At 45.5% G+C, this 144179-nt stretch overlaps 1 pseudogene; it reads right to left on the reverse strand.

The window, feature by feature from the left end:
* Positions 1–10451: 10451 nt before the first annotated feature.
* Positions 10452–64642, reverse strand: LOC147970895 (uncharacterized; annotated as a pseudogene).
* Between the last annotated feature and the right edge of the window lie 79537 nt (positions 64643–144179).

Genomic DNA, 144179 nt, shown 5'->3' on the forward strand with positions numbered 1-144179 from the left:
TGTGATTGTGCTGTTTGCTTCCTCAGCATGTCAACTTCAGCTCTAAGTGTGGAATGCGAGAAGCAGAATCTCTTTCTACCAATTGTTTAGCCTCTAGATCATCAGTAGTTGGGAATTGATGATGCACGATTGGGCTGGTGCCACTGCTCTGGGATGATAGAACGTCCATGGGGACCTCACTCTTTGATTTTGGGCTAACCTGTTTTGCTATTAAAGTTCCGATTGGATTCAGAAAAGTTGAAGTTAGAAGAACATCTCAACTGGGAGTTAGAACAGCAACCCAGTTAAACAAACAAGGAATTAAAGAGTTTTGATTGGATGCTGAAAAGTATTTATTAACATCATTGCAACCGGTTGCAGCAGCAAAGCAGTTAAACAAACAAGTTTTGCAAAAGCTACCTATTGTGGCATTGGAGTTTCTCCTAGATACTGAAAAGGTGAGTAGCCAGCAATTTGATTAGAGCAACCCATTGCAACAGCAAAGTAGTTAAACAAACAAGTTTTGCAAAAGGCACCTGTTATGGCATTGGAGTTTCTCTTGGATCCTGAAAAGTTGAGTAGTTAGTAAACTGACTAGAGCAACAAGTTACGACAGCAAACCTGTTACACAAATAAAATTTTGAAAATGTACCTGCTGTGCAATTGGACTTCCAATTGGATCCTGAAAAGTTGAATTTGGTAAGATGATTACAGCAACAAGTTACAACAGTAAACTAGGTAAACAAGGAAGTTTTCGGAAACATACCTATTGTGCCACCGGAGTTTCAATTGGGTCATGCAAACTTGAATGTTAGCAATCATAAATAAAGTGTTACAAGAGCCATAAGAAACTAACATTAAACTAGTAAAACTAACCAGTTTTGGCAACACATTTAATTACACATGAACTAGTAAAACTAACAAGTTCTTGGCAATGTATTAAAGTAACAAGTTGGTACCGTTTACTAGCAACACAAACATCTGTAAATTTCTTTGATGTAAGCAAAATGATTCTGACACACACACACACATATATATATAAGTTTAAAAAATGTTGTTCCTCATATAAACATGATATTTGTGATGAGGACATGATTACCTTGGATACGACCAAAAATATTGCATACATGCATATTTGTGTGGTGATTTCTAATACAAACTATGCAATGATTTATTTATGTCATCCAGGACAAAAATACTTCAGAGACTTTTGTGGCATGTCTAATTACAGGTATATGTAACATTTGTACAATCCACATATAAAGATAAGGGAAAAAGAGAAGTTTAGGTGCTATTCAAAAAGTCCTCTCACGTCACTTTTGGGCCAAGAGAAGATAGAGTCCAGGCCTCTCACGTTCTGGATTCAGATTCAGACTGCACAGACATACCTGACTCAAAATGCCAACAACTTTTCATACGGACTCTGAATTGGGTGATTCTTTTTTTGTTTGAAAGTAGATTTTTTGCTCTTTATAACACAATTGGATTCACCTTCAAATTCGTCCAAAGCGTTGAGTTATGGATGAAACAATCTTACATTGCAGCAGAATCTGAGTCAAACTACAAGCCCAAAGGTGTTGCATCACCTCCACTTGTGCCCATGAGCCTTGTATGACCTACGGTTAGTTTTAGGATGCCTTGGGACGTCTTCCCACCTCCTTGACGGCCACCCCTTGCTCCTATATAAGTAGATCCATCTAGTATCTTTTTCCTTGGGATTTGTTTAGTTAAAATTTAGCCATTGCAACTTCGTGTACTTCATTTGTGTCCAACGACCAGACCAAGACCGCTTCTGGATCCCCACCTTTATTAATACTTCATCTATATTCGCAATATTCGGATTGCATTATCATAATCTTGCTTGTTCTTCGATTGCGTGCAGGAATAGATCTTCGTGGTCAGGTTGATCATGCTTCCAGCATCGTCAGTAACCTCGGGAGATTGGTTTAGCGATTGCTAAGGCGCAACGTCATGCATGTTTGTAGTCGGATCGTCAAAGTCGACTCCACCAAATCGATAGTTATCATCTCATCGAAAGATTGGTACCCTCGCCTCTATCAAGTGGTATCAAAGCTTGAGTCAATACCATTCTTCAAAAAAATTATCAAAAAATTGGCACAAACTTTTCCACAGGAAAGTTGGAGAGAAAGTTGTTGATATATCCTGCTTGGCTGTTGTTTCACATCATTATCTTTTACGGCTATTGTGATCTTCGCTTATATTTTGCTGTCCAGAGCTACTTCATATCCTTTATTGATGCTAGTTGTGCTACGGCGTGACCTCATTAGTGTTTTAGGCTCGCGTCTCTAGTCCGGTCTAGCCTAGGAGCAGCATAGTAACGTCGTTGAGCGTTTATTCAACATTGCATCTCTGAATTGATTATTGCTAATCTTTTGCTACCATATATTTAATCCTTCCAAGGTCTACATATTTCTACACCGTGTATACATACGTTCCCTTGGCAATCGCTTTACTCAATCTTCAGAGTTATTTGACACCGCTGGTTGCCTGTCATCACCTGCTGCTTGGTGAGAACTTGTAAGATATTGATATTTGCTTTACTGTGAGCGCTTTACCACCACACCCTAGTAGTTCATAGGAACATTATTATTGAATTTTATTTCTTGTTTCTACTAATCATGACAAGGTCCAAAGATAGAAGTTCTTGGACGACGGATACATCTTCACCATCACGAGAGGTGGGACAACACACACAAGCATATGGTCAGGTTATCTCTTTACCATCATTTGAGGGTAGATTTAATCCTGCTATTTATCTAGCTTGGTAGCTTGAAGTAGAACAAGTTTTTACTCACCATGATTTTTCTAAACTTGAGAGAGTACGAGCTACCACTAGAGCATTTACTGGTTTTGCTTCTGTTTGGTGGAGTGTACATTGTAAGAAAAACATTGATAACCAACCCACAACTTGGAAAGTTTTGAAAGCTATAATGAGACAACAATTTCTTCCTCCTTACTATTGTCGTGAATTGCTTCGCAAATTGGAACAATTAAACAAGGCAGTAACACTGTTCATGCTTACTACCAAGAGTTCAAATCTTATATGCATCATTGTGACATAGAAGAATCTAAGGATGATACAATGAATAGATTTTTTGGTGGTTTGAACCATGATATCCGTGCAAGATTTCAGTATATTCCTCGTTGCATTACTGGTATGTATGTTCGTGTTTGTACCTTTGAGAGATAGATACAAGATGATGCATTGGGTGACTACAACAACTACTATTCCTGTTCATGCTCCCACCGCCGGTTGGTTCCTCCATCGTTGCACCTACTAGAGCAGCCCCACCTCGGATTGTAAGTGCGACATCATCTCAAGAGCATGGTATATTGTCAACGTCCGTACCTACATCAGCTACATCTTTGCGACAAGGTAAGAGTAAAGGTATTGATGATATAACTTCACATGAGAATGATGCATGCCTAGTTAACTTGAATGCATCATGTGTTGAGTTACCTGTTGATTTGAGCACACCACCTATTTTAGAGAATCTTGTTACTGTCATGAATGTGTCATGTGATCAAACAACTGAAATACCAATAATTTTGAGTGCACCCATTGAATTAACTGTTGATGCAAAAGAACCGATGTTTAATCATTTTGATATGACCTCTAATCTTGGTGATGATTCTATGTCCAATGACTTATTGCATGTTTTCTTATTTAAGCATGTTGTAGCATGTAAATTTGATGCAAGTAAGGTTTATTCATCAATATTGGGATGGTTTAATGATGAACATTGTCAATCTTTTGAAATGAATAAGAGCTTCACTTATATGTGCAAAGTGAGTTGCAATATTTTCATGCCTTCTACTTCTTGTGATAATTTTTTGGGTTTAGATTTTATGAACTATGAAAGTTATTGATGTATACATGTGTCATATGTGCAAAAATCAAGGGAAGTAAAAATGGATGACATATACATATACAACATGTACACCTTATCTCTTTTGTTAGCCACATTTCAGATTAAGCAACACCGAGGACGGCTTTGTTTTCAATAAGGGGAGGATGATGAGGACATGACTACCTTGGATATGACCAAAAATATTGCATACATATATATTTGTGAGGTGATTTCTAATGTAAACTATGCAATGATTTATTTATGTCATCCAGGACAAAAATACTTCAGAGACTTTTGTGCCATGTCTAATTGCAGGTGTATGGGACATTTGTACAATCCACATATGAAGATAAGGGAAAAAGAGAAGTATAGGTGTTGTTCAAAAAGTCCTCTCACGTCACTTTTGGGCCAAGAGAAGATAGAGTCCAAGTCTCTCACGTTCTGGATTCCGATTCGGACTGCACAGACATACCTGACTCAAAACGCCAATAACTTTTTCATACGGACTCTGAATTGAGTGATTCTTGTTTTTTTTGAAAGTAGATTTCGTGCTCTTTCTAACACAATTGGATTCACCTTCAAATTCATCCGGAGCGTTGAGTTATGGATGAAACAATCTAACATTGCAGCAGAATCCGAGTCAAACTACAAGCCCAAATGTGTTGCATCACCTCCACTTGGTCCCATGAGCCATGTACGACCTAGGGTTAGTTTAAGCTGCCTTGGGACGTCCTCCAACCTCCTTGGCCGCCACCCCTTGCTCCTATATAAGTAGATCCATCTAGTAGCTTTTTCCTTGGGATTCGTTTAGTTAAAAGTTAGCCATTGCAACTTCGTGTACTTTGTTTGTGTCTAACGACCAGACCAAGACCGTTTTCGAATCCCCACCTTTATCAATACTTCATCTATATTCGCAATATTAAGATTGCATTATCATATTCTTGCTTGTTCTTTGATTGCGTGCAGGAATAAACCTTCGTGGTCATGCTGATCGTGCTTCCAGCATCGTCAGTAACCTCGGCAGATTGGTTTAGCAATTGCTAAGGCACAACACCGTGCATGTTTTTAGTTGGATCGTCAAAGTCGACTCCACCAAATCGATAGTTATCATCTCATCGAAAGATCGGGACCCTCGCCTCTATCAATTTGTCTATTTGTGAACATGCAAACATTACTAGTGCTACAAGTCATAACAGCAAACCATTTACACAAATAGGGCATCAGAAGGTAAATTGCACATGAATTTTTTTGTACCCTAGAAGTAGATATGACTAACTATGTACTTGCTTAAGTAGCTATTTAAGTTCAGGCAAACATGTAATTCTATAAAACAGTAAGTATCAAACACATAGATATGCGCAGTCTCTAATAGGATTAATAGGCTATGATATTATGTAATCAGTAGCAAACTAAATTAATCCAAGCAAGATAATTGAACAATTTTGCAATCAGTGGCTAGCTAAAATTCTGAGAAGTAGGTAACTGAACTTACGCTAGCTCTTTATACAGGCACACTACAACTTCTTTTTCGCTTACAAGGTTCTACGAAGGAGTCAATGGCATCAATTGCTTAGATACGTAGTCCCAATACTTCTTTCTTCCCACACTACATTGGTAAGTCGAATGGTTAATCTGATAAGATGGTGTGTCCTTGATATGTTATATGAGGACGGGTTGTCATACTAGTTGTAGCAACACACTAGCTTTTATTGTATATTTCATGCGATTAAATTTGGGATATCAAGATCTAAGCAATCTACAATAGGATGAAAAGACTGGCAGCCTTCACATTATTGGCGAACTCAGTTCATAGGAACAAGCAATTCAACCATTCCGTTGGTAAATCAAAAGCGTCACTGGAATATTCTTTACTACCCCAATCATATACGCAAAAGGGGGCGGCGCTGCCGTAGGGGCTTGTATGAGCGGCCGCCTTGGGTGGCTGGAAAGTGCGCACCTAGTTTGAGTCGTCCAGGTTGGCCCAGCGCACGAGCAGATAATGGAAAAAATGAAGAAAAATATTTCAATTCGGATGAGCCAATTTCGTAAGTGCAAGGCAGGCCCTATAGTAGGCCGCGGCCTAAACGAGCGCTTCCCATATCGATCGACAACAGGGAAACCTCCCAATTCGTTTGCTCCAACCTCTAGTCTGGTTTGCTCCTAACCTAGCCGCCACTAGACAAACTGACATAGCTCTTCTTTGCGCCCTCATTGGACGCTGGTCACCGGGCTTCAAGTGAATGGAAGGACAAGAAGATGAAGATCCAACCCTGGGTGTCACCTACGTGGGACGCAACGGTGTCAGCACATGCATGGCATCGAGCTTGTGCAAACAGACAATCTTAGATTGCAAGAGCAGCATGCGCAGCGAGCAGGTACATCACATCCCTGATTATATCTAATTCAACTGTTCAAATTCTGGCCATTAGTTAAACCTGATGGTTTTAGAAAACTGTTTGTATGTAGGGAATCTACAAGAAAATGAAACCAATTTCTGCTTATTTTATAACTCCCCCAATCAATATTGAACTTACTGAACCTGACATGTCTAATCAAGTTTCCAATGCAAACATACAAGCTCATGTTGTTCTTGAGCCCGAAATGTCTAATGAACAGACTAGTAACGAAGGATTTGATGCAAACATTTTACATGCTCCTGGTGATGAACATATAGTGTAAGGTGTAGGATATGGATTACTCTCGATCAAGGTAGCTACAGAGTGGATCGACAGAATTATCTCAGGTACACGATCTAGGGTTACAAGAATGGGGAATTGCGAGTGGGTAGCCGCCGTAGCCGTTTCTGCCTGATCCTCTAGATAGGTCGCTCACTAGTGCCGCTGCCTTAAGTAGTCGTGGCCGTGGGTTGGAGTCACTGTGTCCACGCCGGCCCAGTGACACACGTGTTGGGCCGCCTGTTCCTCTTGGGCCTTGGGCTTGGTGGCGAGCTGGTCGAGCCACCAATGCCTGGATCATCCATGTCAGCACGCCCGCTGGAGACTGCTGGTGTAGGGGCGCTGACATCCCCCTCCTTGCGAGGAGGCTTGCCCCCAAGCCTCTGCAGCCGGGAACCTGGCTTGGAGAGCCAACTTGTCCTCCCAGGTGTCTTGTAGGGCTGACGTATCGGACCAACGAATGAGCACTTGCTCAATCATCGATCCGTTCTTCCGTCACCACCTCTGCTGTAAGACTGCAATAGGAACCGCCAGTATATCAGAATGAGCTGGTAGGGTAACAGAAGCTGTCGTACCCGGGGTGAGGCAATGGCGCAGTTGTGAAACATGGAACACAGGATGCACTTTGGAGTGCATTGGGAGGTCCAGCTTGTATGCAACCTCGTTGATTTTAGCAGTAATCTTGAAAGGCCCAAAGAATTGAATGATAACTTGTGGTTGGCGCGGCGAGCCACCGAAGTCTGGATGTATGGCTGCAACTTGAGGTACATCGAGTCCCCCACTAAGAATGCCCGAGGGGATCGCTTTTTGTCTGCCTGGGCCTTCATATGCTGCTGCGTGTGGTGAAGGTATTGCTGGAGTAGATCTTGAATAACTACTCTCTCGTCAAGCCACACTTGCAAAGTAGGAACTGTGCATTCACTGGCTGCTGTAATCCCCCAATGACGTGGTTCGTGGCCAAACATCGCCTTGAAGGGCGACATACCGATGCTGGAGTGGAAGGAGGAGTTGCACCAGAATTGAGCTAGGGGTGTCTAGTGGCTACAGCGTTGAGGGCATGCATGCACAAAGCAGCGAAGATAAGTTTCCACGCACTGATTGACGCGCTCTATCTGGCCATCCGTTTGGGGGTGATTAGCGGTGCTCATTCTTAACTCTGTTCCTGCATGCTTGAACAGTTCTCTCCAAAACAGACTAGTGAACGCTGGATCACGGTCAGAGACAATCGCGCTTGGGAATCCATGTACTTGGTAGATGTTGTGCATATAAAGCAGGGCCACCTTGGACGCCGTGTAGGGGTGTGCCAGAGGAATGAAGTGGACAAACTTAGTGCGCTTATCAACAATTACCCAGAGACAGTTGAACTTGCCAGATTGAGGAAGACCGTCGACGAAGTCCATAGAAATCATCTCCTAGGGCTGTTGCGGGATGGGCAAGGGTTCCAGGAGCCCCGGCGATGCTGATTGGTCAGGCTTGGCCTGCTAACAAGTGGGACAGCAGCGCACGTATTGCTGAACATGAATCTTCATCTTTGGCCACGCGAAGAGACGGCGAACTTGCCGAAATGTAGCTGGGAAACCGGAGTGGCCACCCATAGGGCTGTCGTGGAAAGCCGCCAGAATCTATTGCTGCAAAGAAGTCGAACCTCCCAACCAAATGCGTCCCCTGAATCTCAAAATGACATTCTGGAGTGTGAAACGACCTTTTGGATCTTCGCGTATGGCCAATTGTGCGAGCAGCTTCTGGGCTTGCGGGTTACAATTGTAGCTGTTGACGACGTCTTGGAGCCAACTAGGGCGGCACGAAGTGACGGTGAACAGTGTTGCTGGTGAATTGGCACGCGACAACACGTCAGCCGCTGTGTTCTCAGTCCCTTTCTTGTATCTGATGATGTAATGAAGGCCGAGTAGCTTGGTAAACGCCCGCTGCTGCCAGGGTGTAGTGAGACACTGCTCTTCGAGATGGCCTAAGCTCTTCTGGTCTGTGTGGATGACGAATTCATTGTGCTGCAAGTACGGTCGCCATTGATCTACCACGACGACAATAGCCAGATACTCCTTCTCATAGGTGGAGAGCCCTTGGTAACGAGGGCTTAAGCTTTTGCTCATGTACGCAATAGGGTGGCCCTCTTGCTGCAGCACTGCCCCAATCCCTCGATCACACACATCTGTTTTGATGACAAATAGCCAGCTGAAGTCTGGCAGGGCAAGAACTGGCGCAGAAATGAGTTGCTGCTTTAACAAAGTGAAAGCTTGCTCTGTGTTGTCTGTCCAAACAAATGGATTCCCCTTCTTCAGCAGATTGAACAGGGGACGGGCGATGATCCAGAAACCACGAACAAGTCTGTGGTAATACCCCGCGAGACCCAGGAAACGACACACTTCCTTGGCATCCTGAGGTACGGGCCATGCTTGAACTTCTTGGATCTTTCTCGGGTCCGTGGATACCCCCTTGTCACTGATCACGTGCCCGAGATAGGCGAGTTGTTTTTGTCTGAACTCACACTTTGCTAGCTTCACTTTCCATTGATCGCGTTGCAGCAGTGTCAGCACTTGCCTGAGATGATCCAAGTGCTCTTCCCACGTTTTGTTGAAAACCAGAATGTCGTCAAAGAACAGGAGTACACATTGATGCAGCAGGGGGTGAAACGTGTTTGTCATGGCCCCTATGAAGGTAGGTGGCCCCCCTGCGAGTCTGAACGATAAGACCTTTAACTCGTAATGACCCGTGTGTGTTTGAAAGGCTGTCTTGTATACTTCCCCCTCTGCAAGACGTATCTGATGATACCCTGCCCTTAGATCGAGCTTGGAGAACCAGGCTGCTCCATGCAGCTCATCCAATAACTCTTCGATGATAGGCACCGGGAACTTGCTGACACACGTCATTGCGTTAAGGTGCCTGTAATCGACGCATAGGCGCCATGTGCCATCCTTCTTTTTAACTAAAATGACGGGAGAGGAGAAACTGTTGGCGCTGCGTTGTATCACTCCTGAATTCAATAACTCTTCGACTTGTCTCTCAATTTCCGACTTGAGCTCTGGTTTGTGTCTGTACGGTCGTATGTTCACTGGCTGAGCACCTGGCATTAGCGGAATCTTATGGTCACAAGCACGACGCGGTGGCAGCCCCTCAGGGTCCCCAAATACATCCTTGAACTCATCCAATATGCACTGTAAATCTAGTGGTGTGCTGGGTGCAGTAGGGCAATCCTCTGATATTGGGTAAAGAAGAACCATATGCAGCAGAGAGCCTTGACGACACATGTTCTGTAGCTGCAGGCTGCTGATCAGATGACAATCTGTAGTGTTCGCCTCGTGGCCGAACAGACGAGCTGAACCCAGGGGAGTTGGAATTTAAATGACCTTGTTCTTCCAATCAACGGTCATCGGACTATGCATCTCTAGCCAATCCATACTGAGGATAGCATCATAAGTGCCCAGAGGGAGGATCTTCATCTCGGTGACGAATTCTTGACCCTGAGATGCCCACTTGCAGGCTGGCAGAACTGCAGAACATGTGAGTTCGCCATTGTCCGAGACGCGGACACGGCAGTGTTGCTACAGAGGCACGACTCCCGACAGCTGTTGCGCCAACGCTTGGTTGATGAATGAGGTGGAACTACCGCTATCCACCAACAGCAGAACCTCGCGGCCTTGAATGGTTGCCAGCAGCTGGAAAGCCTTCGACGAGACGGTGCCATCAAGAGCCGACCGTGATATGGCCATCACGGTGTCACTCGGCCCTGCGCCCTCGCTTGGTGGTGGCGACGCCGAAGAGTTCAAGCATCTCCTCAATGACGTGTAGCTGGACCGATGTTGGGCAGACATGGTCGTGGCCCCAACACTCACCGCACTTGAAGCACAGTCCATGAGCGCGTCGGTAGTCACGCATCGCCTTGACTTTGCTGTTGTCAGCGCGCGCGGCATCAGTACCGCGATGATCGGTGGCTGTCGAGGAAGAGGACGCCACTTCCGCCCGCGTTGGTGGTGGCGGCAGGGGAAGCGCCACTCCCCCGCGCACAGGGGGATCGTGCAAAAGGCGTGTGATGGACGCCGCACCATCGACCACTTCCTCTTGCAGGAGCGCCAGCGCACATGCCGTGTCCAGGTCCGGCGGCTTCTGAACCAAGACCACGGCGCGAATGTCCTTCCGGAGTCCCTCAACAAAACGAGTGATAAAATAGAATGGGTGAATCGTGTCAGAATACGAACTAAGATGATTAATAATGGACTCAAATTGCTCAATGTAATCTGCGACTGTTGTGGTTTGCCGCATAGTGTAAAACTGCCGGATCAGCGTTTGGTGGCGATCGCAACCAAAACGCGTAAACAACAGAGTGGTGAAGGACTCCCAATCAAACTCCGCGAGCCGCTTCTGGATGGATTGCAGCCAGATGGATGCGGAACCCAAAAAATTCAACGCTGCCATGGGTACCCAGAAAGATGGAAGAATTCCAAACATGGTAAAGTACTGCTCGCAAAGAGTTTTCCATAGTTTGGGATTGTGACCCGTGAACTGCGGAAACTGGATGGACGGATGCGCCTGGCCCAGTCCGCTGAGCAACTGACTCGCGTGGGCGAACGGTGAGAGAGCGAGGGGTGACAGGGGGGGCGTCGTACTGACCGTTTGCCGGGAGTGGCGGCGGCATCTGGACCGACGCCGCGGGCAGCCCCCGTGAGATGTTGAAGACGCCGTGGCCAACGGGCCCTTGAAGCAGAGACGCCGCGCCAGACGCGGTCCCAGTGTGGGCCCCGGTCGTCGCAGGCGGTACGGTGTTCGGAGGGAGCGCCTGATTCGTCGCGGCCTCCGGTCGTGGTGGCAGAGCGATCTGTAGGGCCGCCACCGCATCGGACAGGTCGACGACGAGCCGCTCGAGATCGGGGCGCCACGGCACGAGATCGTCGATCTTGGAGTTGGATGCGTGGATAGCTGCAGTGTGCTCCTTGAGGGTCGTCTCCAGCCGCTCCAGGAAGGACTGGATGGATGGATCCATGGCCGTGAGGTGAGCTCGACCTTGGCACAGAGATCGGGTCTCGATGAACTGAGCCGAACCGACACTGTGGAAGGGGGTGGGGATGGTCTCTGATACCAGATGTAAGGTGTAGGATATGGATTGCTCTCGATCAAGGTAGCTACAGAGTGGATCGACAGAATTATCTCAGGTACACGATCTAGGGTTACAAGAATGGGGAATTGCGAGTGGGTAGCCGCCGTAGCCGTTTCTTCCTGATCCTCTGGATAGGTCGCTCGCTGGTGCCGCTGCCTTAAGTTGTCGTGGCCGTGGGTTGGAGTCATTGCGTCCACGCCGGCCCAGTGACGCGCGTGTTGGGCCGCCTGTTCCTCTTGGGCATTGGGCTTGGTGGCGAGCTGGTCGAGCCACCAGTGCCTAGATCATCCATGTCAGCACACCCGCTGGAGACTGCTGGTGTAGGGGCGCTGACATATAGTGTCTAATGAGGGATCTAATGCAAGCATTTTGCAAGCTCCCATTGAAGGATTTAGTGTCATAATGATGATCTGCTATGTTGAGAGAGAGAGAGAGATTTTGTAGGAATTAATGGCAAGCAAATTATAGTAAATTTTCATGGCTTGAGGAAACATCGAGGCCATCTACCACAACGTCCCGGTATCTTGAAAACCTAGCATAAATAATTTTCTAATATGTTGTTTCAAACTATTGGCATACTTGTGCAAGATAGATATATTGATATGCAGTTTGCGCACTAGTTATAGGTGCAATTAGACTTGGATATTTTCGGCCAGAGAACGAATAATTCAAGTAGGTACAGTCCATGTTAGTAGTCGTTGTCCACCATGTTGTTTTTTTGTGTTTTTTGGTGCTGACACCATCTAGTGGTTTATAATCTGGAACTACTTTGGATCATTAGATGGTTTTCAAAGTGCATGTAGGTTCACATTTCCCAAGTTATGTTGATTTTCGCAGTGAAAGTGCCGTCGTATTTTTAAGTTAAAATTTTCCCTGGTAACTTGAATTCGTGGATCCACCACTGCACAAAAATCATACATGCATGCCAGTATGAATTACCTGAAATACAGGGACTTACGCTAGCTCTTTATACAGGCTCACTGCAGCTCTGCTTGCGCTTGGGATGTTCCATGTACAGATCCATGTTACCACTTGTTTGGATGTGCAGGCCCTGTGCTCCTTGCATCCCCCTCTGCAATTTTGGCACGACGAATGGTTGATCAAATGAGAGGAATCGACCTTGCTATTGTACCGGAGGATAGGTACTTACAAGGTTATAACAGCATGCATGATGTGTACCAGATCCCATAGCGCCATCATGCTTCGCTAAAAAAATGGTTTTGCTTGTTTCAGATGATATCTCCAGAAGAAATAAGAGTTAAAGTCAGAGTTGCATAGGTGTGTAAGCTAAGAGAGCAGTAAAAGGATACCCAAACATCGTCGGAACACTGCACATGGGAGTGATATGTGGATACCTAGTTCATACCGGCGTTTGGGCATGCTCGCCTAGAGTGCGGGTCACTTCAGAGCCGTTGGGGGTGATGCGCTGGCGTTGGCTGGCTGCATACAAATGCATATCTTGAGCGGCAGCAGAGCGCTACGATGCAGTGAAGCACCAATGGCCTTGAGGGGTGGAGGTTGATGATGTGCTTGGTGAAGTAGCCCCAATGAGGTGGGAGACGGCGTCGGTGAAGAGCACCTGATGTGGTGGAAGTCGGTGTCTGTGAGGCAACTACGACCGACATTCTCGGTGGACCACCCGGTGCGGTGTACGAGGGCGTAGATGAGGTAGCTCCGGTGCGGTGGCAAAGTGCGATCATCATCTTCGTCGTCGTCATTCGGCACAGAGGCGGGGAAAGAGGCGAGACGAGGGGCGATTCGAATTTTGCTTGGGTTGGCGGCGAATTAGGGATTTTAGCGCTCTGGGCGTAGAAGGGGATGGGGGAGAAGGGAGATTTTGCAGGGCTGGAATTGGGTCCGCCAGATATTTCAATCCAAAGCATGGAAGCGCGGACTTTTTTTGTCGTCCTTCATTTTTTCTGGGGGAGAGGGAGGGTGTGGGTGCTAGCGTGCGTACGACACACGCTACCACCACGACACGACCATGGTCTACCTGTTGTGGCTACATTAGAGAATGCAAATGAATCCTCTTTCATTGGCAAACGAATCTGTATGTATTACCATGACCATTTTTTCCTTGCAAATAATTAGACCTTCAAAACAAGATGCTAGTATAAATTAATTAGAAGAGTTCTTTGAATTAGAGTGTGTTTGTCACATGGCGATCTCCAATTCTAACATGGATTTCGCATTTCACGGTGTCCATGCTACTTTCTTAATTCAAATTCATATGTATACGATGAACACAATGGTAGTGAGAAAACTTTGGATGGATTCAAGCATATGACCACACACATACAAAATAGCACAACAATCGAGTCAATATAAACTTTTGCAAACCTAGTATGGCATGAATTCGAAATAATTACGAAAGCCATATGCATGGTCCTCAATTCAAACCGCACAATGTATAGTAAATCGAAACATCAATATTAAGTATAGTACTATCTACATTCAAATGTTGTTTTTAGCCCCCCCCCTTCAGCACACACGCTACATACTTCCTCTATCGATCAATCTTCCTCTCCTAACCACCGTACAGAGCTATTGGTTTCTGACACACGCTCATTGTTTCTCTCCATGTTTTGATCTCTAACTCTCTCAAAACACAACCCCCCTTTTCCACTCTGTCAACAAATGTATCTCTCTCACACACTCGCCATTGCACTCCATGTTGAGTTCTCCCTCTCTCCCTCCCACCCTCTCTCACTAGATACATGCATTGCCTATCTAGACCCACCCTCTTGCGCGATCGCACGCACATTGTCTATCTAGGTCACTCTCTTGAGACCATCTCACTCTTTCTTCCGCACGGTGGCCCACACTCGCTCAATCTCTCTCTCTGTCTCTCTCTCTCTCTCTCTCTTTATCTAAGTCTTATTAACCTCGCTTTCTCTCACACACAAACGATATATCTCCCTGTTCGGGCCTCGACCGATACGCTCTATACTCTCTCATGCAGATTGTCTATCTAGGCCAGTCTCTCCATGCCGCCCCACTATTTCGACCTCATGGCAGCCCACGCTCGCTCAATCTCTCTCTCTCTCTCTATCTCTATCTCTTTATGTATGTCTCAACTGACCTCACTCTTCTCACACAAAAACGATATATCTCCATGTTTGGTCCCAATTCGACATATTCATATTGTACCAGCAAGATGCCCATGCATTGCACGGAACATCTAGATGCAATCATATGATTAGTTTATCTTGTGGGTGAAAGTGCAACTATCCCTGGGTGGTTTTGGTAATTCCTAACAACATATAACTCATTGAGCTAATGCTACTTAAAGATAATCATTTCAGGAAAGCTCAGTGATTGGCATGGCATGGATGAGAAAAGTGGATCCCTCAAAATTCTAAGTACAAAGAATTGGCTCAAGCTCAAAGCTCAAGACTCTACATCTTTTCAATTTAAGTGATCCAAGATCACATTGAGTCCATAGGAAAAGCCAATACTATTAACAGGGGATGAGGTGTTGCCTAATGGCTTACTTGCTCAAAGTGCTTAGTGATATGCTCCAAAAGCCCTCAACTACTTTCTCACATCCACATATGTCCCAAACCAAAAGTCAAACTCGGCCCCACTGAAACTTTCTATCCGGCGCCACCGAGTTCTGTTGACATAGCCACTGCCAGAAACCCTAGTCTTTTCGGTCTCACCGATAGGGATCTCGGTCTCACCGAGATGGGATTGTAATATCTCTGTTTCCCTTTGTAACGTTTCGGTCAAACCGAGATGAGCGATCGGTCCCACCGAGATTGCAATGCAAAATCTCTGTGTCCCTTTCGTAATGTTTCGGTCCAACCGAGATGAGCGAATCGGTCCCACCAAGTTTGCCTGACCAACTCTCTGTTAGTCCATTACCAAAATCGGTTCCATCGAGTTTAGGTAATTGGTCTCACCGAGATTACGTTATGCCCTAACCCTAACAAAATTGGTCCCACCGAGTTGACATGTTGGTCCCACAGAAAATCCTAACGTTCACATTTTGAACTAAATCGGTCTGACCGAGTTTCATGATTCGGTCCCACCGAGTTTGTTGATTTGTGTGTAATGGTTAGACTTTGTGTGGAGGCTATTTATACCCCTCCACCCACTCTTCATTCATGAAGAGAGCCATCAGAACATGCCTACACTTCCAACACATATTTTCTAAGAGAGAACCACCTACACTTGTGTTGAGGTCAAGATATTCCATTCCAACCACATAAATCTTGATCTCTAGCCTTCCACAAGTTGCTTTCCACTCAAATCATCTTTCCACCAAATCAAAATCCTGTGAGAGAGAGTTGAGTGTTGGGGAGACTATCATTTGAAGCACAAGAGCAAAGAGTCCATCATCAACATACCATTTGTTACCTCTTGGAGAGTGGCGTCTCCTAGATTGGTTAGGTGTCACTTGGGAGCCTCCGTCAAGATTGTGGAGTTGAACCAAGGAGTTTGTAAGGGCAAGGAGATTGCCTACTTCGTGAAGATCTACCCGAGTGAGGCAAGTCCTTCGTGGGCGACGGCCATGGTGGGATAGACAAGGTTGCTTCTTCATGGACCCTTCGTGGGTGGAGCCCTCCGTGGACTCGCGCAACCGTTACCCTTCGTGGGTTGAAGTCTCCATCAACATGGATGTACGATAGCACCACCTATCGGAACCACGCCAAAAATCTCCGTGTCTCCAATTGCGTTTGCATACTCCAAACTCCTCCCTTTACCTTCATATGCAATTGTTTTACTTTCCGCTGCTATACTCTTAGAATTGCATGTGTAGGTTGATTGCTTGATTTGTGCTAAGTTGCTAAAATCTGCCTAGAACTAAAATTGGGAAAAGGCTAGATTTTTATTTGGTCAAGTAGTCTAATCACCCCCCTCTAGACATACTTTCGATCCTACAAGTGGTATCAGAGCTTTGGTCTCCATTTGCTTTGATTTCCATAGCTTTTGGTGGTCATAGCCTTGGTTTCGCAACCTAGGAGAGTATGGCGTCTAGCGAGAGAAATTACCACCATAGAGGTCCTTACTTTGATGGTACAAATTTTGCTAGTTGGAAGCATAAGATGAAAATGCATATTCTTGGACATAACCCCGCCATTTGGGCTATTGTGTGTATTGGCTTGCAAGGTGAATTCTTCGATGGGAGAGAACCAAACTGTGAAGCTACCGCGGAAGAGTTGAAGATGCTACAATACAATGCTCAAGCTTGTGATATTCTTTGCAATGGAGTATGCCTTGAAGAATTTGACAAAATCAGCCGTCTTGAGAATGCAAAGGAAATTTAGGATACTTTGATTGATATGCACGAAGGTACTGAATCTGTCAAGGAATCCAAATTGGATGTGCTTCAAAGTCATCTTGACAAGTTCAAAATGAAGGATGGTGAAGGCATCGCTGAAATGTACTCTAGGCTTGCTCTCATCACAAATGAGATTGCTGGCTTAGGAAGTGAAGAGATGACCGATAGATTCACCATCAAGAAGATCCTAAGCCTTGGATGGAAAATATGATACCGTGTGCACATTGATCCAAATGATGCCCAATTACAAAGATCTCAAGCCAACAGAAGTTATTGGAAGAATTGTTGCTCATGAGATGTCAGTCAAGGATAAGGAAGAGCTTCACAACAAGTCAAGTGGTGCTTACAAAGCCTCGTGTGATGCTCCCACATCATCAAGTGAGAAGCAAACCTTCAATGAAGAATTGAGTCTAATGGTGAAGAACTTCAACAAGTTCTACAAGAGTAGAAGCAAGGAAAGAAGTTCCAAGTCAAGGTCCTACAATGACAAAAGATCTTCTAGTCGTGAGCGTAATTGCTACAATTCTGGAAGACCCGGACACTACTCAAATGAATGTACAACCCCTACAAAAGAAGAGAAGATTCTCCCAAAAGAAGGAGTCGAAGAGAAGAATCAACATCAAGAGAGATAAGGAGTAGAGATGATCATTATGAATGAAGACCCTCTCGGTGAAGCAAGGACTCAGAAAGGAAGGACAAGTCATCAAGGAGATACACAAAAAGAAGACATCAAGCTCATGTTGGTGAATGGGTATCCGGTTCCGACTCCGACAATCACTCCGAAAGAAGTTATCACTCCGACTCCGAATATACTCAAGATGAAGGTGTTGCCGGACTAGCACTTGTGACAACCAACTCCTTCGACATATTTGACTCACCAAATGAACGAATTGGGAGATGCTTCAGGCTAAAGGTCCAAAGGTAACACACCCCGAGTATGTTGATTTCAATAGTGATGAAGATGATTTGCTAGGAGATGATGATTTACTTGTTGACAACTCTAGTTATGAAAACTATGATGAGCTTGCTATTAATCATGATAATCAAGATAAAACGAACAAAGATGATAAGAAGGATATTGAGCGCCTAACTGAAGAACTAAACACTCTTAAGTTAGCTCATGAAACTACCTTGGAAGATCATCGAGAACTTTTAAAGACTCATGATAAGCTACGCTTTGAAAAGCTCAACCTTGAGCAATAACATGAGTTTTTAAAGGCAATCAATGATGATCTTCGCAAGAAAAGTTCTTCTTACATTTCCAAGAGTTTAATCTTGTCTACTTACATGCCACAAGTTAAATGTAGCAACAAGAACAAGAAAGATTCTTCATCTAGTAGTAACAACAATCATGCTAAATCCAATGTTGTTGCTGCTAGTAGCTCTCTTGACTCCACTAATGATTCTCTTAGCCAAGTTACACTTGAGCAAGAAAATAGCTTATTGAAGGGAATTATAGAGAAAGGTGTTTACAAGAGCCTTGCCGGAAGTAAGCAATTTGAGGAAATTGTATGCAAGCAAGGAAGACACCGGAAGAATCAAGGTGTTGGTTTTGAAAGAAAGTTCAATGCCAATGGAGTTGAGTGGGAAGAAGATCAATACCCCAAGATGAAGTTTGTTCCTCAAAAAGAGAAGTACGATCCTACTTCTTTCAAAGGAACACAATCTCAAGATGATCTTCCACCACAAGACCACAAGCTAAAAGGCAAGGACAAGCTTCAAGAGGAGATTGATGCATTTGAAGAAGCTCCTAAGGCCTTGGTCAAGTGGGTTCCCAAGACTACATCAAGTTCTACATCAAGTACGACTACACCTCCAAGGATTCCCATCAAGATGGTGTGGATCCCGAAGAAGAAGAACTAGAGAGTTCTTGAGGGTGACTCCGCCAACATACTTCACTCATATCATTTTGGTGAGGACAAGTGCAAACAACTTTCGTATCTTGCACTAGTTCAAGGAGTCACAAATCCTCTTGTTGGTAAGACAAGGGACAAGGTAACCTAATGCTTCCATGGACATCATCTTGTGTTCACATCCTCCTATGTCTATGGATATCCTTGTTTGTTCCTTGTGGGACTAACCCATGTAGGTATTGAAAGTGCAACTCACTCCAAAGGATTGCTCCGAATGATCTACATCAACATTGAGCATCCACATCTTCAACACCTACATGAAGTCATCATCGACAAAACCCAAGGTTAGTTGATCCCTCTTAGGGGGGATATCACATCTAGGGGGAGCTTTACTCTAATCAATTGAGCTAAAGCAACTCTAATGGTGTGAACACAACAATGCTTTATGTAAAAGTGGTAACCCCGCTTGTTTTTAAATGATGAGTATGACCTATGATCAAATGTTCTCATTTGACTCCTAAGTCAATATACTCATATATAGATGACCTAGTCATCGCCAATTGCTTGATAGATGCTAGAGTGTTTGTGCATGCTTTGTCACATATTTCTTTTGCCATCTTATTGTGTGAGCATGTTGGTTGCATATTTTACTCATTCGAGGACATCCATTTGTTGCTTTGATTGTTTGGCCTTTTTCTCTTTTGCCAAATGGATGGACAAGAATGCCTGAGAACTCTCTCTAGCTATCTATGCTTTTCTCGTCTCAAACTCTATTCATGCTACGTCACAAAGTTTGAACAAGTCAGATTTGAACCACTCTGTGTGAGGAGCACTCAGAGTTCCCGATTCGTCATAGAATTAAACTTCCAAAACCTCTTTGTGTATTTCGGTCTGACCGATTCATCCTTTTCGGTCCTACCGAGATCACTTAGTGGATCTAGGTTTTCAATCTTGGTGCAACCGATTAGAACCTTTCGGTCACACTGAGTTACAGTAACTGCCTGCAGTTTTGCATCTCGGTGCCACCGAGTTGTTCCACTCAGTCACACCGACAGGGTCAGGTTATATATACTGACGGGCCAAAATTTGGAATTTTTTCAGAAACCCTTCGCCCGCGCATAACTTACTCTGCCTCCTCGGGTCTCCGGATCATCCTCTCGCCGTCAGCGACCTCCCGCTGCTGGTCTCCGCCGCCGTCAACGGCAATCTGCCCTGCCGTTGCTGCCATAGCAAGTTCGCCGCCGAACTAGGGTATGAACTTGATCTTTGTGCTAATCCATTACTCTGATTCTTCACACATTGCTTTGCCATGATTCTTGCCACGAATGAAATCATCCTGTCCAGCGAAAACGTCCTGTAGATTAGTTTTGATTTGAAAATTTAGGGTTAGGTCTCCGCCGAATTCATCTTGGACCGACCAAGTTGTAGAAATCGGTCTCACCGATTTGGCTTAGGCCATTGCACATGCGTTTTTGGTCTGACCGAAAATTGCAAACCGGTATGACCGAGTTCAATTCTCTAAACCCTAGCAGTGTCGGTGCCACCGAACTGTGACTCGGTCTGACCGAGTTCACTAGTTTAGGTTCCAAAAAATGCTTCGGTATCACCGAGTTTACAAATCGGTAGATCCGAAATGCTTTCTATGAAGAACTAAAACTAAGTTTTTGGGTCAATTATTTTGCAAAACTCCTGTACTTTGTGATGCTCATCTACTCTACCTCATCTATAATCTATTCACAGGGTCTGCTGACAGTTTGCTTGCAAGATGTCTGACCAAAGTGACAGCCATAACAAGTCTGAGGAGCAGGTTCAACTGAGTGAGGGCACTAGTCCCTCCAGTTCTTCTGATGATGGCAGCAGGAGCACACCAAGTAACTTGCCAAAGGTAGCTACCAGGATGAGGAAGAAGAGAACTTCTGATTCAGAGGATGAAGATTATGTGGCTATTGAGGATGAGGCCACTTCAAAGAAAAAGGTGTTGAAAAAGGAGTATGGCTCAGCTGCTACAGTCAAGCCAGGGATGCATAAGAAGGCACTAGCAAAAAGAGTCCCCATGTCTAAGGCCAGAGCATCCACTGTTGAAACCTCAAAGCCAACTGAGAGGCTGCTGGAGAAGGGAAGAAAAGGAAGGAAAGGGTCAAGAAGACCACTGCCAGAGTGCTTGGCAAATCATCAATTATGAGAGATGAAGAAGAAGAAAAAGAGGATGCTGCACCAGCTCCTAAGGCTCAAAAGCTCATGGGAGATGCAATCAGATCAGGGGCTGCTCCATCTAAGCCCAAAGCTGCTCCCAAGGCTGCTGCTCCAGCTCAGAAGCCTAAACCCAAGAGAAGCACTAGAAACATTCCTGCTGAGGAGAAAAACAAGGCCCCAGTGCCTGAAGCTGTTGAAGAAGAAGATGCCTCAGTTGTGTTGAGGAAGCTGAAACCTAAGATCCCTGACCATAATGATGCTCACCCTGTGGCAGAAAACATGAAAATCAGGAGGGATACGGGACTGAGGTTATGGAGACAGTCTGATCCATATGCTGTCAGGAGGAGGACTGCTGTGGACTACATGTTTCACACCAAGGAACAGCAAGATTTTTATGAGACAGTGTTGCTTGACAAGAAGCCCATTGTGTGTGACATGAAATGGGTTGACTGAGAATACATTCAAGAGAATGAAGATCACTATCCAGGTGTATATGATAGCTTCAAGGCATGTGGAGTTGATGCCTTTGTGGCCCAGAAGCTCACCAAGTGGAACGATGAGCTGATCATGCAGTTCTACTCCACTGCCCATTTCTATCTAGATGGGAAGATTGTTTGGATGTCTGAGGGTACCAGGTACCAATCTTCTGTTGATGAATGGGCTAAGTTGATCAATGCCCCTGCAGAGCATGAACATGACTTGGATGTTTATGCTGAGAAGAAGAAAGACCACAACACAATGGCCAACATGTACAGAGAGATCATAGATGCTGCTTTGGATACACATAAGTTTGGATCGGTCCAGTACTTGTTGTCTGGTCTGCCTACCGTAAACTGGATTCTAAGGCACACACTGCTACACAAGATGATCAATGGACATGCTATAAACTTGCTGCACATATTTGATGTCCCACAGAAGTTCAAGGTCATGAGTTTGATTGTTGAGACAATCAAGAGGACTGCTGCTGACCAGAAGAGAAGCTGTGGGTATGCCCCACAAATTCATGAGCTCATCAACTCAAAGATGGGCACAGGAACATATCTTTTGGATAAGGAGCACCTGCCTATATACCCTGAATTTAAAGACAACACTGTGGTGATGGATGAAAATGAACCATCTTCAGCTCAAGCACATGAAAAGAGAGAGAAGGCAAGGGCAGAGAAAGCTGCAAAGATACCAACTATAGAAGAGGCATCTCAGGTATTCTTGAAGAGCAAGCAAGACCAGCTTGGATATCTGATCCAATCCACCCTGAGGATTGAGCAGGGCATGGCCACCCTGACTAAGAACCAGGAGAGTTTGGAGAGGATTGTTGAGCAGAAGTTCTATGATCTGGATGTCAAGGTAACTGAGATCCAAACTGCAGTTGAGCAGCTACAGGAGGAAGCAGAGGAGAAGAAGGGCAAGTCTACTACTGATGCTTTCAAGCGAGTGCCACGAGGTCCAAGGTCTGCTGCAGTGCCCGTGACAGACACTCGAGCTTCAGTGTCAGCACCAGCAGGCACAGCTCCCGTGCCAGCTCCAGCACCCACTCCATCAGCTCCAACTACTTCATCGGAAGCCTTCGTCCTTGGAGTTCTCTCTACACCACCTCCCGAAGATCAAGCCTGAGAGTCGTTTAGCACTATGCATTTTTGAACTTTTTGGTAACTTGTTGCCAAAGGGGGAGAAAAATGTATAGATCATAGGCTTCGAGAGAGAGTGTTTCTTTTTTATCTCTCTTGCTAGTTTTTGGTTGAACTTCTTCATTGAGTACTTGTGTGAGATACTTTATGTCCTTGTGAGATACTTATATGATCATGTGTTTGATCATATGCTACCCTTAATGTTTGGTTGAATGATGCTATCCTTTATATTCCATATATGATCATTCACTTGCTTGGTGATGAGTGCATGCTTTTAATCTCTATCATTTTGAGCGCTCCACCAAGATGTATGTTACATGGAAGAGTAACCCATGATCCTAATCGATTGTGCATTTGCATTCAAAAGCAAATTTTAAATAATGCACAAATTTAGGGGGAGCTCTTGCTTATCACATACTTCTCAAAGCGACGATGTTTTTTTATCTTATAATCATTTGTCGAAGCTTTGATCTATATGTTGTCATCAGTTACCAAAAAGGGGGAGATTGAAAGTGCAACTATCCCTGGGTGGTTTTGGTAATTACTAACAACATATAACTCATTGAGCTAATTCTACTTAAAGATAATCATTTCAGGAAAGCTCAATGATTGGCATGACATGGATGAGAAAAGTGGACCCCTCAAAATTATAAGGACAAAGAATTGGCACAAGCTCAAAGCTCAGGACTCTACATCTTTTCATTTTAAGTGATCCAAGATCACATTGAGTCCATAGGAAAAGCCAATACTATTAAGATGGGATGAGGTGTTGCCTAATGGCTTACTTGCTCAAAGTGCTTAGTGATATGCTCCAAAAGCCCTCAACTACTTTCTCACATCCACATATGTCCCAAACCAAAAGTCAAACTCGGCCCCACCAAAACTTTCTATCCGGCGCCACCGAGTTCTGTTGACATAGCCACTGCCAGAAACCCTAGTCTTTTTGGTATCACCGATAGGGATCTCGGTCTCACTGAGATGGGATTGTAATCTCTCTGTTTCCCTTCGTAACGTTTCGGTCAAACCGAGATGAGCGATCGGTCCCACCGAGATTGCAATGCATACTCTCTGTTTCCCTTTCGTAACGTTTCGGTCCAACTAAGATGAGCGAATCGGTCCCACCGAGTTTGGCTGACCAACTCTCTGGTAGTCCATTACCAAAATCGGTTCCACCGAGTTTAGGTAATCGGTCTCACCGAGATTACGTTATGCCCTAACCCTAACAAAATCGGTCCCACCGACTTGACATGTCGGTCCCACCGAAAATCCTAACGTTCACATTTTGAACTAAATCGGTCTGACCGAGTTTCATGATTCGGTCCCACCGAGTTTGGTGATTTGTGTGTAATGGTTAGATTTTGTGTGGAGGCTATTTATACCTGTCCACCCACTCTTCATTCATGGAGAGAGCCATCAGAACATGCCTACACTTCCAACACATATTTTCTGAGAGAGAACCACCTACACTTGTGTTGAGGTCAAGATATTCCATTCCAACCACATAAATCTTGATCTCTAGCCTTCCCCAAGTTGCTTTCCACTCAAATCATCTTTCCACCAAATCAAAATCCTATGAGAGAGAGTTGAGCGTTGGGGAGACTATCATTTGAAGCACACGAGCATAGAGTCCATCATCAACACACCATTTGTTACCTCTTGGAGAGTGGTGTCTCCTAGATTGGTTAGGTGTCACTTGGGAACCTCCGTCAAGATTGTGGAGTTGAACCAAGGAGTTTGTAAGGGCAAGGAGATCGCCTACTTCGTGAACATCTACCCGAGTGAGGCAAGTCCTTCGTGGGCGACGGCCATGGTGGGATAGACAAGGTTGCTTCTTCGTGGACCCTTCATGGGTGGAGCCCTCCGTGGACTCGCGCAACCATTACCCTTCGTGGGTTGAAGTCTCCATCAACGTGGATGTACGATAGCACCACCTATCGGAACCACGCCAAAAATCTCCATGTCTCCAATTGCGTTTGCATACTCCAAACTCCTCCCTGTACCTTCATATGCAATTGTTTTACTTTCCGCTGCTATACTCTTAGAATTGCATGTGTAGGTTGATTGCTTCATTTGTGCTAAGTTACTAAAATCTGCCTAGAACTAAAATTGGGAAAAGGCTAGATTTTTATTTGGTCAAGTTGTCTAATCACGCCCCTCTAGACATACTTTTGATCCTACAGTGGGAGATAATGATGAATGAGGGAAGGCCTTATCTGCGAATGTGGAGAGGGTTGAGGGCATCTTTTTGCAAAATTGTGATAGTTTCCTTCCTATCCGTCAGATATAGATCGGACAACCTATATTGCAGGATGGCAGGCACACCATCATCACCAACTCTATTTTTTTATAAGAGTAGAGATGCTCTCTCACGCACATTGTCTATCTAGGTCACTCTCTCCAACCCGTCTCACTCTTTCGACCGCATGATGACCCACACTCGCTCAATCTCTCTCGCTCTCTCTCTCTCTCTCTATCCATGTATCGATTGACCTTGCTTCCTCCCATGCACAAATGATATATCTACCTGTCTGTGACTGGATCATCTCTAAAGCTCTCTCTTACAGCCCTCACCTTTCGCAAAAGCTTAATCGGACAATATCTCTCTAGAGCATATATATATATATCTTTTTAATGAATGTCGGGACACACTCACTTTGTCTCTCTATCTATCTATGTCTCGATTGACCTCGCTTTCTCACACCGTCTCTTCCACACAGTGAAGCTACCTCTCCATCCCTCGAAGAGCCGGAGCTATTTACATTGCGAGGGGACTACACCCTTGGATTAATTTGTGAAGGCATTTATTCTAGTGGGTTTAGATTATATTTTTGTAGCATTCGGACCACAACTACTCCAAACACCGTTGCAATCCCCGCCCCTCCCCCAATTAATTTCCCTCTAGCTTGGTCACCGCTCTCTCGCACGCCCTTTCTCACCTTCCACATCGCAACATGGTATTTTTGCAAATAAATCTGGTGTTCTCATTAATTATTACAAATAAGCTACAAACTACACACCGGGAGTCCACCTATAATGGAACCCAGAAATTGAAGTGCTACAAACTACACACCGGGGCCTACCTATCATGGAACAAATTTGGACCCATATATAAATTAAAAATGAAAAAGGACAAGGCTCAAACATGTGACCAGGGCCTTCCAGCCGCATGTCAATAGGTAACATAGTAGCAACGTTTGTTGTACTCCCCTTCATTGATATATTGTTTTTATATTACCACAACCTATTTAATGGATAACATGTTTTTATGCTAGTTTTAGTAGATTAGTGGGACTGGCTCATCAGCATGTACTATTCCCCTTCACTTACTGATGCGGAGCATCCTACGGTCATCCCCATGGACCTACCTTCGTCTCCTACGACACCACATGGACCAATGATAAGAGCTCGAGCAAGGGCTATCAAAACTAAGGTGAACTCGTTCCTCTCTGAACTACCACTTTATACATGTGAGACATGGCTACTACCTCAAGCGGAGACCCTATGTGTGATCAGGTACTTAGAGGGAAGCCACAAAGCAACTACATCCATCGGACAAGACTGCGAGGACACCAAGTACAAGGACCAAGAGAAGAAGCTGCCAGAAAACCTACAACCACCGGACGACCGAAACGGACCAGACGTCCGACACCTGAAGCACCAGCCAGCCAGCCCAAGTCCCAGCCAGCGTACGCAACAGTGACCGGATGACCGACATGGACCGGATGTCCAACACCTCCTAGCCTCCGGACGACCGAGCCCCTCCGGACGTCCGGTGTCACCCAACAGAAGGGAAATTAACGGAAGTCCGAAGACCTTCGAACGACCGATGACCGGACATCCGATCCCAACCGGAAATCCAATGCCAAACCATCTGAGACAAAACGCCAAACATCCGTCTCTACTAGAAGACCGGACCCTCACGAGCCACTAGACGTCTGGTAGCTGCCGGATGACCAATGCTTGTCGGCGCATAGCGTGTTGGGCCAAGGCCCATTTACCCCTTCGTCCACTTAGACTATAAATACTCCTCCCTCTTTCTAGGGTTAGCAAAGGATTATCTCATTTTCATTGGAGACCGAGGCCTCCATGGAGAACATCCCAAGTGGATTCAAGACCCTTCAAGGGAAGATCCCCTCGTGGATTCAAGACCCCATCTCCGGATCGGGAAGAACTACCGCCTCTTGTATCGTCCTTTGTTGTGTTTCAATCTTGTATTACTCTTTGTGTTCGTGGATCTAGCACATGTGTGATTGTTCTCGTTGATTTGAGTGTTTCCCCTCATGTTTTCCCTCGTGTTTTCCCTCATGTTCATCGTGTTCCTCGTAGGACCCCCTCCATTTCATGAAAGATCTGTTGGGGAACGTAGCAGAATTTTAAAATTTTCTACGCATCACCAAGATCAATCTATGGAGTCATCTAGCAATGAGGGAGAGGGGAGTGCATCTACATAACCTTGTAGATCGCGAGCGGAAGCGTTCAAGAGAACGGGGTTGATGGAGTCGTACTCGTCGTGATCCAAATCACCGATGACCTAGCGCCGAACGGACGGCACCACCGCGTTCAACACACGTACGGTTGGGAAGACGTCTCCTCCAACTTGATCTAGCAAGGGGGAAGGAGAGGTTGATGGAGATCCAGCAGCACGGCGGCGTGGTGGTGGAAGCAACGGTTATCTCGGCAGGGCTTCGCCAAGCTCAGCGAGAGGGAGAGGTGTCACGAGAGGGAGAGGGAGGCGCCAGGGGCTAGGGTGCGGCTGCCCTCCCTCCCCCCACTATATATAGGACCCCTAGGGGGGCGCCGGCCCTAGGAGATAAAATCTCCACGGGGGGGCGGCCAAGGGGGTGGCTTGCCCCCCAAGCCAAGTGGGGCGCCCCCCACCCCTAGGGTTTCCAACCCTAGGCGCAGGGGGAGGCCCAAGGGGGGCGCACCAGCCCACCAGGGGCTGGTTCCCTTCCCCACTTCAGCCCATGGGGTCCTCCGGGATAGGTGGCCCCACCCGGTGGACCGCCAGGATCCTTCCGGTGGTCCCGGTACAATACCGATTACCCCCGAAACTTTCCCGATGGCCGAAACTTGACTTCCTATATATAATTCTTCACCTCTGGACCATTCCGGAACTCCTCGTGATGTCGGGGATCTCATCCAGGACTCCGAACAACTCTCGGGTCAACGCATACTAATATCTTGACAACCCTAGCGTCACCGAACCTTAAGTGTGTAGACCCTACGGGTTCGGGAGACACGCAGACATGACCGAGAAGACTCTCCGGTCAATAACCAACAGCGGGATCTGGATACCCATGTTGGCTCCCACATGCTCCTCGATGATCTCATCGGATGAACCACGATGTCGAGGATTCAATCAATCCCGTATACAATTCCCTTTGTCAATCGGTACGTTACTTGCGCGAGACTCGATCGTCGGTATCCCAATACCTCATTCAATCTCGTTACCGGCAAGTCACTTTACTCGTACCGTAATGCATGATCCCGTGATCAACCACTTGGTCACATTGAGCTCATTATGATGATGCATTACCGAGTGGGCCTAGAGATACCTCTCCGTCATACGGAGTGACAAATCCCAGTCTCGATTCGTGCCAACCCAACAGACACTTTCGGAGGTACCCGTAGTGCACCTTTATAGTCACCCAGTTACGTTGTGACGTTTGGCACACCCAAAGAACTCCTACGGTATCCGGGAGTTGCACAATCTCATGGTCTAAGGAAATGATACTTGACATTCGGAAAAGCTATAGCAAACGAACTACACGATCTTTGAGCTATGCTTAGGATTGGGTCTTGTCCATCACATCATTCTCCTAATGATGTGATCCCGTTATCAATGACATCTAATGTCCATAGTCAGGAAACCATGACTATCGTTTGATCAACGAGCTAGTCAACTAGAGGCTCACTAGGGACGTGTTGTGGTCTATGTATTCACACATGTATTACGATTTCCGGATAACACAATTATAGCATGAACAATAGACAATTATCATGAATAAGGAAATATAATAATAACCATTTTATTATTGCCTCTAGGGCATATTTCCAACAGTCTCCCACTCGCACTAGAGTCAATAATCTAGTTACATTATGATGAATCAAACACCCATAGAGTTCTGGTGTTGATCATGTTTTGCTCTAGGGAGAGGTTCAGTCAACGGATCTGCTACATTCAGGTCTGTATGTACTTTACAAATATCTATGTCTCCATTTTGAACACTTTCACGAATGGAATTGAAGCGACGCTTGATATGCCTGGGCTCCTTGGCAAGGGCAATAGCTCCAGTGTTGTCACAGAAGAGAGTCATCGGGCCCGACGCATTGGGAATGACTCCTAGGTCGGTAATGAACTCCTTCACCCAGATTGCTTCTTGTGCTGCCTTCGAGGCTACCATGTACTCCGCTTCACATGTAGATCCCTCCACAACGCTTTGCTTGCAACTGCACCAGCTTACTGCCCCACCATTCAAAATATACACGTATCCGGTTTGTGACTTAGAGTCATCCAGATCTGTGTCAAAGCTAGCATCGACGTAACCCTTTACGACGAGCTCTTCGTCACCTCCATAAACAAGAAACATATCCTTAGTCCTCTTCAGGTACTTCAGGATATTCTTGACCGCTGTCCAGTGTTCCATGCCGGGATTACTTTGGTACCTTCCTACCAAACTTACGGCAAGGTTTACATCAGGTCTGGTACACAACATAGCATAGATGATAGACCCTATGGCCGAGGCATAGGGGATGACACTCATCTTTTCTCTATCTTCTGCCGTGGTCGGGCATTGAGCCGTGCTCAATCTCGTACCTTGCAACACAGGCAAGAATCCCTTCTTTGACTGATCCATATTGAACTTCTTCAATATCTTGACAAGGTACGTACTCTGTGAAAGACCAATGAGGCGTCTCAATCTATCTCTATAGATCTTGATGCCAATATGTAAGCATCTTCTCCAAGATCCTTCATTGAAAAACACTTGTTCAAGTAGGCCTTTATGCTTTCCAAGAATTCTATATCATTTCCCATCAACAGTATGTCATCCTCATACAATATGAGAAATGCTACAAAGCTCCCACTCACTTTCTTGTAAATGCAGGCTTCTCCATAAGTCTGTGTAAACCCAAACGCTTTGATCATCTCATCAAAACGAATGTTCCAACTCCGAGATGCTTGCACCAGCCCATAGATCGAGCGTTGGAGCTTGCACACCTTGCCAGCATTCTTAGGATCGACAAAACCTTCCGGCTGCATCATATACAATTCTTCCTTAAGGAAACCATTAAGGAATGCCGTTTTGACGTCCATTTGCCATATCTCATAATCATAGAATGCGGCAATTGCTAACATGATTCGGACGAACTTCAGCTTCGCTACGGGTGAGAAAGTCTCATCGTAGTCAACCCCTTGAACTTGTCGATAACCCTTAGCGACAAGCCGAGCTTTATAGATGGTCACATTACCATCCACGTCTGTCTTCTTCTTAAAGATCCATTTATTTTCTATGGCTCACCGATCATCGGGAAAGTCAGTCAAAGTCCATACTTCATTTTCATACATGGATCCTATCTCGGATTTCATGGCTTCCAGCCATTTGTCGGAGTCTGGGCCCGCCATCGCTTCTTCATAGTTCGAAGGTTCACTGTTGTCTAACAACATGATTTCCAAGACAGGGTTGCTGTACCACTCTGGTGCGAAACGTGTCCTTGTGGACCTACGAAGTTCAGTATTAACTTCCTCACTAGTCGGTGCAGGCACCTCAGGAACAATTTCCTGAGCTGCGCCACTCTCCGGTTCAAGAGGCAATACTTCATCAAGTTCTACTTTCCTCCCACTTACTTCTTTCGAGAGAAACTCTTTCTCTAGAAAGGATCCATTCTTGGCAACAAAGATCTTGCCTTTGGATCTGAGGTAGAAGGTATACCCAATAGTTTCTTTAGGGTATCCTATGAAGACGCATTTTTCCGATTTGGGTTCGAGCTTTTCAGGTTGAAGTTTCTTGACATAAGCATCGCATCCCCAAACTTTTAGAAACTACAGCTTAGGTTTCTTCCCAAACCATAATTCATACGGTGTTGTCTCAACGGATTTCGAAGGAGCCCTATTTAAAGTGAATGCGGCAGTCTCTAAAGCATAGCCCCAAAATGACAGCGGTAGATCTGTAAGAGACATCATAGATTGCACCATAGCCAATAGAGTGCGATTACGATGTTCGGACACACCATTACGCTGAGGTGTTCCAGGCGGCGTGAGTTGTGAAACTATTCCACATTTCCTTAAGTGCGTGCCAAATTTGTGACTCAAGTATTCTCCCCCACGATCTGGTCGCAAGAACTTGATTTTTCTGTCACGTTGATTCTCAACCTCACTCTGAAATTCCTTGAACTTTTCAAAGGTCTCAGACTTGTGTTTCATTAAGTAGACATACCCATATGTACTCAAGTCATCAGTGAGGGTGAGAACATAACGATAGCCACCGCGAGCCTCAACACTCATTGGACCGCACACATCAGTATGTATGATTTCCAATAAGTTGGTTGCTCGCTCCATTGTTCCTGAGAACGGAGTCTTGGTCATTTTACCCATGAGGCATGGTTCGCACATGTCAAATGATTCATAATCTAGAGACTCCAAAAGTCCATCTGCATGGAGCTTCTTCATGCGTTTGACACCTATGTGACCAAGGCGGCAGTGCCACAAGTATGTGGGACTATCATTATCAACCTTACATCTTTTGGTATTCACACTGTGAATATGTGTAACATTGCGCTCGAGATTCATTAAGAATAAACCATTCACCAGCGGAGCATGACCATAAAACATATCTCTCATATAAATAGAACAACCATTATTCTTGGATTTAAATGAGTAGCCATCTCGAATTAAACGAGATCCTGATACAATGTTCATGCTCAAAGCTGGCACTAAATAACAATTATTGAGGTTTAAAACTAATCCCGTAGGTAAATGTAGAGGTAGCGTGCCGACGGCGATCACATCGACCTTGGAACCATTCCCGACGCGCATCGTCACCTCGTCCTTTGCCAGTCTCCGCTTATTCCGCAGCTCCTGCTTTGAGTTAAAATGTGAGCAACCGCACCGGTATCAAATACCCAGGAGCTACTACGAGTACTGGTAAGGTACACATCAATTACATGTATATCACATATACCTTTAGTGTTGACGGCCTTCTTGTCCGCTAAGTATTTGGGGCAGTTCCGCTTCAGTGACCACTTCCCTTGCAATAAAAACACTCAGTCTCGGGCTTGGGTCCATTCTTTGGCTTCTTCCCGATAGCTTGCTTACCGGGCACGGCAACCCCCTTGCCATCCTTCTTGAAGTTCTTCTTACCCTTGCCTTTCTTTAAACTTAGTGGTTTTATTAACCATCAACACTTGATGTTCCTTTTTGATCTCCACCTCCGCTGATTTCAGCATTGAATATACCTCAGGAATGGTCTTTTCCATCCCTTGAATATTGAAGTTCATCACAAAGCTCTTGTAGCTCGGTGGAAGCGACTGAAGGATTCTGTCAATGACCGCGTCATCCGGGAGATTAACTCCCAGCTGAGTCAAGCGGTTATGCAACCCAGACATTTTGAGTATGTGCTCACTGACAGAACTATTTTCCTCCATCTTACAACTGAAGAACTTGTCAGAGACTTCATATCTCTCGACCCGGGCATCAGCTTGGAAAACCATTTTCAGCTCTTCGAACATCTCATATGCTCCGTGTTGCTCAAAACGCTTTTGGAGCCCTGGTTCTAAGCTGTAAAGCATGCCGCACTGAACGAGGGAGTAATCATCAGCACGTGACTGCCAAGCGTTCATAACATCTTGGTTCTCTGAGATGGGTGCGTCACCTAGCGGTGCTTCTAGGACATAATCTTTCTTGGCAGCTATGAGGATGATCCTCAAGTTCCGGACCCAGTCCGTATAGTTGCTGCCATCATCTTTCAGCTTGGTTTTCTCTAGGAACGCGTTGAAGTTGAGGGCAACATTAGCGTGGGCCATTTGATCTACAAGACATAATGTAAAGATTTTAGACTAAGTTCATGATAATTAAGTTCATCTGATCAAATTATTCAATGAACTCCCACTCATATAGACATCCCTCTAGTCATCTAAGTGAAACATGATCCGAGTCAACTAGGTCGTGTCCGATCATCACGTGAGATGGACTAGTCAACATCGGTGAACATCTTCATGTTGATCGTATCTTCTATACGACTCATGCTTGACCTTTCGGTCTTCCGTGTTCCGAGGCCATGTCTGTACATGCTAGGCTCGTCAAGTCAACCTAAGTGTATTGCGTGTGTAAATCTAGCTTACACCCGTTGTATTCGAACGTTAGAATCTATCACACCCGATCATCACGTGGTGCTTCAAAACAACGAACCTTCGCAACGGTGCACAGTTAGGGGGAACACTTTCTTGAAATTATTACGAGGGATCATCTTATTTAAGCTACCGTCGTTCTAAGCAAATAAGATGTAAAACATGATAAACATCACATGCAATCAAATAGTGACATGATATGGACAATATCATTTGCTCCTTTTGATCTCCATCTTCGGGGCTCCATGATCATCGTTGTCACCGGCATGACACCATGATCTCCATCATCATGATCTCCATCATCGTGTCTTCTTGAAGTTGTCTTGTCATCTATTACTTCTACTACTATGGCTAACGCTTTAGCAATAAAGTAAAGTAATTACATGACATTTACGTTGACACACAGGTCATAAATAAATTAAGACAACTCCTATGGCTCCTGCCGGTTGTCATACTCATCGACATGCAAGTCGTGATTCCTATTACAAGAACATGATCAATCTCATACATCACATATATCATTCATCACATCCTTTTGGCCATATCACATCACACGACACATGCTGCAAAAACAAGTTAGACATCCTCTAATTTATGTTGCAAGTTTTTACGTGGCTGCTATAGGTTTCTAGCAAGAACGTTTCTTACCTACGCCAAAACCACAATGTGATATGCCAATTTCTATTTACCCTTCATAAGGACCCTTTTCATCGAATCCGATCTGACTAAAGTGGGAGAGACAGACACCCGCTAGCCACCTTATGCAACTACTGCATGTTAGTCGGTGGAACCAGTCTCACGTAAGCGTACGTGTAAGGTCGGTCCGGGCTGCTTCATCCCATGATGCCGCCGAATCAAGATAAGACTAGTAACGGCAAGTAAATTGACAATATCGATGCCCACAACTGCTTTGTGTTCTACTCGTGCATAGAAACTACGCATAGACCTAGCTCATGATGCCACTGTTGGGGAACGTAGCAGAATTTTAAAATTTTCTACGCATCACCAAGAACAATCTATGGAGTCATCTAGCAACGAGGGAGAGGGGAGTGCATCTACATACCCTTGTAGATCGCGAGCGGAAGCGTTCAAGAGAACGGGGTTGATGGAGTCGTACTCGTCGTGATCCAAATCACCGATGACCTAGCGCCGAACGGATGGCACCTCCGCGTTCAACACACGTACGGTTGGGAAGACGTCTCCTCCAACTTGATCCAGCAAGGGGGAAGGAGAGGTTGATGGAGATCCAGCAGCACGACGGCGTGGTGGTGGAAGCAACGGTGATCTCGACAGGGCTTCGCCAAGCTCAACGAGAGGGAGAGGTGTCACGGGAGGGAGAGGGAGGCGCCAGGGGCTAGGGTGCGGCTTCCCTCCCTCCCCCCACTATATATAGGAACCCTAGGGGGGCGTCGGCCCTAGGAGATCCAATCTCCAAGGGGGGGGCAAGGGGGTGGCTTGCCCCCCAAGCCAAGTGGGGCGCCCCCCACCCCTAGGGTTTCCAACCCTAGGCGCAGGGGAGGCCCAAGGGGGCACACCAGCCCTCCAGGGGCTGGTTCCCTTCCCCACTTCAGCCCATGGGGCCCTCCAGGATAGGTGGCCCCACCCGGTGGACCCCCGGGACCCTTCCAGTGGTCCCGGTACAATACCGATTACCCCTGAAACTTTCCCGATGGCCAAAACTTGACTTCCTATATATAATTCTTCACCTCCAGACCATTCTGGAACTCCTCGTGACGTCCGGGATCTCATCCGGGACTCCGAACAACTTTCGGGTTACCGCATACTAATATCTCAACAACCCTAGCGTCACCGAACCTTAAGTGTGTAGACCCTACGGGTTCGGGAGACACGCAGACATGACCGAGCCGACTCTCCGGTCAATAACCAACAGCGGGATCTGGATACCCATGTTGGCTCCGACATGCTCCTCGATGATCTCATCGTGTAGCGACCCGACCTCAGATGGTCAAGTCTCTGTGCTTCAGTGTCATCCCTGGATCGGTAATGCTGACACACACAGTACTCGAAGGATTTATGACAGAGTAGCAATCACACACTTATTACAACGAATGTCTCAAGAGAGAACTTATTACGGTAAATATGGCTTAAGGCCATCTATTACGATAACAGCGGAAGGCTTGGAAGATAAAGTGAGTCCATCAACTCCAGCGGCATAGCTGAACTGCACGGCAACGACCTAACGAACCTTACTCCTCGTCTGAAACGTCTGCAACATAATATGTTGTAGCCCGAAAACGGGTCAGCACATGGAATATGCTGGCAATATAACACAATAGAGCAAGAACAGAATAATGCTATCACTACATGCATATTTGGCTGGTGGAAAGCTCTATGGTTATAGTTTTTGCGAAAACCAATTTTTTCCTACAACAAAGGAATAGATTTTAATTTAACTATCATGGTAGTTGAAACATCATTGAGAAGGTTCCTCCAACTCAATCCCAATTAAAGTGATTAACAACCCAACAATATTAATTAAAAGTGATGAGATACATGTGATAACCCAAGTACTAGATACTCAAGAATTGTCCATAACCGGGGACACGGCTAACCATGATTAGATTGTACACTCTGCAGAGGTTTGTGCACTTTTCCCCACAAGAATCGATCGCCTCCATTGGATTTCTCGCACTACAGGGTGTTTGAGAAACGGATGACCGGGACACAGTCTTTCAGAAACATTGACTCTCTACTCCGGACAGACCATACCAAACCTACATCCCACTACCTGCTGATCTGCCTCTTCAAGAGCTTCACGTAACTTACTCAACTATGATAGAGCCCATAATAGCTTGTGGCTGCACACGGAAGTTTCTAGCATGAATCATCTCAGTTCCCATTGAGCCTGGGTGGCGGTCCATAGGAAGATCACACGGGTACTCCGGGATTTCCAAAAAAATACAGGCAACACTGGGTACTCCAGGTGCCTCAATCCACCCAGTTGTTTGATTAAGTTGCCACCTTAAGTTGAACCGTTAATTTAACAAACTCACATCTGTCATGGATTTCACTCAAACCCAAACCACGTCTACGAGCATAGCACATCATAGTAATATAAGCAATGCGTAGAGTAACTCCCAAGGGTTTTGAATGTAACAGGCAATAGGTTCTACCTCATCAACTACTTCCCAACCCACAAGTTAATGACATCCTAATCATGCAATGTTTGAGGATTGGAACTAATGCATAAAAACTGGGTGATAAAAGGGTATGATCAAAGTGTTACTTGCCTTGCTGACGATCTAGGAAACCTAGGGACTCGTAGTAGCACGCTTCACACTCCGGGTGTTCAATCGCAAGCAAACAATATCATACATAAGTAACAAGAAACGATGCACAAGCAAAACTCAAATAAAATAGGTTGACCAGAAAGTTCAAATTAAGAACTCCGGTACGCAAAAATAATCAAATCGAACGGAGCAACGAAACTCAAACGGCGAAAGAAAGAAGCTTCATTTACTAATCTGAAACTAGGTCAAATTTTACAATAGCAAAAACTTGTTTGAGTTGGTTAAACGGAAAGAGGGTTTCGAGACGAAACTCTAGGCGCTTGAATCGCCTGATTCTGACTAACGAGCGAAAAGAAAAACAGAAACTAAGATCGGATCAGAAATCGCGATCAGAAAAATCGCGGGATAAATCCGATAAAAGAAAGCTCACGAACAGACTAACGAACAAGCGTTCGTTAGCTGTAACTAACGGGCGAAAACCGTTCGTTAAAACGAACGTACGGATGAATGTCCGCTAACTAGAGAACCGAAAAAAACCGGCGAAACCAAAAAAACGGATCTAGAACCGGACGGTTTTTATAAAAAAACAGGCGGCGGAGTCCGGGGCCTACCTCCGGCGAGGGGGCTCCGGCGAGGCGAGGTGCGGGTGACGGGGCGGCGGCAGCAAGCGGCGGCGGCGGCTAGGCGGCGCGGGCGGCGGGGCTTGGCGCGGCGCGGGGCGGCGGTGGCTGCGGGCGGCGGCGGTGGCGGTGGGGTGTTGGGGTGGCGGGGGCGGCGGTATATAAGGGCGGGGTAGCGGCGGCTTGGAGTAGGGGCCAAGGCGGGGCGGCGCGGAGTCCAACTCGGACTCCGGTCCGAGTGGCGGCGGCTGGGCCGGCCTGGCTCGGCTGGGCCTTAGGCCGAGTCGGGCGCAGGAACTTTTTTTTTTAAATAATTTTGCCGACCGAAATAAAATCCTAGAAAAATAAATAAAAAACTAAAAATGCCAAAATAAATTTTCACCGTCTAAATAAAATATTTAGAATGAGATGAACATTTTCTTGGCCCTAAAATGCAATTTTGAAAAACGTGCAATTTTTCTAATGCAAACAAAATTGCAGAAAAATCCAAATAAAACAAATATTTGATTTTAATATTTTTCCTCCAATATTTCAATTATCTTGGAGAAGTCATATTATCTCGTGTCATATATATTAGTTTGAAATATTTTTGGAGAGAAAAAAATTAAAAACAAAATCCTCGTTTCAAAATTTGATAAAATCAAATTTGAAAACCGGGAAATCCCCAACTCTCTCTAAGGGTCCTTGAGTTGTTTAGGATTTTGAGGATCGTGAGACGAAATGCGAATAAAATATGATATGCAACCAAATTGAAAATTTGGGATGTTACAAACCTACCCCCCTTAAGATGAATCTCGCCCTCGAGATTCAGGTTGGCTAGAAAATAGGTGTGGGTGGTCTTTGCGGAGATCATCCTCTCGTTCCCAGGTGGCTTCATCCTCGGTATGGTGGCTCCACTAAACTTTGCAAAACTTGATAACCTTACTGCGGGTGACTCTGCTGGCAAACTCAAGAATCTTAACTGGTTTCTCCTCATAAGTCAAATCATTGTCCAACTGTATCGCCTCCAGGGGTACTATATCTCTTAGCGGTATATCTGCCATCTCAGCATGACACTTCTTCAGCTGTGAGACGTGAAACACGTCATGAACTCCTGACAATCCCTCGGGTAACTCCAACTTGTAGGCAACTTCTCCCATCCATTCCAAAATACGATACGGTCCTACAAATCTCGGGGCTAACTTTCCCTTAACTCCAAAACGTTTCACTCCTCGCATGGGTGATACTCGCAGATATGCTCGATCTCCAATTTCATAGGTTACCTCTTTGCATTTTGAGTCTGCATAACTCTTCTGCCTGGACTGAGCAATCTTCAGTCTGTCATGAATCAATTTAACCTTCTCCTCAGACTCCTTGATCAAGTCTGGTCCAAACAACTGTCGGTCTCCTACCTCATCCCACATTAACGGTGTTCTACACCTTCGTCCATACATGGCTTCAAACGGTGCCATCTTCAAACTGGCTTGATAGCTATTGTTGTATGAAAACCCTGTGTATGGAAAATTGTCATCTCAACTAGATCCATAATCTAGCGCACAGGCTCTCAACATGTCCTCCAAAATTTGGTTGACTCTCTCTGTTTGTCCATCCGCCTGCGGGTGAAATGCTGTACTAAACTCCAATCTCGTTCCCAAAGTCTGGTGCAACTGGTGCCAAAACTTTGAGGTAAACTGTGTTCCTCGATCTGATACGATGGTCCTCGGAACTCCTTGTAGACATACTATCCTGGACATATATATCTTGGCCAACTTTGCACTTGTATAGGTGGTTTTTACTGGGATGAAGTGAGCTACTTTGGTCAAGCGATCAACTACTACCCATATGGAATCATATCCTGCTTTGGTCCTGGGTAATTCGGTGATAAAGTCCATGCCCAGTTTATCGCACTTCCATTCGGGTATCGACATAGGCTGTAACAGTCCTGCTGGCTTCTGATGCTTTACCTTCACGCGCTGACATACATCACATACGGCTACATACTCGACAATATCCTTCTTCATACCGGTCCACCAGAAACGTTCCTTCAAATCCAAATACATCTTGGTATTTCCGGGGTGTATCGAGTATGGTGAGTCATGGGCCTCTTGAAGTATTAACTTCCTGATCTCCTGGTTATTGGGCACATAAACTCGGTCCTCAAACCACAAGGTATCATGCTCATCCTCACGAAAACCTTTGGCCTTTCCTTTGCCGATCTTCTCCTTTATCTCGGCAATCTCTTTGTCATCCTTCTGAGCTTCCCGAATTTTGTCCAGCAATGTCGACTGGACCTCCATTGTTGGAACAATCTCCAATCAAAGTTCCATGATGTCCTCTGCCAATTCCTTCGGTAGTCCCTTGCTTTCAAGGATATTAGCATAACTCTGCCGGCTCAAAGCGTCTGCTACGACATTGGCCTTTCCTGGATGATAGTGTAGCTTCATGTCATAATCCTTTATAAGCTCCAACCATCTCCTCTGTCGAAGGTTCAGCTCCTTCTGGGTGAAAATGTACTTCAAGCTCTTATGGTCCGTGTACACATCACAACGGTTTCCAATAAGGTAATGTCTCCAAGTCTTCAATGCATGCACTACGGCTGCTAACTCCAAATCATGTGTGGCATAGCTCAACTCATGAGGTTTTAGTTGTCGTGAGGCATACAAAACAACCCTCCCGTCCTACATAAGCACACATCCAAGTCCTAAGCATGAGGCATCGCAGTACACTTGGAACTCCTTATGTATATCTGGCAATGTTAGCACTGGCGCTGTAGTCAAACGTTTCTTCAACTCCTGGAAACTTGCCTCGCAATCTTTTGTCCATTTAAACTTAGTATCCTTCTTTAATAGTTCAGTCATTGGCTTTGCAATCTTGGAAAATTTCTCAATGAACCTCCGATAGTAACCTGCGAGTCCAAGAAATGCGGATCTCGCTAACTGAAGTGGGTGCCAACCATTCAGTGACTGACTAAATTTTGTTGGGGTCTACTTCTATACCTTCTCCCGATATAACATGTCCAGGGAACCCGACTTCCTTCAACCAAAACTCGCATTTGCTAAACTTAGCATACAACGGGTGTTCCCTGAGTTTCTCGAGAACTAAGCGCAAATGCTCCTTGTGCTCCTCCTTGTTCCTCGAGTATAGCATAATATCATCAATAAACACCACAACAAACTTTTCCAAATACTCCATGAACACCTTGTTCATCATGCTCATGAAATAGGCAGGGGCGTTAGTCAGTCCAAATGACATGACCGTGTACCCGTATAATCCATATTGTGTTGTGAACGCTATCTTCGGTATATCCTTCTGTCGTATCTTCAACTGATGATACCCCGATCGTAAATCGATCTTCGAAAACACTTTAGCTCCTTGCAACTGATCAAACAGATCGTTGATCATCGGCAGTGGGTACTTGTTCTTAATAGTCACTTCATTTAATGCTCGATAATCAACTACCATCCTCAGGGATCTATCCTTCTTCTCAACCAAAAGTACTGGGGCTCCCCAAGGTGATGAACTTCTTCGGATGTATCCTTTCTCCAATAACTCCTTGATCTATTTCTTAATTTCCTCCAGATCATTTGCGGGCATCCGATAGGGTCTCTTGGATATTGGTCCTGTACCTAGCAATAGCTCTATCAAAAACTCAATGTCTCTATCTGGTGGCATGCCTGGTAACTCCTCTGAAGAAACATCCGGGTAATCCTTCACTACAGGCACTTCCTCCTGAACAACTCCCGTAAGGGCATTCACTTGACTCCTCCTAGGCACATGCCTAGATACATACTTAATCCTTTTTCCTTCCGGGGTGGTGAGATAAATCGACTTACTAGCACAGTCAATGCTTCCTCCAAATTTTGACATCCAGTCCATACCCAATATCACATCCAATCCTTGTGATTCCAAGATAATTAGGTCGGACGAAAAAATATGTGTACCAATGGTTAAGGGTATTTGGTCACACCATCAGCTAGCCATATACTCTGCTCTGGGTGAACTCACTAAAAGAGGGGTCCTAAGGGTTTGGGTTTGTAGTTTAAACTTATCCACGAATCCCCTTGATATGTATGAATGCGATGCACCAGTATCGAAAAGAACAAGAGTGGTAAATGACTTAACCAAAAACTTACCTATTACCGCGTCCGGCTGCTCTTCAACCTCCTCCACGTTAACGTGGTTCACTTGTCCTTTGTTGAATGGATTTGGCTTCTCCCCAGCACTCCCATTTCCATTTCCATTTCCATTCTTTCCTTCAAGGCATTCCGTGGCGTAGTGTCCAGTCTTCCCGCACTTGAAACATGTAACATGACTTAAGTCCTTTTGGCGGGTGTGGCTGGGTTGGGGCGGTTATGATTATTGTTGGCTCCGTTCCCATTCCCATTCTTAGATCCATTGTGGTTATGCGATCCTCCTCCAGTGTGGTTGTGACCTGCATGGTTATGAACAAGTCCTCCCGAGTTCGGGGTTAGGCGAGGCTTCTACTGAGCTCCTGAGTTATACTTCCCTTGTCCATACTTTCGCTTGTGGCTCTCAATCTGCTGCTGCTTCCCTTCAATCATAAGAGCCTTATCTACCAACTCCTGGTAGTTGTTGAAGGTTGCTACCATCAACTGCATGCTCATCTCATCATTCAACCCTTCCATAAACTTCTCCTGCTTCGCGGCATCTGTGGCCACATCATCAGGGGCATAGCGAGATAACTTGCTAAACTCGTCCACGTACTGAGCCACAGTACGGTTCCCCTGGCGTAAGTTGCGGAACTCCCGCTTCTTCATTTGCATAGCTCCAGTGGAGACATGGGCTGTGCGGAAAGCTTGCTGAAACTGGTCCCAAGTGACATTGGCTATAGGAAAAGTGGCTGTGTAATTCTCCCACCATGAGGCTGCTGGTCCATCCAATTGATGTGCGGCAAAGCGCACTCTCTCAGCATCTGTGCAACCTGCGGTGGTCAACTCCCTTCCAATACGGCGTAGCCAATCGTCCGCAACTATGGGCTCGATGCTACTGGAAAACACCGGCGGCTGTAACCTTAGAAAACGGGCTAGATTGTCCACGGGCGGCGGGTTGTTGTTATTGTTGTTGCCCTGATTCTGAACTAGCAATTGCATCAACGTATTCTTCTGTTGGATCAACTGGGTGAGCTCCGGTGGGAAGGAAAAACCGGTGTCACGTCTCGGAGGCATCTGAGGGGTTTAGATGGAAGAGATTTAGAATAGAAAAGAGGTCTAATGAGAAAACACTACCCATATGCACATGAGACAAACACAATCATTTCACTCAATCAATCAAGCAAGGGCATACAAACGATCAAGAACTATCGCACAAGTGCTCAACTACTACTAAATACATGGGGGAATACTAGTGATATATGGTAGTCATCTAGAAATTTTGATCGGTGGAAGACTCCATGATGTCTGCTCCAGCTTCGTCTTCAAAGTCATCATCACTAGGATCGGAATCGGTATTGTCGATGATGATGTAGTCCTCGGGGTGTATCTCCTTGGGTTCTTCTTCTTCTTCTATTGGTGCTGGTCCTCCCATGAATACTCCGATCTTCTTGACTAAGTCGTCATTCTTCTCCAGTAGTGTCTTGATTTCCTCCTCATATCCATCGCATGTAAACTTGAGTTCTTCCTCCAGCTCAATGATCCTAGTCTTCGCCTTCTTCAAGTACATCATGTCTGCGCACATCTGTTTTTCCTGACGTCGGATGCGCTGGTTTAACTCATGGATGAAAGCTGCAATGGATCTATCCTTCCTGGTGCTGATTACTTCCCATTGCTCATCTCAGCGTCCACATATTTGGTAAGTAGTGTCCTTAAGCTCCCTGTTGTAAACTTCTCCAATGCGTCCCATGGTAATGTGGGCTGACATGCTCTTGCCTAGACTCCAGGTGGGTGCTTCGAAAGAAAACTCTATGGGTTTAGAAGTTGGCGAGAACGTCCTTCCTGGAACTTGTACTTGAATCATCCAGCGCTCCTCTTCAGGTAAAGTGGCGTTCTACATCCCGGTGAAGCTTGGTATTCCAATGTTCAAGTACCTAGTGACTTCCTTCAAGTGACGTCCAAAAGGTGTGTCTTCATCTGGTTGTGCAAACCTGTTCTTCATCTCCGTCATCCTAAAGAGTAGAAAATGGAGAGGAGTCAGAAATGAGAAGAGAAGAGTGACCTAGGGTTTATCTTAGTGGTCATGTCCTACACTCAGCGTGTCCTCTGATACCATCTTGTAGCGACCCAACCTCAGATGGTCAAGTCTCTGTGCTTCAGTGTCATCCCTGGATCGGTAATGCTGACACACACAGTACTCGAAGGATTTATAGCAGAGTAGCAATCACACACTTATTACAACGAATGTCTCAAGAGAGAACATATTAGGTAAATATGGCTTAAGGCCATCTAATACGATAACAGCGGAAGGCTTGGAAGATAAAGTGAGTCCATCAACTCCAGCGGCATAGCTGAGCTGCACGGCAACGACCTAATGAACCTTACTCCTCGTCTGAAAAGTCTACAACATAATACGTTGCAGCCTGAAAATGGGTCAGCGCATGGAATATGCTGGCAGTATAACACAGTAGAGCAAGAACAAAATAATGCTATCACTACATGCATATTTGGCTGGTGGAAAGCTCTATGGTTACAGTTTTTGCGAAAGCCAATTTTCCCTACAACAAAGGAATAGATTTTAATTTAACTATCATGGTAGTTGAAACATCATTGAGAAGGTTCCTCCAACTCAATCCCAATTAAAGTGATTAACAACCCAACAATATTAATTAAAATTGGTGAGACACATGTGATAACCCAAGTACTAGATACTCAAGAATTGTCCATAACCGGGGACACGGCTAACCATGATTAGATTGTACACTCTGCAAAGGTTTGCGCACTTTTCCCCACAAGACTCGATCGCCTCCGTTGGATTTCTCGCACTACAGGGTGTTTGAGAAAAGGATGACCGAGACACAGTCTTTCAGAAACATTGACTCTCTACTCCGGACAGACCATACCAAACCTACATCCCACTACCTACTGATCCGCCTCTTCAAGAGCTTCACGTAACTTACTCAACTATGCTAGAGCCCATAATCGCTTGTGGCTGCACACGGAAGTTTCTAGCATGAATCATCTTAGTTCCCTTTGAGCCTGGGTGGTGGTCCATAGGAAGATCACACGGGTACTCCGGGATTTCCAAAAAAATACAGGCAACACTGGGTACTCCAGGTGCCTCAATCCACCCAGTTGTTTGATTAAGTTGCCACCTTAAGTTGAACCGTTAATTTAACAAACTCACATCTGTCATGGATTTCACTCAAACCCAAACCACATCTACGAGCATAGCATAGTAATATAAGCAACGCGTAGAGGAACTCCCAAGGGTTTTGAATGTAACAGGCAATAGGTTCTACCTCATCAACTACTTCCCAACCCACAAGTTAATGACATCCTAATCATGCAATGTTTGAGGATTGGAACTAATGCATAAAAACTGGGTGATAAAAGGGTATGATCAAAGTGTTACTTGCCTTGCTGACAATCTGCGAAACCTAGGGACTCGTAGTAGCACGCTTCACGCTCCGGGTGTTCTATCACAAGCAAACAATAGCATACATAAGTAACAAGCAACGATGCACAAGCAAAACTCAAATAAAATAGGTTGACCAGAAAGTTCAAATTAAGAACTCCGGTACACAAAAAGAATCAAATCAAACGGAGCAACGAAACTCAAACGGCGAAAGAAAGAAGCTTCGTTTACTAATCTGAAACTAGGTCAAATTTTACAGTAGCAAAAACTTGTTTGAGTTGGTTAAACAGAAAGAGGGTTTTGCGACGAAACTCTAGGCGCTTGAATCGCCTGATTCCGACTAACGAGCGAAAAGAAGAACAGAAACTAAGATCGGATCAGAAATCGCGGGATAAATCCGATAAAAGAAAACTCACGAACAGACTAACGAACGAGCGTTCGTTAGCTGTAACTAACGGGCGAAAACCGTTCGTTAAAATGAACGTACGGACAAACGTCCGCTAACTAGAGAACCGAAAAAAACCGGCGAAACCAAAAAAACGGATCTATAGTTTCTAAAAAAACCGAACGGTTTTTGTAAAAACAAACCGGCGGCGGAGTCCGGCGGCTACCTCCGGTGAGGGGGCTCCGGCGAGGCGAGGTGCGGGTGACGGGGCGACGGCTCGCGGGGCGGCGGCGGCGCTCGGCGGCGGCGGCGTCAAGCGGCGGTGGCGGCTAGGCGGCGCGGGCGGCGGGGCTTGGCACAGCGCGGGGCGGCGGTGGCTGCGGGTGGCGGTGGTGGCGGTGGGGTGTTGGGGTGGCGGGGGCGGCGGTATATAAGGGCGGGGCAGCGGCTTGGAGTAGGGGCCAAGGCGGGGCGGTGCGGAGTCCAACTCAGACTCCGGTCCGAGTGGCGGCGGCGGCGGCGCGCGCGCGCAGGAGGCGGCGGCGGCGGCTGGGCCGGCCTGGCTTGGCTGGGCCTTAGGCCCAGTCGGGCGCGGGAACTTTTTTTTAATAATTTCACCGACCGAAATAAAATCCTAGAAAAATAAATAAAAATCTAAAAATGCCAAAATAAATTTTCACTGTCTAAATAAAATATTGAGAACGAGATGAACATTTTCTTGGCCCTAAAATGCAATTTTGAAAAACGTGCAATTTTTCTAATGCAAACAAAATTGCAGAAAATCCAAATAAAACAAATATTTGATTTTAATATTTTTCCTCCAATATTTCAATTATCTTGGAGAAGTCATATTATCTCCTCTCATATATTTTAGTATGAAATATTTTTGTAGAGAAAAAAATTAAAACTAAAATCCTAGTTTCAAAATTTGATAAAATCAAATTTGAAAACCGGGAAATCCCCAACTCTCTCTGAGGGTCCTTGAGTTGCTTAGGATTTTGAGGATCGCGAGAAGAAATGCGAATAAAATATGATATGCAATGATGATCTAATGTATAACATTCCAAATTGAAAATTTGGGATGTTACACATCGGATGAACCACGATGTCGAGGATTCAATCAATCCCGTATACAATTCCCTTTGTCAATCGGTACGTTACTTGCCCGAGACTCGATCGTCGGTATCCCAATACCTCGTTCAATCTCGTTACCGGCAAGTCACTTTACTCATACCGTAATGCATGATCCCGTGATCAACCACTTGGTCACATTGAGCTCATTATGATGATGCATTACCGAGTGGCCCTAGAGATACCTCTCTGTCATACGGAGTGACAAATCCCAGTCTCGATTCGTGCCAACCCAACAGACACTTTCGGAGGTACCCGTAGTGCACCTTTATAGTCACCCAGTTACGTTGTGACGTTTGGCACACCCAAAGCACTCCTACGGTATCCGGGAGTTGCACAATCTCATGGTCTAAGGAAATGATACTTGACATTCGGAAAAGCTATAGCAAATGAACTACACGATCTTTGAGCTATGCTTAGGATTGGGTCTTGTCCATCACATCATTCTCCTAATGATGTGATCCCGTTATCAATGACATCTAATGTCCATAGTCAGGAAACCATGACTATCTTTTGATCAACGAGCTAGTCAACTAGAGGCTCACTAGGGACGTGTTGTGGTCTATGTATTCACACATGTATTACGATTTCCGGATAACACAATTATAGCATGAACTATAGACAATTATCAAGAACAAGGAAATATAATAATAACCATTTTATTATTGCCTCTAGGGCATATTTCCAACAAGATCGGCCCTAGGGTTCCCACCCTACATCATCTTGGTATCATGAGCCAAGGTTGATCATGAATTTTGAGCCCCTACTCTTTGATTTCTAGCCTAATTTTGTTGACTTTGTCCCAATTTCGAAAACATTCCCACAAAAATTGCCCCAATTTTTTTGTGATTTGTTGGTGTGATGAAGTTTTGTTGGATTTGATCCGTGGATTTGATGTGTTGCAGGTAGATCTAGCTTTCCCCCATTTCCATCCACAAATTCGTCCAATTTTAACCAAGTTTTGCTTGTCCACCATGAACCCTTGAAGTTCATCCCGTGTCCGAAATCACCCAGGCACCGAACAACTGACACCCTCCGGTCGTCCGACCATCGGACGTCCGGCCACCACCGGTCGTCTAATGTTTCCTGATGAAACTGAAATTTTTCGATGAAAATTTTCAGCCGCCCACTACACCTTCCACACCACCACTCCTATATCCCCACATTGCATTGCAGCATACCACCATTGCTTACACACTACCAACTCCGACAATTTTGACACGTTTGTTCTTTGAGGACTTGAGTTGTGGTTTCCGTCTCCTAACGTGTTTCGTCTACTTAGGGACAGCTCGACACTGACATCACTGCCGCTCATCTTCGTCATCAACATTGACCCCTTCACCATTGCGACACCCTAACCGTAAGCAAGAATGCTAACCTCTATATGCTCTTGGTATCGTGGTATTCCACCTTTTGTACATTCATTCTTGCCATTCAATTGTTAAACCCCCGAGACCATTTTGCATCACTTAACCATCGAGACTAGCCTTTGAGTATTGTCGGCAAAGTTACTTGCGCACATTAGCGTTCATCTTTCCCATTGTATACATACTATACCATCTTGGTATCATCTCTTGTGTCACAAGGTTGTCACCGCATATACACAATTGCTATCTTGGTTCATGAAGTTTTGCATAAGTGGCCAAAGAAAGAGCTCAAAAGAGAAATAGTAAACAAGCTTTTAAGCAAACGAGAAAGATAAGCAAAGAGCTTTTAAGCAAGAACCATAGCATCATACTACATTAAGATTTTCATACTCGATCATCTTGGATCACATCACCGAAACATCATACATATGGCATACTTGGGATAGAAGTCGTTGCATTTTTGCTTTGTAGGTTGTGCACAAGTCTCGTATCCGCCTATTGAGCAATCATGCTAGCGTCTCTCTAGAGCTGTGCAACAAGAGCATTTTCCATGGATTCCACATTTTGAGCTCATTTTTGGTGGCATGACCCCATTTATCTTTCCGTGTGTGCATTTCCATGCACCATATATTGCTATTGGTCTATTTGTTGCATTTGCAAATTTGCGAATCTTTTTCAACATTATTTGAATCTCTCTAATAATTGCATAAATTATGTTCCACCATCGTCCCAATCTACTCCAAAGGCCTTATTTGTGTAGGTGTGTGATACGTCCATTTTGCATCATGCTTTTATATCCATATTTATTGCATTATGGGCTGTTATTACACATTATGTCACAATACTTATGCCTATTCTCTCTTATTTTCCAAGGTTTATATGAAGAGGGGGAATGCCAGCAGCTGGAATTCTGGGCCGGAAAAAGGAGCAAATATTAGAGACCTATTCTACACAACTCCAAAAGTCTTGTAACTTCACGGGAGCAAGTTTTAGAATATATAAAAAATATTGGGCGAAAGAAGTACCAGAGGGGGCCACACACCATCCACGAGGGTGGGGGAGCCCCCTACACCCTGGGCGCGCTCCCCTGCCTCGTGGGCCCCTTGGAAGCCCTTTGATGACCATCTTCTGCTATATGAGGTCTTTCGTCGAGGAAAAAATCATAAGCTAGCTCACAGGACGAAACTCCGCCGCCACGAGGCGGAACTAATCTAGGGCTCCGGTGGAGCTGTTCTGCCGGGGAAACTTCCCTCCGGGAGGGGGAAATCATCACCATCGTCATCACCAACTATCCTCTCATCGGGAGGGAGTCAATATCCATCAACATCTTCAATAACACCATCTCATCTCAAACCCTAGTTCATCTCTTGTATCCAATATTTGTATCCAAACCTCAGATTGGTACCTGTGGGTTGCTAGTAGTGTTGATTACTCCTTGTAGTTGATGCTAGTTGGTTTACTTGGTGGAAGATCATATGTTCAGATCCATTATGCATATTAATACCCCTCTGATTATGAACATGAATATGATTTGTGAGTAGTTGCGTTTGTTCCTGAGGGCATGGGAGAAGTCTTGCTATAAGTAGTCATGTGAATTTGGTATTCGTTCGATATTTTGATGAGATGTATGTTGTATTTCCTCTAGTGGTGTCATGTGAACGTCGACTACATGACACTTCACCATTGCTTGGGCCTAGAGGAAGGCAATGGGAAGTAATAAGTAGATGATGGGTTGCTAGAGCGACAGAAGCTTAAACCCTAGTTTATGCATTGCTTCGTAAGGGGCTGATTTGGATCCATATGTTTCATGCTATGATTTGGTTTACCTTAATACTTCTGTTGTAGTTGTAGATGCTTGCAATAGGGGTTAATCATAAGTGGGATGCTTGTCCAAGGAAGGGCAGTACCCAAGCACTGGTCCACCCACATATCAAATTATTAAAGTACCGAACGCGAATCATATGAACATGATGAAAACTAGCTTGACGATAATTCCCATGTGTCCCCGGGAGCGCTTTCCTTCATATAAGCGTTTGTTCAGGCTTGTCCTTTGCTTCACCTTATTTACTTTTATTACTTGTTTCCCGTTACCAATTACCTTATCACAAAACTATCTGTTACCGATAATTTCAGTACTTGTAGAAAATACCTTGCTGAAAACCGCTTATCATTTCCTTCTGCTCCTCGTTGGGTTCGACACTCTTACTTATTAAAAAGGCTACGATAGATCCACTACGCTTATGGGTCATCAAGACTCTTTTCTGGCGCCATTGCCAGCAAGTGAAGCGCCTTTGGTAGGTGGAATTTGGTAAGGAAAAATTTATATAGTGTGCTGAAATTTACTGTCACTTGTTACTATGGAATATAATCCTTTGAGGGGCTTGTTCAGGGTATCTTCACCCCGACCAGTAGAGCAAAGAGTTGCTCCTCAACCTACTGAAAATGTTTACTTTGAAATTCCTTCGGGTATGATAGAGAAACTGCTAGCTAATCCTTTCACAGGTGATGGAACATTACATCCCGATTTGCACCTAATCTATGTGGATGAAGTTTGTGGATTATTTAAGCTTGCAGGTATGCCTGAGGATGTTATCAAGAAGAAGGTCTTCCCTCTATATTTGAATGTAGATGCATTGACATGGTTTAGGCTATGTGATGATATGGGATCATGGAACTACAACCGATTGAAATTGGAATTTCATCAGAAGTTTTATCCTATGCATCTTGTTCATCGTGATCGTAATTATATATATAATATTTGGCCTCGCAAAGGAGAAAGCATCGCTCAAGCTTGGGGGAGGCTTAAATCAATGTTATATTCATGCCCCAATCTTGAGCTCTCAAAAGAAATGATTATTCAAAAATTTTATGCTCGGCTTTCTCTCAGTAATCGCTCCATGCTCGATACTTCTTGTACTCGATCTTTTATGATGAAGACTATTGAATTCAAATGGGATTTATTGGAAAGAATTAAACACAACTCTGAAGATTGGGACCTCAACGAAGCTAAGGAGTCAGGTATAATACCTAAGTTTGATTGTGTTAAATCTTTTATGGATACTGTTGCTTTCCGTGGATTTAGCACTAAATATGGACTTGACTCTGAGAGCTTCTTTCTGTGAATCCTTTGCTACGCATGTTGATCTCCCTAAGGAGAAGTGGTTTAAATATAATCCTCCCGTTGAAGTAAAAGTAGTTGCACCTATTAAAGTTGAAGAAAAGACTATCACTTATAATGATCCTGTTGTTCCTACTACTTATATTGAGAAACCACCTTTCCCTTAGAATAAAGGATCATGCTAAAGCTTCAACTGTGGTTCGTAAGAGTAATACTAGAACACTTACTCCCTCTGAGCAAATTAAAGTTGAACCTAGTGTTGCTATGGTTAAAGATCTCTTGGCCGATAATATTGATGGGCATGCTATTTACTTCTGTGATGAATCTGCTAGAATTGCTAGACCTGATACTAAAAATAAACATAGACCTGTTGTAGGCATGCCTGTTATTTCTGTTAAAATAGGAGATCATTGCTATCATGCCTTGTGTGATATGGGTGCTAGTGCAAGTACAGTACCTCATTCCTTATACAAAGAAATTATGCATGATATTGCACCTGCTAAGAAAGATTGATGTTACAATTAAGCTTGCCAATAGAGAAACTATTTCACCAGTTGGGATTGTTAGAGATGTTGAAGTATTGTGTGGGAAAGTTAAATATCCTGCTGATTTTCTTGTTCTTGGTTCCCCACAAGATAACTTTTGTCCCATTATATTTGGTACACCCTTCTTGAATACTGTCAATGCTAAGATAGATTGCAATAAGGATATTGTTTCTGCTGGTTTGGGGGATATGTATCATGAGTTTAATTTTGCTAAATTTCGTAGACAACCCCATGATAAAGATTTGCCTAGTAAAGATGAAATTATTGGTCTTGCTTCTATTGCCGTGCCTCCTAGTGATCCTTTAGAACAATATTTGCTAGACCATGAAAATGATATGTTTATGAATGAAAGAACATAAATAGATGAAGTATTATTTAAACAAGGACCTATTTTGAAACATAACTTGCCTATTGAAATTCTAGGGGATCCTCCTCCACCCAAGGGTGATCCCGTGTTTGATCTTAAACCTTTACCTGATACTCTTAAATACGATTATCTTGATGAGAAAGAGATATATCCTGTTATTATTAGTGCTAACCTTTCAGAGCATGAAGAAAAGAAATTATTGAAAACTCTGAAGAATCACTGTGCTGCTATTGGATATACTCTTGATGATCTTAAGAGCATTAGTCCCACTCTATGCCAGCACAAAATAAAATTGGAGGAAGACGCGAAACCAGTTGTTGATCACCAACGACGGTTAAATCCTAAGATTAAAGAAGTGGTAAGAAAAGAAATACTAAAGCTTCTGCAGGAAGGTATAATTTATCCCGTTGCTGAAAGTCAGTGGGTAAGTCCTGTCCATTGTGTCCCTAAGAAGGGAGGTATTACTGTTGTTCCTAATGATAAAGATGAATTGATCCCATAAAGAATTGTTACAGGTTATAGAATGGCAATTGATTTCCACAAATTAAATAAAGCTACTAAAAAGGATCATTACCCTCTACCTTTTATTGATCAAATGCTAGAAAGATTATCCAAACATACACATTTTTGCTTTCTAGATGGTTATTCTGGTTTCTCTCAAATACCTTTGTCAAAAGAGGATCAAGAAAAGACAACTTTTACTTGCCCTTTCGGTGCCTTTGCTTATAGAAGTATGCCTTTTGGTTTATGCAATGCACCTGCTACCTTTCAAATATGTATGTCTGCTATATTCTCTGACTTTTGTGAAAAGATTGTTGAGGTATTCATGGATGATTTTTCTGTTTATGGAACTTCTTTTGATGATTGCTTAAGCAACCTTGATCGAGTTTTGCAGAGATGTGAAGAAACTAATCTTGTCTTGAATTGGGAGAAGTGCCACTTTATGGTTAATGAAGGTATTGTCTTGGGGCATAAAATTTCTGAAAGAGGTATTGAAGTTGATAAAGCTAAAGTTGATGCTATTGAAAAGATGTTGTGTCCTAAGGATATTAAAGGTATAAGAAGTTTCCTTGGTCATGCCCGTTTTTATAGGAGGTTAATTAAGGACTTTTCTAAAATTTCTAGGCCTCTGACTAATCTCTTACAAAAAGATGTTCCTTTTGTATTTGATGATGATTGTGTAGAAGCATTTGAAATACTTAAGAAAGCTTTGATTTCTGCACCTACTATTCAGCCTCCTGATTCGAATTTACCCTTTGAAATTATGTGTGATGCTAGTGATTATGCTATAGGGGTTGTTCTGGGACAAAGAGTTGATAAGAAATTAAATGTTATTCAATATGCTAGTAAAACTCTAGACAGTGCGCAAACAAATTATGCTACTACTGAAAAAGAATTTTTAGCAGTTGTGTTTGCTTGTGATAAGTTCAGACCTTATATTGTTCACACTGATCATGCTGCTATTAAATATCTTATGGAAAAGAGATGCTAAACCTAGACTTATTAGATGGGTTCTCTTGCTACAAGAATTTGATTTGCATATTATTGATAGAAAGGGAGTTGAGAACCCCGTTGCAGACAACTTGTCTAGGTTAGAAAATGTTCTTAATGATCCACTACCTATTGATGATAGCTTTCCTGATGAACAATTAGCTGTCATAAATGCTTCCATGGTATGCTGATTATGCTAATTATATAGTTGCTAAATTTATACCACCTAGTTTCACATACCAGCAAAAGAAAAAGTTCTTCTATGATTTAAGACATTACTTTTGGGATGACCCACATCTTTATAAAGAAGGAGTAGATGGTGTTATTAGACTTTGTGTACCTGAGCATGAACAGGAACATATCCTATGCAAGTGTCACTCTAAGGCTTATGGAGGACACCATGCTGGAGACAGAACTGCAAATAAGGTATTGCAATCCGGTTTTTATTGGCCTACTCTCTTCAAGGATGCCCGTAAGTTTATCTTGTCTTGTGATGAATTTTAAAGAATTGGTAATATTAGTAGACGTCAAGAAATGCCTATGAATTATTCACTTGTTATTGAACCATTTGATGTTTGGGGCTTTGACTATATGGGACCGTTTCCTTCCTCTAATGGTTATACACATATTTTAGTTGCTGTCGATTACGTTACTAGGTGGGTAGAAGCTATTCCAACTTGTAGTGCTGATCATAACACCTCTATTAAGATGCTTAAATAAGTTATTTTTCCAAGGTTTGGAGTCCCTAGATATTTAATGACTGATGGTGGTTCACATTTTATTCATGGTGCTTTTCATAAAATGCTTGCTAAGTATGATGTTAATCATAGAATTGCATCTCCATATCATCCACAGTCTAGTGGTCAAGTAGAATTGAGTAATAGAGAGATTAAATTAATTTTGCAAAATACTGTTAATAGATCTAGAAAGAATTGGTCCAAGAAATTTTTTGATGCACTATGGGACTATAGAACTGCATACAAAAATCCTATGGGCATGTCTCCATATAAAATGGTTTATGGTAAAGCTTGTCACTTACCTCTCGAACTAGAACATAAGGCATATTGGGCCATTAAAGAGCTCAATTATGATTTCAAACTATCCGGCGAGAAGAGACCATTTGACATAAGCTCACTTGATGAATGGAGAACCCAGGCTTATGAAAATGCCAAACTGTTTAAAGAAAAAGTTAAAAGATGGCATGACAAAAGGATACAAAAACGTGAGTTTAATGTAGGTGATTATGTATTGTTATACAACTCTCCTTTAAGATTTTTTGCAGGCAAACTCCTCTCTAAATGGGAAGGTCCTTACATCATCAAGGAGGTCTATTGTTCCGGTGCCATAAAAATCAACAACTTCGAAGGCACGAATCCGAGGGTGGTGAATGGTCAAAGAATCAAACATTATATCTTAGGTAATCCTATAAATGTTGAAACTAATGTTATTGAAATCGTAACCCTGGAGGAATACATAAGGGACACTTTCCAGAATGTTTTAGACTCCGGAAAGGAATAGGTACGTGGTACGGTAAGTAAACCGACTCCAAAACAGTTCTAATGGAAATTTTCTTCGTTTTGGAATATTTAAGAAAATAGGAAAATAAGAAGCAGTCCGGGAAGGACACGAGGCTTCCACGAGGGTGGAGGGCGCGCCCTACCCCCCTGGGCGCCCCCTGCCTCGGGCACCTCGTGTGCTCTCCGGACTCCGTTTTCTTGCACGATACTTCTTTTGGTTGGTAAAAATTCACTATATAATCTCCCGAAGGTTTTGACAACCATATCACGCAAATATCCTCTGTCTTTGTTTCGAGCTGATTCTGCTGCAGATTAGAGCAATATGTCATCCCAAGATTTGGAGGGAGAAAGCTATGTGGCTGACTACCTTGCAGATCATAAGGTCTACGGGTACTTGGAGCATTGTGGTTGGACCATGGAGGAAGAAGAAGAATATGAGCCTAGGGGAAAGGAGGAGACGAGCTCAGATGAAGATGAAGTCCCATTACCTCAACCTGGGGACATGCATGTGGAGTTCAAAAAGTCAAGCCTCCCCAATAGAGCAATGAAACCTAAGATCGAGTTTATCCCTTTTCGTCTCTTGCAGGAGAACAAACAAGAACTATGCAAAAAGGTATTAAGCCTTTAGCAGGAGATCAAGGACCTAAGGGAGCAAAATTCTACCCTCAAGCACAAATTAAGGAAGAAGCACACACCATCAACAACACCTTCTTCACCAACAAAGAAGAACTGAATATTGGGTATGGGCACTCCCCTTGGCAACTGCCAAGCTTGGGGGAGTGCCCCGGTATCGTATCACCATCATACTTTTATCTTTACCGTTTTTGTTAGTTCGATCCTTTTGGTAATATCTTGATTTAGTAGAATAAAGTTTTAGTATGATCTAGTTTTGAGTTTTGCTTTATGATCCTTCTATGTAATCGAGTCCGTGAGATATATATAATAAAGAGTAGTGGTGAGTCAAGGGCTTAATTATCTTGCTATGATCTCGAGGGAATAAAATAAAGAGAAGAAATAAAAAGAAATAAAGAGATCATATGGATCTTATAAAGAGTAATGACTTCACATATAAAGAGTATGATGAATAAAAGTTGTTGAGAGTTGACAAACATAGTTTTGGTCATCGTTGCAATTAATAGGAAGTAATAAACAAAGAGAGGTTTTCACATATAAATATACTATCTTGGACATCTTTTATGATTGTGAGCACTCATTAAAATATGACATGCTAAAGAGTTGATGTTGGACAAGGAAGACAACGTAATGGTTTATGTTTTCTTACATCTGAGATAAATTATATTGTCATGGATCATCCAACATGTTGAGCTTGCCTTTCTCTCTCATGATAGCCAAATTCTTTGCACCAAGTAGAGATACTACTTGTGCTTCCAAATATCCTTAAACACAATTTTGCCATGAGAGTCCACCATATCTACCTATGGATTGAGCAAGATCCTTCAAGTAAGTTGTCATCGTTGCAAGCAATAAAAATTGCTCTCTAAATATGTATGATTTATTAGTGTGGAGAAAATAAGCTTTATACGATCTTGTGATGTGGAAGAAATAAAAGCGACGGACTGCATAATAAAGGTCCATATCACAAGTGGCAATATAAAGTGACATTCTTTCTCATTAAGATTTTGTGCATCCAACCATAAAAGCACATGAAAACCTCCGCTTCCCTCTACGAAGGGCCTATATTTTATTATTGTCTTATACTTCATACAAGAGTCATGGTGATCTTCACCTTTCCTTTTTACATTTTATCCTTTGGCAAGCACAATGTGTTGGAAAGATCCTAATATATATAGCTAATTGGATGTGAGTTTTCATGAACTATTATTGTTGACATTACCCTTGAGGTAAAAAGTTGGGAGGCAAAACTATAAGCCCCTATCTTTCTCTGTGTCCGGCTAAAACTTCATAACCATAAATACCGCGTGAGTGTTAGCAATCGTGAAAGACTAAATGATGGTTGAGTATGTGAACTTGCTGAAAAGCTCTTATATTGACTCGTTCTGATGTTATGATAAATTGCAATTGCTTCAATGACTGAGATTATAGTTTGTTAGTTTTCAATAAAGTTTATGATTCATACTTGAAACTGTGGATGAATTGTTACTTTAGCATAAGAGATCATATGACAATATATAAATATATATACATATATATATATATGTTGCTGTTATAATAATGATCATGATGCCCTCATGTCCGTATTGTATTTTATCGACACCTCTATCTCTAAGCATGTGGACATATTTTTCGATATCGGCTTTCGCTTGAGGACAACCGAGGTCTAAGCTTGGGGGAGTTGATATGTCCATTTTGCATCATGCTTTTATATCCATATTTATTGCATTATGGGCCGTTATTACACATTATGTCACAATACTTATGCCTATTCTATCTTATTTTACAAGGTTCATATGAAGAGGGGGAATGCCGGCAGCTGGAACTTTGGGCTGGAAAAGGAGCAAATATTAGAGACCTATTCTACACAACTCCAAAAGTCCTGAAACTTCATGGCAGCAAGTTTTAGAATATATATAAAATATTGGGCGAAAGAAGTACCAGAGGGGGCCACCCACCATCCACGAGGGTGGGGGCGCGCCCTACCCCCTGGGCGCGCCACCTGCCTCGTGGGCCCCCTGGCAGTCCTATGATGCCCATTTTCTGCTATATGAGGTATTTCGTCGAGGAAAAAATAATAAGCTGGCTCACGGGATGAAACTCCGCCGCCACGAGGCGTAACCTTGGCGGAACCAATCTAGGGCTTCGGCGGAGCTATTCTGCCGGGGAAACTTCCCTCCAGGAGAGGGAAATCATCACCATCGTCATCACCAACGAAACTCTCATCGGGAGGGGGTCAATCTCCATCAACATCTTCACCAGCACCATCTCATCTCAAACCCTCGTTCATCTCTTGTATCCAATCTTTGTATCCAAACCTCAGATTGGTACCTGTGGGTTGCTAGTAGTGTTGATTGCTCCATGTAGTTGATGCTAGTTGGTTTACTTGGTGGAAGATCATATCTTCAGATCCATTATGCATATTAATACCCCTCTGATTATGAACGTGAATATGATTTGTGAGTAGTTACGTTTGTTCTTGAGGACATGGGAGAAGTCTTGCTATAAGTAGTCATGTGATTTTGGTATTCGTTCGATATTTTGATGAGATGTATGTTGTCTTTCCTCTAGTGGTGTCATGTGAACATCGACTACATGACACTTCACTATTTCTTGGGCCTAGAGGAAGGCATTGGGAATTAATAAGTAGATGACGGGTTGCTAGAGTGACATAAGCTTAAACCCTAGTTTATGCGTTGCTTCGTAAGGGGCTGATTTGGATCCATATGTTTCATGCTATGGTTAGGTTTACCTTAATACTTCTGTTGTAGTTGCAGATGATTGCAATAGGGGTTAATCATAAGTGGGATGCTTGTCCAAGGAAGGGCAGTACCCAAGCACTGGTCCACCCACATATCAAATTATCAAAGTACCGAACGCGAATCATATGAACGTGATGAAAACAAGCTTGATAATAATTCCCATGTGTCCTCGGGAGCGCTTTCCTTCATATAAGAGTTTGTTCAGGCTTGTCCTTTGCTTTAAAAAGGATTGGGGCATCTTGCTGCACCTTATTTACTTTTATTACTTGTTATCCATTACCAATTACCTTATCACAAAACTATCTGTTACCGATAATTTCAGTGCTTGCAGAAAATACCTTGCTGAAAACCGCTTATCATTTGCTTCTACTCCTCGTTGGGTTCGACACTCTTACTTATCGAAAAGGATACGATAGATCGCCTACACTTGTGGGTCATCAGTGTGAAAAATCGATGAGATACGGTACTGGTTGTGCTATTACCATACTACACTATTGAGTGATCATTGATCCATTATCAACATCGGTTAAGGGTACATTTGGTATAGTTCTTTCCTTTCTTCCACTCACATATTTGCTTGCGATGATGGGTAGCCCAACTACTTCTTCGAACCCACTCTTCATTGAGCAAGATGAAAACCCGAATAACTATGTCACCAAGGACCACCTCTCCGATGTGTAAAGAGCTTTGCATCAAGAACAAGAAGCATCGGGCAACCGAATCGACCTACTCGCCACCGACTTGCACCAATCTGAACAATGTACAAGAGAATACCTTGACCACAAGCTATCCTCACAAATGGAGGATATCGACGAAAGGTTGTCTACTCAAAAGAAGGAGACCGATGCAAGGATGGACGAGATCCGCACCTTGTTGCTCAACCATTCTTCTACATCTTCGTCATATTCAAGACAGAGCCACTCAAGTCGACATTCTTTGCAATCTTCTTCAAATGCAAGTCATCCTCAAGTTCGTTCGTATCATCGCCAAGACCATGAAGTTCATCAAGCTCCACAAAACACATTACATGGCAAGGGTTTACAAGGCCGTCTCCATGAATGTGAATGCCAATGACAACAAGCTAATGAACCTCAGGTCCAAGAGCAAGCTCCAACACGCCAAGAATTACAAGAACAACAAGATGGAGATGCCATTTGACAAGAGCGACAACATCGCGAGGAACAAGCACTTGAATCCCAATGTAAGTGCATCTAGTGCCCCTTAGTGATTTTGGTGTATTAAAGACTTATAGGTTAAGGGACTAATGCGTTTGTGAGTGTACACAGGTCTATAAGTCTATGAGGAGTTTGATATTTACAGAGAAAGTCGACCCCTAAAAATGAAGTTCTTCAACTGAAGACTTTGAATCTCTGAAGACTTTCTGAAGACTTTGGAAGTGAAGAAATTGGTGTGACCTTGAAGACTTGGTATTCTTTCGAGGAACATGAAGTGTGAAGACTTTTGCTTTCGTATTTTCATTTTCTGTTTGTTGAGTCATAGGAAACACCGTACTGTTAAAGGGGGTCGAGGAAATACTAAGGAAAAATTTCCATGTGATGCTCAACTCAAAATCCTACACCTACCAATCCCTTCGAGTGAAGCCATTGGAAATCTCATACAGTTCAGTCAATTTCTTCAGTGACAGAGACGAAGTTCTTCTGGTCTCTGAGGAATTTGTCCTGACTGAGGAGTTAGGAATTCGCCAGTGCGGATTGCCTACACAGTGAGGAACATGATAGCCCTGAGGATTTTACTACTCAAAATTCCGACCGTTGCTGTGCTATGCGTGAGCTGTCCCAAAATACCTATCCACCTAACGGTCATATCATTGAAGGGCATTTATGTCTTATCATGTCGGGCTTCTCCCTAAGCTATAAATAGCCACCCCCTACAACCACTAGCTGGCTGGCTGCTCCGAGAGAAACTGACACTTGTCATTTGAGAGGAACCCATCCTCCGAAGACTTTGAGTGAAAATCATCAAGTGAGGAAAAACCCCAAACCCAAACACCTACAAACCCCAAGTGATTGAGCATCACTGAAGAGATTGATCCTGAGTGGATCCGACACTTGTTACCTTTGAAGACTGTGCTTCTTCCAGATAGTTAGGCATCATGGTCTAGAGCATCCAAGAGGAATTGTGGATCGCCGAGTGACCAAGTTTGTGAAGGTTCGGAAGTCACCTGAAGACTTACCACGAGTGATTGGACGTGGTGTATGTGACCTTAGTTCAAGGAGAATACGATGAGGACTTGGTGTCCTGAGTTGTGTGTTTAGGACTGGGTGTCCGGGACTGTGTGTCCTCGAGTTTAAATACTCAGCCGCTCCAACCAGACATACAACTGAGACAGCTGTTGGAACTGGTCTACCAAATCATTGTCTTCACCAAGCTTACTGGTTCTATTTCCTCAACTCTTTCATTTCCTCACAACTGTGTTGTTTGCTTGTTCATATATGTGCTTGAAGACTTTGACTGAAGACTTTCTCAATTTCCTCAGTTCAATTTCTCCAGTCTGTTTGTCTTCATCCTGTGTTATCCTGTGCTCACGCTACCTGTACTCTGTGCCTATCTTCATTTCATCATGATGACCATGCTTGTATTCTGTCATGTTTACTTTTGAGTACTTATTCCGCGGCTAGTAGTTCTTTGCTAAGGAATTTCCTCACCGGCAAATTCCTCAGTGAAGAATTTCATAAAAATCGCCTATTCACCCCCCCTCTAGTCGATATAACGCACTTTCACCCAACAAGCTCTACGAGAATCGACTCAAGGCGTCAATGCGCGAAACTGTCAAGTACATCTACAAGAAGAGACAATCCGCCGTGAGCGCCAAGAAGAAGCCGCTCCTCGTGAAGAGCTTCAAGGGATGAGGATCCGTGCAAGAATGCCACACCCTCAACTTAAAGCTAACAACGATGTGAAAATGAACCAAGCAGTTCAAGACCCTCCTCCACAACAAGAGCATCCTCATCATCACCATCGACCCCAACACAATGAAGAGCAACGCTATGACAAGCTCAAGTTCACCATGCTTAAGTTTCCCGGAAGCAACGACCCCGAAGACTACCTTTCATGGGCATTGAAAGTTGGCAAGATCTTTCGTTTGCATTACTACGAAGAAGGAAAGAAGATCACCATGGGATCTCTTGAGTTCCAAGACTATGTCCTCATTTGGTGGGAGCAAGTCATTGAGCGCCGAGCGGCAAGAGGTAAACCACTCATCACAACATGGGCTTAAGTGAAGGATGTCATGAGCGTGCACTTTGTTCCAAGATACTATAACCGCGACCTCTTCAATAAGTTACAACTCCTCAAGCAAGGTACAAAGAACGTTGAAGAGTATTACAAGGAAATGGAGATTGTCATGATTCAAGCAAATGTCACGGAAGATCATAAGCACACTATGGCACGTTTCTTGAATGGACTCAATCATCCTATCAAGAAGATCGCCGACTTCCAACCTTACTCAAAAATCATCGAGCTAGTGCATCAAGCTATCAAGGCAGAGCGAGAAGTGCAAGATGAATACAAGTATGCCAAGTTCTCCTCCAACTCCTACGGCTCCTCCTACAATCAAGCTTCAACGACTACGACACCTCCTTCCGCGACAAAACCTTCTACAAGCAACGACGACAAGTCAAGCTGAGAGCTTCATCATCTTCTACTCCAATGGATGAGACCGTCAAGATGAGTTCCATAAAATGCTTCACATGTGGAGGCCGAGCCCACAAGACTTTTGAGTGCACCAACGGGCGCACCATGATCGCCAACAACGATGCCACATATGACTCTGTGAGTGAAGGGGAAATGGAAGCCCTTGAGCATGTTGCCATGCGTTGACAAGTGAATGAAGATGAATATGACCAAATCTTTCGTGACAATGATTCGTGCCCCGCTCTTGTTGTCTCCAAGATCTTGACACTTCAACATCAACAAGATGAAGACCAACGATGCCATATCTTCCACACCAAGGCGGGCATAAATGGACGTTCCATGAAGGTCATCATCGACGGAGGAAGTTGCCACAACTTGGCAAGTGAAGAGCTATGTTCCAAGCTACAATTGGTTAAGATGAAGCATCCTCATCTCTAGTGTTGTCTTTATTCCAATAATTCAAGGACGTCTTCCCCGATGAGCTACCTCCGGGACTACCTCCTCTAAGCGGCATTGAACACCGAATCGACCTCATCCCTGGTGCATCGTTACCAAACAAGGCACCCTACCGCATCAACCCCGAAGAAACCAAGGAAATACAACGGCAAGTCCAACAACTCATTGACAAGGGACATGTACATGAATGCTTGAGCCCTTGTGCCGTACTAGTTATTCTTGTGCCTAAGAAATATGGTAGTTTTCGCATGTGTTCCGATTGCCATCCCGTCAATGCTATCACCATTCGTTATCGATATCCTATTCCTCGCTTTGATGATATGCTAGATGAGCTTAGCAGAGCCACCATTTTCTCTAAAATTGATCTTAGAAGTGTCTATTACCAAATCTACATTCAATAAGGTGATGAATGGAAAACTGCTTTCAAAACAAAATTTGGCTTATATGAATGGCTAGTTATGCCTATGGGTTTATCGGAAGCACCCGGTACGTTTATGCGTGTGATGCACTATGTTCTTCAACTTACATCAACGTATTTGCTGTGGTCTACTTTGACAATATTCTTGTCTTTAGCATGTCTCTAGAGGGTCATGTCACCCATCTTAGAGATGTTTAACAAACTCTAAGAAAAGAGCGCCTTTATGCTAATATGGACATATGCCTTATTGGTGTTGATAAGCTTGTTTTCTTGGGTTTTGTTGTGTCATCGAAGGGTGTTCATGTAGATGAAGCTAAAATTAATGCTATTAAAACTTGGCCACAACAAACCAACTTGCAACAAGTGCGAAGCTTCCTTGGCTTAGCCGACTTCTATCGAAGATTCGTGAAGGACTTTCGCACTATTGCATCCCCTTTGCATGCCTTGAGTAAGAAGAATGCACCTTTTGTTTGGGGAACATCCCAAGATACCGCATTTCATGAGCTTAAGAATTTTCTTACACATGCTCCTTTGCTTGCATTGCCCAATTTTGACAAAACTTTTGAAGTTCATTGCAATGCTGGTGGCAATGCTATAGGAGGTGCGTTGATGCAAGAGAAGCACCCAATTGCTAATTTTAGTGAAAAACTTTCTGGAGCGCAACTCAATTACCCCATCTATGACAAAGATTTGTGTGCATTAGTGCGAGTGTTGCATGTGTGGGAGCATTACCTCCATCCTCATGAATTTGTCATTCATATCGACCATGAAACTCTCAAGTATCTTAAGAGTCAAACTAGGCACGCCAAATGGAGTGAATTTATTGAATCTTTTCCCTATGTCATCAAGTACATTAAGGCTAAAGAAAACATAGTGGCGGATGCTCTTTCCCACAAATGCATGCTTATTACTTAACTAGAATTGAATGTCACTGGTTTTGAGCACATAAAAGACTTGTATGCGCATGATCCTACTTTTGCTATTCCTTATACCAAATGCTTGATGCATACATCCTGGGAATGCTATTACATTAAAGATGATTATCTTATGAGAGCTAACAAACTATGTATCCCAGAGTCTTCTCTTTGATTGTTACTTCTGCAAGAATCTCATGTAGCAGGACTTATGGGACACTTTGGACGCGACAAGACATTTGCTACGCTATCCAAGAACTACTTTTGGCCCAAGATGTTTCACGACATCTCTCGCTACACCAACCGATGCTCGATATGTCGCAAAGCTAAGTCTAAAGCTCAATCCCAAGGTCTCTATATGCCACTTCCTATACCGTATCACCCATGGGAAGATATCAATATGGACTTTGTGCTTGGTTTGCTTAGAACTCGAAATGGCAAAGATTCTGTGTTTGTTGTTGTGGACCGTTTCTCTAAGATGGCACATTTTATTCCATGCAACCAGATAGACGATGCTTCACATGTTGCCAATCTCTTTTGTAGGGAAATATTGCGTCTACACAGAGTGCCAAAGACTATTGTTTCAGATAGTGACATCAAGTTCCTAAGCTACTTTTGGAAGACCCTACGTTCCAAGCTCGGTATCAAGCTCTTATTCACTTCGGCATACCATCCACAAACTGACAGCCAAATAGAGGTGACGAACCGAACGTTATCTACTCTCCTACGTGTGTTGATCAAGAAGAACATCAAGGAGTGGGAAGAGTGTTGTCGTGAGAAACCATGACCACCTATGGGGCCATGAGCCCCTTGTAGTTCGGCATGGGGGATGAGCACATTGCACAAAGAGCAGAGAATGTCGTGCAGCACGACAGAGATCACACGGGCAATTTTACCCAGGTTTGGGCCGCCGTGCGGCATAAAACCCTCTTCCTGCTTTTGGTGGATTGATGGAGGATTGTGGTCGAAGCACATCGCTCGAGCCCGGCAGGGCTGCCTCGGGGCCAGAGCAGCTATGCGCGTATGAGTGTACAAGGGTCTGAATCCGTTCTATGGTTGCCACATGCCTCCTTTTATAGATCAAGGGGTCATCACAATGGAAAATCAGTCATTGAGCACCGATTATATAGCAAACCGTGCTATCATACCTAACTCTACAGGTAGGGCAGAGCGCATTAAATGCGCTGCTTAGTCTCACATCATGGTCCACCCAGCAAGCCTTGCCGGGGTGTTCGGCCACCTTCTCCCCTGCCTGCATGCACGTCTCAGGACGGGTGTCATTTGGAGGTGATTTCCATAGGAAGTGGCTACCATGTGGCAAGAAACAACCACTTAGTATCTTGGGGGATTGACACCGCACCGATCGATGACATGCGTCGCTGTGAGGTGGAGCGGTAAAGCCTTGGCGAGGTAGTTTGCTTTTTGAGGGCCCAGCAGGCCTGCCAGGACGGTCTTGAGGTTTGCCTTCCGGGTAACCTTGACCTTGCTAGGCTCGCCTGCCCGGCAAGGGAGGTTTTTCCTTAGTGGTGTCTTGCTCCTTTGGCTTGACTTGGTCTTCTTGATCCGCATTGTGATTCCTCAAAGAGTTGATCACTTGTGCTCGGTCTGGTCTTGGATGTTGCAATCTTGCTCAGTGGTTTTGCTATCCATGCACAAGTCAGGGGGAAAACATACACCCCTGTTTGTGTACCCCGACAGAACCCCCGGGCCTCAGCCATACATGTCGCTGGGCACGTTGGGTTAGGCCCCAAACAGTGCATGGACACATGGCTAGAGAGTGATTCGTGTGCAGTGCTACTTCTTGAGCTTGCGTTGGTTTTTCCCTTGAAGAGGAAAGGGTGATGCAGCAAAGTACAGATAAGTATTTCCCTCAGTTAGAGAACCAAGGTATCAATCAAGTAGGAGATAACGCACAAATCACCAATACCTGCACAAACAATCAAACAACTTGAACCCAATGCGGTAAAGGGGTTGTCAATCCCTTCACGGTCTCTTGCAAAAGTGAGATCTGATAGAGATAGATAAAACTAAACAAAAGATAAAGTAAATATTTTTGGATTTTTTGGTTTATAGATCAGAAAGTAAAAGATTGCAAAAACTTATATGATGGAAAATAGACCTCGGGGCCATAGGTTTCACTAGAGGCTTCTCTCAAGATAGCAAATAATAAAGTTGGTGAACAAATTACTATCGAGCAATCGATAGAAAAGCACAAAGTTATGACGATATCTAAGGCAATGATTATGAAATATAGGCATCACATCCGTGTCAAGTAGACCGACTCCTGCCTGCATCTACTACTATTACTCCACACATCTACCGACTCCTGCCTGCATCTAGAGTATTAAGTTCATGAAGAACAGAGTAATGCATTAGGTAAGATGCCATGATGTAGAGGATTAATGTCAAGCAATATGATGTAAACCCCATCTTTTTATCCTCAATGGCAACAATACAATATGTGCCTCACTGCCCCTTCTGTCACTAGGAGAGGACACCGCAAGATTGAACCGAAAGCTAAGCACATCTCCCATTGCAAGAAAAACCAATCTAGTTGGCCAAACCAAACCGATAGTTCGAAGAGAAATACAAAGATATCAAATCATGCGTAAAAAGAATTCAGAGAAGATTCAAATAATATTCATAGATAAGCTGATCATAAATCCACAATTCATCGGATCTCGACAAACACACCACCACAAAAGAGGATTACATCGGATAGATCTCCAAGAACATCGAGGAGAACATGGTATTGAGAATCAAAGAGAGAGAATAAGCCATCTAGCTACTAGGTATGGACCCGTAGGTCTAAGGTAAACTACTCACGCCTCATCGGAAGGGCAATAGAGTTGATGTAGAAGCCCTCCGTGGTCGAATCCCCCTCCGACAGGATGCCGAAAAAGGCCCCAAGAAGGGATCTCACAGGAACAGAAGGTTGTGGCGGTGGAGAAGTGTTTTCGTGGATGCCTCTGGTGGTTTGGGAATATATGTGAATATATAGGAGGCATAACTAGGTTAGGGGAGTCACGAGGGGCCCACAAGGCAGGGGCGCCCCCTACCCCCTTGTCGTCGCCTCGTGGCTCTTCTAAGTTGAACTCCAAGTCTCCGGGGTGTCTTCTGGTCCAAGAATAATCATCGCGAAAGTTTTATTCCGTTTGGACTCCATTTGGTATTCCTTTCCTGCGAAACTCAAAAACAAGGAAAAAACTGAAACTGGCACTGGGCGCTAGGTTGATAAGTTAGTCCCGGAAATAACATAAAATAGCATAATAATGCATATGAAACATCCACAACAGATAATCTAATAGCGTGGAACAATAAAAAATTATAGATACGTTGGAGACGTACCATGCAGTGGTTTGTCATGATAACCAGTCAATCCAACGTCCATTTCATGCAATTACCATGGGTCGTGGGGTAGTGGGACCGCAACAGTTAATGTGAAACGGTAACTTCTGAAGAGTTGTGCCCTCCCCCGCATCTTTTCTCTTAAAAGGAAAAATTGCGAAAGGGCACTGCTCATTCATCGTTCGCTCCGCTCCCCCTCCATCTTCTTCTGCAAGCCAAGCAACTGCCCTTCCTCCTCGCCCGTGCTCGCCACCAATCTCTTTCTAGCTTCCTCCTCTATTCCTGCCGTAGCTCAAAGAGATGGGGAAGAAGGCCGATGCCCCCAAAGGGAAGCGGGCGATTGCCGCCCTGGAGGCGGCCGCCGGAGGAAGCAAGAAGAGAGCAGCGGAGCTGGACAAGAAAGGATAGGGAGACGTGGTCTTCTTCTCGTCGAATCTGGACAACGACATTTTGCAAGCAAGGTACGGATACCTGTGGGGGAGGGAAGTCCTAAAAGGGCACGACGCACCCAAGGTTCTGGCAGAGGGGAAAGAGGACCCGCCAGATTCATATCAATTCTTCTGTGCATATTTCATCTGCGGCCTCTGTCCCGTCTTCTCGGATTTCTTCGAAGCCATGATGATGATCTATGAATTTCACCTTGATTTCATGCTGAACACAATGGCGTGCATGGCGATCTTTGCCCACTTGTGCGAGAACTTCGTTGGGGTTGCCCCCAATGTTGACTTATTCAGGCACTATTTTGTCCCGCGAGTGGAGAGCAAAGTCCACCGCTCCGAGAATAAGCTAGATGCCTTGGGTGGAGAGGGAGAATTGGGGCTATCTCCCTAGCCTAAAGCGTGATAGATGGGAGGAGGGGATATTGGTGCTGGATTCAAGATGAGGAAGCCCCGGAATTCTGGCACGCACGAGAAGAGTGCATTGTGCGGGATAATGTGTGGAAAGAATTTGGCCTCACCGATAACAGGCTTCGCCCGACAATAAACATGATCACCCGCTTAAAGGATGTCGGGCTGACCATCAGGCATGTGGGGACTGACTTTCTTCGACGCTGCATTGTGCCTTTGCAGAAGAGGGAAAGACCCGCCTGGATGTATGGAGAAGCTGCAGATACGATGAGGTTTCTTTCGGGTCTGGCCAGCAATCTGTCAATCTATGGCCATGATTGGTTGTGCGAACAACTGTTCGGCAGCCTTGGGCCGTTCAAGTTGCTGGCAAGCGTAATCCCACTGAACATCTACTCCGGCCGGGATCAGATCCTAAAATGGATGCCAGATTGCAATGCTCATGGAGTTTCAGGTGATTGGCGGTTACCCACACTCGATGAAGAGCTCGCGTGGTCCTCCAGCCTGGTGGAGAAGGCTACCAGGGAGGATACCAACATGTACAAGCATACTTCTAAGGTGGAAGAGGCGTATATCAGGAGGCGGCTCGAGGAAGACAGGGCATTTTGAGCCACCACAAAGGCAAAGGTCGAGAAGGCAGTGGAGGAGAAGGGGGAGGTTGAGGACGAAGGTTCCTCCCGCGGTAGGGACGAGGCGCAAGCCATAGAGGAAGCTATCGGGGATGACCCTGCCGGGAGTGGGCTTGCCGAGAGCGAACCTTCTGGGGATGAGCCTGCCGGGGATGAGCCTTCTGGGATTGAGGCCCTGTACACCGCAGCAGTAGAGGCCCAGGAGGAAGAGGGGGTTGAAGAGGTGGAGGAGCCCACAGAGGAGTGGATCGTGGCAGACCCTCAAGCCCCCGAGCCAGTTTTGGACCAGCATCCACATAGGCGAGTTGCCAACCAGGGAGCGGCGGTTCCCGATCCTGCGCCTGCCGCCAAGAAGGTGAAGAAGATTGCCTCCAAGAGCAAAAAGCAGGATGTGGTGCGCCGCCAGTCCTCCCGCCTTGTCGGGGCTAAAAAACCCTCCCGCCAAGCAATACGCGGCTGTGGGAGTTGATTCTATGTCCCAGGCTGGCTCGAGCTCCCTGCAGAACTCGTCCTCGTCGGAGTCTCCAGCACCTCGGCAAGGCTCAAAGCTGCTAGGAAGTTCCGTTCCCCTGCCCCATAAGAGGGGCCGGGCGCCCTCACCGCCCATTGAGTTTGAGCTGAACTCCATGCTCATCGACGAAGAGTAAGAGCGAACAATCCCCCTTTTCTTGTAGTAGGTTCAGTATGGCTGCTTGCTCTTGTTAACTGATATTTTGCTTGCTACTATTGTCAGGGAGGAGGAGGAGACGGAGACTCTCATCCACCGGTCCAAATCGCTTAAGAGCGCAAAGCCGCCAAAGACAGTGGAGGGCACGGGTCTGGCGGAGCAGCCCAAATGACCCGCCACCAAGCCCCCAGCTCAGCCCCTGGTACAAAAGCATGGGATTGGCCCCTCCTATGGGAGAGTGATGGAGGAGATATTCCAACCTCCTCAGTTGGAACAAGAGGAGAGATGACCCAAGACGAGCCCCTCCAGGAAGGACTTACCCCGCTTGCCGATCGGGTTGAGGAGCCCCCGATGATGACTTCAGCAGGAGAGCTTGCCCAGGACGACGCAGTGGTTGCCGCGAGGGAAGACGGAAACCATGGCCCGGCAACTGATGTTGCCGGGCAAACTGAGGCTTCCACCCGGCAGGCTCCTTCGGGTAATTCATCTGATCTTTTCTCCCTCCCTCCCACTCTTTCTTTCTTCTCTTTTACCGTCTTGCTTCATGCTTCGGGCTTCTTTGACACTTCTGTCTCTTGATTTTTTCTTGCTGTCTTCGCTTGCAGTTCCTAGGCCGAAGAGCCTGAATTGCTGGAAGAAGTAGCCAACATAGGGAGAGACGCCGCAGATGAAGCCGCCAAGATCGCCGCTATGGAGGGGCAGGAACATACTGTTGGGAGTGTCCATGAGCCCCCGACGAAAATGGAGCAGACCCTTGTCGGCGCGCCAAGGGCGGGGGCGACGGTCGAGGAGAAGATTCCCCTCCAAACCATGGACCCCTCCCCTCATTCGGCACTAGGGCGGGGACCTCTCAGCCACCCTCGAGCCAATTGGCGATGGTGCTCATGCAGCCTTGGCTCGGAGCCCCCGACTCGTCAGTGGCGACGAGCGTGGAATTTGACGAAGAGCTCCAGCGCATTCTTGCGTCATTGTATCAAGGGGTCGAAGAGGTCAACGATTCTATTGTTGTCGTGATGGACTTATCTTTTATGGAGTCCATGACGGTGGGCATTAAGGAGATGCAGGGCTGGCACAGCCAGAAATGGCAGGCGCTCAGGGATCAACGCAAGTCTACCAACAAAGTGGATCAGCAAATGAGGGACAAGGGTAGCGAGCTGCACGACGGGCATGGCAAGTAGTTCCAGGTCCTGATGCGTTTCCGTGTACCATATATTTCTATTGGTCTATTGTTGCATTTGCAAATTTACGAATCTTTTTCAACATTATTTGAATCTCTTTAATAATTACATAAATTTTCTGCCACCATCCTCCCAAGCTAATCCAAAGGCCTTATTTGTGTAGGTGTGAAAAATTGACGAGATATGGTACCGATTGTGCTATTTCCTTGCTACACTATTGAGTGATCATTGATCCATTCTCAACATCGGTTAAGGGTGCATTTGGTATAGTTCTTTCCTTTCTTCCACTCACATATTTTCTTGCGATGATGGGTAGCCCAACTACTTCTTTAAACCCACTCTTCATTGAGCAAGATGATGACCCGAACAAATATGTCACCAAGGACCACCTCTCCGGTGCACAAAGAGCTTTGCATCAAGAACAAGAAGCCTTGGGTGACCGAATCGACCTACTCGCCACCGACTTGCACCAATCTGAACAACGTACAAGAGACTACCTTGACCACAAGCTATCCTCACAAATGGAGGATATCGACGAAAGGTTGTCTACTCAGAAGAAGGAGACCGATGCAAGGATGGATGAGATCCGCACCTTGTTGCTCAACCATTCTTCTACATCTTCATCATATTCAAGACGAAGCCACTCTAGTCGACATTATTCGCAATATTCTTCGAATGCAAGTCATCCTCGAGTTCGTTCGTATCATCGCCAAGACCATGAAGTTCATCAAGCTCCACAAAACCCATTACATGGCAAGGGTTTACAAGGCTGTCTCCATGAATGCAAACGCCAACGGCGACAAGCTAATGACCCTCCTATCCAAGAGCAAGCTCCAACGCACCAAGAATTACAAGAACAACAAGATGGTGATGCCATTCGACAAGAGCGACAATGTCGTGAGGAACAAGCCCTCGAAGCCCAACAAGCTCTATGAGAATTGTTGGGAATATAGTATGGCCGAAGTTGAGCAATGTTCCACGACCGGCGGGTCTCCTCGTCCGACTTACGTGAGTCTTTGTGCTCTTGAACGTCAATGGGGTAATATGACCCGTCCTTTAAGTTCTTGCTGACCACAAAGGGTCCTTCCCAAGGCGGGGATAGCTTGTGTGCATTTGACAGATCCTGGATGAGCCGGAGCACCAGGTCACCTTCTTGAAAAGTCCTGGACTTAACACGGCGGCTGTGATAATGACGCAGGTCCTGTTGATAAATTGTTGATCGAGCCGCTGCTAAGTCTCTCTCCTCATCTAATAAGTCAAGTGCATCATGTCTGGCTTGTTCGTTATTAGCTTCAACATAAGACGCCACACGAGGCGAGTCATGGCGGATGTCACTAGGAAGCACCGCTTCTACTCCATAACCATGAAGAAAGGTGTATAACCCGTGGACCTGTTAGGAGTGGTGTTGATACTCCATAGTACCGAGGGTAACTCCTCTACCCAGCAACCCGGCGTCCGTTGTAAGGGAACCATGAGTCGGGGTTTAAGACCTTTTAAGATTTCCTGATTTGCTCTCTCAGCCTGCCCATTATATTGAGGGTGAGCTATAGAAGAAACATCAAGCCGGATATGCTCACGTTGACAAAACTCCTCCATAGCCCCTTGGGATAAATTAGTGCCATTGTCAGTGATAATGCTATGTGGAAAACCAAAGCGAAAGATCACCTTTTTCATGAACTGAACCGCTGTGGCTGCATCACACTTACTCACTGGCTCTGCCTCAACCCACTTTGTGAATTTGTCAACTGCCACTAAAAGATGTGTCTTTTTATCCTTAGACCTTTTGAAAGGTCCAACCATGTCAAGCCCCCAGACCGCAAACGGCCAAGTGATTGGAATCATCTGCAACACCTGAGCCACCGGCTCTTGTCATGTACATACTTTGACGTTGTATATACTATGATAAGTAATAAAGCAGGACCTCTGTCCTTTTTCCTCTTCAAAGGTTATATATCTTTACTATTTTCATGACTATTAAGGAGCTGATCATATCTGAATTTAGCTTAGCCTTTCTGGTCCGGCTTATGATCGTATTCGAATCTAGCTGTAAACCTCATGATCACTTGGGGGCTTCCTGTTCAAACATAGGTCGTATTCGAACCAAAGAGAACATAGCTATCGTAACCCTCTTGACCAGCTCAATGCCAAACTCACTAGGGGCTTCTTGATCGTATCTGAATCATAGCTTAACCCCTTTTGGGTCCGACTTGGATCGTATTCGAATCACGGTCGTTAAAAACATCTCAAGGTCATTTGGGGGCTTCCTGTTCAAACATAGGTTGTATCTGAACCAAAGAGAACATAACTGTCGGTACTCTCTTGATCGGCTCAACGCCAAAGCCACTGGGGGCTATATGATCGTATTCGAATCTTAGCTTAACCCCTTTGGTCCGGTTTACTGGTCGTATTCGAATCAGAAATCCCCCACTTCCCCACTTCTAGTTACAAAATTAATTTATATTGTTTGAAATCTGCTATTTGTCTTACTGGTCTTTGTTGTTTCAAATTTAAACGATCAGCATGTTTTTTTACTGGCTTAACTATTTGACAATAAGCCGCCAAGGCATGATAGTCATCAGGCGTACAGGAGCATTGACTTCTCAAAAGGACTGGATCATCAACCTCATCACCCGGGTCATATAAACCAGTGGTCCAAAGGTAAAAGATATAGGTATGACTGTTATTTATGAACAGTTGTTTCTGTGTTAATCAAAGGTTGTTTCAACCTTGTTTATTTTCGCATCTGTTTCTATTTCTTCTAATATGATAAACCATTTGTTATATACCGGGTGTTCTGACCCGTTCGATGCTAAACCGCCAAGCCAGTTTTTTCTTTTTCTATAGGAAAAGAGCCGAAATATGATAGAGAACCATAAATGTGATGCATATATTGACATCAGGAAGCAAAGAGTCACACATGGCATTTTATGCACGATGGCATAGGCAAAATATGTAGTTGTTTCAAGCTAAATTTATTACAAGGCTTCAAAGAGCCCACAAGATGGTTATCACTCTTCCCTCGCCAGTTCACCTCCTTCTGCTGATTGGAAGCTGGGTTTGGACCAGTCAAAACCGTTCACGGCAATGAACTCTGCTTCTTCATCAATCAGGCCAACCGGATAAACTTCCGGAGCAAACGTATGTTGACGAACCGGTGGGATTAGATCTGTCACCTTGTAAGAGGGAGTTGCCATCTTCTTATTCTCCAAATCAAAACCCGGCTGATATTTGTCAATATTGGTTTCATCTCCAAGAATGGTAGCCTGAGGTCGAACTCCCCTCACGCAAGCAACAAAGTCATCCTGCTCAAATAGAGACCCGTCTTCCTTCACGGTAGGGTACCCCCTGGCTACATCCACCAGGTCTAGATCTGGCACCCAGGCTTTGGAGCGGCTCAGGGCAGTCAAGGCTCCGGCTCTGGCACAGGATCGTTTGACTTCTTGAAACCTGGCAGGTAAGATTGATAGTTTTTTCAAGACATCACTAAGCCGGTTGGGTCCTTGGTTGGCAGGAGAGATAGCAGCAAGTGCTCGTTGAGCGCCAGTGTACAACTGTTCCACTAAGGTATAGACCGTCTTCAGTTTAGTCACATTATCTTGGCTCAGATTTTTGCTTCGCGGGCCTGCACATATTTTTTAAACAAGGGGTCAGTAGGCGGTTTATATTCTGGGTCAAAAGAAGGTACAAAAGATCAGTACAGATGGCTTACCAAAGATGGCGGAAACCATTTGAGACACCCGTTTCTTTAAACCGGTAAGCTCCGTGGTAACCTCCTCAAGAGCTGCTTCAGTTTTTTCAGCATGTTGTGTGAGCAGCGTCTTTTCTTCGGCCCAGGATTTCTTTTTGGCAGTCAAGCTGGTTTTCAATTTTTCCGTCTCAGCAAGACTCAATTGAAGTTTAGAATCAGCAGACTTGATTTCTGCCTCTTGATCCGCTAGTCGGGTCTTTGCATCAGTCAATTGGGAGCCCAGTTCAGATAGGGCGTTCTACAAAACATACACAGGTGTGTCAAGGCTTAAACTAAAAGTTATAAATATTCAAGTCTCAAGTACTTTGCACTACAATACTACTTGACACTTGGGGGCTAATGTCTGCCAAAACAATTTCTTATGACTCTTATATATTTCAAGTCCCAAGTACCTTGCAAAGTAACAGCACTTGGCACATGGGGGCTAATGCATGGTATTCAGAAAGTTTCTCAAGATTAAGCCGGATTACAATATTTGTTGGGATTAGTAAAAGACAGTTATGAAATTAAGTACCGGCTCATTTGTGATCAAGTAAACCGGCCCTTGGGGACTACAGGTGAAGTTTGTACTATTCTGTTGGACTTTTGAAAGACTTAAAGAGAAAGTATCCATCTATAGCATAAAGCCTCCAGATCATTTAGGATCATCATCTGAAGACTTGGGGGCTGGCAGAGTATAAGTAAACCGGAGAACATACCTCATATTTCAGCTGAAGTTGCTTGACCATCTCAATCTCTGACTCACAGCTGGAATGAACATGGCTGAGATAGCCGGACAATATGTCATTAGCGTTCAGATGGCTGTAGTGAGAGATATCAAAACACACTTTCTATCTCTCCAGGGCTTCTTGTTTAGCGGTGTGTCGAGCTAACACGGTGGGAGTCCCCGGCTCAACGAAATAGCTTCCAGTGACCAGAACGTCATGGTCAGCAGATGATGGCGGGTTGGCCGAGCTGGATGGTTCGACAGTAGAGGGGTTAACAACGATATCATCAGCTGACAGCTCAGGAGGATCCGATTGAGCATTGGCAGCCGGGTCTTCTGGTGCTTTAGTTCGAGGGGGAGAAGTTGGCATGGCCGGTTCAGGTGCAAGGACTGACGGGTTTTCCGCCGGCTTAGTCACCTTGGACTTCTTGGACTTGGCTTGACGACTAAGAAATAGGTTATGAGACAGTTGGTACAAAGATGCAGTTTGAAAGACACGGAGGAAAGATGAATTTTTCCTTACCCAGGGGCAGTCTTGAAGGCCGTAAATTGAGTCTGAGATGAGTCGCCAGAAGAGCGAGAAACCTCCTGCAGAAGATAAAATAAAGTTAGTAATGCAAGGGAGAAGATCAGTTAATGGAAAGTAAAAGATGAAGATAAAAGAGACCTCATTCTGGCATTTTTGAGGAGTTTGTTGAAGAACGGAAGGCGGTTCATCGTTGTTCTGGGCCTGACGGCGGCTCTCATGTTGCTGCTTTCTCAAAAGAAAATGAGGGTCCAAATAAGCCAAAGGTTGTGAAAACCTTACTTTCTGGGTTACCAATCGAAGTTTCTGTCTTGGCAAATGGGCTGAGTCGGAGGAAATAGTTACCTCTTCTTCAACGGCCTGACTGGCCCCCGTGTCGTCCTGGCAATAGTTAGTGTCAACAAGGTTATTCAAAAACTGGCCAAGGGAGTCAAGGGCTACCTCCGACTTAGAAGTATCATGAAGCTTTAACAGGTCCTCAGCGGTGCTCTTTTTCTTCTTAGATCTCCGGGTCGTCTTCTTGGCGGTTATGGCGGCGGCTCTAGCCTTCTTGGCAGCTTCATGGTCATACTTGGCTTTCCAGAAGTCAGATTTGGCCTGTAAACAAGTAAACAAGATAAAAGGTCATGCAGGTATTTAAAACTGTTGAGAAAAATACAAAGAGGAAAAGATCAGGGTTTTTTTTACCTCAGGCGCCAGGTTAAGTTTGCAGAAGGGGCTTAACCCGACTTTACTGCAGTCTTCATATTTGCCGTTCACCAGAAGAGTTGACATTGAAAGAATATCTTCTTCAGTGAGTTGAACGGAGCTATGACGGAGAGAGTCATCTGGGCCTCCACCATATTCATACATCAATTTGGATCGACGGCTTAGAGGGATGACCCGCCACGCGACCCAGCAACGAGTCAAATCAACTCCGGTTAAGCCGTTTCCCAGTAAGGTGTTAATCTTTTTTATTGATGGAATAAGCTTTATGCGTTCGGCGGCAGTAAGCTTTTCAGGGAGCACAAACTTGGAATCTAGATGATCTGCGCGATAACCCAGCAGTGGTTTCTCGTTGGCTGGTGAAGTGTCTTGACAGTAGAACCAGGTCTGATTCCAGTCTTTGGGATGACTCGGCAAGACTATTAGGGGGAAGACGGCACCCTGTCGGTGCTGAATTGAGATGCCTCCAAGTTCTAAACTAATGCCATTGGTACACTCATTCTGGCGGTTCAGATCAAAATACTCTCTGAAGAGTTCCACATTCGGTTCTTCTTGAAGGTACACCTCATAGAGAACTTGGAAATTGCAGATATTGGATATGGAATTGGGCCCGAGATCTTGAGGGTGCAGTTTGAAAAATGGAGAACATCTCTGAAGAACTTTGAGCCGGGTGGTGAAAAGCCTCGATTCATGTGGTCAGAAGAGACAATGACTTCACCATCTTTGGGATTGGGCCATTCCTCGTCGGGGTCAGGTGCACAGTACGACATAACATTCTTCCCTGGCAAAAAACCTATGGTGAAGAATTCCTTCAGATTGTCCTCGGTTACTGTGGAAGGGACCCAGTTGCAGACGGTCGGTGCTTTTGACATCATGATGATCAAAAGACAAACTGAAAAGAAAGTAACGTACCGGTCCAATTCAATGGTGAAATTAATAGTTAAATGATGATGGTGCAAATAGGTAATGGCGGCTTAAGTAAGGGCTAATGTCATATAAGGGAAAAGTAAGCCGGCATTGTAATCCACCATGACTACAGACATTTGAAGGAAATCAGAGATAGAATTGGCGACGTGTTGATGCAAACAAGTTCCCTACTTTCTTGATATTATTCTAGATCAAAGGGTCGTTCAAAATGGAAAATATTCTAGACCTAAAAATCTAGCACAGATGAGTTCATGAGCTCCATTGAGGCCTTTGAACCAGAGAAAGGGATCTGTTGGTATCGAGGATGGGCACAAAACAACTACCGCATGAATGCATGTTCTCTTTGGATCAAGAAGAAGTCGTAGTGGAAGAAATACAAGGAAACCGTGATGAACTATGAAGAACACGCAGAAACCTAGAAACCCTAATGCAGATCTGAGGAGCAGGAAGGTGAGCACTTACAACCACGGATCTTCTGTGGAGGTCGCCGCCGTTCTCTAGACCGATTCTGGTTGATGCATCAGCCAAGGTCAACAGAGACAGAGGTGAAGCGTGATGGCACCGGAGCTCGAGCATCGGGAGGGTTGCGAGAGGAAGAAGACAAAGAAGAGAGAAGAATGAGAAAGACCAGGGCGTGCCTATTTATAAGGGGATAAGCAAACAGGTGAGCGCGGAAATCGAGGAAGACCCAAATAAAGATTATCCAACTAAACGGACGCCTCAATTCTCAGAAGACATTAGAAGATAAAGATCCGTTGAGGATGACGTCATAACAGTTTTTTGTGTTTTCAGAAGATGACATCACGGCGGGTTACATAATTTTTACAGAGATAGGAAGATGGATTTCATATAAGTATTGAAGATTGACAAGGAACAAAGTTCAAAGTCAACCTGGGGCCGGCCTAATGTTGGGAATATAGCTACCAGGTAAGACCCGCCCAGGAGGGGCTGGGTCAGCCCCAACGGCAGGTTACAAAAGAAGCCTAGTAACATTCAAGGCGATAGTTTATTAACAATTGTAGTAGGCTTAAGCCCAGAGGCGGCTTAAGGCGCAATATTGTAAACCGCCGTATGTAAAGAAAGACTTTTAAAGAAAGGCATACAAAGAAGTCACAGAGCCGAACACGTTTTATGAACCGACCAGGACTCTGTAGGCTGCCAGGCGTCAACCCGTGTATATAAGGGGACGACCCGCTAGCGGCTTAGGGCAAGGGACAACAACTCAAAGCCAGGACACGCATATTCGCTCCCTGGTCTTCGAAACCCCAGCAATTCCAAACACAACTAGATGTAGGCTTTTACCTTCATCATAAGGGGCCGAACTAGTATAAAACCTCGCATGTCCTTTGTCCCGATTAACCCCTTTAAGCTTCCTAGTTGAGATGGCCCTACGACTAAGTCCTTTCGCTAGGACATCTACCGTGACAATTCCATGACAAGAATCGACTCAAGCCGTCAATGCGCGAAACTATCACGTACGTCAACAAGAAGAGGCAATCCGCCGTGAGTGCCAAGAAGAAGCCGCTCGTCGTGAAGAGCTTCAAGAGATGAGGATCCGTGCAAGAATGCCACACCCTCAACATCAAGCTAACAACGGCGTGAAAGTGAACCAAGCTGTTCAAGACCCTCGTCCACGACAAGAGCGTCCTCATCATCACCATCGACCCCAACACAATGAAGAGCAACGCTACAGCAAGCTCAAGTTCACCATGCCTAAGTTTTTCGGAAGCAACGACCCCAAAGACTACCTTTCATGGGCATTGAAGTTGACAAGATCTTTCATTTGCACAACTATGAAGAAGAAAAGAAAATCACCATGGAATCTCTTGAGTTTCAAGACTATGTCCTCATTTGGTGGGAGCAAGTCATTGACCGCCGAGTGGCAAGAGGTGAACCACCCATCACAACATGGGCTCAAATGAAGGATGTCATGAGAGCGCACTTTGTTCCAACATACTATAACTGCAAACTCTTCAAGAAGTTACAACTCCTCAAGCAAAGCACAAAGACCGTTGAAGAGTATTACAAGAAATGGAGATTTCCATGATTCAAGCAAATGTCACGGAAGATCATGAGAAAACTATGGCACGTTTCTTGAATGGACTCAATCATCCTATCAAGAAGATCGCCGACTTCCAACCTTACTCAAACATCATCGAGCTAGTGCGTCAAGCTATCAAGGCAGAGCGACAAGTGCAAGATGATTACAAGTATGACAAGTTCTCCTCCAACTCCTACGGCTCCTCCTACAATAAAGCTTCAATGACGACAAGTCAACCTACAAGAGAACTTCGACATCCTTAAGTCGTCCTCCTATTACAAGCAACTTCAAGCCGAGAGCTTCATCATCATCTACTCCAAAAAATGATACCGTCAAGATGAGTTCCATAAAATGCATCACATGTGGAGGCCGAGGCCAAAAGACTTTTGAGTGCACCAACCAGCGCACCATGATCGCCAACGACGATGCCACGTACGACTCTGTGAGTGAAGAGGAAATGGAAGCCCTTGAGCATGTGGCCATGCACGGACAAGTGAATGAAGATGAAGATGACCAAGTCTTTTGTGACAATGATTCGTGCCCCGCTCTCATTATCTCCAAGGTCTTGATACTTCAACTTCAACATCAACAAGACGAAGACCAACGATGCCATATCTTCCACACCAAGGCGGGCATAAATGGACGTCCCGTGAAGGTCATCATCGACGGAGGAAATTGCCACAACTTGGCAGGTGAAGAGCTATGTTCCAAGCTACAATTGGTTAAGATGAAGCATCCTTGTCCCTACAAGGTCCAATGGCTTAGCGACTCCGGCACCATCCAAATGGAGCACACGTTCAAGTCTCCTTCAAAATTGGAGCATACAAAGACACCTTGGAGTGTGATGTGGTTCCCATGTCTATTTGCCATCTCCTACTTGGCCGACCATGGAAATTCGACCGCGGCGTCATCCACAATGGGTGAACCAATCACTATAGCTTCAAGATGAAGGGAAAGGAGTACGTGCTATGACCTATGTCACCAACTCAAGTGATCGTCGACAAGAAAGCAACCACCCATCATGGAGAGAATAGTGAGAGAGTGAGCCACCAAAAAGAGAGTGAGCACCACAAGCCAAAATTGATTGCCTCCACGATGAGCGACAAGAACAACTTAGTGCTATTCACTGCCAAAAGTGAGATGAGAGAAGTGTGTGAGTACCCATCAAGTGTTATGCACTATGTCCTTTGTGCAAGGATGAAATGGCAAGGACTAACACCTCACACAATCTATCTTTAGTGTTGTCTTCTCTATTCCAGGAATTCAAGGACGTCTTTCCCGGTGTGCTACCTGATACGTCTCCAACGTATCTACTTTTCCAAACACTTTTGACCTTGTTTTGGACTCTAACTTGCATGGTTTGAATGGAACTAACCCGGACTAATGCTGTTTTCAGCAGAATTGCCATGGTGTTACTTTTGTGCAGAAATAAAAGTTCTCGGAATGACTCGAAATTTCACGGAGACACGTTTTGGAATTAATAAAAAATACTGGCAAAAGAATCAACACTAGGGGGTCCACACCCTGTCCACGAGGGTGCAGGGCACGCCCCCCCTGGGGCGCACCCCCTGCCTCGTGGGCCCCCTGAGGCTCCACCGACGTCAATTCCAACACTATATATTCACGTTCGGGGAGAAAAAACTAGGCAGAAGGATTCATCATGTTTTAAGATACGGAGCCGCCGCCAAGCCCTAATCTCTCTCGGGAGGGCTGATCTGGAGTCCATTCAGGGCTACGGAGAGGAGAATCCGTCGCCATCGTCATCATCAACCTTCCTCCATCACCAATTTCATGATGCTCAATGCCATGCGTGAGTAATTCCATTGTAGGCTTGCTGGACGGTGATGGGTTGGATGATATTTATCATGTAATTGAGTTAGTTTTGCTAGGGTTTGATGCCTAGTATCCATTATGTTCTAAGATTGATGTTGCTTTGACTTTGTTATGCTTAATGCTTGTCACCAGGGCCCGAGTGCCATGATTTCAGATCTGAACCTATTATGTTTTCATGAATATATGTGAGTTCTTGATCCTATTTTGCAAGTCAATACTAACCTACTATGTGTTATGATCCAGTAACCCCGAAGTGACAATAATCGGTATCACTCCCAGTGATGACTATAGTTTGAGGAGTTCATGTATTCACTAAGTGTTAATGCTTTGGTCCGGTACTCTATTAAAAGGAGGCCTTAATATCCCTTAGTTTCCAATAGGAACCGCTGCCATGGGAGGGTAGGACAAAATATGTCATGCAAGTTCTTTTCCATAAGCACGTATGACTATATTCGGAATACATGCCTACATTACATTGATGAACTAGAGCTAGTTCTCTGTCACCCTATGTTATAACTGTTGCATGAGGAATCGGATCCGACATAATTATCCATCACTGATCCATTGCCTACGAGCTTTTCAAATACTGATCTTTGCTTAGTTACTTTTCCGTTGCCACTGCTACAATCACTACAAAAACTACTACTGTTACTTTTACCACCGTTACCGCTACTTCCATATTACTTTGCTACTAAATACTTTGCTGCAGATATTAATTCTTTCAGGTGCGGTTGACTTGGCAACTCAATTTTTAATACTTGGGAATATTATTTGGCTCCCCTTGTGTGGAATCAATAAATTTGGGTTGAATACTCTACCCTCGAAAACTGTTGCGATCCCCTATACTTGTGGGTTATCAAGACTATTTTCTGGCGCCGTTGTCGGGGAACATAGCTCTATTCTTTGAGTCACTTGGGATTTATATCTGTTGATCACTATGAGGAACTTGAAAGATGAAAGAACCAAGATTTTTCCCTCAACTACGAGGGGAGGTAAGGAACTGCCATCCAGCTCTGCACTTGATTCACCTTCCGTTTTGAGTAAACTTGTGACACCTACTCCTGCTACTGATTCTGATATGTCACATGTTATTGATGATGCCACTTCTGCTATGCATGATGCTTATGATGAAACTACTTCTATGCTCGATAATACTATGCCATTAGGTGAATTTCTTGATGAACAACTTGCTAGGGTTAGAGAGAATAAAATTATTCAAACTGATAATATTGATGAAAGTGATGATGAAGATTCTCCCCCTAGATATGAATTTCCTAACGTGCTTGAGGGTTACGTTATGGATGAAGAAACTGCTAGAGATCTTTTATCTTGCAAAGATAGATATGATCTTAAGAAACTGTTAGCTAAGCTGGAAAAAAAAATCCTTGAATGCTAGAATGAAATATGACCCTGCTTTTGCTACTTCACCTATTTGTATTTTTGATAAGGATTATGATTTATCTATTGATCCTGATATAATTACTTTGGTTGAATCTGATCCTTTTTATGGCTATGAATCTGAAACTGATGTGGCACATCTTACTAAATTGAATGATAGAGCCACCCTATTCACTCATGAGGAAAAAATTCGTTACTACTATATCCTTAAGTTATTCCCATTCTCATTAAAGGGTGATGCTAAATATGGTTTAATTCTCTTGATCCTGGTTGTGTGCGTAGTCCCCACGATATGATTTATTACTTCTCTACTAAATATTTCCCCGCTCATAAGAAACAAGCTGCCCTAAGCGAAATATATAATTTTGTGCAAATTGAAGAAGAGAGTCTCCCACAAGCTTGGGGGAGGCTTCTCCGATTACATAATGCTTTGCCTGATCATCCTCTCAAGAAAAATGAAATACTTGATATCTTTTATAATGGACTAACCGATGCTTCCAGAGACTACCTGGATAGTTGTGATGGTTGTGTTTTCAGGGAAAGAATTGTTGATCAAGATGAATTGCTATTGAATAATATGTTGAGTAATGAAAATAATTGGACACTTCCTGAACCAACTCCTAAGCCAACTCCAAAGAAAACGGGTATTCTATTTCTCAGTCCTGAAGATATGCAAGAGGCAAAGAAATCTATGAAAGAAAAGGGTATTAAAGCTGAAGATGTTAAGAATTTACCACCTATTGAAGAGATACATGGTCTTGATAACCCTACATAGGTAGTAAAGGTAAATTCTCTCTATAGATTTGATAAGGGTGAAATCCCATCTACTAAGTTTGCTAGCCAGTGCTTGGATGAGTTTGATAATTTTATTGTTAAACAAGAAAACTTCAATGCTTATGTTGGTAGACAACTGAAATGTAATGCTTATATGATTGAACACTTGAGTGGTTATATGTCTAGAGTTAAAGGTGAACTTAAACTTATTAGTAAACATGCTTCTGTGGTTACCACTCAAGTAGAACAAGTACTTAAAGCACAAGATGATTTGCTCAATGAATTAAATAATAATAAAAATGATAATGATGTTAGAGTTGTGACTAGAGGGGGTAAAATGACTCAGGAACCTTTGTATCCTGAGGGCCACCCTAAGGGAATTGAGCAAGATTCTCAGAGAACTAATGTTGATGCACCTAGTCCTTCTAAGAAGAAGAAAAATAAAAATGATAGGACTTTGCATGCTTCTAATGAACATGTTGTTGACACACCTCAGAATCCCAATGATATTTCTATTTTTGATGCTGAAACACAATCTGGTAATGAACATGAACCTAGTGATAATATTGATGATGATGTTCATGTTGATGCTCAACCTAGCAATAACAATGATGTAGAGATTGAACCTGCTGTTGATCTTGATAACCCACAATCAAAGAATCAAAGTTATGATAAGAGAGACTTCGTTGCTAGGAAGCACGATAAAGAAAGAGAACCATGGGTTCAGAAACCCATGCCTTTTCCTCCTAAACGATCCAAGTAAAAGGATGATGAGGATTTTGAGCACTTCGCTAAAATGATTAGACCTATCTTTTTGCTTATGCGTTTGACTGATATGCTTAAAATGAAAACTTATGCTAAGTATATGAAAGACATTATTACAAATAAAAGAAAGATACTGGAAGCTAAAATTTCCACCATGCTTGCCAATTATACTTTTAAAGGTGGAACACCTAAGAAACTAGGAGATCCCGGAGTGTAACGCCCACGATGTGGCTTTATCTCCCACGTGTCGAAGCACGGCTTAGAGGCATAACTGCATTGTAAGCAATGTCGCAAGTGGGGTAATCTTCACAAAACCCATGTAATGAATAAGGAAAAGAGATACATAGTTGGATTACACTCGCCACGTCACACAATAGCATAAATAACATTACATTCATCCAGATACAATCAAGGTCCGACTACGGAACCAAAATAAAGACAACCCCAAAATGCAACAAAGTCCCCGATCGCCCCAACTGGGCACCACTGCTAGTCGTCTGGGAAGGAAACGTATTATCGTCCTGAGTCCTCATCGAACTCCCACTTGAGCTCAGTCGAATCACCTGGAGCGGTATCATCGGTCCCTGCATCTGGTTTGAAGTAATCTGTGAGTCATGGGGACTCAGCAGTCTCACACCCTCGCGATCAAGACTATTTAAGCTTATAGGAAGGGTAAAAGGTATGAGGTGGAGCTGCAGCAAGCACTAGCATATATGGTGGCTAACATACGCAAATGAGAGCGAGAAGAGAAAGCAAAGGCACGGTTGAGAAACTATGATCAAGAAGTGATCCTAGAACAACCTACGTTCAAGCGTAACACGAGACCGTGTTCTCTTCCTGGACTCCACCGAAAAGAGACCATCACGGCCACACACTCTGTTGATTCATTTTAATTAAGTTAAGTTTCAGGTTATCTACAACCGGACATTAACAAATTCCCATCTGCCCATAACCGCGGGCACGGCTTTCGAAAGTTCAAAACCCTGCAGGGGTGTCCCAACTTAGCCCATCACAAGCTCTCACGGTCAATGAAGGATATTCCTTCTCCCAAGACAACCCGATCAGACTCGGAATCCCGGTTACAAGACATCTCGACAATGGTAAAACTAAACCAGCAAAGCCACCCGAATGTGCCGACCAATCCCGATAGGAGCTGCACATATCTCGTTCTTAGGGCACACCGGATGGGCAAGACGTCGGGTTGGCATAGACCCTGGTTGCCCAGGGGGCGCCGGACATCGCCCAGTTTGGACCAACACTCAGAGGAGCACTGGACCGGGGGGGTTTAAAATAAAGATGACCCTTGAGTCCGCGAAACCCAAGGGAAAAAGGCTAGGTGGCGAATGGTAAAACCAAGGTTGGGCCTTGCTGGAGGAGTTTTATTCAAGGCGAACTGTCAAGGGGTTCCCATTATAACCCAACCGTGTAAGGAACGCAAAATCAAGGAACATAACACCGGTATGACGGAAACTAGGGCGGCAAGAGTGGAACAAAACACCAGGCATAAGGCCGAGCCTTCCACCCTTTACCAAGTATATAGATGCATTAAAATAGATCAAGATATAATAATGATATCCCAACAATAAACATGTTCCAACAAGGAACAAACTCCAATCTTCACCTGCAACTAGCAACGCTATAAGAGGGGCTGAGCAAAGCGGTAACATAGCCAAACAACGGTTTGCTAGGACATCGTGGGTTAGAGGTTTGACATGGCAATATGGGAGGCATGATAGGCAAGTGGTAGATATCGTAGCATAGGCATATCAATAGAGAGAGCATCTGGCAAGCAAAGATAGAAGTGATTTCGAGGGTATGGTCATCTTGCCTGCAAAGTTCTCCGAGTTGACGTTAGCTTGATCCTCGTAAGCGTACTCAACGGGTTCCTCGATCACGTACTCGTCTGTCGGCTCTACACAAAGCAATAAAACAAGCAAAGGGAGACACAATCAACCACGTGCAATGCACAAGCAACATGATGCAAAACATGGCATGATATGCGGGATGCGATATGCAATGCATATGCATGTTTCAGAAAGGAAAGATTAAACCTTGCCTGAACTTGAAAAACCAAGAGTGCCACTGGAAATATGAGTTGATTTCGGTCAAAATCGATATATAGATCACCGGAATCAGATGCACGGTTTGGAAATGACAAGCAAAACAAATATGGCACCGATCTGCGATTAACAGCACGAGGCCATCTAAATGCATCAAGAACACCAAGCTACGACACTCAAACATAACAACAAAATACATGGAAGGGATCCACTCAAGATGCTTGACAAAAGATGAACACTGAGCTATGGCTAATTCACTCAATAGCAGGTTCAAATAAGCATGGCAAAAGTGCAAAAGATATCAGGTTACAGACTTAGAGAAATAATAAGTCAGGAATTTAACATCAGGAAGCAATGTTTAGAGCACGATAACAATATGCTACAGGAACATAACATGGAAAAGCAAGGCATGGCATGAAGCTACTCAAAGCATAAAAAAAAGTCCCTAACTGACCATAAGCCAAAAGGGATCAGAAAATACAATGGCAACCATGTGAACATAGCAACTTTCGTTAACAGATTCAGACTTAGCAGAAAACTGGAACATGGCAAAACAGATATTAAGTAGGCATGTTTACGAGCTCGATGCACTCACCACAAGGCATTGCATGACAAACTAAGCATACACCCAGCAAGTAGACATGGCATAGAAGCTAAACATGGCAAGAACAACCTCATAGCATGCATGGATCAACTACAACAACCTCGGCAAAAATGCTTAACACATAAACATTCTGCCACGAACATTGTATAGTAAAAGTAGAGCTCGATTGAGTCAAGCTATGGTGATACATAATTGCAAACAAACACATGGATGGATAGATCACAACCATATCTGCAAAACATCCTTACTGATCATGCTCAAAAGAGGCATGGATCACTCTGTAGCAACAAGAATACATGGCATAAAAATATTGACAGGACAAAGACTTGGAATATTTCTAAGTCCCTGGAATCAGCAACATTACGAGAGCTACTTTGCATGCATGTGCTAGTCACCACAGAGATCACAAAAATACATGGCATACACCCCTGTAAAGATGGCATGGCATACTTCAAAACACATGTAGGGCTCAAGTTCATAGGAGGCACACAACAATCATGGCAAAAATGACAAATGTCCAATTACTGATAAGAATCTGAAACTAATATAAACTAGCACTCTTGCAACAACATTTAGGGCATCAAGATGAGCTCAAATGAACATGGTGCAATGGATCGAAATGAAGTACTCGTCGAGACGAGCAATTCGATATGCTACACGCCCAAAACGGAGCCACGGTTGCAGAGATATGATGCGATGAATGCTGTATAAAAATATTGAAACGGAGGCAAAAGTCAACCTGATCCAGATCTAGGGTTCCTCGCGGGCGCGTGACCCGAGGCCGGATCTCGCTGGAGTTGACGTTGGAGCCCGCCGGAGATGAGCAGCGCGGCAACCGATGTCGTCGGGGCGGCGCTGGCGAGGACCTGCGGTGGCGCGACGAGGCGATGCGGCAGCGGGAGCGACGAGGGGCAGCGCACGGCGCCTGAGGAAGCAGGCGAGGCGGTGGACGGCGGCGACGAGGCGGCGGCTGGCTGGCATGGCGAGCGACGCGGCGGCAGAGGAGAGGCGAGGAGGCGCAGGGGCGGCGAAGCGGCTTCGGGCCGGGAGGGCTCTCCCCGGGCCCAGGCGGGCCGGCGGCGGTGGGCGGTGGCCAGGGCTACGTGGCAGCCCCTGGTTAGCTGGGCGCGGCTGCGCGGGGCGTGTCCGGCGGGAGCAGACACGTCCGGCGGCGGAGGAGACGAATTTTTAGGGTTAGGGTGCGAAATGACCCGGGATTTGGAAGGGGAGGACCTTTTTATAGGTAGGAGGAGCTAGGAGGCTCCAAATTGAGCATGGTTTTGGGCCACGCGATCGTGATCGAACGACCTAGGAGATGGAGGGGTTTCAGGTGGGTTTTGGGCCACTTTGGAGAGGTGTTGGGCTGCACCACACACAAGGCCTTTACGGTCCCTCGGTTAACCGTTGGAGTATCAAACGAAGTCCAAATGGCATGAAACTTGACAAGCGGTCTACCGATAGTAAACCAAGGCCACTTGGCAAGTCTCGGTCCAATCCGAAAACGTTTAATACCCGCACACGAAAAGAGGTAGAAAGGGACACCGGAGGACACAGGAGCGCCAGAATGCAAAACGGACAACGGGGAAAAAGCTCGGATGCATGAGACGAACACATATGCAAATGCGATGCACATGATGACATGATATGAGATGCATGACAAAAACAAAAACACACTAAGTCAAGAACCCGACAACGAGGAAATATCATAACTTAGTGCCGGAAATGGCAAGAGTTGGAATACAAATAAGGCAGGTTACATACGGGGTGTTACACGGAGTACCAACTATACCATGCTCCATTAAAAGAAACTATGTTAAAACTGCTTTATGTGATCTTGGGGCCGGTGTTAGTGTTATGCCTCTCTCTTTATATCATAGACTTGATTTGAATAAGTTGACACCTACTGAAATATCTTTGCAAATGGATGACAAATCAACTGCTATACCTGTCGGTATTTGTGAGGATGTGCCTGTTGTGCTTGCAAACGTTACTATTTTAACGGACTTTGTTATTCTTGATATTCTCGAGGATGACAGTATGTCGATTATCCTTGGTAGACCCTTTTTGAGTACTGCAGGGGCTGTTATTGATTGCAACAAAGGCAATGTCACTTTTCATGTTAATGGTAATGAGCATAAGGTACACTTTCCGAGGAAACAACCTCAAGTTAACAATATCAATTCTATTGGAAAAATTCAACGATAACTACTTGAGGTTTTGAATTCCCTCTTCCTACTGTCAAGAAGAAATATGATATTCTTATTGTTGGGGACATGCATATCCCCGTTGAGGTAACTTAGTGTTATTCGAATATTCTCCGGTTTCATGTTATTCAGAAAGAGTTTGTTAACAAGACTTGATCAACCTTGTTAGTGGATTCCTTTTGATGAGCATGAGATGGATGAAGTTACAAAGCACAACTCTTTGTACCCTCCTTTTACTTTCCGTTATTTAGAATAAATAAAGCAAAAATAGTATTTTCTGTCTGTTTTCTGAATTATCCTTGCAATAAAAATACCGGAAAATAAAAGTTCTCCAAATATCCTGAAAATGATATATGATATTTTGTAGAATATTTAAGAATTATTGGCACCGAGAACACACCTGGGGCCACACCATCTGGCCACGAGGGTCCAGGGGGCGCCCACCCCCCTGGGGCGCGCCCCCTTCCTCGTGGACCCCACGTGGGCCCCTCCACTAATTCTAGCACACACACTTCGTCTTCCTCGAGAAAAAGTCATCCCACAGCTCAAACCCGAGTTCTAGCTCATCTTTCTGCCATTTTTGATCTCCTAGCTCAAAGCTCCATTCACAAAACTGCTTTGGGGGATCGTTCTTCAGTATGTGAATCCTCCAATGGTCTGTAACACCCACGATGCGGCTATATCTCCCACGTGTCGGGGCACAACTTAGAGGCATAGCCGCATGGTAGGTTTGTCGCAAGAGGGGTAATCTTCACACAATCCCATGTACTGAATATGAAAGGGATACATAGTTGGCTTACAATCGCCACTTCACACAAATACAAGTTAAACATACATCATGCAGAGTACAATCAAGGTCCGACTACGGAACCAAAATAAAAGAAGACAACCCCAAATGCTAGATCCCTGATCATCCCAACCAGGCTCCACTACTGATCAAAAGGAAACAAAACAAAACAACGACCAAGATCTTCATCGAGCTCCCACTTGAGCTGGGTTGTGTGACCTGCAATGGTATCATCGGCACCTGCAACTGTTTTTGGAAGTATCTGTGAGTCATGGGGACTCAGCAATCTCACACCCGCGAGATCAAGACTATTTAAGCTTAAGGGTAGGAAAGGGATAGTGAGGTGGAGCTGCAGCAAGCACTACCATATATGGTGGCTAATTTACGCAAAAGAGAGAGAGAAGAGAAGCAAAGCACGGTCGAGAAGCTAAATAGTGATCAAGAAGTGATCCTGAAACTACTTACATTCAAGCATAACATAAGAACTGTGTTCACTTCCCGGACTCCGCCGAGAAGAGACCATCATGGCTACACACGTGGTTGATATATTTTAATTAAGTTAAATGTCAAGTTCTCTACAACCAGATATTAACAAATTCCCATCTGCCCATAACCGCAGGCATGGCTTTCGAAAGTTCAAAAACCCTGCAGGGGTGTCCCAACTTAGCCCATCAAAAGCTCTCACGGTCAATGAAGGATATTCCTTCTAGCGGGAAGACCCGACCAGTCTCGGAATCCTGGTTATAAGACATTTCGACAATGGTAAAACAAGACCAGCAAGACCGCCCGATGCGCTGACATCCTGATAGGAGTTTCACACATCTCGTTCTTAGGGCAACACCGGATGAACACTACGTAGAGCTAAAACCAACCCGCAAGTTTCCCCGAGGTGGCGCCGCAAGTGGCTCTGTTTCAGACCAACACTTAGAGAAGCACTGGCCCCGAGGGAGGGGGGGTTAAAATAAAGATGACCCTTGAGTCTGCAAAACCCAAGGGAGGAGTTTTATTAAAATAGAACTGTCAAGGAGTTCCCATAACACCCAACCGCGCAAGGGACGCAAAATCAAGGAACATAACACCGGTATGACGGAAACTAGGGCGGCAAGAGTGGAACAAAACACCAGGCATAAGGCTGAGCCTTCCACCCGTTACCAAGTATATAGATGCATTAAAGTAAATAAGAGATAATAGTGATATCCCAACAATATCCATGTTCCAACATGGAACAAACTTCAACTTCACCTGCAACTAGCAACGCTATAAGAGGGACTGAGCAAAGCGGTAACATAGCCAAACAACGGTTTGCTAGGAAAGGTGGGTTAGAGGTTTGACATGGCAATATGGGAGGCATGATATAGAAAGTGGTAGGTATCGTGACATAGCAATAGAGAGAACAACTAGCAAGCAAAGATAGAAGTGATTTCGAGGGTATGGTCATCTTGCGTGCAAAGTTCTCAAAGTTGACGAAAGCTTGATCCTCATTAGCGTACTCAACAGGTTCCTCGGTCGCGTACTTGTCTCCCGGATCTACCCAAAGCAGTAACACAAGCAAAAGACCAACAATCAATCACGGTGCAATGCACAATCAACATGATGCAAAACATGACATGATATGCGGGATGTGATATGCAATGCATAAGCGTGCTCCGAAAGGAAAAGGATGAACAAGGCATCAACTTGGAAAACCAAGTGTGCCGCTGGAAAGATGAGATGATTTCGGTCGAAATCGATATAAAGATCACCGGAATCGGATGCACGGTTTGCAAATGGCGAGCAAAACAAGAATGGCACAATTCTGCGATTAACAACACGATGCCATCTAGAATGCAACACGAAACTAAGCTACTACACTGCAACGTAGCAACAAAGCACATGACAGTGATCTACTCAAGATGCTTGAAAAAACATGAACACTGAGCTACGTCTAAATCACACAAGAGCAATTTCAAACAAGCATGACAAAAGTGCAAAAGAGATCAGCATCACAGACTTGGTGAAAATACTAACATGCTAGGAATAACATCAGGAAGCCATGTTTAGAGCGAGCAAACAACATGCTACAGGAACAGATCAGAGCAAACAAAGGCATGGCATGAATCTACTAAAAGCATAGAACAAAAGTCCGTTACTGATCATGAGCCAAAAAGGCGCAGAAGATATGATGGCACCCATGTAAACATAGCAAGTTTTATTAACAGTTTCAGACTTAGCAGAAAACAGAGCATGGCTTAAACATAATTATGAAGGCATCTTTACGAGCTCGATTCATTCACCACAAGACATTGCATGACAAAACAAGCATAGCATCAGCAATAATACATGTTCAAGAAGCTAACCATGGCAAAAGCAAGTTCATAGCATGCATGGATCAACTACAACAACCATGGCAAAATTAATTAACATGTAAACAATCTGCCAGGAACATTTTATAGCAAAAGTAGAGCAGGATTAAGACATGCTAGGGCACAGCTGTAACGCCCTCGATGCGGCTATATCTCCTACGTGTCGAAGCACGACTTAGAGGCATAACCGCATTGAAAGCAATGTCGCAAGTAAGGTAATCTTCACAACATCCCATGTAATATAGATAATAAAGGGAAAGGTAACATAGTTGGCTTACACTCGCCACTTCACACAAAGTACATAAATAGTATTACATAAACCAATACAATCATGGTCGGACTACGGTACCAAAATAAAAGATCAACCCAACATGCGACACGGTCCCGATCGCCCCAACTAGGCACCACTACTGATCATCAGGGAAAGACACATAGTAACGGCGTGAGTCCTCGTCGAACTCCCACTTGAGCTCAAGCACATCATCTGGAAACGGAGTCATCAGGCCCTGCATCTGGTTTGGAAGTAATCTGTGAGCCACGGGGACTCAGCAATCTCGCACCCTCGCGATCAAGACTATTTAAGCTTATAGGAAGGCAAGGTAATATGTGGAGCTGCAGCAAGCGGCTAGCATATATGGTGGCTAACCTGTTCGCAAAAGAGAGCGAGAAGAGAAGGCAAAGCACGAACGAATAACTAGAGAACAACCTATGGCAAGCATTACTCCAACAACGTGTTCACTTCCCGGACTCCGCCGAGAAGAGACCATCATGGTAACACACACAGTTGATTCATTTTAATTTAAGTTAAGGTTCATGTTATCTACAACCGGATATTAACAAATTCCCATCTGCCCATAACCGCGGGCACAGCTTTCAAAAGTTCAAATCCCTGCAGGGGAGTCCCAACTTAGCCCATGACAAGCTCTCACGGTCAACGAAGGATATACCTTCTCCCGAGACATTCCGATCAGACTCGGTATCCCGGTTCTACAAGACACTTCGACAAGTTAAAACAAATCCAGCAACACCGCCCGAGTGTGCCGACAAATCCCGATAGGAGCTACACATATATCGTTCTCAGGGCACACTCAGATAGGTCAAGCTACGAGTAAAACCAACCCTCGAGTTTCCCCGAGGTGGCCCCGCGGGCTGCCCGGTTCGGACCAACACTCAGAGGAGCACTGGCCTAGGGGGGTTTAAATAAGATGACCCTTGGGCTCCGGAAACCCAAGGGAAAAAGAGCCTAGGTGGCAAATGGTAAAACCAAGGTTGGGCATTGCTGGAGGAGCTTTATTCAAGGCGAACTGTCAAGGGGTTCCCATTATCACCCAACCGCGTAAGGAACGCAAAATCCGGGAACACAAGATCGATATGACGGAAACTAGGGCGGCAAGAGTGGAACAAAACACTAGGAAAAAGGCCGAGCCTTCCACCCTTTACCAAGTATATAGATGCGTTAAGATAACAAGATAATATAGTGATATCCCAACAAGAAAATAATGTTCCAACAAGGAACAGTCTCCAATCTTCACTTGCAACTAGCAACGCTATAAGAGGGGCTGAGCAAAGCGGTAACATAGCCAATCAACGGTTTGCTAGGACATGGTGGGTTAGAGGTTTGACATGGCAATTTGGGAGGCATGATAAGCAAGTGGTAGGCATCGTAGCATAGGCATAGCAAAAGACCGAGCATCTAGCAAAGCAAAGATAGAAGTGATTTCGAGGGTATGATCATCCTGCCTGCAAAGTTGTCAGAATTGACTGGATCCTCAAAAGAAAACTCAACGGGCTCCTCATTAGCGAACTCGTCTCCCAGCTCTACCCAAACAAGACAAACAAGCAAGAGGAATACAATCAACCACGTGCAAAGCTCAAACAACATGATGCAAACATGGTATGCTATGCGGGATGCGGTATGTGATGCATATGCAAGATTTGACAAGGAATGAATGGACCTGGCCTCAACTTGGAATTCCAAGAGTGCCACTGGAAAGGTGAGGTGATTTCGGTTGAAATCGATATAAAGATCGCCGGAATCGGATGCACGGTTTGGAAATGGCAAGCAAAACAAATATGGCACCGGTCTGCGATAAACAGCAAGTAGCCATCTAAATGCAACAAGATAAATATGCTACAGCACTCAAACATGGCAACAAAATACATGGCAGGGATCCACTCATAATGCTTAATAAAATATGAACACTGAGCTACAGCTAATTCATCCATTAACAGGTTCAAACAAGCATGGCAAAAGTGCAATTGGTAAACAGGTTTCAGACTTACTGAAATTAACACTTGTCTGGAATTTCAGATCAGGTAGCACACTTTGGAGCATGAAAACAATATGCTACAGGAACTTAACATGGCAAGGCAAGGCATGGTATGGATCTACTCAAAGAGCTTAACAAAAGCCCCTTAGTGACCTTGAGCCAAAAGGGATCAGAAAATACATTTGCAAGCATGTGAACATGGCAAAAACATAATCAGATCTCAGACTTAGAGAAAAAACTAGAACATGCAAATCTGTTAATGAGTAGGCATGTTTACGAGCTCGATGCACTCACTACAGAGCAAGGCATGACAAACTAAGCATACATCCATTAAGAATACACATTATATAAGCTAGACATGGCAAGACCAACAACATAGCATGCACGGATCAACTACAACATACTCGGCAAAATCGCTAACAAGTAGACAATCTGCCTAGATTCACGAAATAGCAAAAGTAGAGCTCGATTGACTCAAGCTAGGATGCTCTATAATTGCAAACAAATACATGGAAGGATAGAGCACTACAAGACTAACAAAACATCCTTACTGATCATCCTCAAAAGAGGCACGTATCACTAGGAAACAACATGAAAATATGGCATATTGATAAAAACAGATCAAGGACTTAGTGGAATTCTTAAGTCCCTGAAATCAGAATTAAAGAATGCACCACTTTGCAAGCTTGTGCTACTCACCGCACATATCACAAAAATACATGGATAGCACCTCTATAAAGATGGCAAAGCATATAACAAAACACATGTAGAGCTCAGGGGCATATCATGCACACATTAATCATGGCAAAAATGACAAATAGCTATTTGGTGCAGCAGATCTGACAATTAACTCAAATAGCACTTTTCCAACAGCATTTCGGGCATCAAGATGAGCTCAAATGAAAACGATGCAATCAGAAGAAATGATGTACTCTCTGAGTCGAACATTTTGATATGCTACACGCGCAAAACGGAGCTATGTATGCGGAGATATAGCATGATGAAAAACGCAAATTATTAGGGTTACGGGAGGAAAGTCAACCGGGTCCTGATCTGGATCTGAGAACACTGTTCACGCGCGGATTTCGAGGTTCGTCGGGGAGCTCACCGGAGTTCTTCGTGGAGGTGGCCGAAGCTCGCCGGCTTGCCGGAGAGGGAGGAGGATGCCGAGGCAGCGGTGCTCGGTTGCCGGAGCATGGCGGCGCCGGCGGGAGCGGCGCGGCGGGGCGGAGGGACGAGCTGCCGGAGCTTGGGCCAAACCTCGCTGGAGTTGGGCGGCGCGGTGGAGGGACGAGCGGCGGGGCGGCGGCGCGAGGTAGGAGACGGGCGGCGGGGCGCGGGATGCCTCTGGCCCGGGCGCGGCGAAGGAAAGGGCCGGCCTTGGGCCCGGCAGGCCTCAGCAGGAGTGGGGGTGATGTGGGGCGCCGCTGCCATGTGGCGCGCCCCGGTTGGCCGGAGGCGGCACGGTGGACGCTGTCCGGCCGGGCCGGACGTTTCCGGTGCGGCGAGGAGTGGGGAAAATTAGGGTTTCGGGGAAGGAGACGTGAATTTCGGAGGGGGGCTATTTATAGGCATAGGAGGAGCTAGGAGAGTCCAAATGAGGTGCGGTTTTCGGCCACGCGATCGTGATCTAACGCTCTAGATGATGGAGAGGGTTTTGGTGGGTTTTGGGCAAAAATGGAGGGGTGTTGGGCTGCAACACACACAAGGCCTTTTCGGTCCCTCGGTTAACCGTTGGAGCATCAAACGAAGTCCAAATGGTATGAAACTTGACAGGCGGTCTACCGGTAGTAAACCAAGGCCGCTTGGCAAGTCTCGGTTCAATCCGGAAATGTTTAACCCCCACACACGAAAAGAAGGTAGAAATGACCACCGGAGGAGAACGGAGCGCCGGAATGCAAAACGGACAACGGGGCAAAAGCTCGGATGCATGAGATGAACACGTATGCAAATGCAATGCACATGATGACATGATATGAGATGCATGATAACGACCACAACACACGGAGACAAAAACCCGAACCCGAGGAAATAAAATAACTTAACGCCGGAAACGGCAAGAGTTGGAGTACATATTAGGTAAATTACATCCGGGGTGTTACAACACCATAATTGCAAACAGGGGCATGGATGGATAGAGCATAACCATATGTTCAAAACATCTTACTGAAGCAACTCAAATAAGCATGGATCTCACTATATCATCATGTTTACATGGCATAAAAATAACAGCAGGAAAAGGACTTAGCAAAATCCTAAGTCCGTGAAAACAGCAATATCACGAAAGCTACTTTGCATGCTTATGCTAGTCACCACATTGATCACAAAAATACATGGGAAGCACCTTTGTAAATATGGAATGGCATAGTTCAAAACACATGTTGAGCTCATGCCCAAATGATGCACACATCAAATAAGACAAAAAAGAAAAATCAAGATAAACTGATAAGCAACAGGAGCAAACATTTTATAGCACTCTTGCATCAACTATTTGGGCATCAAGATGGACTCAAACAAGCATGCCACAATGGAACAAAATGAAGAGCACATCATGATGAAAATTTTGATATATAACACGCAAAAAACAGAGTATCACACAAGAAGTTATGGCATGATGAATAGTGCACCAGAATGTTACAACCCTAGGACTTAGCCGTTTTATACCTAGCGAGAAGCGGGACGGCGAGGTTCCGGGATGGAGGGATCCGGGTGCAGGGGCATGTTTGGTTCGGATCCCGGTGGATCTTGTCCCACCTGGACGGATCTGGCCGGATCCAAACTCCGGCGAGGGCGGCGGCCTCCGGCGAGGGTGGCTCGGGGAGGAGGACGTCGGGGGCGGCGCGGTTCCGGCGATGGCGCGGGGCAGCACCGGCGAAGAGCGGCGCCGGCGCAGAGGTCCTGGTGACGGGGCACAAAGGCACGCGGCGGTCGGCGCCGGAGCGAAGGTCGGTGACGAGGTAGAGAACGACGCGGGGAGGCGGACACGCGGCGGCCAGCGCGCGAGTAGGCGGCGGCGGTGGAGAGGCAGGCGAGCGGCTGCTCGTCGGACCCGGTCGCGCCCGGGGCGGGCCGGCCTCGGGCCCCGGCGGGCCTGGCGCGGCGCGGCGGAGGGCAGGGTGAGGTGGCGGCCGGTGAGTGGGCGAGGCGGAGGCGCTGCGTACGTGGCGCGCGATGATTGGCTCGGACGACGTGTCCGGCGGACACGTCCGGCGGCGGAGAAATTGTCTGGCGGCGCGAGGGGAGCGGGGCTAGGGTTTCATTTGCGCGAGAAATGGAACGGGAGGTGTTTATATAGGTAGAGGGAGGTAGGGATGTCCAAATGAGGTGTAGTTTTCTCCCACACGATCCTGATCCGACGGCGGAGGACATGGAAGAGGTTTGGAAGGGTTATTGGGTCGTTTGGAGGGGTGTTGGGCTGCAACACATACGAGGCCTTTACGGTTCCCCGGTTAACCGTTGGAGTATCAAACGAACTCCAAATGGCACGAAATTTGACAGGCGGTCTACCGGTGGTGTACCAAGGCCACTTGGCAAATCTCGGTCCATTCCGAGGAGTTTAACACCTGCTCATGAAAAGAGACAAGAGGGGGACGCTGGTGAACGTAGGAGTGTCGGATTGCAAAACGGACAACGGGGAAAAGCCCAGATGCATGAGACGAACACATATGCAAAATGAGATGCACATGATGACATGATATGAAATGCATGACATGAACAACACGCAAAACAAAGACAAAAACCCAACCATGAAGGGAATAACACAACGCATCTCCGGGAAAAGGCAAGAGTCGGAGTTACAAATATGGAAAGTTGTATCCGGGGTGTTACAACACTCCACCACTACGAGAGGATCTCATCCCAAGATCTAGGATGGCACCGGAGGGAAAACGGAAGAGGAAGAGAAAGAGGTAAAACTAAGTTGCTTCTTTGACAAACGAGTGAAACCAAAGAACCTTGATAGGGTAACCAATTTCGAGAACATAATATAACGGAGATGAACAAAGTTGAAAACACTCCGTTATAAAAGAGGAACAAGGGGGAATAAATTCGGACAACACTCCGGTTGAAAAGAGATGCAAGACTTGAAAAGATAAAAAGAACTTGAGCAGAGGGCACAACACCCCGGTTAAAAGGATAAGCACAAAAAGAACACGATCCTCACAATTCAAGATGATGAGTGAAGAGAGCAACATCACAATGACTTCGGAAGAAAGAATAGAAGATAGATCATTGGAAAGAAAGAATGAATGAAGAAGAAAATGCCACTAACGGAAATGATAGATTGGATTGATATGAACAAGGAGACGAGAAACTTATTTCACCAGGAGGATAAATGAAGAACTTGGGTCATTTATAATCACCATAAATAGCAACAATCCATAAGGAAAGCTTTAGGTGAAATATAACACAATCTAACTCTAATGAAGAGATTGATGTATTGAGAAGAGCTCATGCTCAAAGAAATTGATGGGTTTAAATATCTCATTCCTGACAACTTATCCCCCATGAAACATGAAGGAAACTGTCAAGGATGACATAACACCATCTCAAAAGATAAGGTAGAATGAATTGCATATCGGAATGCAAGATGAAGAATGTTTGAACTCATCAAAACAAGACATGCGTTGAGCACCATGTTTATTTGAGAGTATACCTTGGCGGATCTTAACTTCAAGAGAAAATCTTGAAGAACAATTGCAGAATGAAAAGAATCCTTGACAAACCACCATGTAGAGCCTCCATGAAGAACTCCGGTTATAAAAGAATGATCAAACGAAAAGGGAAAGTTGAAAAGAACTCTGGGAGAAGCCTTGCAATGATTAGATTAAACTTTGAAATGATATAACCGAGAAAACTTGGAACTCGGGAAAGAAAGATGAACAAATGAAATAAAGAATTTTGATGAACCTCCGGAATAAGGAATTGAACACTTGGATGAAACAAGAATAAGAATTACATCATGCTTATCCTTCATCAATTAAATTGATGACAAGCAACGGATTTGGCATACTACTTATTCTCGTTGAAAGGATAAAGAGAGATATAGGGTAAACTTGGGAAGGTCTTCAACGAACCACCGGTAGGATTTGGAAACAACGAATGAATTGATACGAAAACAAAGGAAGAAGAATCTTGAACAAACCACCGTAAGAATTGAAAACGAACGAAGTAAAAGGGGTGAATCACTAGTAAGAATTAGAGAACTAATGAAGATACTTGAGGGAATTTGATACAAGAGAATGAAGAGACCACAAGCTGATTAGATAATACTTGAACGATGCACCGATAAGATTTGGAGAACAATAGCTGAAAGCTGAGGATGAATAAACCCGAAATGATGGCCTTTGGAGAATCAAACTGAAAAAATCTTGAATTTGCTCCGGATAGGTGAAAAGAATTCTCACAATCAAAAAGAATTATAGGAGGATGGCATCAAGCTAGAATCACGAATCTTTGAAAGAATGGATAAGGATTTAGGAGGAACTCTTCTTCGGTCTTCAAGATTCGAGAATAAAGATGAGAAACACCACCATGAATTGTTGAGATACTCCGGGATGAGAATTAGAAAGGTTGAACCGATGATGAAAAGAATTTGAAAAATCTTGGAGAAAGACATTTGACTGATGACAAATCATTCTTACGTCAAACTTTGAAAGATTTGAGAATAGCTCTAGTAAAATTAGAAGAGTCAGGTAAGATCCTGGGAAAAGACCTGTGGGTTAGGGCCCACTCAAAAGGAAACACCGCTGAACGATTTAAGAGAGAGATTGCGCCAGATGAATTTAATGGCCTGAATGAGATAACAACCTCGAAATAGGTTGAACGGATCTAGGAATGGAAACTTGAATCTTTTGGGATATCTTTTGCACTCTGGAATAAATGAATAGCGAGAGGTGGATGATTAAGAGATGCATCGACATGAGAAAACACTTGAAACAAGGAAAGGGATATGACCAACACCAAAAGCTTGAATTGAATCCACCGGAGAAGAAAAGAACGGATAATGATGAACTTGAAGCTCTGTTAGTACCTTCTTGAGAATCACCGGATAAGAATATTGATGGAAAAGAATGGAGAGACTTCACATCCGTAAGAAGGATACTTGATTCGGAAATCTGAGTCCTTGAAGAAAAGGGTGGGAGGGCCGGAAAACAAAGGCAACTTGGGCAGATGGAACAAACACCATTAAGAGAACTGAGAGGTGATCTTGCGAATGAGAAAAAAGATAGGATCATCTTGAAGAGAAACGCGTCGGTTGGAAAGAATTGACATGACAATCTTGATGATCAAGAAGGATTAGCACTCCCATAGAAATATGAGAACACCGTTTATAAAAGGTACGGAATCAACACTTGACTTCGAAGCAACTCGAATACCACAATCAAAACAAAATCAAAGGATTGACTTGCAAAATAAGTCGGAAACAAACATATCCCATATTGTATCATGTGTCTGTTGGAAAGCTATTCTAGGAGCTACTTGAATTCCCACTTATCAACTCCCGAAACTTTTTGGTTATGCAATCAGGTGTTGGGGATACAGGGGACGCATAATATCTCACCCAATCTAACAAAACCTACATCTAGCTGTATCCATCCTTCAACACATAAACGAGAAAACTTCGGAAATCGTGTACCTCAACCTTCGAAAAGCATCCGTTATACGAGTTATGGCAATACTCCTGAACTCCCGCCCTAGTACTGGGTGGCATCGAGGTTATCTCACCAACAACTGCATAAATGAGTTTTTTGATGTCGGCGAACTCAGGTATTCTAGAACTACAACGATAAAATTGTGACGACAACACCTCAGAGCTCAACTCCCCGGGACACTGCCACAACCCCTAAATCTCAGGAGGCACCAAGAACAATGTTCTCCTCACGAGAATATCAGAACGATTCCAATATACCCGCGTGGTCCTAAAAAAATTCGTGAAATTTGAGGAGAGAAGAGTCAAAACTTTATGTCAGGAGGCCTCACCAGAGCGATGAAGGGACCGAGGAGTAAAAAGAATCCTACTCTTCGATATATATATAATCCTAAGACTCAAAACATTTTCTTCTAGACTCAACAACGTCAGCGATTCGATCAAGCAGGGGGCTCCTAAGTCGGGGAAGGCTCTGATACCAACTTGTAACACCCACGATGTGGCTATATCTCCCACGTGTCGGGGCACGACTTAGAGGCATAGCCGCATGGTAGGTTTGTCGCAAGAGGGGTAATCTTCACACAATCCCATGTACTGAATAAGAAAGGGATACATAGTTGGCTTACAATCGCCACTTCACACAAATACAAGTTAAACATACATCATCCAGAGTACAATCAAGGTTCGACTACGGAACCAAAATAAAAGAAGACAACCCCAAATGCTAGATCCCCAATCGTCCCAACTGGGCTCCACTACTGATCGAAAGGAAACAAAACAAAACAACGACCAAGATCTTCATTGAGCTCCCACTTGAGCTGGGTTGCGTCACCTGCACTGGTATCATTGGCACCTGCAACTATTTTTCGAAGTATCTGTGAGTCACGGGGACTCAGCAATCTCACACCCACGAGATCAAGACTATTTAAGCTTAAGGGTAGGAAAGGGGTAGTGAGGTGGAGCTGTAGCAAGCACTAGCATATATGGTGGCTAACTTACGCAAAACAGAGCGAGAAGAGAATCAAAGCACGGTCGAGAAGCTAAATAGTGATCAAGAAGTGATCCTGAAACTACTTATGTTCAACCATAACACAAGAACCGTGTTCACTTCCCTGACTCCGCCAAGAAGAGACCATCACGGCTACACACGCGGTTGATACATTTTAATTAAGTTAAGTGTCAAGTTCTCTACAACCGGATATTAACAAATTCCCATCTGCCCATAACCGCGGGCACGGCTTTCGAAAGTTCAAACACCCTGCAGGGGTGTCCCAACTTAGCCCATCACAAGCTCTCACGATCAACGAAGGATATTCCTTCTAGCGGGAAGACCCGATCTGTCTTAGAATCCTGGTTACAAGACATTTTGACAATGGTAAAACAAGACCAGCAAGACCGCCCGATGCGCCGACATCCTGATAGGAGCTGCACATATCTCGTTCTCAGGGCAACATCGGATGAACACTACGTCAGCTAAAACCAACCCTCAACTTTGTTGGAAATATGCCCTAGAGGCAATAATAAAATGGTTATTATTATATTTCCTTGTTCATGATAATTCTCTATTGTTCATGCTATAATTGTGTTATCCGGAAATCGTAATACATGTGTGAATACATAGACCATAACATGTTCGTAGTGAGCCTCTAGTTGACTAGCTTGTTGATCAATAGATGGTTACAGTTTCCTGACCATGGACATTGGATGTCATTGATAACGGGATCACATCATTAGGAGAATGATGTGATGGACAAGACCCAATCCTAAGCATAGAACAAGATCGTGTAGTTCGTCTGCTAGAGCTTTTCTGAATGTCAAGTATCATTTCCTTAGACCATGAGATTGTGAAACTCCCGGATATCGTAGGAGTGCTTTGGGTGTACCAAACGTCACAACGTAACTGGGTGACTATAAAGGTGCACTACAGGTATCTCCGAAAGTGTCTGTTGGGTTGGCATGAATCGAGACTGGGATTTGTCACTCCGTATGACGGAGAGGTATCTCTGGGCCCACTCGGTAATGCATCATCATAATGAGCTCAGTGTGACTAAGTAGTTGGTCACAGATCATGCATTACGGCATGAGTAAAGTGAATTGCCGGTAACGAGATTGAATGAGGTATTGGGATACCAACGATCGAATCTCGGGCAAGTAACATACCGATTGACAAAGGGAATTGTATACGGGATTGCTTGAATCCTCGACATCGTGGTTCATCCAATGAGATCATCGTGGAACATGTGGGACCCAACATGGGTATCCAGATCCCGCGGTTGGTTATTGGCCGGAGAGTTGTCTCGGTCATGTCTGCATGGTTCCCGAACCCGTAGGGTCTACACACTTAAGGTTCGATGATGCTAGGGTTATTAGGAAGATTTGTATGTGATTACCGAATGTTGTTCGGAGTCCCGGATGAGATCCCGGACGTCACGAGGAGTTCCGGAATGGTCCGTAGGTGAAGATTTATATGTAGGAAGTTGTCATACGGTCACCGGAAAGGTTCTGGGGCATATCAGTATTATACCGGGGCCACCGGAGGGGTTCCGGGGGTCCACCGGGAGGGGCCACCTCTCTCGGAGGGCCTAATGGGATGTAGAGGAAAGGGAACCAGCCCTACATGGGCTGGGCGCATTCCCCCTTGGGCCCATGCGCCTAGGGTTGGGGGGGGAAACCCTAAAGGGGGCGCCCCCCTTACTTGGGGGGCAAGCCCCCTCCCCTTGGCCGCCGCCCCCCTCTAGATCTCATCTAGAGGAGGCCGGCCCCCTTCCTCCTTCCCCTATAAATAGAGGGGCAAGGGGAGGGCTGCACACAACATCCAAGGCACAGCCCCTCCCCTCCCCAACACCTCTCCTCCTCTACAAGAGCTTGGCGAAGCCCTGCCGGAGTACTGCAGCTCCACCACCACCACGCCGTCGTGCTACTGTTGGAGCCCTCTTCCCCAACCTCTCCCTCCTCCTTGCTGGATCAAGGCGCGGGAGACGTCCTCGCTCCGTACGTGTGTTGAACGCGGACGTGCCATCCGTTCGGTGCTAGGATCTTCGGTGATTTGGATCACGACGAGTACGACTCCATCATCCCCGTTCTCTTGAACGCTTCCACTCGCGATCTATAAGGGTATGTAGATGCACTCCTCTCCCTCTCGGTGCTAGATGACTCCATAGATTGATCTTGGTGATGCGTAGAAAATTTTAAATTTCTGGTACGATCCCCAACAAACTTTCCCCGAGGTAGTGCCGCAAGTGGCTCGGTTTCGGACCAACAGTTAGAGAAGCACTCGCCCAGGGGGGTTAAAATATAGATGACCCTTGAGTCTGCAGAACCCAAGGGAAGGTGATAGGTTCTTAGACAAATTTGAAACCAAGGTTGGGCCTTGCTGGAGGAGTTTTATTGAAAGCGAACTGTCAAGGGGTTCCCATAACACCCAACTGCGTAAGGGACGCAAAATCAAGGAACATAACACTGGTATGACGAAAACTAGGGCGGCAAGAGTGGAATGAAACACCAGACATAAGGCCGAGCCTTCCACCCTTTACCAAGTATATATATGCATTAAAGTAAATAATAGATAATAATGATATCCCAACAATATCCATGTTCCAACATGGAACAAACTTCAACTTCACCTGCAACTAGCAACACTATAAGAGGGGCTGAGCAAAGCGGTAACATAGACAAACAACGCTTTGCTAGGAAAGGTGGGTTAGAGGTTTGACATGGCAATATGGGAGGCATGATATAGCAAGTGGTAGGTATCGCGGCATAGCAATAGAGCAAACAACTAGCAAGCAAAGATAGAAGTGATTTTGAGGGTATGGTCATCTTGCCTGCAAAATTCTCAGAGTTGACGAAAGCTTGATCCTCGTTAGCGTACTCAACAGGTTCCTCGGTCACGGTACTCATCTCCCGGCTCTACCCAAAGCAAGAACACAAGCAAAAGACCAACAATCAATCACGGTGCAATGCACAATCAACATGATGCAAAACATGACATGATATGCGAGATGTGATATGCAATGCATATGCGTGCTCCAGAAGGAAAAGGATGGACAAGGAATCAACTTGGAAAACCAAGTGTGCTGCTGGAATGATGAGATGATTTCGGTCGAAATCGATATAAAGATCACCGAAATCGGATGCATGGTTTGCAAATGGCGAGCAAAACAAGAATGGCACAATTATGCGATTAACAGCACGATGCCATCTAGAATGCAACAATAAACTAAGCTACTACACTCCAACATAGCAACAAAGAACATGACAGTGATCTACTCAAGATGCTTGAAAAAAACATGAACACTGATCTACGGCTAAATCACACAAGAGCATGTTCAAACAAGCATGGCAAAAGTGCAAAAGATATCAGCATCACAGACATAGTGAAAATACTAACACGCCAGGAATAACATCAGGAAGCCATGTTTAGAGCAAGCAAACAACATGCTACAGAAACAGATCATAGCAAACAAAGGCATGGAATGAATCTACTAAATGTATAGAACAAAAGTCCCTAACTGATCATGAGCCAGAAAGGCAAAGTAGATATGATGGCACCCATGTAAACATAGCAAGTTTTATTAACAGTTTCATACTTGGCAGAAAATAGTGCATGGCTTAAACAGAATTATGAAGGCATCTTTACAAGCTTGATTCACTCACCACAAGACATTGCATGACACAAAGAGCATAGCATCAGCAATAAGACATGTTCAAGAAGCTAACCATGGCAAAATCAAGTCCATAGCATGCATGGATCAACTACAACAACCATGGTAAAATTGATTAACATGTAAACAATCTGCCAGGAACACTTTATAGCAAAAGTAGAGATATATTAAGGCATGCTAGGGCACTCCATAATTGCAAACAGGGGCATGGATGGATAGAGCATAATCATATGTTCAAAACATCCTTACTTAAGCAACTCAAAACAAGCATGGATCTCACGGTAGCATCATGTTTACATGGCATAAAAATAACAGCAGGAAAAGGACTTAGCAAAATAAGCAACAGGAGCAAACATTTTATAGCACTCTTGCATCAATGATTTGGGAATCAAGATGGACTCAAACAAGCATGCCACAATGGAACAAAATGAAGAGCACATCATGATGAACATTTTGATATATAACACGCACAAAACAGAGTATCACACAAGAAGTTATGGCATGATGAATAGTGCACCAGAATGTTAAAATCCTGGGACTTAGCCATTTTATACCTAGCGAGAAGCGGGACGGCGAGGTTCCGGGACGGAGGGATCCGGGCGCGGGGGCGCGTTTGGTTTGTATCCCAGTGGATCTCATCCCACCTGGACGGATCTGACCGGATCCGAACTCTGGTGAGGGCGGCGGCCTCCGGCGAGGGCGGCACGGGGAGGAGGACGTCATGGGAGGCGTGGTTCCGGTGATGGCGCAGGGCAGCACCGGCGAAGAGCGGCGCCGGCACGGAGGTCCTGGCGGCGGGGCGCGAAGGTAGGCGGCGGTCGGCTCCGGAGCGAAGGTCAGTGACGAGGTAGACGGCAGCGCGGGGAGGCGGACGCGCGGCGGCCGGTGCACGAGCAGGCAGTGGCGGTGGAGAGGCGGGCGAGTGGCTGCTCGTCGAGCCTGGTCGCGCCTGGCGTAGATGACTCTCCCTCTTGTTGCTAGATGACTCCATAGATTGATCTTGGTGATGCGTAGAAAATTTTAAATTTCTGCTACGATCCCCAAAAGTGGTATCAGAGCTAGGTCTATGTGTAGTTTCTATGCACGAGTAGAACACAAGTTGTTGTGGGCGTCAATTTTGTCAATTTACTTGCCGTTACTAGTCTTATCTTGATTCAGCGGCATCGTGGGATGAAGCGGCCCGGACCAACCTTACACGTACGCTTACGTGAGACTAGTTCCACCGACTGACATGCACTAGTTGCATAAGGTGGCTAGCGGGTGTCTGTCTCTCCCACTTTAGTCGGATCGGATTCTATGAAAAGGGTCCTTATGAAGGGTAAATAGAAATTGGCATATCACGTTGTGGTTTTTGGCGTAGGTAAGAAACGTTCTTGCGAGAAACCTATAGCAACCACGTAAAAACTTGCAACAACAATTAGAGGACGTCTAACTTGTTTTTGCAGCATATGCCGTGTGATGTGATATGGCCAAAAGGATGTGATGAATGATATATGTGATGTATGAGATTGATCATGTTCTTGTAATAGGAATCATGACTTGCATGTCGATGAGTATGACAACCGGCAGGAGCCATAGGAGTTGTCTTAATTTATTTATGACCTGCGTGTCAACTTATATGTCGTGTAATTACTTTACTTTATCGCTAACCGTTAGCCATAGTAGTAGAAGTAATAGTTGATGAGACAACTTCATGAAGACACGATGATGGAGATCATGGTGTCATGCCAGTGGTGACGATGATCATGGCGCCCCGAAGATGGAGATCAAAAGGAGCAAAATGATATTGGCCATATCATGTCACTATTTGATTGCATGTGATGTTTATCATGTTTTACATCTTATTTGCTTAGAACGACGGTAGCATAAATAAGATGATCCCTCGCAATAATTTCAAGAAAGTGTTCCCCCTAACTGTGCACCGTTGTTAAGGTCCATTGTTCCGAAGCACCACGTGATGATCGGGTGTGATAGGTTCTAACGTTCGCATACAACGGGTGTAAGCCAGATTTACACACGCAAAACACTTAGGTTGACTTGACGAGCCTAGCATGTACAGACATGGCCTCGGAACGTGGAAGACCGAAAGGTCGAACATGAGTCGTATGGAAGATACGATCAACATGAAGATGTTCACCGATGATGACTAGTCCGTCTCACGTGATGATCAGACACGGCCTAGTTGAATCGGATCATGTATCACTTAGATGACTAGAGGGATGTCTATCTGAGTGGGAGTTCATTAAATAATTTGTTTAGATGAACTTAATTATCAAGAACTTAGTCTAAAATCTTTACAATATGTCTTGTAGATCAAATGGCCCACGCTAATGTTGTCCTTAACTTCAATGTGTTCCTATAGAAAACCAAGCTGAAAGACGATGGTAGCAACTATATGGACTGGGTCCGGAACTTGAGGATCATCCTCATAGCTGCCAAGAAAGCATATGTCCTTGAAGCACCGCTAGGTGAAGCACCACCCCTAGCAAACCAAGACGTTATGAACGCTTGGCAGTCCCGTGTTGATGATTACTCCCTAGTTCAGTGCGGCATGCTTTACAGCTTAGAACCGGGGCTCCAGAAGCATTTTGAGCAACGCGGAGCATATGAGATGTTCCAAGAGCTGAAAATGGTTTTCCAAGCTCATGCCCGGGTCGAGAGATATGAAGTCTCCGACAAGTTCTACAGTTGTAAGATGGAGGAGAATAGTTCCGTCAGCGAGCACATACTCAAAATGTCTGGGTTGCACAACCGCTTCTCAGCTGGGAGTTAATCTCCCGGATGATGCGATCGTTGACAGAATCCTTTAGTTGCTCCCACCTAGCTACATGAGCTTTGTGATGAACTTCAATATGCAGGGGATGGAAAAGACCATTCCTAAGGTATATTCAATGATGAAATCAGCGGAGGTGGAAATCAAAAGGGAACATCAAGTGTTCATGGTGAATAAAACCACTAAGTTCAAGAAAGGCAAGGGTAAAAAGAACTTCAAGAAGGACGGCAAGGGAGTTGCCGCGCCCGGTAAGCAAGCTGCCGGGAAGAAGCCAAAGAATGGACCCAAGCCCAAGACTGAGTGTTTTTATTGCAAGGGAAGTGGTCACTGGAAGCGGAACTGCCCCAAGTACTTAGCGGACAAGAAGGCCGGCAACCCAAAGGTATATGTGATATTCATGTTATTGATGTGTACCTTACCAGTACTCGTAGTAGCTCCTGGGTATTTGATACCGGTGCGGTTGCTCATATTTGTAACTCAAAACAGGAGCTGCGGAATAAGCGGAGACTGGCGAAGGACGAGGTGACGATGCGCATCGGGAATGGTTCCAAGGTCGATGTGATCACCGTCGGCACGCTACCTCTACATTTACCTACGGGATTAGTTTTAAACCTCGATAATTGTTATTTAGTGCCAGCTTTGAGCATGAACATTGTATCACGATCTCGTTTAATACGAGATGGCTACTCATTTAAATCCGAGAATAATGGTTGTTCTATTTATATGAGAGATATGTTTTATGGTCATGCCCCGCTGGTCAATGGTTTATTCTTATTTAATCTTGAACGTGATGTTACACATATTCATAGTGTGAATACCAAAAGATGTAAGGTTGATAATGATAGCCCCACATACTTGTGGCACTGCCGCCTTGGTCATATTGGTGTCAAACGCATGAAGAAACTCCATGCAGATGGACTTTTGGAGTCTCTGGATTATGAATCATTTGACACGTGCGAACCATGCCTCATGGGCAAATGACCAAGACTCCGTTCTCCGAAACAATGGAGCGAGCAACCAACTTATTGGAAATCATACATACTGATGTGTGCGGTCCAATGAGTGTTGAGGCTCGCGGTGGCTATCATTATGTTCTCACCCTCACTAATGACTTAAGTAGATATGGGTATGTCTACTTAATGAAACACAAGTCTAAAACCTTTGAAAGGTTCAAAGAATTTCAGAGTGAGGTTGAGAAACAACATGACAGGAAAATCAAGTTTTTACAATCAGATCGTGGGGGAGAATATTTGAGTCACGAATTTGGCACACACTTAAGGAAATGTGGAATAGTTTCACAACTCACGCCGCTTGGAACACCTCAGCGTAATTGTGTGTCCGAACGTCGTAATCACACTCTATTGGATATGGTGCGATCTATGATGTCTCTTACCGATCTACCGCTGTCATTTTGGGGCTATGCTTTAGAGACTGCCGCATTCACTTTAAATAGGGCTCCGTCGAAATCCGTTGAGACGACACCGTATGAATTATGGTTTGGGAAGAATCCTAAACTATCGTTTCTAAAAGTTTGTGGATGCGATGCTTATGCGAAGAAACTTCAACCTGAAAAGCTTGAACCCAAATCGGAAAAATGCGTCTTCGTAGGATACCCTAAAGAAACTATTGGGTATACCTTCTACCTCAGATCCGAAGGCAAGATCTTTGTTGCCAAGAATGGATACTTTCTAGAGAAAGAGTTTCTCTCGAAAGAAGTAAGTGGGAGGAAAGTAGAGCTTGATGAAGTATTGCCTCTTGAACCGGAAAGTGGCGCAGCTCAGGAAAATGTTCCTGAGGTGCCTGCACCGACTAGAGAGGAAGTTAATGATGATGATCATGAAACTTCAGATCAAGTTGCTACTGAACTTTGTAGGTCCACAAGGACACGTTCCGCACCAGAGTGGTACGACAACCCTGTCCTAGAAATCATGTTGTTGGACAATGGTGAACCTTCAAACTATGAAGAAGCGATGGCGGGCCCAGATTCCGACAAATGGCTGGAAGCCATGAAATCCGAGATAGGATCCATGTATGAAAACAAAGTATGGACTTTGACTGACTTGCCCATGGATCTGCGAGCCATAGAAAATAAATGGATCTTTAAGAAGAAGACAGACGCGGATGGTAATGTGACCATCTATAAGGCTCGGCTTGTCCCTAAGGGTTATCGACAAGTTCAAGGGGTTGACTACGATGAGACTTTCTCACCCGTAGCAAAGCTGAAGTCCGTCCGAATCATGTTAGCAATTGCCGCATTCTATAATTATGAGATACGGCAAATGGACGTCAAAACGGCATTCCTTAATGGTTTCCTTAAGGAAGAATTGTATATGATGCAGCCGGAAGGTTTTGTCGATCCTAAGAATGCTGACAAGGTGTACAAGCTCCAACGCTCAATCTATGGGCTGGTGCAAGCATCTCGGAGTTGGAACATTCGATTTGATGAGATGATCAAAGCGTTTGGGTTTACGCAGACTTATGGAGAAGCCTGTGTTTACAAGAAAGTGAGTGGGAGCTCTGTAGCATTTCTCATATTATATGTGGATGACATACTATTGATGGGAAATGATATAGAATTCTTGGAAAGCATAAAGGCCTACTTGAACAAGTGTTTTTCAATGAAGGATCTTGGAGAAGCTGCTTATATATTAGGCATCAAGATATATAGAGATAGATCGAGACGCCTCATTGGTCTTTCATAGAGTATGCATCCTGACAAGATATTGAAGAAGTTCAATATGGATCAGTCCAAGAAGGGGTTCTTGCCTGTGTTGCAAGGTACGAGATTGAGCTCGGCTCAATGCCCGACCATGGCAGAAGATAGAGAAAAGATGAGTGTCGTCCCCTATGCCTCAGCCATAGGGTCTATTATGTATGCCATGCTGTGTACCAGACCTGATGTAAACCTTGCCGTAAGTTTGGTAGGAAGGTACCAAAGAAATCCCGGCATGGAACACTGGACAGCGGTCAAGAATATCCTGAAGTACCTAAAAAGGACTAAGGATATGTTTCTCGTTTATGGAGGTGACGAAGAGCTCGTCGTAAAGGTTTACGTCGATGCTAGCTTCGACACAGATCTGGATGACTCTAAGTCACAAACCGGATACGTGTATATTTTTAATGGTGGGGCAGTCAGCTGGTGCAGTTGCAAGCAAAGCGTCGTGGCGGGATCTACATGTGAACCGGAGTACATGGCAGCCTTGGAGGCAGCACAAGAAGCAATCTGGGTGAAGGAGTTCATTACCGACCTAGGAGTGATTCCCAATGCGTCGGGCCTGATGACTCTCTTCTGTGACAACACTGGAGCTATTGCCCTTACCAAGGAGCCCAGGTTTCACAGGAAGACCAGGCATATCAAGCGTCGCTTCAACTCCATTTGTGAAAATGTTCAAAATGGAGACATGGATATTTGTAAAGTGCATACAGACCTGAATGTCGCAGATCCGTTGACTAAACCTCTCCCTCGAGCAAAACATGATCAACACCATAACTCTATGGGTGTTCGATTCATCACAATGTAACTAGATTATTGACTCTAGTGCAAGTGGGAGACTGTTGGAAATATGCCCTAGAGGCAATAATAAAATGGTTATTATTATATTTCCTTGTTCATGATAATTCTCTATTGTTCATGCTATAATTGTGTTATCCGGAAATCTTAATACATGTGTGAATACATAGACCATAACATGTTCGTAGTGAGCCTCTAGTTGACTAGCTTGTTGATCAATAGATGGTTACAGTTTCCTGACCATGGACATTGGATGTCATTGATAACGGGATCACATCATTAGGAGAATGATGTGATGGACAAGACCCAATCCTAAGCATAGAACAAGATCGTGTAGTTCATCTACTAGAGCTTTTTTGAATGTCAAGTATCATTTCCTTAGACCATGAGATTGTGAAACTCCCGGATATCGTAGGAGTGCTTTGGGTGTACCAAACGTCACAACTAACTGGGTGACTATAAAGGTGCACTACAGGTATCTCCGAAAGTGTCTGTTGGGTTGGCATGAATCGAGACTGGGATTTGTCACTTCGTATGACGGAGAGGTATCTCTGGGCCCACTCGGTAATGCATCATCATAATGAGCTCAGTGTGACTAAGTAGTTGGTCACGGATCATGCATTACGGCATGAGTAAAGTGACTTGCCGGTAACGAGATTGAATGAGGTATTGGGATACCAACGATCGAATCTCGGGCAAGTAACATACCGATTGACAAAGGGAATTGTATACGGGATTGCTTGAATCCTCGACATCGTGGTTCATCCAATGAGATCATCGTGGAACATGTGGGACCCAACATGGGTATCCAGATCCCGCGGTTGGTTATTGGCCGGAGAGTTGTCTCGGTCATGTCTGCATGGTTCCCGAACCCGTAGGGTCTACACACTTAAGGTTCGATGATGCTAGGGTTATTAGGAAGATTTGTATGTGATTACCGAATGTTGTTCGGAGTCCCGGATGAGATCCCGGACGTCACGAGGAGTTCCGGAATGGTCCGTAGGTGAAGATTTATATGTAGGAAGTTGTCATACGGTCACCGGAAAGGTTCTGGGGCATATCAGTATTGTACCGGGGCCACCGGAGGGGTTCCGGGGGTCCACCGGGAGGGGCCACCTCTCTCGGAGGGCCTAATGGGATGTAGAGGAAAGGGAACCAGCCCTACATGGGCTGGGCGCATTCCCCCTTGGGCCCATGCGCCTAGGGTTGGTGGGGAAACCCTAAAGGGGGCGCCCCCCTTGCTTGGGGGGCAAGCCCCCTCCCCTTGGCCGCCGCCCCCCTCTAGATCTCATCTAGAGGAGGCCGGCCCCCTTCCTCCTTCCCCTATAAATAGAGGGGCAAGGGGAGGGCTGCACACAACATCCAAGGCACAGCCCCTCCCCTCCCCAACACCTCTCCTCCTCTACAAGAGCTTGGCGAAGCCCTGCCGGAGTACTGCAGCTCCACCACCACCACGCCGTCGTGCTACTGTTGGAGCCCTCTTCCCCAACCTCTCCCTCCTCCTTGCTGGATCAAGGCGCGGGAGACATCCTCGCTCCGTACGTGTGTTGAACGCGGAGGTGCCATCCGTTCGGTGCTAGGATCTTCGGTGATTTGGATCACGACGAGTACGACTCCATCATCCCCGTTCTCTTGAACGCTTCCACTCGCGATCTATAAGGGTATGTAGATGCACTCCTCTCCCTCTCGGTGCTAGATGACTCCATAGATTGATCTTGGTGATGCGTAGAAAATTTTAAATTTCTGGTACGATCCCCAACAAACTTTCCCCGAGGTAGTGCCGCAAGTGGCTCGGTTTCGGACCAACAGTTAGAGAAGCACTCGCCCAGGGGGGGTTAAAATATAGATGACCCTTGAGTCTGCAGAACCCAAGGGAAGGTGATAGGTTCTTAGGAAAATTTGAAACCAAGGTTGGGCCTTGCTGGAGGAGTTTTATTGAAAGCGAACTGTCAAGGGGTTCCCATAACACCCAACTGCGTAAGGGACGCAAAATCAAGGAACATAACACCGGTATGACGGAAACTAGGGCGGCAAGAGTGGAATGAAACACCAGACATAAGGCCGAGCCTTCCACCCTTTACCAAGTATATATATGCATTAAAGTAAATAATAGATAATAATGATATCCCAACAATATCCATGTTCCAACATGGAACAAACTTCAACTTCACCTGCAACTAGCAACACTATAAGAGGGGCTGAGCAAAGCGGTAACATAGCCAAACAACGCTTTGCTAGGAAAGGTGGGTTAGAGGTTTGACATGGCAATATGGGAGGCATGATATAGCAAGTGGTAGGTATCGCGGCATAGCAATAGAGCAAACAACTAGCAAGCGAAGATAGAAGTGATTTCGAGGGTATGGTCATCTTGCCTGCAAAGTTCTCAGAGTTGACGAAAGCTTGATCCTCGTTAGCGTACTCAACAGGTTCCTCGGTCACGTACTCATCTCCCGGATCTACCCAAAGCAAGAACACAAGCAAAAGACCAACAATCAATCACGGTGCAATGCACAATCAACATGATGCAAAACATGACATGATATGCGAGATGTGATATGCAATGCATATGCGTGCTCCAGAAGGAAAAGGATGGACAAGGAATCAACTTGGAAAACCAAGTGTGCTGCTGGAATGATGAGATGATTTCGGTCGAAATCGATATAAAGATCATCGAAATCGGATGCATGGTTTGCAAATGGCGAGCAAAACAAGAATGGCACAATTATGCGATTAACAGCACGATGCCATCTAGAATGCAACAATAAACTAAGCTACTACACTCCAACATAGCAACAAAGAACATGACAGTGATCTACTCAAGATGCTTGAAAAAAACATGAACACTGATCTACGGCTAAATCACACAAGAGCAGGTTCAAACAAGCATGGCAAAAGTGCAAAAGATATCAGCATCACAGACATAGTGAAAATACTAACACGCCAGGAATAACATCAGGAAGCCATGTTTAGAGCAAGCAAACAACATGCTACAGAAACAGATCACAGCAAAACAAAGGCATGGAATGAATCTACTAAAAGCATAGAACAAAAGTCCCTTACTGATCATGAGCCAGAAAGGCAAAGTAGATATGATGGCACCCATGTAAACATAGCAAGTTTTATTAACAGTTTCATACTTGGCAGAAAATAGTGCATGGCTTAAACAGAATTATGAAGGCATCTTTACAAGCTCGATTCACTCACCACAAGACATTGCATGACACAAAGAGCATAGCATCAGCAATAAGACATGTTCAAGAAGCTAACCATGGCAAAATCAAGTCCATAGCATGCATGGATCAACTACAACAACCATGGTAAAATTGATTAACATGTAAACAATCTGCCAGGAACACTTTATAGCAAAAGTAGAGATATATTAAGGCATGCTAGGGCACTCCATAATTGCAAACAGGGGCATGGATGGATAGAGCATAATCATATGTTCAAAACATCCTTACTTAAGCAACTCAAAACAAGCATGGATCTCACGGTAGCATCATGTTTACATGGCATAAAAATAACAGCAGGAAAAGGACTTAGCAAAATAAGCAACAGGAGCAAACATTTTATAGCACTCTTGCATCAATGATTTGGGAATCAAGATGGACTCAAACAAGCATGCCACAATGGAACAAAATGAAGAGCACATCATGATGAACATTTTGATATATAACACGCACAAAATAGAGTATCACACAAGAAGTTATGGCATGATGAATAGTGCACCAGAATGTTAAAATCCTGGGACTTAGCCATTTTATACCTAGCGAGAAGCGGGACGGCGAGGTTCCGGGACGGAGGGATCCGGGCGCGGGGGCGCGTTTGGTTTGTATCCCAGTGGATCTCGTCCCACCTGGACGGATCTGACCGGATCCGAACTCTGGTGAGGGCGGCGGCCTCCGGCGAGGGCGGCACGGGGAGGAGGACGTCATGGGCGGCATGGTTCCGGTGATGGCGCAGGGCAGCACCGGCGAAGAGCGGCGCCGGCGCAGAGGTCCTGGCGGCGGGGCACGAAGGTAGGCGGCGGTAGGCGCCGGAGCAAAGGTCAGTGACGAACGTAGACGGCAGCGCGGGGAGGCGGACGCGCGGCGGCCGGTGCATGAGCAGGCGGTGGCGGTGGAGAGGCGGGTGAGTGGCGGCTCGTCGAGCCTGGTCGCGCCTGGGGCGAGCCGGCCTCGGGCCCCGGCGGGCCTGGCGTGCCACGGCGGAGGGCAGGGTGAGGTGGCGGCCGGTGAGTGGGCGAGGCGGAGGCGCTGCCTACATGGCACGCGGTGATTGGCCCGGATGACGTGTCCTGCGGACACGTCCGGCGGCGGAGAAATTGTCCGGCGGCGCGAGGGGAGCGGGGCTAGGGTTTCATCTGCGCGAGAAATGGAAGGGGAGGTGTTTATATAGGTAGAGGGAGGTAGGGATGTCCAAATGAGGTGTAGTTTTCGCCCATGCGATCGTGATCCGATGGCGGAGGACATGGAAGAGGTTTGGAAGGGTAATTGGGCCATTTTGAGGGGTGTTGGGCTGCAACACACACGAGGCCTTTACTGTTCCCCGGTTAATCGTTGGAGTATCAAACGGACTCCAAATGGCACGAAATTTGCCAGGCGGACTACCGGTGGTGTACTAAGGCCACTTGGCAAATCTCGGTCCATTCCGAGGACGTTTAACACCCGCTCACGAAAAGAGACAAGAGGGGGACGCCGGTGCACGTAGGAGTGTCGGATTGCAAAACGGAGAACGGGGAAAAAGCCGGGATGCATGAGACGAACACGTATGCAAAATGAGATGCACATGATGACATGATATGAAATGCATGACATGAACAAAACGCAAAACAAAGACAAAAACCCAACAACGAAGGGAATAACACAACGTATCTCCGGGAAAAGGCAAGAGTCGGAGTTACAAATATGGAAAGTTGTATCCGGGGCCTTACATGGTCCAATTAGTTTTTTTCTAGTGCTTTATTTATTGCAAATTTTTGCTGCTTAGGTGACCCTATTCTTGAGCTTGAATGCCAAATTTATATGGTCCAAAGTAGTTTTAATGCATGATATGGCCTATAGGCACTTGTAGGAGTAGTTGCTATTAATCTTGTTGAGTTTGGTTCACTTTTATTTTGAGTCACTAAAAATTTCAGAAATTTTTCAGAGGAAGAAAAATGTTTAGGAAAATGTACCAAGGTGGTTCTTCAAGGAAGCAAGGACCTAGGCTCGTGATACGTGAGCCGGACGATGAACCACCGAGGGAAGCCCAAGTGCGGCCTTGTGAATGGCCGTCAGAGGTGTTTATGGTCTAGGAAGGCATCAAGGATGAATTTGACGCGTATATGCGTAATGATGATCTTGAGGACTTCGTGTCAGATAAGTGCTTGCAATACCGCTACCTAACTGATTCCTTTGTGAGAAGGTTTAAATTTACATCCTCGCGCAATTCTCACAGTGTTTTATTTGATCTTTATGATAAATCATATACCATGGACCTAGAAGATTTTAATATTTCTTGTAAACTCCCGAAGTGGGGCAATGTTACTGAACCTCGCAAATTTGAATATAAAGGCTTTATTGCTAATATTACTGTGGGGGAATCTAGGGAAATCACACAAGGTACCATAGGGAGCATTCATTTCCCTTCCATACATTATTTTGCTCTCTTCATTGGTAGATTGTGACGCCCAGATAATTAAGCTACAGTAATCCTCTGCTAGTGATGCCACGTCACCACAATTACTGTTGTTAAACTTGCGTAGGTTCTGAACCCAGTTCAAATTTAAATTTAAAATAAAGTCAAACAGATAAAGTTTTCAAATGTCAAAAAAATGTTCGTTGGGATGCAAATATTCACTAGCTAATTATCATGTGGCAACCAACATAAAGTGGCCCAACAGCATATTAATTGACCTATTCAATTTCAAAAAAATGCTGGAACAATTCCGTTGGCTCTAAAAATTTTTGGGCAACACCAAAATGTTGTTCTTGAATTGTTTGCCGGATTTCATGGTTGACTAAATTCATTTTTCACTCAAATTAATACGAAACCGTAGCTAACTTAAATACATAAAAGGAAATTAGAAAATGCCCTGCCTCATTTCTGTGTGTCTGGGCCCTAGTGGCCACAGAGCACTTTCGGCCCAACCCACACCCACTTGCCCCCAATCTCCAGCTACAGAAGTAGGGGTGGGCGTGGCGCTCATCCACCGGCGCCATTGCCGGCGACGCACACCCGCTGGCCATCCGCCGTCTCCCTCGTGCTATAAGAATGACCCCCGAACCCTAGCATCTTCACTCGGCCCTCTCCACTCTCGCTCGCTTTCCCTCCTCTTGATTTGGCACCTGTACCGCCGCCGCCGCCACCGTGACCGTTGCGGTCTCCCGGACACCAGCCACCGTTCACCGCACCGTTATGTCCATAAGTCCGTCGGCTTCGCCTACATCTCCGGCGCCACTGGATCGAGGCCGAGGGGCACCAGCGATGCCGTCCACATTGATCCCCTTCGACCGATGCCGCCCCTGCCTCGACGTCTCTCCCTCGACTTCGACCACCCCTGGCTCCCCTGAGCCCCCTACATGCCTCGCGGTGAGCCTCCACTCCCGCCTCCTCTGCTAGATAGCTTCCGCGTGCCCCATAGCACCGTTTCCGCCATGGCTGTGAGATCATCGCAGTCACTCACGTCGCCGCCGTAGCCACAATCCCTGCAGCTCGCATCCAAACCCCGCAGCGAACTCCTTGTGGCCCTAGGAGTCGAATGCGCGCACACACGCGCTTCCCTCAAGCCCCATGGCCACGGATCTGTTGATGCCCGAACACTGGCGCCGCCATCATGGATGTCCTGCTCGACTCCGGCCGCCCTTCCCGCGCCCGCGTGCTTCTCCTGCTGCTGCTTCTACTTGTCGCACACCGACCCGCTCCCATCGCAATGCCCAACGCCTCGCCTCGCCCACACGCTACCGCCGTTCTGCAGTCGCCGCCTGCTGCTTCGGTCGCCCCTACTCCCCCGCGCGCGTGCCCACTGCCATCCAACCGCATCCCTGGCCTTGCCTCCAACTGCCGCCGCTGCCCTGGCTGCCTGCGTCCGCCGCTGCCGCTACAGCTGCTCGCTTGCGGAGCCGCAGCCGCAACCTGAGCGCCATGACCAACCACCCCCTCATCGTGACCAACCGCGCACGTGGCCACGCCACCTGCGCCCGCTTGCCTCTTCCCCCTCGCCCCGCTGCCATTCCCGCCGTCCACTATGGCCTCTGGCCACTGGTGCACTGTCGCCGCCCTCTCCGCCCCTCGCTGGCTCTACCCGCTACTGCCGCCGCGCCCCCTCACTGCGCCGCAGCGGCAGCATCTGGCCGCCCCGCGCACGCCTACGGGTGCTCCGCCGCCCACGCGCGTTAGTCCGCGCCCATTAACCCGCGCCTGCTAGCGACCCTCACCCAGTTGGCGTTTTGGGCCAATGACAGCGGGCCCACAACCCCCTGTTAAAGTTAAAAAAAGAAATTAAAAATTAGTTAAATATATAAATTAATTAACTTAAACTTAACTAGTTTAGTCAATTACCTATGACAGGTGGGGTCCAATAGCTAATTAACCCATATTAGTAAGTTTAATCCACTGTTAGACTAAAAGAGGCTGACATGAGGGTCCCACTGGACCCACAGGTCAGGTTTGACCTGGTCAGCGAGTCTGTTGACTGCTGACGTCATCCCCACACAATGCCGATGTCATAATTCCATTTCTGTTAATTTAGATAAATCCAAAAAATGTTTAAATCTTTTAACATTCGTAGAAAATAAACCATAACTCAGATGAAAAAGTTTTATACATGAAAGTTGCTCAGAACGACGAGACGAATCCGAATACACAGTCCGTTCGTCTGCGACATGTCCCTAGCATAGTGAACACGCAACTTTCCTCCTCCGGTTCATTTGTCCGAAAATGCGAAACACCGGGGATACTTTCCCGGATGTTTCCCCCTTTCGCCGGTATCACCTCCTATTGCGTTAGGTCACCCCTAGTACCGCATATTGTCATGTTATGCTTTGTGTTGCTTTGATTGATCTATTATTTATTGGGTTTCCCCTTCGTTACTTCTTTCTGGTAGACCCCGAGACTGCCGGCGACCCCCAGTTCGACTACGGTGTTCACGACCCTTCCTTTTGCCGGAGCAACCAGGCAAGCGCCCCCCCCTTGATCAACCAAATATCGCCTATTCTTCTCTCTACTGCTTGCATTAGAGTAGTGTAGCTTGTTACTGCTTTCGATTAATCCTATTCTGATGCATAGCATGTCATTGTTGCTACAATTGTTACCCTTACCTGCAATCCTAAATGTTTAGTATATGATGCTTGTATTCCATCAGTGGCCCTACATACTTGTCCGTCTACTATGCTATATTATCAGGCCGTGGTCACTTCGGGAGGTGATCCCGGGTATATACATATTACACTATTATACATAATACATGGTGGTGACTAGAGTCGGGTCGGCTCGTAGAGTACCCGCAAGTGATTCCGATGTGGGGGCTGAAAGGACAGGTGGCTCCATCGCGGTAGAGGTGGGCCTGGGTTCCCGACGGCCCCCGACTGTTACTTTGTGGCGGAGCGACAGGTGTCAGGACCTCGATCCTAAGTCACACCGATCTAGCATGTAACACATCATATCATTTGCGGCCTCACGCACGGTATTCCCACGGGTGCCACCTTACCTGGCCCAGGACCGTTTGCGCCTTTTGGCTCACGTATATGGTAGTGTCGCTAGCATCCATATGACAGAGAACCCGAGCCGACATGACTAGTCGTAAACCCAAAGTGGCACCAACTTATAGGGACATGCATACATGACCCAGCAACGAACGTGTCAGTCATCAACGTATGAACCCAAGTCGTAGCAAGCTACAAGGACTTAAAGTTAAAACGCGTGAAATTTCCCCAAAGGGACAGACACAGGAACAAAGAAGGACACATGCCGGCCAGCCTAAGCATTCCGGAGCAGTAGCAAGCTACCATGGCTCAGTGGAAGCACTAGGAGGAATTTCCCCATAAGAGAGGCTACCAAGAATAAAGAACTAGGTTGTCGGATCCCACACATACCAAGCATTTCAATAACATACACAATATGCTTGATATGTGCAAATACAACATGGCATCACAACATAACTCTATGACTCAAAGTATTTATTCATTAGGCTCCGAGGATTCAAGTATTACAAACATGGGTCTCATGACCCATCATATAGAGCATACAAGCAACAAGCACATGCGGAAGCTTAACTTGTCTGAGTACAGACAACTACAAATGTAAATGGTCGAGAAGCTTGACTATCTACAAAACCCTGCCGAGGGCACATGATCGTAGCTGAGGTAACAAGCTAAACGTCGAAGTCCATGCAGAACTACTAGCGAGACTAAAGTCTCTCTGCAAAAACATAAATTAAGCAAACGTGAGTACAAATGTACCCAGCAAGACTTACATCAGAACTAGCTACATATGCATCAGTATCAACAAAGGGGGTGGCGGAGTTTAACTGCAGCAAGCCAGCTTTGACTCAGTGGCTATCCTAAACTACGACTGTAAGTAACTCTTTTGAGGTGGCGCACACAAGTCAACATATTCACCAAATCAATACACCACTATGGATCCCCTCACGTCTCTGTATGAGAACGCCATCCATAGCACTCACACTTATCTTGCACATTTTAGAGTATCCACTTTCACTTGTTTATCAACTGTATAGGAAACCCTCAGGTCCTTTACCGCGGACGTGGCTATTCGAATAGATGATGTTAACCCTGCAGGGGTGTACTTCTTCACACACGCTCTCGCCACTTACCGCCATGTACACGTCATGTATCTCGGCAACCTTCAAGCGGAAGCCTGGCGAGGGTGTCGGCCATGACCTGGCTTACCACACAAGTCGCTAGTCCGGGTTTATCGCCTATTCAGGTTCCATCCGTAGGGAGTCCGGCCGAGGTTTCCACATATGGCCCCGAACAATGTGTGCATGGTTCCCGAGACACCAAACGGGTGCCCGGTACACCGTGCCACGTGCCTACCGCATCACAGCCCACCCCTCGGGTCAGCGCCGCGCACGGCCTCCAGCATACTACAAACACCAAAAACTACTTGCAACTCCTAGACAGAGGACAGGGGCGGTTAATAAGTCGAGAGAGTCAATTAAGGACCCCAATGTGTGGTAGTAGCTATTCATGGATCACAAACACAGAACTCAGTTCCTGAGGACGGCTTTAATGAGACAACCCACCATGTACTCCTACATGGCCTCTCACCGCTACCTTTACCAAATCGTGTTCACACACTTAGCTCTCAACAGTAGGACATGTTCACACCATTCAAATTCATCCCTGATGAATCAGACCTGACTCAACTCTAAGCAGTAGCAGGCATGACAAACAAGCATGAATGAGTAGGCACATCAGGGCTCAAACAACTCCTACTCATGCTAGTGGGTTTCATCTATTTACTGTGGCAATGACAAGTCATGCAGAGGAAAGGGGTTCAACTACCGCAACATGTAACAGTTGACGCGTTGTTGTCCTAATGCAGTAAAAGAGAGCAAGTGCGAGAGAGTGGTATTGTATCGGGATGAACAAGGGGGTTTTGCTTGCCTGGCACTTCTGAAGATAGTATAGCTCTTCATCGGTGTCATCAAACTCATTGTCGAAACTACGCCCACTGAGACGGGACAAATACCAACAAACAGAGAAAGAACATAATTAATGCAGTGCAACAATATGATGCATGATCGTGACATGGCAATATGCTGTGGTTTGAGATAATGCAACTAGCAACGGGTTAAATGGAGTTGGTTTGAACCCAGGGTTCAAATTCAAACTCCATATGTGGATAATCAAATGCCATTTATATGATTTGTCCTAAACAACAACTATAAGTTGTACTAACATGCATGAAAACAGTACAGATGGATAGATTGGATTTTTCTGATCATTTTTCATATATAAATCTTTGCATTTGGAGTTACAGATTAATTTCTATGAGTTTTAGAAGTTAGCACTATTTTCTGGAATTTTTGAATAAGAATAAAACCAGAAAAGGCATTACTACACTAGCATTGCGTCAACACTGCGTTAGCAGGTCAACTGGCGGTCCAGGTCAAACTTGACCAGTGCGACCCACTAGTCAGTGACTTAGTTAGTTAATTGAGTTAATTAGGGTTAAACTAAACCTAACAGAATTGTCAGGAGGGCTGGGCCCATATGTCAGTGGCTCAGGGTTAGTTAGCGAGGGGATTGACACCTAACAGTGATGATTAGCACTAATTAACATCTAACTAAACCAGTTAAGGTCGACCCCACATGTCATCGACTCAGGTGGGGGCCAGCCAGGGTCAAAGTGCGTCAAACCCACCAACGTTAAGCCGCCGGCGAAGCCAAGACGGCGGAGGGGCTCGGGATTTGCCCACGGTCGACCAAATCGACCGCGGCTTGGTCCTACGCACAGCTGAGGCTCGCGCGCATTTGGTAGGGCAAGCGGAAGGAGCTGGAGTGGCCGGAGTTGACGGCGGTGAGCTCTAAGGCGGCGGTCGGAGTTCGGGTGAACTCGGGTTTGGCGTTAGGGAGCACGGAAGGTGGCAAGGAGGGGTGCTACGACCTCCTGGGGGTGCACTAAGCACGACTGTGTGCTCGGTTTCAGCTCTAGGCAACGGGGGCCATGGCGGCGACATGGCCGGCAGAGCCAAGCTCTCGAGCTCGACGGCAACGGCGTTAGCAAGAGGGAAGAGAGCCAGGGAAGAGGGGGAATTGACGCAACAGCTCACAGTGGTTGCGACGGGGCCTCAGTGAGCTTGGAGAGGGGCTGGAGCGAGCGGGGCGGCGACGGGGATCTCCGGCGGCCGATGGCGAAGATGAAGATAATGGCGTCGCTTCGAGCGTCCCGCGGGCGCGTGCTTCGTCTTGGAGCTCCGTGGTGTCGAGGCGGAGCCTCTGGACAGCACGGAGAGGCGAGGTGGTGGCTCTAGCCATGGCAACGATGGGCGGCGGTGACGAGCTCTGCTCGGTCGTTGCGTGCGAGAGAGCCAGAGGAGGAGAGGAGCTCGGGGAGAGAGTGAGAGGGCCTGGGGGGTGCGTGGCGTCGCTAGGGAGTTCTAGGGGGTCGGGGGGCAGCCAGGCAGGGAGGACGTGGCTGCACGGCGGTGCACGCGCGTCGGGCACGCGCCCGTCCTTTTAGCAAGGAGGAAGACGACAGGAGGAGGCCAGTGGGCTGGGCCTCCAGGTGGGCTGGCCAGCTGGGCCACGACAGGTAAGCAAGGTAAGTCCTTTTCTTTCCTTTTGTTTCTGTTTTCTTTTATTCTGTAACTTCAGGGCTTTATTAAAAATAGCTAGGCACTTTCAAAAACCATGCAACTGACTTTGGCAACTATTTGAAATATAACCAACAGTAAACATTTCAGTTCATGATTATTCGGGTTCTTAAAATATTTTATAGCATTTAAATGTCCAAATGCAAATAACATAAGATTTAATCCAGTGACCTTATGATGTCCTAGAAAAGTGTGCACCATTTTTGTCAAAGGTTCTAGACCAAGGCAAAGATGATGAACATTTTAGAAGGGCATTTCAAGTTCATTGGAAAAGATTCTAGTAAACCCTAGTTGGATTAAGGGGGTGCTGGGGGTTCTGTCATCCCCATTTCCAAATTTCTGAGCAAAATAAACATGATGCAACACCAGAGGCTAGCACTAGGCATTACCATAACCAGGGATGTGACAACTCACCCCCACTAAACAAGAATCTCGTCCCGAGATTCAAGACGTGAGGTAAGAAGACAGAGGGGACACTAAATCTCACAAACTTCATGATCCAATTGCCCTTCTCGAAGATGTTGATCCATTCATCATCTTAGTCTTGACGTCTTGCTCTGGGGATTCCATTCAACAAGACAATGAGAAGGAAGGGTAACTCTTAGAAGAATTGTTCTCCTCAAAGATCGAGCAATTGATGATCAACTCACGGAATGAGACGTAGGAACATCTCTTGAGCTAAGACACAACACATATCGAGAGGGATGGAAATAAACAGATGATGAAGGTTCAATTTGGTAGGCAACAACTCCACACTTGGGTAAGATGGTGTACGGTCTCAACGTAGCGAGGGGTTAACTGCCACGATTCCAAAACGGGGCACCTTAAGGGAGCTGACTTGTGGGATTTTCCCTTAAGTGGCAAAAGAATTACTTTTGATACAAAGATCATTGAAATTCTCTATACCAGCCCGAGGCAATCACAATCGATCGTTTGAAGGAGTTCCAAAGAATAACATAGTTGGACTAGGATGGATGATGTAGACTAGCATGTTGAAGATAGCGCAATGAATGATTTTTGCCTATCATCGGAAATGGATGGGACCCATGGTAGGAACACTTCTGAAGATGATCCTGAACAACAATTGCTGAGAAGGGCAGCCCATGGGAAATTGGCACAAGGCGGTGCAAGCTGGGAACAAAATGAAATGTCGGGAATGTTCCAACCATCATATCTGCCTGAGATTCAGATTTGGTTGGTGTCAGGATATTCTAGACTCATCAAGTCGAGAAGGAAAAATGAAAGCTTGCAACACAAATCGACGAGATGATGTTGCGATATTCTCGGGGAGTAAACTACGATAGCAAGCTCCAAAACATGAGCTGGTTCTGCTACATACATGTGAACACGTTTTCCAAGACAAGCATGACCACATAGTAGTCTTACAACGAAACACTACCGAGTTCTGATTGGGAACCATCATTGCGGAGAGCGAAGTCCTGCGCATGTACCTTTGGGTCATTATTAAGGGTTAGCACTTAAGAACTTCTTTTCGTTGAACAAATAAATTAGTGGCTTGGTGTGCTAGGGAACACATATGGAGTGGATGCGGCCAACCTATCAAACCATAGAGTACTTCGCACATATGCGTGACTAACTTGGGATGATTCCTAAGGAAGCAAAAACACGCTTTCTCGAATTCACGACGGCAACTTACATCAAGTGCACATGAATTAGAGGAAGTCACTTCTTTCATCCAAACGTATACCTCATGAGCGGGACACAAAGGCATTGTTTCAAAGTGTCCAACACTAGCTTAATGTTCATCATGAATCATGGAGAAGATGAAATGTTGCTTATGAGCTCAACAACAAGTCATCAAGATTCCCATGAGGTTGGAATTCCGCAACTATGTGAACAAGGCGATAGTATTGGTCAGACCAAAAAGATATAATGGTGTATGCTCGAGGGACAACCGCGAGTAAGACAACATTATGAACATCCTTGGTTCTGATTTGATTTGATGATAGCACATACTCAAATCAAAGATTGGTAAGATGATTGATCCAACAACTGATCACGAGGGTCAATCGATGAAGATATCATCTTTCTTTAACACACACAAACACAAGGATATCCCTTTGGCAATGAACTAAGTGGGACAAGCTTTCATCATCCAACTCACCAAGTTGTTGTTTAGCTCAACCAACTAGCTTAGGGTATCCCACACAGAATCTTGGAGAATGGGGGGGGGGGCTTACAAGAACCCAACTTGATCATGAGCTCAACATAATAGTCAGGGGACAACCTGGTGTTACTTCTGAGAAGATAATCGGAAATCACGAACCATCGATATGTTATTAAACTCAAGAACAATCTTGCTTTTCAGGGCAAGACGATGTGATCAAAAGAGCGAGGGATTGACACAATCCTAACTCTTGAACGAAGGGTGCACCAAGGAAAATGGACTTGGTAACACGATCAATCTTAGAATGATAATTCAATAACCAACACGCTAAGAATGAAATTATTGTCTATTAGCTACCAAGCAACAGGATTGCTAGGAGTATTGATTTCATACATCATAGTTCACATGTCGGCATTCCGGTTGCAACAACACGAGGACCGAGAAATGAATAAAGATGGCGAGAAGTATCACTGTATCAAGAGTTCATAGGATGGTGTGCAATTCCCATGATATTCCTGATATAAAGATGGTAATACTCCAGGGTAGAAGAAAATCAAAAGCTAGGTTGCATTTTGATCTACGGAATACAACTGCTTTGACCCAATCCTGGATATGGATGAGGTACTGGAGTTTGTTTCTACTAGTCACTACGAATAGAATGGCTTGACGGACCACAAGAATAATCGGCATCGATGAACACGAGTGCACAACTATTCCTGGCTATCACTTGATAGGAGAGGTCAGAACACAACTAGAGAGAGACAACTCAAAGGAACATATGGTTTTCTGAGTTGCGGAAGAATAGATTTATTATGTCAAACAAGTTCAACATATTTCTTCCAGATAATCCATGCAGAAAGGTAGGGCTGGTAGATTCACAATGCAGAATGGATAACTCACCAAGAGCACTCTTGTTGTGATCTTTTGGTTCAAAGAACTTCTGCTTTAATGGTTTATGGTATTGGAAGAACGATATACCACAAACCTCAAAGACTATCACAAAGGTTACTAATATCCTAAAGGAACTAGCAAACACTATCAACATGAAGTAAGTAGAGTGGATCTCGGGTTCAAGAACCCAGGAATAGAATGCCCCCTAACTAAATGGCATCACGGGATGCTTTCGAGAGTGACGGCCAGAATCATCACACTGGGAACACAAAACATGGCTATATTACTAGGTGATTCACTAAGACACATATGGTCATAATAATAGTTCCAACATACATGCCGAGGCAATGGACTACCTCAACACACTGGTTAGTGTGGTTAAGATGGCCCAACGGAACATCGGGAATGGAAAGAAGGGAGTTGAAAATGCATCAGACTATTTAGAAACCTGGGATGACTCGGATAGCATAACAGCTGTAATTGCTCAAAAAGGATTTGAGACATCCTGCAATAATGGTGGCATAACCACTTCACATAACAATATCAAGGTTCCGAGACCAACTGTTATCACACGGAGGTAGTAGAAACTGAAGTGAGACTTGAAACCAACAACCCTTAGAGTCTATGGATTAGTAACACGTGATCCTGATAGAAAGATGAGAAGCCTAGTTCTTAATCCCCGTTGGAAAGATAGGATGACTCGAATCAGAAGGCATAAGGTAAAGGAGTAAAAGAGCCTTACGTTCCCATCCACAATCAATTCCCTTATATAAGTAAAGCATTTCTAGACTCAACTTCGACAAGTTTGGCTTGGTAATCCTACAGGCAGTCAGGCTCTGATACAAAAGCTGTCAGGACCCCGATCCTAAGTCACACCGATCAAGCATGTAACACATCATATCACTTTGCGGCCTCGCGCACGGTATTCCCCCGTGTGCCACCTTACCTGGCCCGGGACCTTTTGCACCCTTTGGCTCACGTATATGATAGTGTCGCTAGCATCCATATGACAGAGAACCCGGGCTGACATGACTAGTCGTAAACCCAAAGTGGCACCAACTTATAAGGACAGGCATACATGACCCAGCAACGAACGTGTTGGTCATCAACGTATGAACCCAAGTCGTAGCAAGCTACAAGGACTTCAAGGAACAACGCATGTCATTTCCCGAAGGGACAGACACAGGAACGAAGGACACATGCCAGCCAGCCTAAGCATTCCGGAGCAGTAGCAAGCTACCATGGCTCAGTGGAAGCACTAGGAGGGATTTCCCCATAAGAGAGGCTACCAAGAATAAAGAACTAGGTTTTCGGATCCCACACATACCAAGCATTTCAATAACATACACACAATATGCTCAATATGTGCAAATACAACATGGCATCACAACATAACTCTATGACTCAAAGTATTTATTCATTAGGCTCCAAGGATCCAAGTATTACAAACATGGGTCTCATGACCCATCATACAGAGCATACAAGCAACAAGCACATGTGGAAGCTTAACTTGTCTGAGTACAGACAACTACAAATGAAAATGGCCGAGAAGCCTGACTATCTACAAGACCTTGCCGAGGGCACATGATCGTAGCTTAGGTAACAAGCTAAACATCAAAGTCCACGCGGAAGTGCTAGCGAGACTGAAATCTCTCTACAAAAACATAAATTAAGCAAACGTGAGTACAAATGTACCCAGCAAGACTTACATCAGAACTAGCTACATATGCATTGATTTCAACAAAGGGGTGGTGGAGTTTAACTACAGCAAGCCAGCTTTGACTCGGTGGCTATCCTAAACTACGACTGTAAGTTACTCTTTTGAGGTGGTGCACACGAGTCCACATATTCACCAAATCAATACACCACTATGGATCCGCTCCCATCTCCCTATAAGAATGCCATCCATAGCACTCACGCTTATCTTGCGCATTTTAGAGAATCCACTTTCACTTGTCTATGAACTGTATAGGCAACCCAGAGGTCCTTTACCATGGACACAGTTATTCAAATAGATGATGTTAACCCTGCAGGGGTGTACTTCTTCACACACGCTCTCGCCACTTATCTCCATGTACACGTCATGTATCTCGGCAACCTTCAAGCAGAAGCCTGGCGAGGGTGTCGGTCACGACCTGACTAACCACACAAGTCGCTAGTCTGGGTTTATCGCCTATTCAGGTTCCATCCATAGGGAGTCTGGCCGAGGTTTCCACATACGGGCCCGAACGATGTGTGCATGGTTCCCGAGACACCAAACGGGCGCCCGGTACACCGTGCCGCGTACCTACCGCATCACAGCCCTCCCCTCGGGTCAGCGCTGTGCACGGCCTCCAGCATACTACAAACACCAAAAACTACTTGCAACTCCTGGACAGAGGATAGGGGTAGTTAATAAGTCGAGAGAGTCAATTAAGGATCCCAATGTGTGGTAGTAGCTATTCATGGATCACAAACACAGAACTCAGTTCCTAAGGACGGCTTCAATGACAGAACCCACCATGTACTCCTACATGGCCTCTCATCGCTACCTTTACCAAATCGTGTTCACACACTTCGGTCTCAATAGTAGGACATGTTCGCACCATTCCAATTCACCCCTGATGAATCCGACCTGGATCAACTCTAAGCAGTAGCAGGCATGACAAATAAGCATGAATGAGTAGGCACATCAGGGCTCAAACAACTCCTACTCATGCTAGTGGGTTTCATCTATTTACTGTGGCAATGACAGGTCATGTAGACACTACAAAAAAATATACTTCCGTGATGATACGTGTTTGTCACAGTAGGTCACGTTTTCTGTCATGCATGTACATCCATGAAAATTTTATGACAGAATCAAGATAGTCATACCTGTGCTGTCGTAGAAGTGTTCCATGACATTACCAAAATTATCATCACGGAAGTGTCCACTTCCATGACGATAAATTGCACGTCACAGAAGTGCTGTCATCAAGGGTGACCGACACGAGGCATCCACTGTAACGGAACGTCATTAAGCTATCGGGTCCGGTTTTGGATCCGATAACCCGTTAACAGCCCCGACCAATGGGGATTTTCCACATGTAAAATCATCATTGGCTGGCGGAACACACGTGTCGGCTCACCGTTGGGACAGATGTCATCCACTCATTGGACCCAAAGCGCCTATGATACATCGACACGTGGCACGGCCCAACAGAGGCCCATTCCTGTGAAAAGGCCGGCCCGTTTGACTTGGTCAAAAGGTGGTGGGCCGGCCCACGACAAGCCTGTTAACGGCCTGTTCGCATATAGCCCATTTACAGCCCGCTAACCCAGGGCCAATTTACGGCCTATCCGAGTTAGGCCGAGTATCATCATCTGGACCTTCCAATATAATTCCAACCCGTTTTAACTTCCGGCCCATGTATGGCCCATGACGTCTTTCGACCCATATGAGGCCCTTAGTAACTCTCGGCCCATTAATGGCCCATGGTAAAACTGGCCCGTAATGAACAGAGTATCACTTTACACCCATTAACGACACGTGGTGAAACTGGCCCGTAATGAACAGTGTATCACTTTATACCCATTAACGGCCCATTATTCTGTTGGGCCGTTTCCAGCCCATGTTATCTTTCGGCCTTCTCAGGGCCCTTTTATTCTTGGGCTCATTTCCAGCATTCGTTTACTTATGGCGCGTTACTGTCATTTTCTGCTTGTGGGCCAAATTCAGCCCGTGGTTACAGTCGGCCCGTTTGTGGCCCGTTAATATGTTGGGCCGTTTTCATAGCGTCATCAAATACGACCGATTAACAACGGCCCATTATGGTCGTCCCATGAACGGACAATTTCAACTCTAGCCCATTTACGACCATAATGTGGTCTATTATTGGCCCATGTTTGGCCAACCGATCATACGGCCCGTAGAAGGCCCATTGTGTCTACGGCCCATATAAGGCCCATTGTTTCTACGCCACAGAAGGCCCATTGTTTCTATGGCCCTTAGAAGGCGCATTGTTTCTACGGCCCGTAGGAGGCCCATGTTAACTACAGTAAATATGTAGCCCATGGTTATTGTGGCCCACTTTTCAAAAATATGTTATCGCGGCCACTAGCAAACCGCGGAAAAAGAACTGCACTGACTACAAGACAACAAATAAACAAGACAATAAGGAAATAAATAAGCAAGCAACTTACGCTAGGCTATCACGGCTATTACACATATCACATCCACTGGGCATCAAAGTTTGCCAGCAGTGCAAATATAGGGAACAAAGCAGCATATAAACGCCGCAGCGAAACAAGTCCAGAACTGAAACCACTTCAGAAGAGCTCAAGAAACAATATCCTGGGTACCCATAATGCTGGCAAGATGCTTAGCAAGCTTATTAACTTTCTCTTATTTGGCGCTTAAATCCTCCAGCACTTGCTGTTGCACTAGAAAGTATGCATCTGAATTCTGCAGGGACTTCCTCAGTCCTTCGGCTTCCTGTCGCATAACATCTAATCGATGTCTTTCAACTTGAAGTTGAGACTCAAGAAGCCGAACTGATTCAGGCAGCGAGTTCGAAGAGCTGGTGCCAGCAGTAGTAGCCAGTAACTCGAACACTACATCAAGACAGGACTTTAGGGTTTTCTGAGTGTCTTCAATATAGTTTTTATCAGCTTTCTTGGAGAACAACATGGATGTCTCACTATGTTGAACCTTATCTGCATTACTTCCTTTACCATTGCATAACGGGGTACTCTTCTCCAATATTTTATCCGCGTTCTAAAAGAGAAACAAACAAACACATCACATGTTTACAATGTAGTATATGAAACTCATTTTGGTTATCCAGTTCAGTAGTAAGGTGGACAGGATAACATCATGAAACAAACATATATCTATGTAGTATGGTCACTTTATGGTCTATATCATTCTAGTTTATGTTGCCAAATCAAGATAGATACAGTTCGAATCATATCTATTTAAGATAAAGCAGTATAGACAGAATATAAGTGTGGGAAACTACACGGCAATAACATCACTTGTAATGTGCATGGCATGAGAACATAACTGTTTATTCAATTGAAACTGAAATCAACATAGAGCAAGTTACAACAGCAAACACGTTAAAGAAACTGGTTTACAACATACCTGTTGCGCCATTGGAGTTTCAATTGCATCCTTCAAATTTGAAATTAGTTGGTATGAGTAAATACAGTCATGCAAGAGCAAAGTAGTATGAACCATAGCTACGGAACCTGACCTAAGAACAATTCTTCTTCTGCTTTAAGCGTTGACTTGGGGTTCAGAGTGGTGGTCCTTGTGCTTTGGGCACTGCAGTTGCCTTACTAACTGCTCGTGTTTGGGTGCTCTGCGGTGGAGATGGTGCTGTGTCAATGGGAACTGGGTTACTATCCGCTGGGGTTGGGGTTAGAAGGGGTGTAGCTGGTTCTTGTCCAACTGGGTAGGGGCACAATCAGTGCGAGTCTGGGTTATGTGTGGTGGGGCTGGTTCTTGGGCAAGTACAACCGTGGTTCTATCTCCATCGACAGGTAGCACGATCTTTTCTGAAGACCGTGTTTTTACTCCCATAGATACTGCCATCACCCCCTCCAATTGAAATGACTGTTAAACAAGAAAAGTAATTGAATGTACAAACATTGTAAGATAGACAGGTGCAATGGATAGTAGGGAAGAAAACAGGACATGAAATAATTCACATTTATGTTGTCTAACCAAACAGAATAGCAGGACATAATTTCACATATATGATGGCAAATTAAACAGGATAGCATGACACAATTCAACATGTATGATGGCTAACTAAACAGGATAGAATGACATACTTCAAAATATGATGACTATGTAAACAGGATGACATGATATAACTATACGATGTGTCTATTAAAGTGGTTGGGATGCCATAAATCACAAACATGTCGTCGATGGAAACATGATGGCATGATATAATTCATGGATACACTACTAGGTAAAGGCCTACTAATGGCGCACCGGTTTAGTATCACGCCACTAGAATTTTTTACTAATGGCGCACAACTGGTGCGCCATTAGTATCTGGTATGCTAATGGCGCACCAGGAAGTGCGCCATTAGTATGTAACACCATGCGCCATTAGTATGCCTCCCGGGGGGCCATATGTAACCATCTGCTTTGTCATACTAATGGCGCACTCTGTCTTGATGCGCCATTAGTATCCTTTGGCATACTAATGGCGCACCTTGTGGTGATGCGCCATTAGTATGAATATTTGTTTTTTTACTTTTCTGATTTTTGCATAGGTTACAAAATATATTATTTGACAGAATATAGACAGTAGCACACAGCAACAGCAGATTCATCGAATACAATAGAAGATTAGTCTCCAAATACAATTCATCATATTAGTCTCCGAATTCAAAAGACCAAACAAAGATAAAACACTACAAGTCTCGAGACCGCGAGTATCGAGTTTGTCTTCACATTACAAGTTGATATCAATCATCTAAACTACCATCGCATAGAAGAGAGCTGCGGTCATCACGATGAGCATCATCGCGATCAAACTGGTCTTCATCCGGTTCCTCCAATGCTCCCTCCTCTCTCCCGCTAGATAGCGGGTGTATCTAGATTCGGCCTCCGCCCTAGTGGTGTACCCTTTGTAACTGTTACCGCTGAAACGGTGAACCTGTCTCCGACACTCCTCCTAGTCGTCGTAGACTCCGGGAACCTTACCCTTGTACACGACATACGACGGCATCTCTATGCACAAGCCAAACAACGAACAATACATACATAAGCAATATATAAGTATGCAACAAAAGGATCAAAGAGAAAAGCAAGACATTAATAGCACGATTGATGGTCCTAATAATAAATAGCATCGATTACATCTAAGTTGAACGACTATCCAAACCAAAGAGACATACAATTCATTAAAGTTTAATTACAACATGAGCCAATAATGTTTCAGAACTACACATCACTACTTTTGACTTGACTCATGGACAGGAGCGTGGATGAAGCCGCCGTCTGTCGTGATGGTCATGAAATCGTGGGCGTTGTCAGCCTGCATTTGTAGCATTCCGTCTATCTCAATGTTGGACGGTTGATATCTGAGGAAGAACTGCCCCGAGGTATGAAGGACATCTTAATGGATGATGTCCGCAAACTCCGACTGGATGCGAAAGAATTCTTGTCTGATGTCCGCGTCCTGGATTGCCGACAAGCTCGCTGCCCAATCTTTGAGATTATTTGGTAGCAGAAGGTGATGATGGTCCCTTACGATCGCCCGCATGTGATGGAGGGCGAAGTAGGCATCCTTCTGACCGCCAGGAGGCTGCTTGACGCAGCAGAACGTCGTATTGTGGGCGAACACGTGCTTGCCATACTTACGAACTGCCCTGATGAAGGCGCCTCCAGATTTGGCGTAGCCAGGGAGAACATCATCAAGAACTTTCTTGATATTTGTGTAGTCTATCTTGGAGTTACGGTTCGGGTCGAAATACGTGGCCATGGAATATTTTGGGCTTAAGAGGATGAGTGTGCAATGTGTGTCACTGCACAGAACACAGAATGTTAGAAAAAAAGAACGATCGAAATCTAAGAAATCATGTGTTACGGGGCGGTTAAGGGATGACTTACTCGGGAAAGTAAGGCACAAGGTAGTTATCCTTATCTGGGTTTGCCAGAATGACGTCTTCGAGGTGTGAACTCGCGACTTGGCGGTCCCCAGTGCTACTCAAGAGCTTGGCACACATGTAGAAGGGGTCGACGATCACGATGTCCAGGGTCTTGTCTCTAATGATCCGCATCTCCATACTCAGCGAAAACAGCCGAACGAAGGTGTAGTGCAGCGGATGAAGGTTGAACATAGCAAAGATGTCATCAAACCGCAGGACGACCGTACCCCCGATGGCGCCATCCACAAAGCCCTTGCCCTCTGGCACCTTGGCCACGAAAACCGGGTATGCCACATCATTCTCTTTGAGATGTCGCTTCTCCAAAGAAAGAACATTGTCGTGCAGACTCCGCATAGCGCCGGTTGCAGCATTGAGCATATTTGTCGATAGCATCGCCCTACCCGCCACATGCACCCTCCTCGAGATATCCTTAGGTGAAGGTGGCTCGTCCTGAGCACGGATCGTACTTGGTGCCGGCTGGCTCGCACCGGCGGCCTTTTTAGTCGGCCGTTTCTGGCCCTTCTTCTTGATCTGCTGTAATGGGACCAAGTTCTACTCACAGACCGCCTTCTTGAGCGTGTTGGGGCTGATAATATTTGGCACCTCCGCTATCTGAGGCTCGGTGAAGGCAGCAGGTGGAGGCGTCTCCTGAGAACTGAACGCCAGACGACGCCTGTTGCAATTGGGTTTCTCCGCCGTACCAGCTAGATCGTGGTCGTCTTGTTTGGGTTCTTGAGAAGGAGGCCCGCAGAACTCGTCACCGTACCCATGTTCGGCAAAGTACTTATCGACGTTGGTAAATGTACCATCGTCGTTGTTGTCATCGTCCGGATCCTGTGCCATATGCATGTCTGGATCCAGTGCCATAGGGATGTCCGGCATGTCCGGTAGCGTTGCAGCGTTCTTGCCATGGCTTGGCGCCGGCACTACTGGCGGTCTTGTCTGTGGGGTGGTGTCCCCCGCCCCCAAACGAATCTGGCTCTTCGGCCAAAGCAGGGGCCAGCTTACGCAAGCGCTGAGGATCATCTCATCTTCTTCGTTGGCCCCAGCGGGTCGAATTGGAGGTAACAGCTCGTCGCAGCCTGGCAGCACCCGAACCACTTCAACCCTATACATTGTGGGTGGCATCGGATTACCGTGGAACACGGGGTTGCCCGGTTGAACGATTCTGCCCCTGACGACATCAACCAACTCGCCGCCCACGAAGTGCAGGAGAGTGCAAGGAACGTTGGCGGCGCCCTGCGAAAACATGTAGGGCGTCAGGGATGCCCGGTCAAAGGAAAGGAGATGAAGTCCTCGGCCGAGAGGCTTAGTTACCGTGATGCCGTTGAGCTCGGCTAATGTCGAGGCACCGCCAACGGCGGGCGTGCAACTGACGGAGGGGCCGCTTGCTGGCGAGGTGCCGGCCGGCGTACACCCGGGTGCATTAAGCTCCAATGCCGGCGTCGGAGACACCAATACCGCCACCGCCGGAGACACCCATGGCGCTGCCGCCATAGACACCAATACCGCCGCCGCGGGAGACACCAATGGCGCCGCCTGCATGTTGTGTGTGTTGCTGGCCGTGAAGCTGGGAATCGGGGGCGGCCCCTGTTGGCCACCCGCAATCCACATCGTTATCCCATGAATCAAGGTAGGCATAATGCCGGTAAGCGTCGATCCCAGTTGTTGTTGCACTTGCTCTTGGACCATCTCCGGAATCCGCGCCACTTGTTCCTTGAGTGCTTCAACCTCGCGCAACTGGCTTTCCGAGCTGGTCTTTTTCTCCTTTCGCCCACCAGCGCCATAGTATGACGACCATTTTGTGGACAAGCCTTTGCCGGCCACACGACTAGCTGACGTCGGATTATTGAGCTTATCCCTGTTTTTCATTACGTTCAATGCCCTATTCAAAGGGGTGTCGAAAGGGGAGCTCTAAGACGACCCCGCGCTACTGCTTTCTTTGTCCTGCGAAAGGAACGTGAACCATTTAGAAATATTGGGGATTAATTAGAATGCAACCATATGGAGCTAATTAAGCGGGGGTGTATTCCTTACCAAAACAAGCTCAGGCTCCTTGGTCTTCGGATCCGTGGTAAGCTCCTTCGTTACCGGGTCCTCCTTGTACCGGGCCCTGAGAAAGTTCCTGGTCTGCTTGTCACTGTATTTCTCGAAGCGGGGCGGTAGGCCTTGCTCGGCACGCTCCGCGTCCTCCTTGTCCCATACAGGCTCCGCCACTCTGTAACCGCCGGGACCGAGTTGGTGGACCCCTATGTTCAACTGCCACATTTCTTTCCCCCACTGACTTGATTCGGAGGTTGCGGGGCCCTCGCACTTGATCTTGAACTCCTTGTAGTCATCTTCGCTCATCAAAGGATATTTCTCCTTGATCTTCTCATAACTATCACCTTTGTCAATCATTGCCTTCACCGTGCTTTTCCAAGTAGAAAGGGCCGTGCTCATCGTCGTGAGGGCGGCACCGTTCACTTTATTACCCGAGAGGCGTGTGTTTGCGAACTCAGCGGGGAACTTGTATCGTTCGTGCAGCTTCGTGAAGAGGAGGCTGTGCAAATTCCCTCGGTCCTTATGCCTTAGGTTCTCACTGTTGATCGAGGCGGTGCTACGGAGAATGCACCCGAGCTGAATCGAGTACCCCTTGACTACGTGTTTGGGCACCGTCGGATGCCCGTCGGAGTTCACTTCAGTAAATTCCTCCCTGACGGTGCCGAGCACGTTCGGGCGCCGGTCCTTCCGTTGCCTCTTCGGTTCGCTGCCATCTGTGCGTGCGCCGCCATCATCAGTGGTGGCAGCCGCGGCGCCATCATCAGTGGTGTCATCCCCGACGCCACTAGGGGTTGTGTAGTCAGGATCGGTGTCTTCCGCGGCGTCTCATAGCGGTGAGGTTCTTCCCCCAACTCCTGGGATAGCTCCCAGAATTGCTTGCCGCCCGAACCGCCGGCCTCATCGTTGTGGGCCATGTTTTGCTCTAAATAGGAAAAAAGTTTGGTCAAAAAGTTGGTTATTGTCAAGGAACAAGATCATGGTCTCATCATTTAGGGTTTGTCGACACCGAGGCATCCTAAAAGCTAAGCTTTTATCATTTAGGGTTTATCGACGCCGAGGCACCCTAAAAGCCTAAGCGTACATCATTTAGGTTCTCATCGACACCGAGGCACCCTAAAAAGACAAGGTTTCATCATTTAGAGTTTGTCGATGCCAAGGCACCCTAAATGCTAAGTTTTCATCATTTAGGGTTTATCGATGCTGAGGCACCCTAGGTTGGCCTAATCACTTGACACTAATCAGTTGGCTCTATTGCCACCTATGTTGAGTTTATCATCTAGGGTTTATCGATGCTGAGGAGAATTTCTAAGTTGGGCCTAATCACTTGGCTCTATTGCCACCTATGGTTTAATGCAGCAAGAATAAAGGGGCAGTTGATCCTACTTAATTAAGTACTAAGATACCCCGGCCCATGCATTAGTAGCAAGTACCTCATATGTCCGATTTTTAGCAAAAGTCATGCTAAAATTCATGGAAAATTTCGGCATGACCTTTGCTGAAAATAGGACATATGGAGTACCCGAATTTGCCGGAACGGAAGTTAATCGACATTCCGGCAAACTCAAGGGCCTCTCGGGGTACCTGCAAAATCATCACGACACGAAGGGCCTCTCAAGGGCCTCAAGAAGCAGCGATGTCTCACAAGACCCCATTTTTTGCTAAATTTCTTTGAGCAACAATCAGAGCAGAAAATTCAGCATATTTCTATACAATTTTTTTGGGTATATATCAGGTTTTGGTTGCATTTGCAAATGCATTCCATGTACTGGAACCCTCGAGAATTCGTAGCATGAGGTTTGTCCATCACTTTTGGCTCACTTATTAATCTACTCATCCTATGTCAATATCCACATGCTATGTCATCTGATGTTCCTGAATCATTGTAGTTTAGGCACCATACAAGATTGTTAGTTCAATGTGCTTTATATCCTAGTTATACTACTGCAGGAAAGGAGGATCATCATACACATATATATGTATAGCAATTGACAGGAGCTTCATCATTTTTAGTAACAACAATACATATATAGCAATTGGAAGCAAACAGATGTACACATAAGATAGAAATGTAGTGCTAAAAGTTTAATGCATACAAAAGACTTGCTGAAATAGTGAAAAATATGGAGTCACCAAGATGGCTAAGAAACTCCCAAAGTCCACTAGCAAATCCAAGATCTAATCCTATTACACACATCATAACAATTTAAGATAATTAGGATAAGGATAGTAGGAAATGAAAAGGAAAGAGCTCAAAAAACAATCACAATAGAAAAATAATAAAAACCTAGTCCTAGAAGAAAATAAATCCTGAAAGAAAAGAAATCCTAAAATCTGGAGCAAGTCCTAGCAGTAGTAGTCTAACTAGATGGCCACCACTACTACTCCTATCTCTGTTTAGCATCATCCACACGATAGGCCTAACTCTGTGAATTTCAAAAATAAAATAGAAGTCATGTATATAGTTCAAAGTTTGAAACATAAGGCAAGATAGTCCCAATCTTTGAGACTTCTCTTATGGTATATATATACTAATTAATTACTGAATTTGAGCATGTTGTATCACCCGCGGACTACTACGTGGTCGCGGTGATGGAGCTGGGAGTGCAGGGCAAGCAAAGAGGAGAAGGTGATGTGAGATAAATAATAATCATGAGAAAATTGCAGGGCATATGAGTTGGCCATTGGAATTTTGTTTGACACAGCTGAACAGCAAAGAAGGTGCCGTAGAAGCAGCTGCTACTGCTAGCTCCACTACATACATACTAGCCACTCTAAAACTACATCAAAATCAATGGGAGATGTATTCATAAGCAAGTTAAGCCCTAGAAGGGCGCAAATGTACAGACAAGAACAAGGCATAACACATCAAAATCTTCATAAACAAGTCATATATCATAGGAGATCTATTAAGCCCTAGAACGGCGGAGACAGGGGCATGGAGAAACGCACCTTAGTGGAGAAGAACCGGGAGGGCCAAGGGGAGCAGGACGCAGAGATCTTAGGAGCAGATACCTCCACAGACGGTGAGGCCGCGGTGGCCGGAGGTGGAAGAAGGTGCAGACGCCGTAGACGGTGGAGGCGTCGGTGTCGTAGAGGCGCCAGCGACCTTGCCCTGTGAGACAGAGAAGGGGTCGTCAGCTACGCAGGCGGGGGGCAAGGGGAGGAGGAGGAGGGGCAAGGGGAGGAGGAGGGTCGGGGGCGTACGGTGCTGCGTCGCTGCTCGGCGCCGACGGCGAGGAGGAGTCCGGCGAGGGTCGGGCGGCGGGGGTGGGGGTGCGGGGGCGGCGGGGGTGTGGAGTCCGGCGAGGGTCGGGGCGGCGGGGGTGGGGGCGCGGGGGCGGCGGGGGTGGAGTCCGGTGAGGGTCGGGGCGGCGGCGTCGTGGGTCGGGGCAGCGCGTGGGTGGATCTGGTGGCGAGGGAGAGAGGGTCGAAGGGGATCTGGCGAGCGAGAGGGAGGATAGCTAGGGGGAAGCTTACTAATGGCGCACCACACCTCGGTGCGCCATTAGAAATCTTTTTTAGATAGCAATGGCGCACCCCGCAGCGGTGCGCCATTAGAATGTTTTTTATTACAGTTCGAGCACAGGTTATATTGCACCTAACCCAATCCACATTAGAACCCGCCCACTAGCCCGACTGGTCAGCACACAGCACACGCACCAGGAGGTCCTGGGTTCGATTCCCAGGCTCCGCAATATTTTTCTTGCATTTTAAATGTTGTTTGATATTTATTTGTGTTTAAATATGTTCAAACTTCTTTAAATCATAACAGTAAATTTTTTTATAAAAACAGTAATAATTTTTAAAAAATATGTTCAAATTTGTTACTTGAAAATATCATTGGCGGTGGCGGTGGAGCGGGGGAGGGTGCGGAGGGTGCCCGTTGGCGGCGGTGGAGCGGGGGAGGGTGCGGGGGGACGGGTGCTCGTTGGCGGCGGTGGAGGGGGATCGAGATCGAGTGTCCTCATGAATTCAAAAAGTGCCCGTGAAATTTAAAAATATTCATGATATCAAAAAGTGCCCATGAAATACAATCGAGAAATGAAGACTACGATTTAAATACAATCGATCTTAGCTAGCTATCTGTTCACAATCTTCTTGCCCTTCTTTTTCGCAAATGGAGTTCTTCTGTGGAACGGACGTCCTTTAGGTAGGGTGGTCCTGCTTCTTCTTGTGGTGTGTGGTGCTACTTCATCCTCGTCGTCAGGTTCGATCTTCGGGTCGCCGTACTTGTCCAAGTCTTGCTCATTGGCTACTCCATCCATTTCGATGATCTTCCTTTTGCCTCTCCTCACGACAACACGACTGGGCTTTGACGGGTAGGTAATGAAGAAGCATTGGTCCACTTGGGAAGCCAGTACCCATGGCTCATTTTTCGCGGTGACGTTTGCGCCCGCGGTCTTGGATTTGGCTTCGGGTATAACCATGGTGGTGAAATACCGGTCTTCTTTTAGGACACTCTTGGCCCATCTGACACTGAACATCGGGACCTTCTCTCCAGCGTAGCTCAGCTCCCAGATCTCCTCGATCCTTCCGTAGTATCTGTCCTTGTCGTTACCGGTGTAGGATTCCATCATTACCCCGGAGTTCTGATAACCATCCCTCTTCATGTCCTTGTTCTCGGTGTAGAATGTGTAGCCGTTGATATCGTACGCCTCATAGGTCATCAGGTTGTGCTCGGCGCCCTGTGACAAGGTGAATATGAGTTGTTCTTCCACGGAAGAATCCTCATGTAAAGGGTACGACAGAAGCTTCTGCTTGAACCAACGCGTGAAACATGCGTTGTGCTCTTTGATTATATCTCCGTCCGTCCTCTGTTGGCCTCGGTCATTGTACGTCTTCTCAATAAAGGTTTTGTGCTCTACCACCCAAGGATCGACCATGTCTATGTGTTGTAGCGCGACTAGGTTTGCTCTTTCAAAGTCGGCGAGTCGACCCTCGAAGTTGACATGCATTTCGCGGCGACCCTCACGGTGACCCCATCTAGTGAGCCTGCCGAGGTGCCTGTTGACGGGCAGACCAACGGGGTTCTCGATGCCTAGATAATTCGTGCAGTAGGAGATGCACTCTTTGGTCAGAAAGCCCCTGGCTATACTTCCCTCTAGACGTGACATGTTGCGAACGTATCCTTTGATGACACCATTCATCCTTTCGATCGGCATCATGCTGTGCAGGAACGTCGGCCCGAGTTGGATGATATCCTCCATGATATGGACCAGCAGATGCACCATAACGTCGAAGAATGCGGGCGGGAAGTACATCTCAAGCTCGCATAGTATCACCACGATCTCTTCCTGTAGCCTTCTGAGTTGCCTCACGCCAATCGACTTCCGAGAGATGATGTCAAAAAAGTTGCATAGGCCAAATAGCGTTTCACGGACGTGCGCGTCCATGATCCCACGGATTGCAACTGGAAGTATCTGCGTCATCAGCACATGACAGTCGTGAGACTTCATCCCGCTGAACTTCTGCATCGCTGGGTCTAGGTATCTTCCCCGTGTAACCGTAAGGAAGTTTTACTCCTACGAGGCAGGTGAAAAACTGCTCGATCTCCTCCTAACTTAGAGTGAAGCACGCGGGAGGGTAGTCACTTCCGGTCTTCTTGGCCTTTTTGCCTTTGCGACGAGTTTCTGTGTCCTGCTTCGCCTCATCATCATCATCATCATCGTCATCATCATTAGTGTGAAGCTCCTGCCTGATGCCCATTGATTTCAAGTCTGCCCTTGCTTTCGGCCCATCTTTGGTCCTCTTTGGCATGTTGAGCAGGGTACCAAGCAGACTCTCGCACACGTTCTTCGTGATATGCATGGCATCAAGGCTGTGAGGCACACGGTGGATCTTCCAGTACGGCAAGTCCCAGAAAATAGACCTCGTTTTCCATAACTTCAGCAGCGGCTCTGGCGCCTTTCGCTTCTTTCCCGGCTCTGGCGCCTTTTGCTTCTTTCTCGGCAGTGGGAAATCTTTCCAATTTTTCAACAGCTCGTCTATTTCCTCGCCGCTCCTCATACGCGGGCATTTTCGGGGTTCGGTTTCACCATCGAAAGGATCCTTGCGTTTCCTCCACGGGTCATCGTCGCGAAGCCACCTTCGATGTCCCATGAACACGGTTTTCGAAGACCCAGGATCTCTATCTAGCTGGTGATACATTGTGTCATCCATGCACCTTACGCATCCAGAAAATCTATGGACTACCTGCCCCGCGAGATATCCGTAACCGAGATAGTCGTGCACCGTCGTGAGCCGTGCGGCTCTCATAGGGAAATATTCTCTCTCTGCGGCGTCCCACGTATTGGCTGGCGTTTTCCACAGCGTGTCTAGCTTCTCTTTCAGAAGCCCCAGATACAGATTGATGTCGTTCCCTGGTTGTTTCATGTGAATGTACTTCCTCTTCATGCACAACCAGGGGGGAAGGTTGTACATCCACACAAACACAAGCCAGGTGCTATGTGTGCTTCTCTGGCTGCCAAACGGATTGACTCCATCGGTGCTCGCGCCCAGCACGATGTTCCTTGGATCCTTCCCAAATTCTGGGTATTCGAAGTTCAACGCTTGCCACTGGCTCGCATCCTTAGGGTGACTCAGCGTCTTGTCTTTTTTATTTATCTCCGGATCATTTCCGTCATCTTCCCGCTTCTTCTCCTCCCTATCCGCGTGCCAACGCAGGAGCTTTGCTACCTTAGGGTCCGCAAAATACCGCTGCAGACGAGGAGTGATCGGAAAGTACCACACCAATTTTCGAGGAGCTTTCTTCCTCTTCTTGTATTGAGTGACGCTGCACACCGGACATATGGTAGACTCCGCGTGCTCGTCCCGATAAATGATGCAATTGTTCATGCACACATGGTATTTCACGTGCGGTAAATCCAGAGGACACACGATTTTCTTCGTCTCCTCGAAACTGGTCAGGCACTTGTTCCCCTTGGGAAGACGTTCGTGCCAGAATGACATGTTGTCGTCGAAACATGCGTCAGTCATTTTGTGTTTTACCTTCATCTCCAGAGCCATGAGCGTTACTTTCAGGCGGGTATCCTCGGGCCTGCATCCTTCATACAATGGAGTAACCGCGTCTATCTCCAGTTGATCCAGCTTGGCTTTCTCTCGGGCGGCAGCTCTTGCGTTATCCGTCTGCTTGAGAAGCAGCTCTTGAATATGAGGGTCCTCCACCCAGCCTCCATCGTCGTCTACTCCGGCATCTTCATCTTCATGATCATGCCCTTCGTCTTGATCTTCCTCATCATCATGTACTACATCTTCTACATGATGACTGTGTACAGCATCACCGTCGTGATCATGTCCTGGAGATTCTTCATCTTCTCGCCCGCCCTCGCTGCGGTGGTACTTGTCTTGTTGCCCTTCCTCATTTCTTGCCCGACCCCCATGGACGACTTCATAGTCATCTTCATCACCTTGCCACCGATAGCCTTCCATGAAACCACGCAAGAGCAGGTGGTCCTGCACCTGCCCGAAATCCGGGTCCGCAATAAGGCTCTTTAGCTTGCATCTTCGACACGGACATCTTATCTCCATCTCATTCTTTTGAAGCATCTCGGCCTTTGCGGAGCTCAAAAACCTATTCACGATGCCTTCGGTCATCGGGCGGACCATGGTCGCCCGCGGGGTAGAGCAAAACGATATTTTAGAACCAAGAAAAAATTTGGCATGACCTTCCCTAAAAATAGGACCAAAAAGAATGCATACTGCCAAAATTCTCGCCGAAACGGAAATGAATCAACATTCTGGCAAAATATTGGCAACTATCGCATTTCAAATACCGGTACCTGCAAACATAAACATATATGCAACACCACAAACACATGCAACACCACAAACTTACATAGATCTAGCTAGGCCACAAAAAGTGCATGTGCACGTTGTTGGAGCGAGCTAGGGAGAAAAAAAGTAGATCTACATCATGAAAATAGCTTTCCCCTTACTTACCTATCAAAAAAGGTAATTTCACCACTTAATTTTGATGAATCTATGGTGGAAATGAGGTGAGGAGGAGGAGGCAGCCGAAAGCTTGGAGAAGGAGGTCGAGGGAATGAAGTGGGGAAAGTGAGTGGGTAGGTGTGGCTGTCCAAAATATCTTGTTGGGGTCCCAGGTTACTAATGGCGCACCACCTGTAAATGCGC

Source organism: Triticum urartu, chromosome 5A (genome assembly GCF_056163025.1).
Source record: "Triticum urartu cultivar PI428250 chromosome 5A, HENAU_Tu73, whole genome shotgun sequence".
NCBI lineage: Eukaryota > Viridiplantae > Streptophyta > Magnoliopsida > Poales > Poaceae > Triticum > Triticum urartu.